The 144,179-nt window shown below is 43.6% G+C and overlaps 1 protein-coding gene and 2 non-coding genes across 3 annotated transcripts; 2 read left to right on the top strand and 1 right to left on the bottom strand.

The window, feature by feature from the left end:
* Positions 1–39,891: 39,891 nt before the first annotated feature.
* Positions 39,892–129,872, top strand: CHST9 (carbohydrate sulfotransferase 9). The gene is made up of 4 exons (XM_038766728.1): positions 39,892–40,050; positions 82,920–82,955; positions 113,283–113,320; positions 128,414–129,872. Exons 1-4 carry the CDS (start codon positions 39,951–39,953, stop codon positions 129,386–129,388), a joined length of 1,149 nt encoding a protein of 382 aa, XP_038622656.1. The 5' UTR covers positions 39,892–39,950; the 3' UTR covers positions 129,389–129,872.
* On the top strand, positions 122,531–122,668 carry LOC119945641. Its single transcript, XR_005456301.1, has one exon. It is a non-coding gene; the product is annotated as a small nucleolar RNA SNORA7 (small nucleolar RNA).
* Positions 129,873–134,793: 4,921 nt separating the features above from the next.
* On the bottom strand, positions 134,794–134,933 carry LOC119945624. Its single transcript, XR_005456284.1, has one exon. It is a non-coding gene; the product is annotated as a small nucleolar RNA SNORA7 (small nucleolar RNA).
* Between the last annotated feature and the right edge of the window lie 9,246 nt (positions 134,934–144,179).

Here is a 144,179-nt window from a genome sequence, read left to right as displayed (position 1 = left end):
GTGAAACTTCACCCTTGAAAAGTTTCATTAACAACCCATTACTGAATGTGGCCATCAAATTCTGCTAGCTAGGCGGCACAACATGACCGATAACACAAAGAAACTGACAATTAAATCAAATAAGCCAGGATTTTCTTTGGGATACGGACACAGTGTAATGATGACTATGGTCAACCGTAATAGTTAAGGCATCATGCCAAAAGTAAAGATCTAAAATGCTGAGGTGAAATTCAGACTTCTTCTGGACAGAAAGACATGGGCGAACCAGAGTGTCTTGAGTTTCACCAGTGTCATCCGCCAGCCATAGTCAGCATCAACTGACATGGTGAGTTCATTAACAATTTAGTCCTTAGAACACAGTCATCTTGCTAAGATCAAAGTTATGCTCACTATGCGGGATGGGGTTTGTGAGGTGAATGAATGAGAGTGAGATAACCCAAGCAGTTGTTTATGGGCACGCAATGGGACACAGACACACACAGTGAGGGCAAAAATAACACTTCAAAGAAACGGTGAAACCCAGTCTCAAATGATGTGTAATAGCAAGAGGACGTTGGAAGGCAAACCAACTTGCTTCTGCCAGTGTGAGTAAAACAGCTCCAAATTTGATGTTATGAACATTAAGTGCTTAAAAATTTGCTTACCAGAGACCCACAAACTTCAAGGATAGTTAAGACAGCTGGGGAGAGAATAGTAAATGCTGTGTGTTTCCTTTCCTCAATAATTGGAGGGGTCTTTTTTTCATTGTTTTAATAAGGCAATTGCTTTACGGGTGCCATCTGTTCCTTCCCTCAAGATTTTCACCACATAGGAGAGTGCTTTGATGATGAAAAGCGACATCGCTTTTATTGCATTCCATCTTCTTCACAGTAATTTAAAAATTTACATATGCCTGGAGTGTCACTTTGGGCTGCTTTCCTGTGTTTATTCCTAGTAGTTACTAAATTCAAATTGGAATCTTAGCACAAGGATTGCCAATTGCTGGTGTTGTGCCTCTTCTAGGAAATCATCACATACTGCCCCATATTTCACTTTATTTCCCCATCAGGGTTTCGGTTTCACTTGTCTACAGGATCAGCACAGGACAGTATTGATATTGTACGAATCGGTGGGGAATGGGGGAGAATTTAGTCTAACACAAAGAGTTATGCAGTGGGCAAAGGTTAATAGGCACGTTTTTACTCCTCTGACTTTAGAAGTTGTTTTAAAGATAATAAAAGAGCTCTACAGTTTCTGATCATTTGCATAATGTGCAAGAGATTTAGTACTTCATGAAGTGCAGTCGAACGAGGCTGAGAACTGTGGCTCGAATATCTCAGCTTGGATTTGAAAGAGTGGCCCTTCAATCAAAATGGAAAGGCAAGCGTGAAGAATGGTTCTGCTGAGGTTTGGGGAACGCTTTTAAAGTGCCTGACCTGAACGTTTTAAAACTCCCTCCCTCCCTCCCCTTTCCATCCATATAACTCTACTCCACATCCTCCAGCCCTTCAAGGTAGAGCTGCCAAGTATTTTTTTATGTCTCTATATGTTAAAACGAAGTATTGTTCCTCTTAAAGTCATTAGTTCTGTGAACTGAAAATTACATTTTAGATCCTGAAATATTAATGCCTTCCAGAATTTGAGATTTATATTCTGCTCAGGTCAAATTTGGTAGTGCAAACAGCAAATGCCTCCAACCAAGCAATCATGGGCCAGGGAATTATTTGAATCTGTAAACCTAGCAAAAAAGCCTTGATGCCTGGCTTTGCAAGGAGATTTGGAGAGTGAAGACTGGTGAAATCAGGTAGTGTACCTATGCCCCCCCCCCGCAAAATCCCTCAGATTTGGACAAGAATCTGAGTTGATGCCTCATGCCTTCACAGTTTCTGCCTCATTCTCCAAACAAAAATTGGGAGATCATGTTTGGATTTCCTTGAAAATGGCAGGAGGGGCTCATATCAGCAGAGCTATCGATCAGTCAATCAATCAATGCTATTTACTGGATCCCTACTGAATGGAGAGTACACTACTAAGTTCTTGGGAAAGTACAACAGAACCAAACCAATCCAAATGATCATTCAATCAATAGCATTTACTGTATGCAGAGCACTGTACTAAGCACTTGGGAGAGTACGAAGAGTTAGAAGACATGATCCCTGCTCCCAAGAAGCTTTTGTTTCATGACTTCAGAGAGGAAGACAGACAAAAATGACTGACAAATTTGGGAGCAGCAGAAGAAACATGGAGATTGGATGTTCCTCCTTACACTGTAAGTCTTTGCAGGCAGGGATCATGTCTACCAACTGCTGTATTGTGCTTTCTGCAGTGTTGATTGATTGATAAGAGAGGCAGTAGCAGAGCTAAATCAGGATAATTAATTGAATATATAGCATACATACCAAGCACGGGGGGAATAATTTAATGCCAAGGATGGTATCAGTCATTCAATCAATGAGTGCTATTTATTGCACACTTACCATTGGGGAGATATTACTTGTGGTGCTGTGGATTAGCCCAGGGAGGCTTCCTCTAAGAAGTGGAATTTTAAAGGGACTTAGACCTTAGGTAGAGTTGATTTATCTGTGCCAGGCAGCAGCAGCATGGGAAAGAGTCAAAGGCAGATGATCAAGCGATCAAAACTGTTAATCAAAGACAACGGCAGAGGCTTAAGTTTTTGCAGCATGGACGAAGGGAATGGTAAACGATTTCTGAATTTTTACCAAGAAAACTCTATGGAAAAAGATCCATAAAGTCGCTGTGATTCAGAAACCATTCAGTGGAATCTAAGAAGACCATTGGGAGGGCTGTGGTCTGGTGGGTTTGTGAGGAAGAGGATTCCCAGGCTGGGAAAACAGCAGGAAATGGGGATAGGAAGCAGGGGAGTCAAAAGTTATGTTGCCAACTTGTACTTCCCAAGCACTTAGTACAGTGCTCTGCACACAGTAAGCGCTCAATAAATATGAATGAATGAATGAATGAGAAGCAGCATATGGATAGGAGGTGAGGTTGGAGGAAAAAAGAGTATGAACTGTAGAAAAGTGGATCAAAAGGGCAAATGAGTAAAATGGGGAAAGCTGGTTGCAGACCTTCAAAGCCAATGACCAGAAAGTTTTTTTCCTTTATATGGACGACGTACTGTTGTACCTGGGGTAGGATACGTCAGGGTGTCAAGATCACAAGAGTCAGGATAATGGAGACTGGCTAGTTTCCGTGGAGGTTGTTGAAGCAAGGTAACAAGTTTATTGTAAAAGTTGCAACAAAGACGGAGCAGTAACCAAAATCAAAGCTCCTCAGGGGATCACCGGGTCCTCCTGGTTAGTGTGGTCCCGGAACAACTCAACAGGGAGAGGGTTCTATATGAAGAGGTGTACGGAACAATTGGAAATACCTAAACCTTAAACAGGAACCTAACTGCAGTTCAGGCAAAGGGGGAATACTCAGAAGAACCACCAAAAAACAACAAGCAGGAGTACTTGCATCTCCTGCATTTGGTCACAGAGTCCTCTGGACATCCCAGAGAGTCAAGTCCAGGCCGACCACTCACCCAGTTATGGGGTGTCCCATGATCAACCCCAACACCTGTCTGCAGGGGTCTGATAAATCCTTGAGTGAGAGCAGATCATTGAGCAACCAAGAGTTGAGGTGGCTTCTGATTGATTGTCTACTGAAGAGGGCCACGGGTTTTTGAGGAACTCGGAAACTGCAAGAATAGAACTTGTAAACTCAGGGACACGATATTTGTCTCCCCAGGGGTGGCCATGCCTACGTGTCCCTTTCAGGGTCCTGAAATGGCGGCCTTTCCAAAATGGAGTCAGTCACATCAGACTATCAGGTGTGTGGTGAGTGCTTTCCTGGGCGGGTCTTCCAATCCACCTGGATTCCAGGGCTGGTGTCCAGCCCTACTGATAGCCTGGTGCTCTGTCTCCTCCACAGCCACCCAAGTTCCAGGAGTTAAAACCTCTGGCCTCGAAGAAGGGTGTTGAGGCAACAAATATGAGGGGTGGGTAAACTTGATGGGTCCTTGATTGGGTCAAGTTCCATGGATGACATCAGAAGTGTCCTTTGGAAAGAGTCTCCCGTGAAAAATTGCATTTCTATGTCCAAACGGAGTCAATGAAAGGTTGGCAGTGGAGGACACTAATCCTAGTCACAATCATTTAAACGCCTTCTGAAAAATGTTTGTGAGAAGCAAACCAGAGATTATTAAAGAACATTTTGCTCTGGCCTCCATGCGATAACAAACAGCTTAAAGGTGCCTTTGCTAATAAGGATAATACTAATGATAATAATAATAATAACTGTGATATTAAGCTCTTTTTTGATGGCATTTATTAAGTGCTTACTAGGTGCAAAGCACTGTTCTAAGCGCTGGGGAGGTTACAAGGTGATCAGGTTGTCCTACATGGGGGCTCACAGTCTTAATCCCCATTTTACAGATGAGGTACCTGAGGCACAGAGAATTTGAGTGACTTGCCCAAAGTCACACAGCTGACAATGGGTGGAGCCGGGATTTGAACCCATGACCTCTGACTCCAAAGCCCGTGCTCTTTCCACTGAGCCACGTTGCTTCTCTTACTATGTGCCTGGCACTGTTCTAAGCTCTGGTTTCCTGAGTAGCTCACAATCCAATGATACATAGACACCCAAAAAAGTAGAAAACAGCATCAAAAAGACTGGGCTATCCTTGGGAAAGTGACAAACGCAAGTGGTTGATGCTGTGGCTAAGTGGAAAGAGCACAGGCCTTGGAGTTAGAGGACCTGGATTCTAATCCTGTTTCTGCCACTTGCCTGTTGTGCGATCTTGGGCAACTCATTTAACTTCCGTGTGCTTCCAATTCCTCATCTGTAAAATGGGAAAATTCAATACCTGTTGTCTTGTCTCCTTATAGGCTGTTGGGAGACCAAAAGAGAAGACAGACCAGTCTGGGAATGCTCTCTTTGAGTGGGGCTTTTGCAAACATCTGGATAGCAAGAAACAGATTTGAAAACAGACCAGGTTGTAAAGGCACTAGGGCAACAAGGAACTGTCTTTACCCAAACACAAAATAGTAAGTACTGAAGTTTTGGCAACTATGTTTTTAGCCTCAGCAACAACCCAGTTCATTATCAGTAACAACATCTTTAATACAAAGATTAGGTCATGTGCAATTCTATTTTTATTAATTCTCTCTCTTTCTTCCTCAATAACTACACATGCGGATAATCCAAATAAATCAGTCCCTCAAGTAAACTTCTGCTCAATTTATATATATATTTATATATGTATATATACATATATGTTATATATTTTTTCATGTTTTGATGCAGGTTTACATACCTGCAAATTTATATTTCTATTATCCTGATAATTTGCATGTGTAGAACCACACTATCTCATGGCAACATGTTAAAAATAATTCAAAATTTCTCCGTTTCATACCAAAGGAAAATGTTTAAAATTCAGGGAATAGCCTTGTTCAGGACCCTTTCAAGCACTTTGGATTCTCTTTTTAAAATTACTATCAACTTTTAAGGGTACATTGGTTATTCTAAATACGGAATAAGATACCCATGACTGAGTTATTTTCCATCAGAGCAGATGCTTTTGTTGGTACTGAATGCTTACATGATGTTGAAAGCCTTGTTCACATTAATTTCAGACATGACAGGTCAGAGGATTATAAGAATGCGTCAAAAAGGGCATGAAAAAATGAAGCTCTTGTGTTTTTTTGTAAATTGCATTCTGGGAAACAAACATTCACAAAATTTCGGTCACTTCAGTTCCTCTTGTACCACCAGAAGTCGGAGAAGAGAGGACAAGTTAAGGAGGAAGAAAAACTTTTCAATAAAATTGAAATAATAATAATAATGATGGCATTTGTTAAGCGCTTACTATGTGCCAAGCACTGTTCTAAGCGTTGGGGTAGATACAAGGTAATCAGGTTGTCCAACGTGGGGCTCACAGTCTTAATCTCCATTTTACAGATGAGGTAACTGAGGCACAGAGAAGTTAAGTGACGTGCCCAAAGTTACATAGCTGATCAGTGGCAGAGCCGGGGTTAGAACCCATGACCTCTGAGTCCCAAGCCTGTGCTCTTTCCACTATGCCACACTGCTTGTTATGGGCAGGGAATGTGTCTACCAATTCTGCTCTATTTCACTCTCTCAACAGCTTTGTACCATGCTCTGCACACAGTAAGTGTTCAGTAAATATAATTGATTATTGGCAATGAGGAGTGCAGTAAGTGAGAGGAGAATTGTTCAGCAAGCACTTAGTACAGTGCCCTGCACACACTACGCACTCAATAAATGTGATCGATTGAGTGATTATTGGTGGAGAAGATTACAGTAATTGAGAGGAGAATTGAATGGGGGCAAGTTCAGGCAGGTGAAATGGTGTGATATAGTTTGGGATTACTGTTTTCAAATCCCTTATCTGGCCCAATAAGGATGAGGTGCTGTCAACGTTGTTTTCAAAGCAGGTGAGACCTCATTTTTGGCTATTCTACTATTCCATTTATTTGATGTTGTACTTGGCTCGGAGATGATGTGAGTGAAACAGTTCAAGTTGATAGGAAGCTAGATGCCGCACTGTTCCTAGAATCTTCTGTCACCTCCCAAAGTCTGTCTTCTTGATTCTGTTCTAGTAATCAGAACATAGTGTATGGCTAGTATCAGAATTATTAAGGAATTTCTAGGTTATACCAACTCTGTTGCATTGTAGCCTCCCATACGCTTAGTACAGTGCTCTGCACATAGGAAGTGCTCTATAAATACCACTGATTGGTAATAAGGCACTTTCTAGTTTTATGCCCAAATACTATATCAGTACTATGGTCTCACACACCTGTTGCATTTTTGTTCACATCAATCACTGGTATTTATTGAGCATTTACAGTGTGCAGAAAATTGTACTAAGAACTTGGGAGGATACATTACAATTTATGTCTTCTACTACTTAAGTACTTCCTTATTCACCTATGCATCTTTCCGGTCTCTATTTATCCTGTCTGTAAATAAGTTTGTTTCTGTCTTTCCCCTAGTCATTTCCAGTACTGGAGTCTGACTCTGCCCCTTGTGTGATTTGCTTAACCTTTATCTATTTATCTGTGTAATTCCTGTGATGCAATAGTCCCTAGACACAGTTTCCTCAACTGTAAAATGATGCTGTTCGGAAGGATGAATCATTAATGATCTGCTCCATGCAAATTTTCTTTTTCCCAGAAAGCTATCTGGCACCCTTCCAATGTGCATCTTACCCAACGTTTTCTGCTTCTAAGCTTGCTGAAGGCTCTAGTTATCTTCCCCTCCCAGTTTAGGCACAAGATGATGCAGTTACTGCAAACCCTTCACCGTTATTATTCGAGGAAGCCATTTAAAGGGGGTGATTTTTGAAGGATGCTCTTTTGGAAGGGCTGTATATCCTTGTTTTATGTCATTTACAGTTTGGTTGGGTGGTAGATGCTGGTAGAAATATATTTCTTTTTATTTCTTTTCCGTTGTGGAGTAAGGGAAGAGCTCAGGAAGTAATGGAATACTTTTGCTTTGGAAGGAAATTACAATTGCTTCTTTCTAAATTTGCAAACATCGGATAACTTTCCTGTCCTGCTTTAGGTTTTCAACTTAAACTATGAGTGGTGTAAGTGTTTCTTACTGACACTTTTATTTACCTGTTAGTTCCTTTTTCAACCTTTCAATACAGACTGATCATTCAGTAAGACCTATGAGTAGATCAAAATATCGCTATTTCATGAGGGGAAAAATCTATTAAAATCCTATTTGCCAAACTTCCTGTTCTTTATACTGTGGCCGCCTTCTTTGAAGGTATCCTAATTGTTTACCTGATTTCCTTCCTCCCTCCTTTTCCTACTGGACCTCGATTTTTACTAGTTCAGTACATTTTCCCCTCTTCCATTTCTTTCCCATTTTTCTATTGGCTAGTATGTACTGCTCTGTCACACGTCTCTTGTATTCTAAAATGGTGCAGTCTCTTTTTTAATTTAGAAAATCTTTCCTTCCAAAAATAATCTGAAAGGAAAACATTGTTTTTGAGAGCAAATTTGCCCTTTAGTGTCTTATAGTTCAGATCTCCAATCTTCTTCTGTACTATCACACTTTATGGCCAATCTCTTTGCTTCAAGTGGGTTTCTCACATTTTTCCATCTTGAAATCCAGTTTCAGCTCACAGGCAGCCTCCAAAACCCTTGGGTTAAAGACCTAGATGGAGGTAGTGACCAGGGCCAGATTGTTCCACTCAACTTCCCCCAGTGTGTGGGAGAGACTCTCCAGATAGGGAAAAAAATCATCCAAGACAACAACCCTTGGGTTGATTGACACTGTGTAGGCTGCATCTTCAAAGTGGTGTGGAAAACCAGACATAAAACTGCTTGCCTACAGTCCCTCTAGACTGTAAGCTCCATGTGGGCAGGGAATGTGTCTATCAACTCTGTTCTGTTGTGCTCTCCCAAACACTTAGTAGAGTGCTCTGCACACAGTAAGTGCTCAGTAAATACCATGGATTGATTTTTTTTTCTTTTTTATGGTATTGTTAAGTGCTTAACAATGCCAGTCATTGTACTGGGGGCTGGGTAGATACAACCTTATCAGGTTGGACACAGTCCCTGACCCACATGGGGCTCAGTTTCTTAATCCCCATTTCCCAGATGAGGTAACTGAGTCCCAAAGAAGTGAAGTGACTTCCCCTAGGTCACACAGCAGACAGGTGGTGGAGCTGGGATTAGAAACCAGGCCTTGTGTCTCCCAGGCCTGTGCTCTGGATTGATTGTCTTATTAGGCATATGTACATACATACACACACCCAAACACACAAACTCTTCACTTCCAATTTCAATGACGACCTTAAGAAGAGCCTAGCTTTGGGAAGAACAGGGGGACAGCTTCTTTCTGACTGGCTCCTCTCCCAACTATAGATGAGTGCATCATCACAGGAAGACTCCATAGAGTGAAAGATCTGAAGGATTGGCCCTTCCCATCCCATATAAGGAACTTGGGAAGGTCCCTGCAAGTCTGAAAACTCACCAGCGTCTTCGCCACTCACCTGGAGAATCAGTCTCATCCTCTCCATTCTGACTTTTCTAGGTCATGTTAGCCTGTATTTTCATTCTAAATTGCCATGAACCAACCATAGGCCTGTTACCTTCACAAAGCCTATGGGTAACAATAGTAACTGTGGTGTTTACTATGCACTTAGGTGCACTTAGGCATAGCCGACTGCTATGCTTCAGGATGGAAGATAGATTGGACAGAGTTCCTGTCACACCTGGGACTCACAGTCTTAGGGGGAGAGAGAACATGTATTGAATTTTCATTTTACAGCAGATAAAACTGAAGCACAAAGACGTTAAGTGACTTTCCAAGGTCACAAAGCAGGGGAGAGGTGGAGGTGGGATTAGAACCCATGAGTCTGACTCCCAAGCCCAGGCTCCTTCCACTAAGCCACGCGGCACATGGTAAGTGTTTAACAAATACTACAATTATTATTACAAGATAAAGCCTGCCCTGAATGACAGTAATGCAGTAATTCTGCCTCTGGTCATAATCCACCGATCAGTCAATCATTATTTACTGGGTACTTACTGTGTGTAACGCACTATACAAAGCACTTGGGAGAGTACAATAAAAGAGAGCTGGTAGACACATTCCCTGCCCACAGGCAGCTCACAAGAAGGGAATCAACTGGACAGCAAATGTTCCAGTGATGGTCCTGGTATGGCTAAGAGGCCAGATTAAATTCCTCAGTGTAGAATCTGCACTCAGGCATGGAGAAGCCTCTTCCCATTCTTGTTAGCTGCTTTTTAGCAAAAATATCCCTCTCATCACTAGCAGCAACTCATCACATCAGGGCACCACAGCTCCTGGGATCTTTTTATTTTTATTTTTTCTTTTGGTTTGGCAGCAGATTTCCAGCAAGCCTTGAATGTTAGCCACCACTAATTTTATTTTTGACTGACTCATTCGTGTTTTGTGTCAAGCCTCAAGTATCCATCATTTCATGGCCTAGATTCTGTCTGTGAAGTAGCCATTTTGAAAGGACGATATTCTATGGGGCTATGCCTTTGAGCTGGTTTGAGTAATGTGCTGCCATAGCATAACAAATGACATTCTTTTTCTAATTCCCATTCTTGGCCTTCCTTTCCTCAACTACTGCTTATCTGAACTGTTGAAGAAGCTGTAATGTGTGTGGGGTCTTGGGTTGACTGATAAAGCATCATTTTATTCTACTCATGAAACTTGGCAAATGCATACGGGACAGATTTCAGGTGAAAATATATTCTTACGATTGTAGTGTCTGAGTGTTTTGGGCCACTAGTTCCATTGTAAGCTAAAAAATATCATCTTTTTAGTTTCTTAGTTGGTTTAATTGTGATTGTGTTTGGGGAATTTCCTGCCAAAGGCTGTTTATAGCATATATTTTCCCTCTTCCTCTATTAATTTTTTTAAATTCCCTGAATTTTTTTTAATGTTAAATTATTAACTGGTTCTTGGTAAAAATAAGGCATACTAATCATGGAACATTAATAGTTATTCATTTTGGTGCATTTTTGGACTTCCTCTAGACTGTAAGTTCATCGTGAGCAGGGAACATATTATAGTACATCTTAAATTGCACACCCCCAAGAGCTTAGTACAGTGCTTTGCACAGAGTAAGTCCCTAGTGAATACCGTTGATTGATTGATTCTGCTGTATGTAGAGCACTGTACTAGGATTTGGGGAGCACACCATAAGGGTAACAGATACAGAAGGGCCTTGCTCTTGGGGAGCTTGCAATCTAGTAAATCTAATGTTGGTCGGAAACCCCAAATTAACATCAAACCCTGAATCCCCTGTCAAACCATATCAAAGTTGCAAGATTTCTCCATTGATATCACTAAATAATTATAACTCTACACAAGGGGTGATACCTTTTTTATGATGTTTGTTTAGCACTTACTATGTGTCAGGCACTGTGCTAAGTGTTGGGCCTGCTCTTGGGATACAATCCTATTCACACATCTCCTCTAAGAAGCCTTCCCTGACTTACCCCTTTTTCAAATATTCCCTCTCCCTTTTGGGTCACCCTTGTTCTTGGATCTGTTTCCTTTAAGCACTTTGTATTCACTCCCAGTCTCAGCCCCACAGTACATTTGCACATATCTGTAATTTATTTTAACAACTTGCCTCCCCCTCTAAACTGTAAGCTCTCTGTGGGCAGGGAAGTGTCTGCCAATGCTACTGTGTTATATTTTCCCAAACGTTTAGTACAGTACTCTGCATACAGTACACCGCTACCCCACCGTTTAGAACAGTGCCTGGAACATAGTAAGTGCTTAACAAATACCATCATTCTTATTGTTATTACTAAGCACTGGGGTAGATTCAAGATAAACAAGTCCCTCATGGAGCTTGAAGTCCAAGTCAGAGGAAGAACAGGTATTGAAACCCCATTTTGCAGATGAGGGAACTGAGGTACAGAAAAGCATAAGCTCCCTCTAGACTGTAGGGTCATTGTGGGCAGGGAATGTGTCCGTTATATTGCTGTGTTTTACTCACCAAAGGATTAGTACAGTGCTCTGCCCACAGGAAACACTCAATAAATATTATTGATTACTTGATTGATGAGACTTGCCCAAGGCCACACATCAGACAAGTGGCAGAGGAGGAATTAGAACCCAGGTCCTCTGACTCCCAGCCACGCTGCTTCTCTCTCAACATCACTCCATCTGGTCAATAAGTGGATGGAGGCAGGGGAACACTATAGGACTGTGGACCTGGAAGAGGAAGGGTTAAGCAAACTAGGAAACTAAGAAGATGATCATTTTAGCTTACAATGGAACTACTGATAAGACACCACAAGTCATAAGAATATATTTTCACCTGGAATCTATCCTGTAAAATGACACTTTACCGGGAAACCCATCATCTTGGAAGAAGGCTCATCTTCCCAAACAGAGAACTTCACGACTGAAGCCCCCTGGTGAGAAGCAGCATGGCCTAGTGGATAGAGCATGGTCCTGGGAGTCAAAAGGATCTGGGTTCTAATCCCAGCACTTGTCTGCTGTGGGACCTTGGACAAGTCACTTCACTTCTCTGGGACTCAGCGACCTCACCTGTAAAATGGGGGTTGAGACAGGAAGCCCCATGTGGGACAGGGATTGTGTTTAACACGATTATCTTGTACCTACCCCAATGCTTAGTTCAGTGCCTGGCCCATAATAAGCGCGTAACAAACTCCACCATCACTATTATTATTAGAGTGGCCAAGGGCTCACCTTTCCCCACTGGGGCCTTGTCAAGTTCCACCTGAAATTTGCTCACCCCTGGAACTTGGGAGGGATGGAGAACAGGATTTGTAGAGGAATAGGATGAAGCTCCAAAGCCAGGTGTCAATCTGTCAGTCCCACAATACCAGCGATTTGAGGAAACTTACTACCTTTGAAGTTCAGACCTATCTTTTGCCACTAAAAGGTTCAGCCCCTATGCAGAACATCAGCGTAGCCTAGTGGATAGAGCACGGGTTTGGGAGGCAGAAAGATCCTGGTTCTAATCCTAGCTTGGCCACTTGTTTGCTGTGTGACCTTGGGCAAATCACTTCACTTCTTTGGACCTCTGTTTCCTCACCTGTAAAATGGGGATTGACTGTAAGCCCCATGAAGGACTGGGTCCAACCTGATTTGGCTATATCATCATCATCATCATCAATCGTATTTATTGAGCGCTTACTGTGTGCAGAGCACTGTACTAAGCGCTTGGGAAGTACAAGTTGGCAACATATAGAGACAGTCCCTACCCAACAGTGGGCTCACAGTCTAAAAGGGGGAGACAGAGAACAAAACCAAACATACTAACAAAATAAAATAAATAGAATAGATATGTACAAGTAAAATAAATAGAGTATTAAATATGTACAAACATATATACATATATATAGGTGCTGTGGGGAAGGGAAGGAGGTAAGACGGGGGGATGGAGAGGGGGACGAGGGGGAGAGGAAGGAAGGGGCTCAGTCTGGGAAGGCCTCCTGGAGGAGGTGAGCTCTCAATAGGGCCTTGAAGGGAGGAAGAGAGCTAGCTTGGCGGATGGGCAGAGGGAGGGCATTCCAGGCCCGGGGGATGACGTGGGCCGGGGGTCGATGGCGGGACAGGCGAGAACAAGGTACGGTGAGGAGATTAGTGGCGGAGGAGCGGAGGGTGCGGGCTGGGCTGTAGAAGGAGAGAAGGGAGGTGAGGTAGGAGGGGGCGAGGTGATGGACAGCCTTGAAGCCCAGGGTGAGGAGTTTCTGCCTGATGCGCAGATTGATTGGTAGCCACTGGAGATTTCTGAGAAGGGGAGTGATATGCCCAGAGAGTTTCTGGACAAAGATAATCCGGGCAGCAGCATCAAGTATGGATTGAAGTGGAGAGAGACACGAGGATGGGAGATCAGAGAGAAGGCTGATGCAGTAGTCCAGACGGGATAGGATGAGAGCTGATCCTATAACCTGATTTGGCTATATCCACCCCAGCGCTTAGTATAGGGTTGACACATAGTAAGTGCTTTACAAATACCACAATTATTGTTATTACTACACACAAATTAAGATGAGCAGGAAGTCCCCGCTGTCCAAAGGAAGTTGGGCTGTACCTGAAAGAAATGACATTGGTGTAAGGAAACACGGTAATAATTGTCAGCTGTGTGACTTTGGGCAAGTCACTTAATTTCTCTGTGCCTCAGTTACCTCATCTGTAAAATGGGGATTAAGACTGTGAGCCCCACATGGGACAACCTGATCACCTTGTATCCTCCCAGTGCTTAGAACGGTGCTTTGCACATAGTAAGTGCTTAACAAATACCATTATTATTATCATTATTATTATTAATAGTGGTTGACTATGCCATCGGAGCTATTAGTAGAGTAATTGTGGTGAATTCCACTCCCTGCCAATGTGTTGGCTGAGGCTACAGACCATCCAGAGTGCAGCTGATATCTCCTCCTCCCCAACCCCACTGTTCATAATAATGATGGTATTTGTTAATAATGATGGCATTTATTAAGCGCCTACTATGTGCAAAGCACTGTTCTAATGCCCTCTTCCCTTGGATCAGGAGTCACCTCAGCTGCCCATCTTGGGGGAGTAGATGAGGGAAGAGGGTGTTTATGGTGGGAGGGCTCTGAGCCGCTGTCACTTCTATGCTGTCCCTTGTTCCCCTCAGTATTCACCATCTGCCAGTTTCTTAAGGGACCAGAACTTTTGGCAGGTGGGACTTAACCTTAAAAAGATCTATCTTTTTGGATGTACACGTGTACACACCGCTACACAAGAGAAGCAGCGTGGCTCAGTGGAAAGAGCATGGGCTTTGGAGTCAGAGGTCATGGGTTCAAATCCCAGCTCCGCCACTTTCATTCATTCAGTCAGTCATATATATTGAGTGCTTACTGTGTGCAGAGCACTGTACTAAGCGCTTGGGAAGTACAAGTTGGCAACATACAGGGACAGTCCCTACCCAACAATGGGCTCACAGTCTAGAAGGGGGAGACAGACAACAAAACAAAACATGTGGACAGATGTCATCAGAATAAATAGAAGTAAAGCTAGATGCACATCATTAACAAAATAAATAGAATAGTAAATATGTACAAGTAAAATAAATAGAGTAAGAAATCTGTACAAACATATATACAGGTGCTGTGGGGCGGGGAAGGAGGTAGGGTGGGGGTTGGGCAGGAGGAGAGGAAAAGGGGGGCTCAGTCTGGGAAGGCCTCCTGGAGGAGGAGAGCTCTCAGTAGGGCTTTGAAGGGAGGGAGAGAGCTAGCTTGGCGGATGTGTGGAGGGAGGGAATTCCGGGCCAGGGGGAGGACGTGGGCCGGGGGTCAACGGAGGGACAGGCAAGAACGAGGTACAGTGAGGAGGTTAGCGGCGGCAGAGGAGTGGAGGGTGCGGGCTGGGCTGTAGAGGGAGAGAAGGGAGGTGAGGTAGGAGGGGGCGAGGCGATGGACAGCCTTGAAGCCGAGAGTGAGAAGTTTTTGCTTGATGCGTAGGTTGACCGGTAGCCACTGGAGATTTTTGAGGAGGGGGGGGTATCATGTCCAGAGCGTTTCTGCACAAAGATGATCCAGACAGCAGCGTGAAGTATAGACCGAAGTGGGGAGAGACAGGAGGATGGAAGATCAGAGAGGAGGCTGATGCAGTCATCCAGTCGGGACAGGATGAGAGATCGAACCAGCAAGGCAGCAACTTGGATGGAGAGGAAAGAGCGGATCTTGGCGATTATTATCATTATTATTATTATGAGGCATAGAGAAGTTAAGTGACTTGCCCAAAGTCACACAGCTGACAATTGGCGGAGCTGGGATTTGAACCCCTGACCTCTGACTCCAAAGCCCGTGCTCTTTCCACTGAGCCACGCTGCTTCTCATATAATAGGGGGAGGGCTGTCTGGGGTGGATGGGAGGGGTAGAGTGGGAGGATGGGGGCGGTGAAGGGGAGCAGGAGGAGAGTGAGAAAGGAGAGCAGGGGGTGAGGGGGAGCGGAGGGAGGGAGAGGGAGTGGGGAGAGAGGAGGTGTGGAGGAAGGGGGAACAAGAAGGGAGGGAGAGAGAAGCAGCGTGGCTTAGTGGAAAGAGCACGGGCTTGGGAGTCAGAGGTCGTGGGTTCTAATCCCGCCTCTGCCACTTGTCAGCTGTGTGACTTTGGGTAAATCACAATTTCTCTGTGCCTCAGTTACCTCATCTGCAAAATGGGGTTTAAAACTGTGAGTCCCACGTGGGACAACCTGATTACCCTGTATATACCCCAGCGCTTAGAACAGTGTTTGGCACATAGTAAGCGCTTAACAAATACCATCATCATAATCACCAAGGGGCAGGGGGAGCAGGGAGGGAGAGGAACCAGGGGGAACAGGGGACGAGGGGGAGCAGAGAGGGAGGGGGAGTAGGAGAAGTAGAGGGGGAGCAGGGGGAGAGGGGAAGTGTGGGGGAAGGGGGAGTAGGGGGAGCAGAGCGGGAGGGGAGCAGGGGAAATGTGGGGCAGGGAGAAGAGGGGACGAGGGGGAGCAGGAGAAGTAGAGGGGAAGAGGGGAAGTGTGGGGGAAGGGGGAGTAGGGGGAGCAGAGAGGGAGGGGAGCAGGGGAAGTGTGGGGGCAGGGGGACCAGGAAGGGAGGGGAAGCGGGGGAGCAGAGGACGAGGGGAGCAGGAGAAGTAGAGGGGCAGAGGGGAAGTGTGGGGGAAGGGGGAGCAGGGAGGGAGGGAGGGAGGGAGGGGAACCAGGTGGAACAGGGAGAGGGGGGAGCAGGAGAAGTAGAGGGGGAGCAGGGGGAGAGGAGAAGTGTGGGGGGAAGGGGGAGTAGGGGGAGCAGAGAGGGAGGGGAGCAGGAGAAGTGTGGGGGCAGGGGAAGCAGGGGACGAGGGGGAGCAGGAGAAGTAGAAGGGGAGAGGGGAACTGTGGGGGAAGGGGGAGCAGGGAGGGAGGGAGGGGAACCAGGGGGAGCAGGGGACGAGGGGGAGCAGAGGGAGTAGGAAAAGTAGAGGGGGAGCAGGGGGAGAGGTGAAGTGCGGGGGAAGGGGGAGTAGGGGGATCAGAGAGTGAGGGGAGCAGGGGAAGTGTGGGGGCAGGGGGAGCAGGGAGGGAGGGGAAGCGGGTGAGCAGGGGACGAGGGGGAGCAGGAGAAATAGAAGGGGAGAGGGGAAGTGTGGGGGAAGGGGGAGCACGGAGGGAGGGGAACCAGGTGGAGCAGGGAGAGAGGGGGAGCAGGGAGAGAGGAGGAGCAGGAGAAGTAGAGGGGGAGCAGGGGGAGTAGGAAAAGTAGAGGGGGAGCAGGGGGAGAGGAGAAGTGTGGGGGAAGGGGGAGCAGGGAGGGGAGGGAAGGGAAGCGGGGGAGCAGGGGACGAGGGGGAGCAGGAGAAGTAGAGGGGGAGAAGAGAAGTGTGGGGGAAGGGGGAGCAAGAGAAGTACAGGGGGAGAGGGGAAGTGTGGGGGAAAGGGGAGAAGAGAGGGAGGGAAACCAGAGGGAGGAGGAGGGGGAGGGAATTTGTGGGGCGGGCGGTGAGGGCGGAGCCTCCGCGCTGCTCCTCCGTCCCGCGGTGGTGTGCGCGGCTGTGCGCAGAGCGTGCGGCACAGCGGGCGGCGGAGCGGGGGGCTGCCGGGGCCCAGGGGCCGGAGCAGACTCGTGGACAGACGGGGAGCGCGCTGGGACTGTCCGCAACCCTGGGCCCAGCCAGCCGGACCCGCCCCCGGGCCCCGCACCCCGCACCGCCCCGTCCAGGACCGGCCGCAGGCCAGGGAAGTTTTGCGGGCCGGGCCGGACAGCGCCAGGTAACGGACCCCCGCCCGGGCACGGGGGGCTGGGCACGGGGGGCCGGGTCACCAAGGAGGGGCGAGGGCAGCCCTGCCCGCTCCCTCTCTTTGTAGGTCGCCCCCGGTCCTACTCCGGACTGTCGGGGAGGGGGCGAGGGCTGGGCTGTGTCCTGCATCTGTCCCTGCCGTCCCTCCCACAAACACCCCCTAAACCCCTGCTAGTCCTCCACCTGTGCCCCTTCCCACCCCCAATCTATTCCTCCCACCCCTGCCCCCATGGCTTGCAGCCCTACTCCGGACCCAGTGGGGAGGGGGTGACCAAGAAGGTGTGGGGCCCCCAGTGGGAGAACCATTTTCCGGGGTCCCCCCCACTTCCACCATGCCTAACTTCCCCCAAGCCCCCTCCTCAGGGGGAGCCAGGCACGTGGCTGGAGACTCGAGGTCACTTCCAGGCCGGGCTCACCGAAGCTGCTCCCTGACCCCTAAATAATAAAAATGATGGCATTTTTTAAGCGCTTACTATGTGCAAAGCACAGTTGTAAGCCCTGGGGAGGTTACAAGGTGATCAGGTTGTCCCACAGGGGGCTCACAGTCTTAATCCCCATTTTACAGCTGAGGGAAGAGAAGTTAAGTGACTTGCTCAGTCACGCAGCAGACAATTGGCAGAGATGGAATTTGAGCCCATGACCTCTGACTCGAAAGCCCGTGCTCTTTCCACTGAGCCGTGCTTCTTCAGCCATGGTGCTTCTCTACCCACCCATCCCCAACTCCAGACCCTTGCTCTCTCCTCCCGCCCCTTAAAGAATGCTTTCTGCTCCCCCATCGTTGGCCCCTCTTTCCCGGGCTCCCTGCAGGCTCACGGCTCCCAGGTTTTGCAGGTAAAACTAACTCCCAGCTCCTGCTGGCGATCTGTTAGGCCGTCCAGACCAAATCTGCTTAGTATCGATGCCCTGCACGACTCCTGGAAAGTCCCCACCATCACTTAACCAGATGTCCCCAGTTACCGTTTCACCTGAAGCTGTGCTCTTGCACCTCCAAAGCCAGTTTCTGCCCTCTGCACAGAAGGGTCACTCTGACTGACCCTCTGCCACCCACCCACCAGATCTAGAGGGTTAAAGAAGCGTCCACAACACTGTGGCAATTCAAAAAGTTCTGGTCCCTCAAGGCATTTAAAGGAGTCAAGAGGAGTGGTGTTTCTGGTGAATTCGAGTCCTTAGAGCAGGGCTCTGCACCCAGTAAGCACTCTGTTAATGTCATTGATTGACGGATTGATAATTCTGAGTAAGCAAATTCTGAGAAAGTCTCCTCTCTGTAGTGTTTTAAAACACAGATGCAGAAAGTTCCCTATATTGTTCCTACATAAAAGATGGAACACTCTAATGTTTTCTGGATGCTTGCCTTAGGCTAGTAGTTGAGTAAAATCTAAATCTCGTTCATTGATGAAGTTAAGATCGAATGTGGCCAATAAATCCGATCCCGTGCATGAAAAGAGAAAGGGCTTGGGAGTTGGAAAACCCAGACACTGCCCCTTGCCTGCTGTGTGACCTTGGGCAAGTCACTTAACTTGGTACCTCAGTTTCCTCATCTGTAAAATGGGAATTCAATCCCTGTTCTCCCTCTCCTCTAGACTGTGAGCCCTTTGTTGGACAATAACTGTGATGAATCTGATTATCGTATATCTACCCCAGTGTTTAGTGTGGTGCTTGGCACATAGTAACTCCTCAACAAATATAATTATTATTTTACTGAGAGAATAATTTATTTCTCTCCATTTTTAAATTAATTTCCTCCATTCATTCATTCATTCAATCGTATTTATTGAGTGCTTACTGTGTGCAGAGCATGGTACTAAGTGCTTAGGAGAGTGTGATACAACACTAAACAGACATATTCCCTACCCAGAATGAGCTTACAGTCGGGGCCAATTTTCCGAAAACAGGCACCTTACAAGAAGATGCCTCTATATATAATGCCTAAACATCCCACTATGTTTTGTAATAAAAGAGGCTTGGGAGCAGTCCAAATCGTGAATGTTTTAAGCCTTTGCCAACCATCTGGCACCCCTACCAATCTGAGATGAGTTGTTTTGGAGGCACAGGTATCTTAGCGTGAATCTGCCACTTGCATTTCCATGAGGGTTTTGGAATTATGTTTGAAGCGACTTGTCATTTAGCAGCAATTGAATGGAGGCTTTTTGTCCAAAAGAAACTTTTGTGTTCTTTTACATGGAAAGAGCTGTTTAAATGTTTGTTCTTTGTGGCGATTGCCGGTTTATATTACAAGCTAATCATAAAATTGAGGTGAAATCCAATTTCTCCGTTGGATATTCTCTCACCCTGAGATGGGAGGTGGATTTATTTCTGAGTTAGTGTAGCTGAGACTGTATCCTTCCCCTCTCCCCTGGTCCATTATCTCTATTGACCCTGTTATATTGTGTTCTTATTAGTGCTTAGTATAGTGCTCTGCCCACAGTAAGTGCCCAACTGATTGATGCACTGATTGAGTGATTGATCAGTCGGCTGGTTGATTGAGAAGATTGGCTAAAATGGAGTGTCAGGACAAACTAGGAAAGAAGAGCTTCTCCTCCCATTGGTTGATGCAGGCAGTTACTCCAGGTCTTTGTGTCGTGGGGGTACACCTTAGTTGAGGACAACTGGACTCTGGAACGAAAGTCTTCTGGGTTTGAAGCTGGGGGAGCAATTTAGGGTAAAGGAGCGACCGTCTTGTCCTTCCCACTCCCCAGCTCCCACAAGCTAGGAAGGCTGCCAGATGATTTGTCCCAGGCCCAGCCCTGACCAGGAATTGACTTTTACAAAGTTAAGACATTCCCCTCACTGTCCTCTCCCTTCACCAGGTCAATCTGTATCACAAAATGTGTAAGAATCTGTGACTAAGATCTACCAGAGCTGGCTGCAGTCTGACTATCCAAGTAATGAATGTGTAGAAGAAAGGCAGCCGAGCATCATGGGACAAAAGAGACTACCTTGACATGCCTGGTGCTTTTCTTGTCACTGTTTCCTGCATAAGTTTTGTATTACAAGTTTCACTCTACATAACTTCTGAGATGTCCAGTCTAGGACAGTCAGCTCTGCAATTATAAGACTTTGGCCCTATCTAATAAAAATAAATGTGGTATTAGTTAAGCTTATTATGTGCAAGATAGTGGGGTCTTGTCTCTATGCTGCCGAGTCATCTCCGACCCATAGCGACACCACAGACACATCTCTCCCACAACGTCCCAACTTTGTCTGTCATCGTTCGGGTAGTATATCCATAGAGTTTTCTTGGTAAAAATATGGAAGTGGTTTACCATTGCCTCCTTCCACGCCATCAATTTGAGTCCCTGCCCTCGACTCTCTCCCAAGCCAATGCTGCCCAGCACAGGTGAGTTTTGACTTGTAGATTGCCTTCCACTCGCTAGCCACTGACAAAGCTCAGAATCAAATGGATATGCCTCTGCTTGACTCTCCCTCCTACAGTTGAGACTGGTAAAGTACCAGAAACTCTCCAGGTGTGACCCTGAGAGTGTAGCCATGGGGCAGGTACAAGATAATCAGGTCATACATAGTCCCTGACCGTCACACAGGACTCAAAGTCTCAAGGGGAAGGAGAACAGGCACTGAACCATTTTGAGAAGAGGAAGTGGAGAGCCAGAAAAGTTGTGACTTTCCCAAGATCACACAACAAGTGACAGGATTTGAATTAGAACCCAGGTCCTCTGACTTCCAACACCGTGCTCTTTCCAGGAGCCACTGCCCTCGTCCCAAAAGAAATTTATCACAATCCCTTGACCCTTCTGGTATGAGTCTATGTGTACATTCATCCCTGGGCAAAGCCTAATTCCCTCCACCATAAACCCAGGACCACCCAAATTTCTTGACAATGCTATGCAAAAGGGTACAGCTGCCTTTTCAAGGAAAGCAACTAGTCAGCAAAAACTTTGTGATCTCATTTCAGGATTGCCTGGGTTCCACCCAATCAAAGGTGGCTTTTTGCTTTTGTGACTACATGCAACGCAAATGCAATGGCTCCCAAAAGGCTCAGGAATCCTGGTGATTGACAGCTACTCTCCGAGGGTTCACACTATTCTCTGCCCTCCCTTATAGGGCACTGGAGACTTAACTGAGGTTCCCTAGGCCAACAGCTAGCTATGGGAACAGCCCTGGGTCCTGGAAAAATCTTTTTTCAGCACATTCTTTACCCCATTCTTAGATAAAGTTAAGGGTTTTTTTCTTTATTGGGTGTGAGAAACACTGTGTAAGGTGAATTGGAAATACCAACTCTTCTTTTCTGGCATTTCCAGAAGGAGCCGATCTGATCCAAGGCAAGGCTGGAGTCACCCAGGGTTCATAACTTGGGGATTTAGAAGTGCTGAGTATTCATCTGGCCAAATCCTTCCATACCGTGAAGTGGGCTGGGTGGAACAAGATACCTCTCAGGATTGTCCTTAATTTTTTTTTTTAATCTCCATCTCTAATCCCTATTCTGTCACATCTGCTGTGTGCCCTTGGACAAAGCCCTTAACTTCTCTGTTCCTCAGTTTCCTCATATATTTGGGAATATGGAATTAATCACATGTCTGTATCTTGACTTCTGCATGCATCCATGCACATGTGAACACTGAAGGGCCTTAAATCAAATCATCCAGTGCTTAGAACAGTGCTCTAGTGCTTAGAACAGTGTTTGGCACATAGTAAGCACTTAACAAATGCCATTATTATTATTATTATTTAATGAGGGGAGGCAGTCAGACAAACAGGTGGAAGTTTCAACCCAATTGTTTCCCAAACCAGCATCCAAAATCCAAAGGCATTTCATAAAATGGAGGCACAATTCTGGGTATAGTTGCCAGGGTTTGTATTTAGAGAGAAGAATTCAGGTCTTTTATGATAGTTGAACAGATTTCTTAACAGATTTCTCCATGGCTTGAAAACTCCAGGGCAGTATTTGTTGAGGAGGAAAAACTGTGCTTAAGTGGAGTCAGTGCACCCTGAGAGTCCATTGAAAGCTTTGTTTATATCCACCAATCTTTAGGTGGGACAGATTTTGTCATATTACCAATTTTTATGGACTCTCAGAAAGAAATGGGAACCTCTATAGACAGGTTTAGAAAAAAGAGCTGGAAAGCAAATGGGATAATTTCGTAGCAAGAGTAAAATGATAGCCTTATGCAGCACAGAGCACAGCTTTGGATGCTCACTAAGTTTTGCTTACGGTTTAGAGGGTTCAAGTAACATTTTACAAGAAAAATTTCCTGTTCAGATTCATCTGCAGGAACCTGCGATTTTTAAAGGGGTTTAGGTGTGAGAAACACCGTGTAAAGTGAACTGGAAATGCACACTCTTCTGTTTGCAAAAGGAGCCAACCTGATCCTAAGCAGGGCTGGAGTCTCCCAGTGAATGTAACTTGGGAATTTAGAAGTGCTATGCATTCTTCTGGCAAATGCTCCTGCACCGTGAAAGTGGGCTGGCTAGGGAATTTGGAATAAGATACCTCTCAGTATTGGCCTTTTTAAATTTCAATTTTATCTCTAATCCCCATTCTGTCACTTGTCTGCTGTGTGCCCTTGGTCAAATCCCTTAACTTCTCTATGCTTCAGTTTACTCATTTGTAATATGGGGATCCAATCCCATTCTCCCTCCTTTTTAGATTCTGAACCTTATTACGTGAGACAGACACCATATCTGACCTGATTATCTTGTATCTAAACCAGTGCTCAAGGTAATGCTTGGCACATAGTAAGCACTTGAGACAATAGGATCATCATTATATTAGTGTAATTATTATTGTTATTATCATTATTATTTGAATTGAAAGCTGAGAGTGGATATATAACATTCCTTCTTTGGATAACCCTCAGTTAAGACTCTTGACAATTTCATAATGGAAATTTAATGAATATGACAATGATGTTTGTAATAATGATCACTTTGTCAGAAAGTGGATATACCCTGCTCTGTTGACATATTTACTCCTAATAATTGTGGTATTTGGTAAGTGCTTACTATATGTCAAACGCTGTTCTAAGTGCTGGTGAATATAATAATGATGGCATTTATTAAGCACTTACTATGTGCAAAACACTGTTCTAAGTGCTGGGGAGGTTAGAAGGTAATTAGGTTAACCCACGGGGGGTTTACAGTCTTAATCCTCATTTTGCAGATGAGGTAACTCAGGCACAGAGAAGTTAAGTGACTTGCCTAAAGTCACACAACTGACAATTGGTGGAGGCAAGATTTGAACCTATGACCTCGGACTCCAAAGCCCGTGCTCTTTCCACTGAGCCATGCTGCTTCTCTTATGTAATATATAATCAGGTCGAACAGAGTCCCTGTTCCACACAGGGCTCACAGATTTAATCCCCATTTCACAAATGAGGTAACTGAGGCCCAGAGAAGTGAAGTGTCTTGCCCGAGGTCCCACAGCAGATGAGGGGTGGATCAGAATTAGAACCCAGGTCCTTCTAACTCCCAGGCCCGTGCACTTTCCATTAGGCCACACTACTACACACCCCCACACACACTGCTGTCCCTCGCTGATTTTGATACAATAATAATAATCGCATTTAAGTGCTTTTAGTACTATTCTAAGCACTGGGGAAGTTACAAGGTAATCAGGTTGCCCCACGTGGGGTTCACAATCTTAATCCCCATTTTACAGATGAGGCAACTGAGGCACAGAGAAGTTAAGTGGCATGCCCAAAGTCACACAGCTGATAAGTGGCAGTCAGGATTAGAACCCCCGACCTCTGACTCCCCAGCCCTTGCTTTTTCCAGTAAGCCACGCTGCTTTCTACCACTGACCTCTTGCTCATCTCCATTCTCAAGGCTGAAACTCCCTGCCACTTTAAATGAGAGACCACCACTCTCTCCATTTTCAAAGCTGAAATCACGTCTCCTCCAGGAGATCCTTGATGAATTGCAAGTCTCCCCAGTTTACATCTCCCTACCACCTGTTCGGAATGTTTGGTTAACTTAAGCACTTAAGTACTTACAACCGCTTCAAACACTTTTGTATATATCTTAAGTGCCCTATTAAGCACGAACTTGTGTACACAACCCTTTGTCTTCTTACTCCTATCTAAATTGTTTTAGTGTTTCTCACTGCAGGGGGCAGGGATAATGTCTGTTATATGTACTGCACTTTCCCAAGTACTCAGAGCTCAGCAGGCACTCAATAAATATCATTGAGGGATTTTTAGATTGACGGAAGCAACATGGACAAGTGGAAAAAGCAGAGGTCTAGAATTTAGGACGTCTAGATTCTAATCTAAGCTCTTCCACTTACCCGCTTACGGCCCTTTAAGACTCACTTTCTTCTCTGTGCTTCCGTTTCTTCAGCTTTACAATGGGTATAAAATAGCTGCCCTCCCTACCTCTTCAATCAATCAATCAATCATATTTATTGAGCACTTACTGTGTGCAGAGCACTGTACTAAGCGCTTGGGAAGTACAAGTTGGCAACATATAGAGACGGTCCCTACCCAACAGTGGGCTCACAGTCTAGAAGGGGAGACAGAGAACAAAACAAAACATATTAACAAAATAAAATGAATAGAATAGAATAATTTACACCTAGATTGTAAATTATTCGAGACTGCAAGCTCCTGTGGGAAGGGAACATATCTACCAACTTTGTTATATAGCACTCTCCCAAGTGTCTTGGGTGGATCAAGACTGTGTCTCGTAATTATTTCATGTTTGCCTCTGTCATATTGTACTCTGCTAAGTGCTTAGTACAGTGCTCTGCACACAATAAGCACTCAATAAATTTGATTGATTGATTGATCACCCCAGTTAGCATGAAATAAATGCTTAAGACACACTATGAAAAATAGCTGGAGGGTGGGAATCTTTGTCTATATTTCATCGATATGGAACCTGAGGGGCAGATAAATGAGAGGAAGAGTCCAAGACTGTGCTAAGAGAGGGAAACTGAGCTGAGAACAGAAGCTGTGGGGCAACTCTGACTCCCATTTCTGGTCTCTCCTAGACTAGGCCATTTTCCTCCAGCTGAGGTCTAGCTGAAGGAAGTTCTCTGAGAAGCAGTGTGACCTATTGGAAAGAACCCGGACTGAAGAGTCAGAGCACCTGGGTCCTAATCCTAGCTCCACCACTTGCCTTGTGTGCGAGCTTGGGACGGTCACTTAACTTTTCTGTGCTTCTGTTTTATCATCTGTAAAATGGGGGTCTGCTACCTGTTCTCCCTCCTACTTAAACTGTGAGTCTGATGAGGGATGGGGACTGCTTCCGGCCTCATTATTGTCTATCTACCCCAGCACTTAGTACGGTGCTTGGTATATGATGAGCATTTAACAAATAACATTTAAAAAAAAACCTTCAGTAACAGAGCTCTGGGCAGCTCTTTGGAAGTGGTAAACTACAGGCCAGTGGACTGAGGTAAATTAGAATCCACATCTCCTGAATGCCCCTATCCACTGCTACTGAGTTAAATTAGAATCCTCCTCTCCTGAATGCCCCGTCCCCTGCCTTTCCAACTGACAGATTGACTGCAGGGTCCCAGGAGAGGCAAACTCTGGAGAGGGTACAGGTTGGGGCTGTTGCTTCTTTTAGGAGGTTAGAAGTGTTGAAGTCCCCTCTCAGGATGGCACTTGGAGTTTCCAGTCCTCTAGCAGTCTCGGCTATGGGAGGGAGAGTCATGCAGAGGCCTACCCAGTCTATTCCAAGCTTGGGCAGTGGCTGGCGAGTGGAAGGCAATCCACTACAAGTCAAAACTCTCCTTTGCTGGGCAGCAGCAGTACTGGAGAGAGTCGAGGGTGGAGATTCAAGTTGACTGCGCGGAAGAAGGCAATGGTAAACCGCTTCCATATTATTACCAAGAAAACTCTATGGATCCACTACGGGAATGATTACAGATGGAAGAAGGGCCTTCTGGGAGAGATGTGTCCATGGAGTTATTATGGGTCGGAAATGACTTGTACTTCCCAAGCGCTTAGTACAGTGCTGTGCACACAGTAAGCTCTCAATAAATATGATTGATTGATTGATTTGACAGCATAAGGCAAGATGAGACAAGAAGTGTTTGAGACTGTAAATTCATTGTGGGCAGGGAACTTGTCTACTGATTCTGTTTTATTTTACTCTCCCAAGCGCCCAATAGATATGATTGATTGGATTGATTGATTGAGAAACCCCAAGTGAAACCAGGCCATAGGATGACATGAAGCAACATGGCCTAGTGGAAAGAGCTCAGGCCTGGGTTCTAATCCTGACTCGGCCACTTGTCTGCTTTGTGACCTTGGGCAGGTCACTCAACTTCTCTGTGCCTCGGTTACCTCATCTGTAAAATGGGGATCAGGTCTGTGAGCCTCATGGGGGACACGAACTGTTCCAGCCTGATTATCATGTATCTAACCCAGCTTAGTACAGTGCCTGGTACATAGCGCTTAACAAATACCATAAAAGAAAAAGTATATTTTAATAATAACAATAATGATGGCATTTGTTAAGCACTATTTGCAAAGCACTGTTCTAAATGCTGGGAAGGATAAGCGCTTAGTATAGTGCCCAGCTCACAGTAAGCACTCAATAAATGCGATTGAATGAATACAAGGTTTATTTTCATTGTGGGCTTCAGCCATGCAGCTTTTACTTAGTCTTGAGACCTACAGGTAAAATATTTATTACTCAGGGCCCCTCCAGATCCATGTTCATGATCAGATCATTTCTACAATCTCCTTAACCTTATTCCTTCTGAAAGACGCTTAATCATGTGAACTGATAAAAACCCAAGGCGTTTCTATGACCTTCTGGATGAAACCAATTCACTTGATGCCCTCCCAGGATTGTAGACACATCAGCATGTTATCCCAGTCAGGGCAGATTTTTTTTTTCCCCTGAAAAGGGACAGAGAAGTAGAAGAGACCATGATTTGAGCTGCAGATTTTGGCTCTAATGGTTTACTCTCCCAAACAGCAGCTGTGTCAATTGAATTCCTCAACTTTCAACCTCAGGCCTGACCCCCAGACTTTATATTTGATTCACTTGGAGTCAGATTTAATGATACAGTTTCACCTAAGCAAGTACAGGTTTATGAGCAGGGAGAGAAGAGATGAGAAAGAAGCCTGCTTTCAGTTGCCTGGCACAAAAGTGCATTTGGGAAGCTGGATTTTACTTAGCATTCCTGCCTTGGGGATCTCCAATAATAATAACAATTATTGTGTTTTTTTGCCAGGCACTTATTATGTGCAAAACACAATCCACCCTTTCCTCTCCATCCAAATTGCTACCACATTAATCCAATTACTTATCCTATCCCTCCTTGACCACTATGTCAGCCTCCTTGCTGACCTCCCTGCCTCCTCTCTCTCCCCACTCCAGCCCATACTTTGTTCTGCTGCCCAGATCATTTTTGTACAAAAACATTCAGGCCATGTTTCCCCACTTCTCAAGGACGTCCAAGAGTTGCCCTTGAAGAGAAGCAGCGTGACTCAGTGGAAAAGAGCCTGGGCTTGGGAGTTCAGAGGTCATGGTTGCAAATCCTGGCTCTGCCACTTGTCAGCTGTGTGACTTTGGGCAAGTCACTTCACTTCTCTGGGTCTGTTACCTCGTTTGTAAAATGGGGATTGACTGTGAAACCCCCATGGGACAACCTGATCACTTGGTAGCTTCTCCAGTGCTTTGATCAGTGCTTTGCACATAATAAGTGATTAACAAATGCCATTATTATTATTATTATTATTGCCCATCCACCTCCACATCAAAAAGAAGCTCCTTAATTTCAATTGACATTAAAAGATTCAGTCACCTTGCCCCCCTCCTACCTCACCACGCTACTCTCCTACTACAACCCAGCCCACATACTTTGCTCCTCTAATGCCAATCTTCTCACTGTATCTTGGTCTCGTCTGTCTCACCACTGAGGTCTCGCCTTCTTCCTGCCTCTGGCTTAGAATTCCCCCTCTTTTCATATCTGACAGACAATTACTCTCCTCCACTTCAAAACCTTATTGAAGGCACATCTCCTCCAAGAGGTCTTCCCTGACTAAGCTCTCTTTTCCTTTTCTTAACTCCCTTATGCATCGTCCTAACTTGCTCCCTTTGTTCATCCCCCACCACCACTGCACTTACATACATATCTGTAATTCATTTATTTATATTATTGTCTATCTCCCCTCTAGTCTGTAAGCTCATTGTGGTCAGGGAATGAATGTTTCTGTTATATTGTTGTGATATACTCTCCCCAAGTGCTTAGTAAAGTGCTCTGCACACAGTAAGTGCTCAGTAAATATGATTGACAAGATAATCGGTTTGGACACAGTCGCTTTCCCTCATTAGACTCACAGTCTAAGAGGGAAGGAGTCTGCTTTGTGACTTTGGACAAGTCACTTCACTTCTCTGTGCCTCAGTGTTCTCATCTGTAATAATAATAATAATAATAATAATAATAATAATAATAGCATTTGTTAAGCGCTTACTGTGTGCAAAGCACTGTTCTAAGCACTGGGGGGGATACAAGGTGATCAGGTTGTCCCATGTGGGGCACACAGTCTTACTTCCCATTTTACAGATGAGGTGACTGAGGCTCAGAGAAGTTAAGTTACTTGCCCAAGGTCACACAGCAGACGTGGCAGAGCCGGGATTCGAACCCATGATCTCTGACTCCCAAGCCCGGGCTCTTTCCACTGTGCTATGCAGCTTCTCTTGTTCTTCTCTGTAAAATGGTGATTAGGACTATGAGCCCCATATGGGACGTGGACTGCATCTAATCTGATAATCTTGTATTCATTCATTCATTCATTCATATTTTTTGAGTGCTTACTGTGTGCAGAGCACTGTACTAAGCACTTGGGAGAGTACAATTCAACAATAAACACACATTCCTGCCCACAGCGAGCTTTTGATCTCTACCCCAGCGCTCATTATAATGCTTGGCACATAGTAAGTATTACCACACAGTATTACAGTATAGTGCCTGGAACACAGTAAGTGCCTAACAAATATCATTTAAAAAAAAAAGATTTTGAATCTGCATTTTACAAGTGAGGAAACTGAGTAACAGAGAAGTTAAGTGACTTACCTAAGGTTACAGAGCAGGCAAGTGGCAGAACCAGGGTAAGAATACAGATCTCCTGACTCCTAAGTCTGTGCTCTTTCCACTGGGCCATTTGGCTAATCTGTTTCTGCCACCTACTTTCAGGACTGAGAAGCATTGTGGCCTAGTACAAAGACCACATGCCTGAGAGTCAGAGGACCTGAGTTCTGATCCTGGCTCCACCACTTACCTGCCGTGTGACCTTGGACAAGTCACTTTGTTTCTCTGTGCCTCAGTTACCTCATTTGCAAAATGGGGTTTGAGACTGGGAGCCCTTTGTGGCACAGGAACTGTATCGAAGCCGATTTGCTTGTATCTACCCTAATGCTTATACGGTGCCAGGCACATAGTAAGCACTTAAGGAATATTATCATTATTACTACTAATAATGATAATAATGTCACAAGCTGCTTGTGGTCAGAGATCACGTCTGCTGTCTCTACTGTACTCTCCCACGTGCTTTGTACAGTGCTCGGCACACAGTTAGCTCTCCATAAATATCATTGATTGTTGTTTCAGGTGGAAAACCTGAGGAACTGTTGCCTGGCGAGGATGTCTTAAAATGAGAGTGTGTTTCATTCCCAAACTTTTTTGGCATCTTGGGCATCCCTGTAAAATCTTTCCTTCCAATCCTAGAGACCTCACCTATTTTAGAGGCTGAAAAATCCCATTTGATGTGGAGTTTGGGTGTCACTTTATATGCTTTGCTTTGCATTTCTGAGCATTAAGAAAGCCCCAGGACACCCCAACAAGGGAGAAAGAAATGGAAACGTTTTAAAGTGACCGATCCCCAGAAATTATGCAAGGGGAGAGAGGACTTTCCAACAAGTTTCAGAGGGAAAGGAAATGAGACCATGTGTGAAATGAAAGGAAAACAAACTAATAATTATCCTGCTGTGGAACAATTTATATTCAAAAAAAGAGTTAAGTCCCACACATTTGGACCAAAAAGAAGTATGGGTATCAAGTCCTGAAATGCAGTTGAGCTGATGGTCTAACAACATCCACGCTAATATTGCAGTAGGGAACAGTTTTATTACACTCCTCAAATCTCTCTTATCTTGCCTATTACTGCAATGGAAAGCATATCCCAAATGGGTTTGTGTTGCACATTAATAAGATAGAAACTATTGAAGTCACAAACAAGAATCACAATGAACTTTCCCAGGAAAATGAGAACTAGAACAGATTATCCTAGGGAATAATTAGATAGCAATTCACTTTGAAAGAGGCCACATTGGTAGGGAGGACAAACCAGCAATATAGCAACTTCCAAGTATTCCAACCACTCAGTCGTATCCGACAGGGAACCATGACAGACGCGCACATTAAAGAAAAGGGAGAATGAGTGGAGTTGTCAGAGATAATTCAGGAGAGAGGAAAATGAACGAGAACAATTAAACATAAAGTAGCACCTCAACGTCCCAGACGTGTCATAATGGTAATTGTGGTATTTGTTAAGCACAGAGTCATTGCCAAGCACTTTACTGAGCCCTGGAGAAGATGGGAAATGATCAGCTCAGAAACAGTCCCTGTTCCACATAGGGCTCACAGTGTAAGAGAGGAGGGAAACAGGATGAAGAAACAGGGAAGTTAAGTGACTTGTCCAAGGTCACCCAGCAGACAAGCAGTGAACCTGGGTTTAGAATCCAGGTCCTCTGACTCCTAGGCTGATTCTCTTTCCAGCAGGACAAGGTACTTCTTATGCCATCCTGTCAATCAATGTCAAACAATCAATCATGCTTATTGAGTGCTTTCTGTGTACAGAAAATTGTACCAAGCATTTAACAAAATTAAGCAAAGAATAAATGAATGGGATATTTAAGCCTATATCATCGCGATCATCAGTGGTATTTATCAAGTGCTTACTGTGTGCAGAGCACTGTTCTAAGCACTTGGGAGAGTACATTGCAACAGAGTTGGTAGACACATTCCCTGCCTTTAATGAGCTTCTAGTTTAGAGATATGCACCTAAATGCTGTGTGAATAATGGGAGTTGACAATAGGTGAGGAGAAGTGACTTTTTCTTAGAGGAGATAGTGTTTTAGAAGGTTTTAAAGATGGGGAACCTTATTGCACATCTCCTCCAAGAAGTCTTCCCTAAGTCCACTTTTCCATTTCCTTCACTCCCTTCTGCATCACTCTGACTTGCTCCCTTCCCCCTCCCAAACCCTCCAGCACTTACTTAGCCTCGATTTATTTATTTATATTAATGTCTCTCTCCCCCTCTGGACTGAAAGCTCTTTGTGGGAAGGGAATGTGTCTGTTTTATTATTATATTATACTCTCCCAATCCCTTTAGTATGATGTTCTACACATAGTAAGCGCTCAGTAAATACAATTGATTGATTTGGTTTAGTGATTCATTGGGGAAGGGAGTTTCATGCAATAGAAGGATGCATTTATCCTTAATTTTTCCCGATGATGATGGCATTTATTAAGCACTTACTATGTGCAAAGCACTGTTCTAAGCACTAGGGAGGTTACAAGGTGATCAGGTTGTCCCACTGGGGGCTCACAGTCTTAATCCCCATTTTACAGATGAGGTAACTGAGGGCCAGAGAAGTCCAAATGCCTTGCCCAAAATCACACAGCTGATAATTGGCAGAGCCAGAATTTGAACCCATGACCTCTGACTCCAAAGCCCGTGCTCTTTCCATTGAGCCACACTGCTTCTCTAAAACGGAAGAAGGCTTCCATTATTACTCATGCAGTTAAATCCCTGGTGAAAATCTTTGAAAATACCATACTTGGATTGGTTCTATAGTATGCAATAAAATGGCTTATTTGCTCAGAGTTCAGCTGATCAGGGCTCTGACCTCATAATTCCACATAATGATTTTTATGGATGTTGTTTTTTAGATGCTGCTCCTTGTTATTGCTTGGTTATTTCCAAAAGCACCTTTAAAGCCCTGGCTAGCACTCACAAAAAAAGTGTGTTGTGTGAGCACTAGCAGCATGAGCTTTCTTTCAAGGAAAAGGAAGGAAGAAATAAAGCAGGGGAAATTGAATTAGCTCTTAAAAACATAAAGTGATCACATCAAAGCCACTCAATTTTGAGGGAAAGACAATGTATTTGAGCCAGAAATGTCCCATCAGTGCACCAACTTTGGAGTCAAAGGACCTGGGTTCTCATCCTGGCCCCAACACTTGCCTGCTGTGTGATCTTGGGCAAGTCACTTCACTTCTTTGGGTTTCAGTGTCCTTATCTGTAAATTGGAGCTTAAATACCTGTTCTCCCTCGTACAGACTGCAGAACATGGACTACGTCCAACTTCATTATCTTGGGCTTACCCTCTCACTTGGTACAGCACATAGAAATGCTTAATAAATATCATTAATATTATTATTGTTATTATTTTAATTCATTCAATTGTATTTATTGAGCATTTACTATGTGCAGAGCACTGTACTAAGCGTTTTAATAAATTGTTTCTATTAGAATAGGACTCCAGTTTCTGCTATTTTTTCCATTATTAAAATATATATCCTCGGATAATATCCTCCTTTACACTCTCTCATAAACTTTCCAGCCATCCAGGTTTTTTGGTTTTCAGAGCTTATGAGGACAACCAAAACCTTGGGATAAAATAGTCCTACTGGAAGGCACTATGGGAAAAGAAAGCTGCCAAAAATGTTTGTATAACCTTCACAGTCAATATGACTTAGGAATAGTTTCTTGGTAGTGTTCTTCCTGCTTCATTATATTTTATTCTAAGGAATAGATGGTTAGAGTCTGATAAGTCACACAGCTCTTCCACTTTCTTTTAGTTTAATTAGGCTGTTTGCTGTAATTGGATATCCTGGAAAAAATTAATTCACCTTCTTGTAAGTAGTGTGGTCTGGTGGATAGAGGATGGACCTGAGAGTCAGAAGGACCTGGGTTCTAATCCCAGCTCTGTCACTCATCTGCTGTGTGACCTTGGGTAAATCACTTTATTTCTCCATGCCTCAGTTAAGCTCATTTGTAAAATAGGGATAAAGAGTGTGAGTCCCATGTGGGGCAGGGCTGCGTCCAACCTGATTACTTTGTATCTACCCCAGTGCTTAGAACAGTGCCTGGCATATCATTAGCTTTTAACAAATACCATAAAAAAAAAATCAATCTTGTTCTAATAACTTGGTACTGAGAATGGCATGGATGATTAGTTACTGGTTAGTAACTAGTTATGTGACCCCCGCCCCCCAGTAGCCTTGTTTTCCTCTTTTCCCCCTCCCTTTTGCATCATTCTGAGTTCCTCCCTTTATTCACCTTCTGCCCCAGCCCCATATACATATCTGTAATTTATGAATTTATATTAATGTCTGTATCCCCCTCTAGACTGTGAGCTTATTGTGGGCAGGGAATATGTCTGCCAACTCTGTTATACTGTACTCTACCAAGTGCTTAGTACAATATCCTGCACACAGTAAGCACCCAATAAATGTGATTGATTGATTGATTGCTTCAACAGAGAAAAAGAGAAAAAAAATTAATAGTGGATGTGGCATGTTTCCAGTGATAAACTGGGATGGGGAGCCAATAACGATAATGACAGTGTTAGTTTTTTATGAGGAAAAATCCACTTAAAGTCTCAGAAGGCAGATTTTTTTTGTGGTATTGCAGGTGGTAGTGAGACTAAAGATGATATCAGAGGAAAGGGGATATAGCCCAACAGATAGCCAGAGGAAATTGAGTTTTACATTCATATTAAAGTGCTTAGATATTTTGTGTTCCCTGTTTTCAAAGTTTGTTAGACCCTAAGCGACATACAAAGGAGAGATAGTTAAAATTTACTGCGGATGACTTCCACCTCAACGCTTAGCCCTGTAACAGAAGTTAGGAGAGCAATTTGTGCAGGTGGTTGCCACGTGAAAACCATGTATACTATTAGTTTATTGAGCATTGACCTCAGACTGCACAAAGAGGGCTTTTCAACCAGGGATCCCAAAGCATTTTAACATTTAACAAATAAATCTGCAAAAAAAAGCCTGTGTCTGGTGGAAGAGTTCTGGATGTTGTAAATAAATCTGGATTTATTTAATCACTGCCTCCAGCATAAGTTCAATTACTCTCAATCCTTTTGTGCTGAATGTAAAACTATTTTTCATTTATGACAGCTAATAGTCTGTCTCACCTGTAGCCTCAGAAAAAGCAATAGATCAAAGAAGGGAAAAGTCCTCTTTTTTTTCCCCAGTTGGGTTACAGACTTTCATCAGAGGAGCCTCCCCGACTCCCCCAGACTGTAAGCTCATTGTGGGCAGGGAATGTTGCTGTTGACTGATATTGTACTTTCCCAAGCACGTAGTACATTGCTCTGTGCACAGTAAGCCCTCAACAAATATGATTGAATGAATGAGTGAATCAAAACATTGTTGTGTTCACAGGAGGCTAAAGCAAAAAGAGAGTAGAAACCCATAGACCTAATATTTCCGCTATCCAAGAAGCCAAATTTGCAGTCACCAGATCAACCTCCTAGCCGGTATCGGATCCTATTTAACCACCCCCTTCATCTGCATGCTGAGAAGAATGGCTTTCATCATAAAATGAAAGAGAATGGAAGGAAGAGATTATTTCCCTGTCCTTTTTCCCCAGAGCCAGCAAAGAAAATGATACATACCCCTTTATTTTTTTCAGTTATCTCCTTTAATCTTGCTCCTCTCTGATCATGTGTTTGAGGCAAAGAAACAGAGTGGTCAACTTAAAAGAGTGCAGAGGCTAGTTGTCAAAACCCCTGGATGATGTACACAATAGGAGTGCAATAAGTACTATTGATGATATTGATGATTATTATTCTGTGGTATTTGTTAAGCCCTTACAGTGCCAAACACTGTTCTAAACACTGGAGTAGATACAAGTGAATCAGGTTGGACACACGTCACAGTCTAAATTGGAGGGACAGTTGTCCAGCCAACTCCACCAGGAATGAAAAGGCTTTCAATCAATAAGTTAATTGTATTTATTGGTTACTGTGTGCAGAGCACTGGACTAAGCACTTGGGAGAGTATCATAGAACAGGATTGGAAGATACGTTCCCTGCCCACAACAGACCATGACTAACACAGAAGAATTCCAGGAGAAAATGTAAATTGAAGTTGCTTCTTTTATCTAGCTGCTTCCTGAATACTTTCTAATTAATCATGATATTTGTAAAGCCATTATTATGTATCAAGCACTAGTCTATGTCCTGGAGTAGATCATTTATAGCATCGTCGGTGTTATTTATCGAGTGCTTACTGTGTGCAGAGCACTGCACTAATCTGTTGAGAGAGTAAAATGTAACAGAGTTGACAACCAAGCTCCCTGTTCACTGGGAGCCTACAGTCTAGAGAGGGAGATAGGCATTAATATAAATAAATAATTTATAATGTACAATTTATAGAAATGTGATACAGTTAATAGCTATGTAATATAATTTATTTGATTGTAGTTATGTATGTGCCTGTATTTATGCATAGAACAATGAAGAAAATATATATACACATTTTTAAATGTCCTTAAGGAAAAAATGTTCAAATTGCAACAATATTAAAAGCAAAGGGTACCTATTAAATGAATTATGCAGCCTATCAAAGCATCTAGAAATACAACAAAGCACCTATGAATTAGTGTCTAGGAAAGGAATAAGCCTGTAAGACACAGAAGTCAAAATACAATGAATATCTGAGCCGCTAGAAGAATAGATTAGGAAGTGCTAACTGTGAAACCGATGGAAAAGATGTTGCATGGTGTCAGTGCCCTTGAAAAGAAACAAATCAGGGAGGAGAATTGACTGCAAAAGATGTTTTCTTTAATGGTTTACATTGGAGTGCCATGCGCCAAAACACTAAGGGCCACACAATAAGGCAGTGGATGAATAGAAGAAAGTTCTTTCATTTTCCATCAGCCAATGACCTGTTCCTCACCCCAAATTTGTTGTTCTTCAAAACTTCAATCTTCCTGAAATTCACACAAAGCACTCCAAAGAGAAAGAAAGTCTTATCACAAAAGGAAGCCAGATAGTCCACATGCCACAATCATCTGATTCTTTCTTCTGGCTAATGGAGGTCACCCTCTTAAGAGACTGTCAGGATTGGCCTACACAAGGTTCATCTGTAGATCTGGCCAGTAACCTAACCTATCTGTTTATCTCACTGTCCTTGAAGAGGAGGTAAAGAATGGGTATCTGCTTTTTATCTCATCAGAAACAGTCAGGATAATTGACTAGTGAAAACTGAATCCCAGGTCTGGCTTTAGAATTCTTAAAAAGAAACCCAGTACCAGCAACTTTCTCTCTAGTTATATAATTCCTATATCTTGGCAGTATGGCCTAATAGAAAGTGCACAGATCTGGGATCAAAGGACCTGGGTTCTAAACCTAGTTCTGCCACCTGTCTGCTGTGTGACCTTGGACAAAGTGCTTAACTTCTCAGGGCTTCAGTTTCCTTATCTGCAAAATGGGGATAAGATACCTGTTCTCCCTTCCTCTTAGACTGTAAGCCCCATTTTATACGGGGACTAGTATGAATCGGATTATCTTGTATGAAAGATACATAGTGAACCTTTGCTATTATCATGGCACACCCCATTTATGCATTCTACTCTGTTTCCACTACTCTTTGAGAAAGCAAAGTGAGAAGGGACTCCTGGACTCTTGCTACTACTTTGGCTAAAATATAAACATTGGGGGCTTGTGTGGAAGAATTTGATGTAGTCAGTTTGGTCATTAAGATTCTTGGCCATATGACTCAGTAAGCACTCAATAATTGCCTTTAGTTGATTGATCAATTTCCTCAGGACTATCGCATTGGACTGTCTGTCCCATCAGTCCATCATTTGTATTTATTGAAAATCTAATGTGTTCAGAGATAAGGAGGGAAAGAAGAGGAGGAGAAAGAGGAGGAGAGGAAGGAGAAGCAAGAGAGGGAGGAGGAGGAGAAAGAGGGTGAGGAGGAGGAGGAGGAGACAGAAAATAGCTGTATTCTAAGGGATTGCCTATCCAATAAATTGCATTGGTTCTTCTAGACTGTGAGCCCATTGTTGGGTAGGGACCATCTCTATATGTTGCTGACTTGTACTTCCCAAGCGCTTAGTACAGTGCTGTACACACAGTAAGTGCTCAATAAATACGATTGAATGAATCCAGAGGGATGAAATATCTCCCAGTGTAACTGACCCTATGGAGATCTGGTGCAAAATCCCTGTTTCCATTGCCTTACCTTTCTGAAGAACAGTTATTTCCCAAAGCCATCTTTGGGTTAATCACCTGAGAGCTGAGAAAATCAGATGGGTCTTTCCATATTTCCCCAACTTGCCCCTCTACCTATGGCTTTAAATCTTAACAAAAGTAATAATGATAATAATAGTGGTATTTGTTAAGCGTTTACTCTATGTCAAGCACTGCACTAAGCACTGAGGTAGACATTAGATAATCAGGTTGGACACAGTCCCTGTCCCACATGTGGCTCTCAGTCTAAATAGGAGGAAAACGGGTATTGAATTCCCAATTTCCAGGTTAGAAAAATGAAGAGAGGTTAAGTAATTTGCCCAGGGTCACCAAAAGGACAAGTAGCAGAGTCAGGATTAGAACCCAGGTCCTCTGACTCCCAGGCTGGTGCTTTTTCCACTAGGGCATACTGCTACTCACTTTTGCCATCTAACAGTGACACCTGTTCTATGGACACCTGCCTCCAGAAAGAAGAGCAGCATATTTTGAGGGAGGGAAGAGTAAATTCTTAATCTTTCTCCACTGGCGTTTGCTTTAGGTTTAACCATTTAAACTGGCCAAAGATGGCTCTTTTTGGTCCATTCCAGCATTCCTTCAGATCACTAGATCTCTTCTGATGGATCTGTTTTCTTCTATCCTTACTTTTCTGTAATGTGTTTTAATTTGGAATAGAGCATTTCCTTGAATCCTTTCTCTCTCTTGTTTTGAATGTTAATTGAGTCCCTTTTTTATCTATTTGAGTGTGTATTTCATGCCGATCACCATACTTAAGCGCTGTTGTAGATATAAGATAATTGGGTTGGGCGTAGTTCCTGTCCCAAATAGGGCTCACAGCCTTAATCCTCACTTTACAGATGTGGTAACTGAGGCACAGAGAAGTTAATTAGCTTTCCAAGGCCACACACAGACAAGCAATGGAGCAGGGATTAAACCCTGGTCTTCTGACTCCCAATCTCGGGCTTTAACCACTAGTCCATTGTGCTTTTCCTTGGTAGGATGTGTCTATTTTTCTATTCTCTCCAGCTTTGCTTAACCAACTCCATTATCATACATTTTAGGAGTTAATCTTTAGGTTCCAAATGCATCCAAAGCTTCTTTCATTATAGGTCTAATTTATGAAACACTCCTGGGTTGCAAACAATTGGGCTTGAAAATTTCAGATTCCTTAGAAGTTATTCTGTCATTAGGACACAATTTCACCTGTCTTATTGTCTCCAACACATTCTCTGCCTCCCAAAACCATATATTAATATTACAACAGCTACCATTAAGCCAGAACTGCTCACAGATCTGCCTCAGTAGCACTGGATCATTCCTTCTCCCAAGACTCTTTTTTGTTTTGTGTTTTGAGACTAGAATTTAAGTGCTTATTGTGTGTCGGGCATTAGACTAAGCCCTGGGGTAAATGCAAGATAATGAGATTGGACATAGTCCCTTTCCCACATGGGGCTCACAGCCCAAGTAGGAGGGGATAGGATTTAGTCCCCATTTTACAGATGAGGTAACTGAGGCACAGAGAAGTTAAGTGACTTGCCCAAGGTCACACATCAGAGAAGTGGTGGAATGGGATTAGAACCCAGATCCTTGACTTTCAGGCCCATGCTCTTTCCACTAGGCCTCACTGCTTCTCAAGACTGCTTGGGAGGGCCTTTATTTAGTGGAGAGGGTATTTGTTGGGCAGGTGGACTGGTAATCCCCTTGGAGTTGAAGTACCACATTTCAGTGTTTACATGAACAAGCGTAATTTCAGTGTTAAGCACTTAGTCCTGTGCTCTGCGTATAGTAAGCACTCAATAAGACTGTGAGCTCCATGTTGTACATGGACTGTATCCAACCTGATTAGCTGGTATCTACTCCAGCGCTTAGTACAGTGCCTGGAATCTAGTAAGAACTTCACAAATGCCATAAAAAGGGGGAAAAGCATCAATCTCTATTTGATCTTACCTAGCCATAGTTCATCCAAGCATTTGAAGTAAAGGAGGATTTGAATTTCCTCAGCACTCAGGAAGAAATGCCAATAATAATAATAATAATAATAATGACATTTATTAAGCACTTACTATGTGCCAAGTGGTGTTCCAAGCTCTGGGGAGGTTACAGTGATGATGGCATTTATTAAGTACTTACTATATGCCAAGCACTGTTCTAAGTGCTGGGGAGGTTACAAAGTGATCAGGTTGCCCCCCGGGTGGGTCTCACAGTCTTCATCCCCATTTTCCAGTTGAGGTAACTGAGGCACAGAGAAGTGAAGTGACTTGCCCAAAGTCACACAGCAGACAAGTGGCAGGAGTTGGGATTAGAACCCATGACCTCTGCCTCCCAAGCCAACTACCAAGACAAACCCTGAATTTATCTCTTTTTCTATACCCCAGGCTGCTTAAGGAGAGAATGAAGAAAAAGGAGAAACTAAACTGAAAACCCGTGAAAACTAAGCCATGCCATCTTCTGAAAGACAGAGAAATTCAGCCCTCTGAAGGGGCCATGAATCCGAGGCAGGTTTTTCTGTCCGTGCTGGTGTTTGGAGTAGCAGGCCTACTCCTCTTCATGTACCTGCAGGTTTGGATTGAAGAGCAACACCCAGGTAAAATGAGTTTTCCTTTTTATTCCATGTTCATTACCATATAATGATCAGAGTTCTCTGAGATAATGCAATCATTCCACGATTAGAATCAATACCTCTTCCCATCTCTAGGGCTCTGGATCAATCCAACACAGAAGAAAAAGAAACTAAATAACAATTAGTTATATTGATTGAGTGCTTACAGTGTACACTATTGTGCTAACCCCTTGGGAGAGTACAATAGACTACACAGTTGGTAGAAATGTTCCCTGCCTAGAGCGAGCTTACAGTCTAGTGGGGGAGACAGTCTGGAACTGTTTTCAATTTCTAATTCCCCTCCTTGTGGAATTTACAATGGTGGAGGTGACTGAGTTAATTTTGCAGAAGGATAAGGCATGACCTCCCTTTAGCCTGATGATGGGGGAGAATTAAAAGACAGGGAGGAGAAACAAGTAGGAGGGAGGGAGTGTTATGGTAGAATAGAATTTGAGTGATCCTAGTGATTTCTGATAATTTTCCAAAGCTGCTCTAAAGAAACCATGTCTATGTAAGCTCACTGTGGGCAGGGAATGTATCTACCAACTCTGCAGGATTGTACTCTACCAATCACTTAGTACAGTGCTCTGGGTATGGTAAGTGCTCAATAAATACCAATAATGAGTTTGATGGGGGAGGAAATTGCTTTTAACGTAGGGTCTTGAAATGTAAGGTCATGAAATTTCAACTAGCTTTGAACACCAAATTTTGCTCCAGAACTGCCTTTTGATTTTGACCTCTTTGACTCTTAGAGACAAAAGGAGCAGTAGCAAAGATAGGGAAGAACAGTAATGGAAGCAACATATAGGCATTGTTAGTGATCCCAGTTCCCTCCCCGTCCATATATACCAGACCACCACTTTCCCCATCTTCAAAACATCATTGAGGCCACACCTCCTCCAGGTGGCCTTCCCAGAGGAAACCCTCTTTTCCCTGGCTCCCTCTCCCTTCTCTGCAGTCTATGCATTGGGATCTATGACCTTTGGGTATAATAATGGTGGCATTTGTTAAGCGCTTACTATGTGCAATTCACCCCATCCTCAACTGCACAGCACTTACATACGTACCTTTATAGATTATAAAATATTTATTCATATTGATGTCTGTCTCCCCCACTAAACCCTAAGCTTGGTGGGCAGGGAACATGTCTGCCATCTCTGTTATATCGTACTCTCCCAAGTGCTTAGTGCAGTATTCTGCACACAGTAAGCACTCAATAAATACCGATGAAGATGGTGATGATGATGGTGAGAGAAGCGATTGATTCCATGTCTACCGGAAGTTGGACGTTTTGAGAAATGTTACTTGCAATGATTAAACAAAAAGGTTAAATAGTTTAGCATTAACTGTTAGAATAGCTGGGTTTGTGTCTAGAAGAGAGTAAGGTGAAGAGTGATTTAATAACTGGGTTCAGGTCTATGAAGAGTTAGTATCGGGAAGATCATGGGCAGCTATTTTTCATCTCCGTCAGAGGCCGAACAAGAAGGATTGGTCTTAAATTGCAACAAGAGAGCTTGGCTTGACATGAAGAAGAACTTCATGACAGTATAGGTAATAAACACTGAAATAGGGTGGCCAAGGGAGGGGGTGGAATCTCTGTATTTGGTAGCTTTCAGAAATTGGTTCTTAGTCATCATTCATGAATGGATAAAGTCTAATTCTCTTCAGAATCAGGGGCTAGACTAAGATGGCCTTTGGGGACCCTTTTTGTTCTCCAATTTTTTAAACTATGAGTCTGTAAACAGGAGTAGTAGTAATCCATCCATACACTGGAGCTGGCATGTCAAAAAAAAAAAAGGGATTTAAGTAATGAGCTGTTTACCTCTCAGGCCAAAAATAAAATCAAGAGGATGAGGGTGAAACCATGCCAGCTTTTTGGATTCTCATTGTTTCTCAATATTCAGAAAGCTGAGTATTAGCCAAAGCCCCCTCTGAGGACAGTTAACCAACCTGCGCAGCGTGGCTCGGTGGAAAGAGCAAGGGCTTTGGAGTCAGAGGTCATGGGTTCAAATCCTGACTCTGCCAGTTGTCAGCTGTGTGACTTTGTGTAACTTAAGTTCTTTGGGCCTCAGTTACCTCATCTGTAAAATGGGGATGAAGACTGTGAGCCCCATATGGGACAACGTGATCACCTTGTAACCTCCCCAGCACTTAGAACAGTCCTTCTAGACTGTGAGCCCGTTGTTGGGTAGGGACCGTCTCTATGTGTTGCCAACTTGTACCTCCCAAGCGCTTAGTACAGTGTTCTGCACACAGTAAGTGGTCAATAAATGTGATTGAATGAATGAATCATGCTACAATGCCTAACCAAAAGTGGTGTATCTGAGCATCACATTGTTTGTAATCTGCATACAAACAGCATTTCTGCTGAATCAAAGAGCTGATGCCTGAACCAATTTAATAAATAAATCAATTTGCACTGTTTGATAAATAGGGAAATTCGACAACATTTCACTCTGGTACAATCTAATGGCATTTTCCCAGATGAAATTGGAATAGTTAGTAAGCCTGCTAACTCTGGTTCACTGACTAGTCGATGAATGTCAAAGGAATTACTTTTCTACTACCTAATCTCAAATTTGACAGAAAAATGAGCGTGGACACTATTAACCTGAAATGCCTATTGGCCTTTAAATAACATTACCTTCTTCATCATCAAATCCAAGTAAGACGGCCTTTTTCTCAATTTCAGGTGTATAGCCTTGCTTAAAGAAACATACCTAAAAACTCAGGTGATTTCTGCCTTTGTACCAACAGATATCCTGACAGGGAGCAAGATGTAGGGGATAAATATAACATGGGCCTGGGAATCAGAAGGTCATGGGTTCTCATACTGGCTCTACCACTTGTCTGCTGTGTGACCTGGGCAAATCACATCACTACTCTGGGCCTCAGTGAACTCATCTATAAAATGGGGATTGAGACTGTGAGCCCCACGTGGGACAGGGACTGTGTCCAAACTGATTTGTCTGTATCCACCTCAGGGCTTAGAACAGTGCCTGGCACATAGTAAGTGCTTAACAAATACCATAATTATTATTATTATTATTAAAGGAATTTCTTTCAAATCAGTGCTTTCATTTATCTCTCAAAGAGTTATTTTTCATCACTTGAACTAGAGAAAGACTGTACATGGATGTTAAACTGTTATGGGCAGTAAATGTGTTGGCTAATTTTGTTGTATTGTATGCTCCCAAGCACTTAGTACAGTGCTCTGCCCATAGTAAGTGCTCAGTAAATATGATTGCTTGAATGGTAGGAAATCACTTGAATTTGTTTTTTAAATATCACAATTACAAGCTTCAGATTAATTATCAAAGGGCATCAATGATGGCTTAATTTGAAAGGTGATGGTGAGTTTCCAATGCAAACTTGTTCAAGTGAGTTACTCTCTCCTCCAAGACAAGTTGTCCATGAGTTTGGGCTTCATCCCCATGATGCAAACTCAGCTTTCTATTGAATCAATACGAGGGCATTTTATTCCATTTTGCCTATCTTTTTTTTAAGGTTCTTTTTAACACTTACAATGTTCCAGTCACAATACTAAACTCTGGGATAGATACAAATTAATTAGTTTGCACACAGTCTCTGTCCCCCATGGGGCTCACAGTCTCAATCCCCATTTTACAGATGAGGTACCTGAGACCCAGAGAAGTAAAGTGACTTGTCCAAGGTCACACAGCAGACAAGTGGCTGAGCTGGGATCAGAACCCAGGTCCTTCCAACTTCCAGGCCTGTGCTGTATCCACTAGGCCACGCTGCTTCTCATGTCAAATCTCTAATCAAATATTTGAAAGTGAAAGCGCATTTAAGTCCTTTTAAGATAAATAAGCAATTTCTTCAGCACACACCTTTCAATATCTCCCCTGCTGTCTGAGAGAATGATGGCCCAACAAGCTGGAGCTCTGTTAGATTCATGTCTATGTCTCCTAGAGAACTCTCCCCACCGGGAACACTAAAATAAAAATTATTATTAGTATTATGGTACTTGTTAAGCGCTCGCTATGCATTGTGTGCCAAGCACTGTTCTAACCACTGGAGTAGATGCAAGTTCATCAGTTTGAGCACTCCCTCTGTCCCACATGAAGCCCACAGTCTAAATAGGAGGGCATAGGATTTAATCCCCATTTTCCAGATGAGGTAACCAAGGCACAGAGAAGTGAAGTGACTTACCCAAGGTAATATGGCAGATAATTAGCAAAGGATGGTTTAGAACACAGGTCCTTCTGATTCCAAGGCCTGTGATCTAACCACTACACCATGCTGCTTCACTATTGTACTTACTTTATAATAATAATGGTATTAGTTAAGTGCTTACTATGTGCGAAGCACTGTTCTAAGCACTGGGGGGATACAAGGTGATCAGGTTGTCCCACATGGGGTTCACAGTCTTCATCCCCATTTGACAGATGAGGTAATTGAGGCACAGAGAAGTTAAGTGGCTTGCCCAAGGTCACCCAGCTGACAAGTGGTGGAGTGGGATTCGAACCCATGACCTCTGACTCCCAAGCCCGCGCTCTTTCCACTAAGCCATGCTGCTTATCCCACATGTTTGGTTGTGTTTAGCACAGAATGAGAGCTTAATTAACACCATCAATTGCTCAGTTGATTGAACTAAGTGTTCAATATCCAGTTTACTCTTGCCCCATAGAAAGCTGAGAATTCTGAATTATCAACCTGGAGAGAATTCTGAATTATAAGTCTGGAATCTGGTAAACTGCAGGTTCACGTTAAGGAATATCCATTTCAAAGCAAAACATCTAGTTGTTTGAGATGTTAGAGAGGCTTGTCTCCACTAAGGGAGTCTTTTGGCAAATAAAACACATTATTTTTGCATATAAAAATGCTACTTTGGGATAGGGAAGAGAGAGAGGAGGTGGCAGTGGCAGCCATTTGAAGACTTTTCAGAAGCTAACTTACCCCTCGTAGATATTTTACTTGAATCCCCTTTCCACATCTGCTTCTTTCTGCAGAGTTTCCCCGGGTGATTTATTCAGTGACTGGTCAGTAAATTCCAGTGTTAAATTATGATCACTGTCCCTTCAGTCAGATGTGGAAATTTAAAACTCTTCCCATTTGTTATGACTCAGAATGTTCTGAGTCACCTGAGTCTATAGCCACATTTTAAGAACTCCAAGCCCCTAGTACAGTGCTTTGCATACAAGAAGTGCTTAATAATTACAACTGAAGAACTCCAGGGAATGTGGCTCCTTGCTCCAGGGAGAGAGTTTGAAGTATTTGCAAGGGTGTGTGTGGGTTTGTGCATGTGGGTGATGTGTGTCTCTGAGTGTGTGTGTGTGTGTTCTTTATCAGTGAAAGCACCCTCAAACCATTGTATGATTTAGCCAGTAGAGATGGCATGCCTGTTATTCTTCTCCATCTGATCTGACTGCAACTCAGATTTTTCAAGATGAGGATCAGAATGGAAATGTTAGTGGAACTCTACAGAATTTAATGAAGGGTGGTAGGCGCCAGTTGACTCTCAAGAACTATTTCCCTTATTGGAAGACTGCGGGGAGAGAAAGGGGGCTGACTAAAGGGGTGTATATACAATTTATTCATTTATAGTATTGTCTGTCTCCCCCTCTAGACTGTAAACTCCATGTGGGCAGGGGACATGTCTTCCAACTCTGTTATAGCGTACTTTGCCAAGTGCTTATTACAATGCTCTGCATACACCAAGTGCTCAATAAATACCATTGATTGATATCTGAGCTGTGCTTGACTTTATTTTAAATGAAAAACCTCCCTGACACTACCTGTCAATGACATTTATTGAGTGCCTAATTGTGTGCAGAACACTATGCAGAGCATAGTTCCCCTAGCCTGCCTTGAGAGAGTGGTAAATTACTGTTCAGTGCAGGCTCCTATTCCAATGGAGAAGCCATGACTTTCTGTTGAGCGGTTACAGTGAAAGGAAGCAGTGGAAATAGAGAGGAAATGGAGGAGTCCAATTCTCAGCTCCCCACCTGCTTGCAAATCCCTAATCAGTAACAGAATTAGATTCCCCAGAGGAAATGCTATTCAACTCTGCTAAACACACTTATCCTGAGACAATGAGTGCCACAGACACAGAGAGAAGAGAGAGATGTGGAGAAGGATAGAAACACAGAGAGAGGAGAAAGGGTGTGTTTAGGTTGGATCTGTGCAAAAGTTTTTTTTATGGGAATTAAGAATTCTGAATCTAAAATTGTTCCATTGCCTATTTTCTGCTCCCCATATAAGAGAGCACTAGAACATTATCATGCCTATAAATAGATAAATGTATTGAAGCACATCTTAACAATAGGGTGATTTTTGCCAGGATTTCCTTGTACTTAAGCGATACAAGCAAATAAATTAGGGCAATGGGTCTCTGCTGAACAAGCTTTGCTATTTCATTTAATAAATGCTCCGTAATCTTGCCTTCCTAAGCACTCGGCAATAAAATAGACTCTGGAGCTATTTTGAGTAAAGGCATGGTAAATTTATAGAAGTGATATAGAGCCAAAGTTATTTGGATCCTGAAGTCCTGAATCAATAACACCTTGAGCCGGTGAAGGCTGAAGCTCAAGTTTGAATGACAGGCAGGGAAATCTCATTCTATTTTATGTGCGACAAAGAAGTTTTCCTTGAGAAAGTAATATGCCCTTGAAAGTGTGTGTAGCAGTAGTGAAGAATGTGGATGGAATGTTCTTGTGGTTGGCAATCCACATGCCACTTAGCCCAAAAGATAAGATGTGTTTACAGATGTGTGTCCCCGCCTCCACCCCAGGGATGGATTTACAGATCATTCTTCTCCAAATCAAGCCAGCAGGATTACTGCAGCCAACAGATGTTTTTCTGGAATCTCTGTTATGGGGGGCGTACAAGAGGCGATGGCTTCAAGAGGTCAGTCAGTCAGTGGCATTTATTAAGTGCTTACTGTGTGAAGAGGACTGTACTAAGTGCTGGGGAGAGTACAATATAACAGACACATTCCCTGCCCACAATGAGTTTACAGTTCATTCATTCAATCGTATTTATTGAGCGCTTACTGTGTGCAGAGCCCTGTACTAAGCTCTTGGGAAGTACAATTTGGCAACATATAGAGACAGTCCCTACCCAACAATGGGCTTACAGTCTAGAAGGGGAAGACAGACAACAAAACAAAACATGTGGACACGTGGCAAGTCATCAGAATAAATAGAAGTAAAGCTAGACGCACATCATTAACAAACTAAATAGAAAAGTAAATATGTACAAGTAAAATAAATAGAGTAATAAATCTGTACAAACATATATACAGGTGCTGTGGGGAGGGGAAGGAGGTAGGGCGGGGGGTGGGGAGGGGGAGAGGAAAGAGGGGGCTTAGTCTGGGAAGGCCTCCTGGAGGAGGTGAGCTCTCAGTAGGGCTTTGAAGGGAGGAAGAGAGCTAGCTAGGGAGAGACAGACTTTAATATAAATAAATAAAATGACAGATATGTACATAAGTGGGCTGGGAGGGGACGAATAAAGGGAGCGAGTCAAGGCGACGCTGAAGGGAGTGGGAGAAGGAGAAAGGAGAGCTTAGTCAGAGAAGGCTTCTCGGAGGAGATGTGCCTTCAGTAAGGTTTTGAAGGACTGGAGAGTAATTGTCTGATGGATATGAGGAGGGAAGGTGTTCCAGGCCAGCGGCAGGAAGTAGGCGAGAGAACGGTAACAAGAGAGATGAGCTCGAGATACAGTGAGTAGGCTATTAGGTGAGTCGGTTAGGTGAGGTATCAGATCTGGGCAGTAGAGTGAAATATGGTAGAGGGGAGAGACTAGAGGAAGGGACATCAGTGAGGAGACTGATAATTGTGGCAATTGTTATGCACATACTATGTGCCAAGCACTGGAGTAGGTTCAAGATAATCATATTGAACATCAGGCTCTGTCCCACATAAGGCTCACAGAGAACAGGATTCTGGAGATGCCATTATTATCATATTCCCCCCACACAGGATCTGGTGACAGGCCATATATGGGGGTTGGAAGAAAGGGAAGAACCTACTATTTTGTTTATTTTGTTAATGATGTGCATATAGCTATAATTCTGTTTGCTCTGATGATCTTGACACCTGTCCACATGTTTTGTTTTGTTGTCTGTCTCCCCCTTCTAGACTGTGAGCCCATTGTTGGGTAGGGACCGTCTCTATATGTTGCTGACTTGTACTTCCCAAGCGCTTAGTACAGTGCTCTGCACACAGTAAGCGCTCAATAAATACGATTGAATGAATGAATGAATAGTAAATACCAGAATAAAGAATATGACCTGGGGCTTTAGGGCCTGACTAGGGAAGAAGACAGAAGGATTAAAAAGAAAACCATACTACATTGGTGAGTGCTTTCTATGGTTTTGTGGCCAGATGTGGTTTGAAATCCAATCCCCCCTTCTTAGTGGTTCACAGGTATTCTCTTTTCTCCATACACACTCTCAGGTTGGCTTTCTTTCTTTTTTATGGTACTTGTTGTGTGCTAGAACTGGACTAAGCTCTGGGGTAGATACATACTAATGAGGTTGGACAAAGTACATGTCTCACATGGGGCTCACAGTCTAAATCGGAGGGAAGATTTACAGATTTACAGGCTCTATCCTTGGTGAAAGTTTTCATAGGGAAGCAGAGCACAGAAGAGAGAGAGTTGGGGAGACGGGGGGCAGGAGGGGCACCAAATGGAAGCTCTCTTGAGATTCCAAGGCTATCTGCAATTCAGGAAAACTGACATCCTCTCTCCACTGACCCTCCCAGATAGCCTTCCACCCACCCACGAATTTCTCCTACTCACTAACCCTTCATGATCTCTCCCTTGCCTATCAGCCCACGAGAAATAACATCAGAACAGTGTTGTCCAGGTGGGGTAGTATTGAGTACCTAAGTGCTTAGAGATTTAGGACTCAAGTGTTGTTAGTATAGTAGGGAGGGAACTAGAGTGGAGAGAAGAGAGATTAGTCAGGGAAGGCTTCCTGGAGAACATATGATTTCAGAAGAACTTTGAAGATGGGGAGAGTGGTGCTCTGCCCGATGAGAATGGGGCAGGAGAATAAGCAAGAGGTCATAGGCGAGTGAGACAAGCGGTCCAAGGAGTTGATTGATACTAGAGGAGCAAAATACACAGGCTGGAAATTATGAAAATTATCCAGTGGCTCAATCACAAGAAACCAACATAGGGGACAGCAGAACCCAAACTACCCCGCTGCTCTAACTCCTCCCTCCCACACTGATTCCTCTCCCTTCCCCAAATCCCTACAGTCTCTTCCCCCCAGCTCCCCAGGAGGCTGATTCAGAAGATCAGATATACTCATATTCCCAGTTCTCTGGGAATACTCACTCCAAGAGATTCTCCAAGAGTCAGCAGGAGCTGCTTGATGGTGTTACAGGGGTTTCCAAGCCCCATTCAGTACTTGGCTGACATGGGAATTCCTTACTGTCCCATAGGAAGCAGAGTCTGTTCAGATCCCTCCCTGGACACCAGAGATTCTTCCTGTCATTACTACCTACCTGAAAGCAGACTTAACAAATAACAGTGGTATTTGTTAACTGCTTACTATGTGCCAGGCACTGTTCTAAGCTCTGGGGTAGATACAAAGTAATCCATTGGGCACAGTCCCTGTCCTACACAGGGCTCATAGTCATGACCCCATTTTACAGATGAGGGACTGAGGCACAGAGAAGTTAAGTGACTTACCCAAGGTCATACAGCAGAAAAGTGGCAGAGCCAGGATTAGAACCCATGACCTTCTATTCACTTCCTATTTCTATTCCTATTGACTTTCTATTCACTATCCCACTTGCCCACTAGGAGAACCTATTCTCCCACTAGGAGAACCTAGTACCAGTCTGCAAGTTTTTTTTAATGGTATTTATTAAGCGCTTACTATGTGCAAAGCACTGTTCTAAGTGCTGGGGAGGTTACAAGGTGATCGGGTTGTCCCACGAGGGGCTCACAGTCTTAATCCCCATTTTACAGATGAGGTAACTGAGGCACAGAGAAGTTAAGTGACTTGTCCAAAGTCACACAGCTAAGTGGAAGAGCTGGGATTTGAACCCATAATCTCTGACTACAAAGCCTGTGCTCTTTCCATTGAGCCACACTGCTTCTCTGTTACATCTTGGACTGGTAAAATGACCTTTCTTTTCATGCAGTCGTATTTCATTTCATCATATCTACTGAGCGCTAACTGTGTGTGGAGCACCGTACCAAGCGCTTGGGAGAGTACTTTACAACACTAAAACAGACACATTGCCTGTCCACAACAAGCTTTTTCCCCTTTCCCCACCCATCATTGACAGGGCCTGCAATCTCTACGAGCCAGGACAGTAATGAGGGCCACTTGAGGGGGATGGTACATGGGGTGTGCCAGCTAATGGCACCTGGGCACACCCCCTCTATAGAGGATCTGGTGGCCACATCTGTATATGTGTCTTGAACCCTTGGTCGACAGACCCCTCTCCCCTCAACCCATGACTCCGCAGCCTGCGCTGAGAAGAGAAAGGTGTTTCGAGGTCTAGAGCCTGTGTCAGATTCAGAAATGCTACAGTACCTGATCTGCAACTCTCTCACAGGAAAGCAATTACTGGAGAAAAAATGGCTCTATTATTCCACGGATGCACCTGTAATTGAAAATGTTAATGAGGTTAGAATGATCCATCAACCGATAAAGCCGTTTTATTTTGCCACAATAATTATTAGATGGTCCAGATAAAAAAGTTGTGTGTTTACCCACTGAGAAACCACCCTCTACTGCCAATAAAGGCGTGGGCTCACATCAAGGAGGTTCTGGTGAGTTTTCACTATCTTCTGCTTTACTTGAGTGACATAAGTAGATCCTAGGAGACACAGAGAATTTAAGTAACTTCTCCAAGGTCACACATGAGAAGCAGCATGGTGTATGGTAGAGCACAGACCTGGGATTCATAAGGACCTTGTATTCAATGACTGCTTACTGTGTGCAGAGCACTATACTAAGTGCTTGGCAGAGCACAATATGTCAATAAACAGACACATTCCCTGCCCTTTCTGCAAATCACTACACTTCTCTGGACCCCAGTGACCTCGTCAGGAAAATGGGGATTAAGACTGTGAGTCCCTATGGGACATGGACTCTGTCCAACCTGACGAACCTGATTAGCTTGTATCTGTCCCAGCACTTATAACAGTGCCTTGAACATAGTAAGTGCTCATCAAATACCATGAAAAAAAAGAAAAAAAGATGGCAGAGCTGAGATTAGAACCCAGCTCCTCTGACTTTCAAGCCCATGCCCGTTCCACTAGGCCACACTGCTTCTCCTAAACCTTGTCCTCTCCCTGACTTTCCCATCTCTGTTGACGGCACTACCATCCTTCCCGTCTCACAAGCCCGCAACCTTGGTGTCATCCTCGACTCCGCTCTCTCATTCACCCCTCACATCCAAGCCGTCACCAAAACCTGCCGGTCTCAGCTCCGCAACATTGCCAAGATCCGCCCTTTCCTCTCCATCCAAACCGCTACCCTGCTAATTCAAGCTCTCATCCTATCCCGTCTGGACTACTGCACTAGCCTTCTCTCTGATCTCCCATCCTCGTGTCTCTCTCCACTTCAATCCATACTTCATGCTGCTGCCCGGATTATCTTTGTCCAGAAACGCTCTGGACATATCACTCCCCTCCTCAAAAACCTCCAATGGCTACCGATCAATCTGCGCATCAGGCAGAAACTCCTCACCCTGGGCTTCAAGGCTCTCCATCACCTCGCCCCCTCCTACCTCACCTCCCTTCTCTCCTTCTACTGCCCAGCCCGCACCCTCCGCTCCTCCACCACTAATCTCCTCACTGTACCTCGCTCTCGCCTGTCCCGCCATCGACCCCCGGCCCACGTCATCCCCCGGGCCTGGAATGCCCTCCCTCTGCCCATCCGCCAAGCTAGCTCTCTTCCTCCCTTCAAGGCCCTGCTGAGAGCTCACCTCCTCCAGGAGGCCTTCCCAGATTGAGCCCCTTCTTTCCTCTCCCCCTCGTCCCCCTCTCCATCCCCCCGCCTTACCGCCTTCCCCTCCCCACAGCACCTGTATATATGTATATATGGTTGTACATATTTATTACTCTGTTTATTTATTTATTTATTTATTTTACTTGTACATTTCTATCCTACTTATTTTATTTTGTTGGTATGTTTGGTTCTGTTCTCTGTCTCCCCCTTTTAGACTGTGAGCCCACTATCGGGTAGGGACTGTCTCTATGTGATACCAATTTGTACTTCCCAAGCGCTTAGTACAGTGCTCTGCACATAGTAAGCGCTCAATAAATACGATTGATTGATTGATTGATTGATTGATTCTCCTCTATGACACATCCCAGTAACACACTAACCATTTGTAATTTACCACTCTCTCTTCTCCTCTAAGGTGCCCTAAAGAAAAGGTGATTTCTTTTGTTTCCATTGTCCACTTCAAAGCACCTGCTCTTTGCTTTGCACATGCAGAAGTTGCTCACTAAATGTTATTATATCAATGGGAGAAATGTACCTTTTCACTCTGCATTGTCTTGGTTGAAGGAAATATACTCAGCAACTTTTCCATTCAGAGAAATTTGTAAATATGTTTGCCTTAGGTTTATTTCACCAAAGAGGTTCTGAACTGTCAGTCTTCTGAATGAGACCATTTTTGTGTGTGTGGCATTTGTAAATCCCTTACTATGTGCCCTGCACTGTTCTAAATACTAGGGTAATAATAATAATAATGATAATAATAACTGTGGTATTTAAGCTCTTACTATGTGCCAGACACTGTACTAAGTGCTGGAGTGCATATAAGCAAATCAGATGAAAGTTAATGGTTGGACACAATCCCTATATCACATGGGGCTCACAGCAAGTAGGAGGGAGAATGAATATTGAATCACCATTTTACAGCGAGGCTCAGTAAAACTGAGGCTCAGAGAAGCGAAGTGACTTGTCTAATGCTACACAACAGGTAAGTGGCAGATCTGAGAATAAAACCAAGGTCCTCTGTCACCCAGGTCCATGCTGTACCCACTAGGCACACCTTCACAGCCTTATGGAATTTGCTATTTTCAGCACACCTCATTGCATTAACCCCACACCGAAAGCAAAGGCCCCTTTCCATTTGATGCACAAACCCTCAGTATTATGTTTGTCTTTTCGCAACAGTTTCCAAAATGTCAGGAAATAGTATCGGATTACTATGTGCCTATGCCTCAGTCTTAAATTACAATTTTCTTGGGATTGCAAGCCATCAGTTCACTCATTTTATCAATATAAATCTTTAAGTGTTAGAACCACGGGACGGTTCCTGCCTGGTTGATTTCTGGTCCTTCGTTTTCCTTTCATTTTCATTGGTGTTTTTAATTAAAATTTCAATTAACTCACTCTTCCCCATCGATGTCATTAATTTTTAACATTTATAGAGAAAAAAGAAAAAAAAAGGTGAAAACTGTTCCCTCTTAATAAGCAGGGTAGTTCTGCTTGAGATAAAGGCACAGTAAGTCTGATTCTTCCTGAAAGTGTCAAGGCACTAATTCCTTACCCTGGACACATAAATCTTTCTTTTTGTGTGTGGTACTTGTTAAGCACTTGCTTTGTGCCAGACACACTGGGGTAGGTACAAGATAAGCAGATTGGACACGGTCCCTGTCTGGGGGACTCACCGTCTTAATTCCCATTTTGCAGGTGAAGTAAGTGAGGCAGAGAGAAGTGATGTGACTTGCCCAAGGTCACAACAGCAGACAAGTGGCAGAGCCTGGATTAATACTTTATCTCTCCCCATTTGCTCAAAGGATCTGACAGAATTCTTGCACTTCCAAACTGACTTCAGCCCCACCCACAGACCTAGTGTCAGTAAAATCAGTCGATCAATGATATTTACTGCGTGCTTATTGTGTGCAGAGCACTGTACTAAGCACTTGGGAGAGTACAGTACAACAGAGTTGGTAGACATGTTCCCTGCCTACAGCAAGCGTACGTTCTTGAGGGAGAGATAGACATTGACATAAATAAAATAACACTGATATATATGTAAGTGTTGTGGGGTTGGGATGGGGTGAATTCCAGGAGATTTAGATCCAAGTGAATAGAAGATGCAAATGGGTGAGAACTTGAGGAAAAGTGGGCTTAATCAGGGAAGGCTTATTGAAGCGTAACTTTTGCTTCTGAAGGCTTGGAACCTCAGATGGAAACTGAAATTCCTAATTATGCCCTGCTGAGCTGGACTTTCTCGATATTCATCCCTTATAAATAGAAGCTATTTTTCATAACTGCCCATGCAGAAAAGGAGGCTGAGTTTTTTAATCAACTGGCTTCCCTGATGTTGGGGCTGATCTGGTTCGATAACTGATGGCCCTTCTGCAGCTTACTCTGAAGTCAGTAACCTTATACCTCTGTGGCTTCTCAAATTTTAGTTGTGTGGGTGTGGAATTTTATTAGATGGTGAGACAAAAGATCTTTGCTGCTTTTCGAGTGCCTCCGTTTAAAAGTCACTTAGCTATGTAGTGTGGGAAAGTAGATACAGTCAATCGTATTTATTGAATGCTTACTGTGTGTAGAACACTATTTTAAGCTCTCGGAAGAGTACAATATAACAATATAACAGACACAATCCCTGACCACAGTGAGGTTACAGGGCTTTGGGCCAAGAAAAGTGAGTTCTACTCCTGGTTCTGCAACTTCCCTGATGGGAGGACTTGGGCAAGTCATTTAGCTTTGCGTGCCTCAAACAATCATATTTATTGATTGTTTACTGTGTGCAGAGCACTGTACTAAGCGCTTGGGAGAGTACCATATAACAGAGTAGGTAGACATGTTACCTGCCCACAACAAATTTACAGTGTAGAGCCTCAGTTTACTCATCTGTAAAATGGTGGTTAAGAACCTATTCCTTCTCACCCTTAGAATGTGAGCCCTGTGTGAACAGGGCCTGCATCAGATCTGATTGTGGAAGTAGAGGTAGCCTGGCCTAGTGGAAAGATTGTGGGCTTTGTCAATCAGAGGGCCTGTGTTCTAATCCCAGCTTCGTCAGTTGCCTGCTGTGTGACCTTGGGCAAGTCACTTAACCTCTCAGAGCCACAGCTACCTCATCTGTAAAATGAGGATTCATCCTGTTCTTCCGCCTACTTAGACTGTGAGCCTCATGTGGGACAAAGAGCTGTGTCCAACATGATTAACTTTATCTACCCCAGTGCTTAGAATGGTGCTCAGAAAATAGTAAACCCTTAACAAATACCATTATTATCATCCAAGTGCTCATCAGAGTCATTGACCCATGATATGTGCTTATCAATTACTACAATTATGATTATTATAATACCATGATGCTTTTCACAATGTACAAGAGCCATTTCCAGTCTGATTTTCATGTGTCTCTATTTTTTTTTTGCTTCTATAATCCATTTATTCTTATGCCACCCCTCAATCTTTTGTTATAAATGGGTTTAAATACCTGTTCTCCCTTTCACAGTGAGCCCAAGGGGAAAAGGGACGATGTCTGATGTAATTATACTGTTTCTTCTCCCACGCCTGGCACATAGTAAACACTTCACAGATGCCATCGTTATTATTTGCCCTGATATTTTTAAATCAATGGAGATGGCGTTAATGAGAAAGATGGGTGGGGCTTGTCGAGGGGAAATTGGTTAAGAAAGATTTACGATAAGTAAACAGTCTGTTCCTTTAACAAGAGGTGAGGCCACCCTTTCGTTTGCTCATTCATTTAATCATATTACTGAGTGCTTACTGTGTGCAGAGCACTGTACTAAGCACTTGGGAAAGTACAATGTACCAATAAACAAATTCCCTACCCACAAAGAACTACTGAGTTCTCTGGATTGGTGATATACGGAAAAGCACAAGTGAGACCAACATGTTTTATTGCCAAGTGGAGGGCTTGTCAACAAATACCATTTTCCTAATGACTGCAAAATCTTCTAAGCATCCTGGGGGAAGCGATATAAAAGTCATCATGATGGCACCAATTCTATTTTCTCTATCTGGGTCTCAGCCTCAGAGTGGAGGGCAAGCACACCTTTGTGACTTCTTGTAAGAAGAATCAGAGGGAGCAGTGTTTTCTTTCAGGCATTATTACTAATTTGCTTAGTGCCCAGCTCATGTCCATTTAAAGTATCCATTGACCCATGAATAATGAATCCTAAATCTCAAATTGAATCTCGTGCTTTATACCTTCCCAATTCATTAAAAAAAATCCATAGCAATAAGACTATAAGCTCCCCTCTAGACTGTGGGCAAGGATCATGTCTACTAACTGTTTTATTGTATTTTCCCAAGTGCATAGTGCAGTGCTCTGCACACAGTAAGTTCTCAGTAAATACCCTTGATGGATTGATTGATGTGTGCAGGACTGAGGAAACAAAACAGCAACTGTTTTTTTATTACCATTCCCCCCACACAAAACTATGTACACTGATGAGAATTAAAACTTAACAAACCCTATTTCCATAACTATCCGATAACATCAATGATGATGCATAACCCAAACAGAACAAAGAAATTGGGTTTCCAGCTCAGACCAAAGGTGCCACTTGGCAGATGAAGAAAGATTGGTGTCGGTAAAGGAAATTCCCACTAATAATCAAAGTGGGACTCAAAGGAGGACTTGTTTTCACTCCAAAAACAATTTTCAAGCCATAGAAAATAAGAAGCAGGTCCAATGAGATTCTTTAGTCAGTCTTTTTTCTGCCAATCTGAGCTCTACTGCCTGAGAGAAAAGCTCAGTTTCCTCCCCTTCACCATTGACCCAATGGTCATCCAGTAAGTGCTCAATAAATAAGATTGAATGAATGAAAGTACTCTCCCAAGCCCCTTGTACAGTGCTCTGCGCATAGTAAGTGCTCAGATAAATACCACTGTTGATTGAGCTGGGAGCAGCTGGAACTGTTCTTTTACTACAAATACAAAGTGCTCTTCTGTTTGAGTATTTATTTTTGTAGTTATCATTGTCCTCATCATTTATCTTGTTTTTGTGATTGCATTGTTTTATCAATTATTAAGGATTCTCAGCCAGTCCCTTCCCGCCTCCTTGTTCTTAGATTCTGAACCTCTCAGGGGCCAGGAACTATTTTTTTTAACCCAATGTTTCACACACAGTGGACACAATAAATATTATTACTATGACTACTGCTATGTATGACACCTACTAGGTTTGCAACTGGACATAGAAATTAGTGTCTTACTTTTAACAGAATCCCCTGCCAAATTTTACAATGGGGCTAGAAAGGCTGAAAAGAAAAGGGAGCATGTAATAATAATAGTGGAATTTGGTAATCACTTACTCTGTCCCCAACACCATTCTAAGTATGGAGGTAAATACAATATAAGCAAATTGGACACAGTCCCTGTCCCACATGGGTCGATCAGTCTATGGGGAGGAAGAACAGGTATTTTATCCCCATTTCGTAGATGCAGAAATTGAGACTCAGAGATGTTAAGCGGCTTGTTCAAGGTCACACAGCCGGCAATGATAAAGCGAAGATTAGAACTCGGGCCCTCTGGCTTTCAGGCCTATGCTCTGTCTGCTAGAACAGGCTGCTTCTCTATTAAAACCTAATCCTTCAACAATTATTCACTCACTAATATTTATTTATTCACTCAGAATATTTCTTCACTTCTGAACATTCCCATTTGCACTTAGAGGTGTGATAATAGTTACCTGATGCCCTGAGGTTCACAGAAATGTTTTGCCAAAGCACAGACTCAGCTGATTTGAAAACTCAAAAGTATTGAATTCTCTGTGTGTTCTCAGTATTCTGATCCCTATGAGGAGTGTGGTTTTGTTTAAAAAGAGCGTAATTGGATTTGGATGCTTGTAATATAAAATGTGTCATTGACAGACTATCACCAACTTAATTTAGACATGTTTTATGCTGGTACAAGGGCGATTTAAAATATGATTTTTAAAAAACATCATTGCAGGATTTTTTTTTTCATTCAACCGTTCTTCTGTTGTCAGGAAATTGCTTTAAGCAAGGTACACATGTACATTCAACCAAGGTAGCTTGTTTCAGGTATTTCATTCTTATCAAAGAATGGGATCCCTGTCCTAAATAGACTGTCTCTGTGGGAAACAATTGTTTTAATTTTAGACAACCACTTCTTCCCACAGTTTGATTTGGGCTCTTGATCTAGTTAATTCTGAGCCTCTCACCCAACCCAGATGGGATCACAGTACAGCTTGCTTTACTTTATGGAGGTTAGAACGGTATTTATTTTGGAGCAATTTGTGTCTGATAATGTTTACTTCGGTCAGTTCTGTTGCCCAATTGTTTCTCACATATCTATGTAATCTTCATCTCCCTGTCCTTCTTTGTGTGACTGCAATCTTACATTGGAACAATTTAAGGTAAGGCTTTGAAGGAACCACAAAATTATAATGCATTCAGAGTCTGGCAATTGTAGCAATATTTTAGAACAATCAGTCCCCGTGGTTCTAACACGTTACAATGTTTGTTCAATAGCTTTCAGTAGAATGGCTGCAATAGCCATGAGAGTGCTGACACATCCATTTGTCTTCAAACCTTCTTGCTCAGAGAGAGGGAAAGTTGATTTTTTTGATTTAACAAATGGGTGGGTGTTGGAAAGTTTGGTATTGTGGGAGATAGTCTTCATTCTGGTTGTTTCTCAAGTTACAAATGTATGATTTGAAATATTATGGAGGAATTCTATCCTGTAAACTCATCTCTACTACTGTAAGCTCATTGTAGGCAGGGAGCGTGTCTGTCTACTCTGTTGTATTGTACTCTCACAAGGACTTAGTACAGTGCTCTGCACACCATAAGAGCTCAAATAGGATTGATTGATTGTAGCAAAATGTGAGAAACTGCTGACAGGTGAAATTATGTTACCGTCATGTATTCCAGTCTCTAGCATGTGACCAATAAATTCTTAAAACACCACAAGCATGTATTGCTTCAGTTAACAGAAAATACTGTACATGGGGCTAAGAACTCTTAGAATGGAATTGAAGTGCTTTCATTCCTTTAGCCTGCAAAATGCTGCAGGATTTTTTTTCTCCTTCCTATGGGGATGTTTGTAGCACCCCCTGTATTTCTGAATATTCATTCATTCATTCAGTCATATTTATTGAGCGCTTACTGTGTGCAAAGCACTGTACTATGCACTTGGGAAGTACAAGTTGGCAACATATAGAGATGGTCCCTACCCAACAGCAAGCTCACAGTCTAGAAGGGGGAGACAGACAACAAAACAAAACATGTGGACAGGTGTCGTCATCACAATAAAGAGAAGTAAATAGAATAAATTAATGAATGAATACAAACTCCTAAAAAGTCTTCCTGTTTCCAAATGCTCCCACTCCAAAGTTTATTATTCTCAAACTAACTATATAATATTTGTGAAGGCAGGTTAAACTCCTCCCCTAGACTATAAACTCCTTGCCCTCAAGAACCATCAATGCTATAGAAAATCTTTCCTCTTGACTGTCACTCAATCCATCATTTTTATTGAGTGTTTACCATATAGAGGGCACTGTACTAAATGCTTTGGAGTATATAATATAACAGAGTTGGTGGACACATTCCCTGGCCACAAGGAGTTTACAGCCTAGAGGGCTAGATTGTAAACTCCTTGAGAACGAGGATCATTTTTTTAATTTTATTGCATTTTTCCCAAGCACTCAGTATACTGCTTTCCACATCATTCTTCTTCAATAAATACTACTGATGATTGATTGGGTGACATGCTTGTCATTTTACATGTTTGCATTTTAATCAATCCATCATTGGTATTATGTGATTCCTGGTTGTGGAACAGTGTATTAAATGCTTGGGAGTGTACAGTACAGTAGAGTTAGTAGACAGGAGCCCTTCCCACAGGAAGCTTAAAATCTAGTGGAGAGGAAAGACTTCCTATAGCATTAAAGGGTCCTTATTTCCTACTAATCCTAGTAATCGATTCAAAACTATTAACCCACCCCTATTTCTGTCCTTCTCTCATATTATACTTATAGCAGGGAACTTGTCTACCATATATTGGACACTCCCATACAACGTGGCTCAGTGGAAAGAGCCCGGGCTTGGGAGTCAGAAGGTCATGGGTTCTAATCCTGGCTCCACCACTTGTCAGCTGTGTGACTTTGGGAAAGTCACTTCACTTCTCTGTGCCTCAGTTACCTCATCTGTAAAATGGGGATTGACTGTGAGCCCCACGTGGAACAACCTGATCACCATGTATCTACCCCAGTGCTTAGAACAGTGTTTGACACGTAGTAAGCACTTAACAAATACCATCATTATTTTAAGTGCTTAGTACAGTGCTCTGCACACAGTAAGCACTCAGTAAATATGATTGAATGAATGACAAGGGGCTGTGTCCAACCCAGTTTGTTTGTAGCCACCCCAGTGCTTAGTACAGTGCCTGACACATAGTAAGTGATTGACAAATACCATAATTATTATTGTTATTATTATTAAGGTGCATAATTGAGCTCACTATGGGCAAACATTTTAGGTTTGTCGTGATTGTCTAAAATATCCCACTGGAGAGTAAATTAAAGTGATCCATTTAGGAATCTCTAGACTGTAAACTACACTTGATTGCCAACTTTTATACTGTACTCTCCCAAGTGCTTAGTACAGTGCTCTACACACAGTAAGCACTCTAAAACTACAATAGATTGATTGATAATTGAAAGCTGTGAACAGATAATCCTCAAACCAGAATTTATCCAGAGTTTACCATCTCTACCCCACCTTTCCCACTCCTCAGCCAACAGCCTTTTATCCCAGCTTTTCCCTAAGGAGAAAGTTATCAGGTTGGAGTTTCAGCTTCATTCATTTCCCCTGCTCAGCCACCATCACGGGTGCAAATGAGCTGTGAAATTGTTGGAAGGCAGGAAACAAGGAAAAGGAGCAAGAGTGTTAGGTCATCCATAATTAGGAGAGTTGTCCCTGAAATGTCAAGGATAGACAAAATTGAGCTTGAGTCATCCCAGGGGCTAAACCAACTTTGTGGGAGCTATTTTTGACCAACCGAATGTAGTTGTATAGGCAGGTTATGCCTCTGTTCAAGAGAACTTCGCAGAAGAGCAGTCCCTAATGGGTGACAAGAGGGAAAGTCAGGGATGTTGGATGGTCCATCCCTAATGATGAGGATGGATGGTCCAGGAGGATAATCATGTGGCTCCTCCAGGCATCCTGTTGCCATGGTGAAAGCTAACATCCTGAACTAGATGGACTTAGTAACGTGGTTGTCAGTGATCATGTGTTCTTAATGTCTGCCCTTCTTCATAAATACAAGACAGGTAGAACAGTGCTTTGCACATAGTAAGCAGTTAATAAATGCCATTTAAAAAAACAAAGTAAAATAAAATCAATCAGTCACAGGTATTTATTTGAGGCACTTGAACAAAGGTAGAACAAAACACCTAAGGAACTCTCTCTCCATTGAAACTAACAAACTGGTGTTAACAATTGTATCCCTTTGACCCCCCAATCTCTAGAGAAGCAGCGTGGCTCAGTGGAAAGAGCTCTGGCTTGGGAGTCAGAGGTTGTGAGTTCTAATCCCAGCTCTGCCACTTGTCAGCTGCGTGACTTTGGGCAAGTCACTTAACTTCTCCATGCCTCAGTTCCCTCATCTGTAAAATGGGGATTAAGACTGTGAGCCCCATGTGAGACAACCTTGATTACCTTGCATCACCCCCAGTGCTTAGAAGAGTGCTTGGCACATAGTAAGCATTTAACAAATACCAACATTATTTATTTATTTATTAAAGTAGGGGAAATTGACAAGCGGCCATGTGTTGTTAACCATCACAAAGGTCACATGGCAGGCAATTGGCAGGACCAGGATTAAAACCCAGATCCTCGGACTTCCAGGGCCACATTCTTTCCAGTAGGCCATGCGCTTCCCTCATAATTACATGATTCACTGTTTTCTACTGTTAATATCCATTTTCTCACTCTAATTACATCATCCTTTTCAATGGATTCCTTCTTTGCCCCCACTGATTAGTTATGTTAAGGATTTACTATGTGCCAAGCAAATGTAGGATTTCTTTTAGTACTTCTATTAAAAATTGTGACAGACAAGCTAGACTAGCCCCCAACATTAAAACTTTTTCCTTATAGTCAGCTAGATTGTAAACTTCTCCCATAGATTGTAAGCTCCTTGAGGCCAGGGATCAGGGTGATTTTATTCCAAGGGAAGCAGTTTGGCCTCTTGGAAAGAGCAGGGCCTAGGAATCAGACACCTGGTTTCTAATTCCATTTGTCTGCTGTGTGACATCTCTGTGTCTCAATTTCCTCATCTGTAAATGGAAAGGGACTGCACCTCTTCCATTAGCACGAGGGCCTATCAGCGGTGACAGTTTGCTCACTAGGAAAGAATTCAAGGCCCAGTTGGAAAAACCGATTCTGACCAATTCGAATCAGTTATGTCTCAAAGCTCTGGTCCCATCTCTCCAATGGTGGTTGTCCTAGAAAGCTCTTTTGGCCATGATAATGGCTCAGTCCTCCATCCTTCTGCTTGCAGTGATGAACACCTGTCTCGGGGAAGGCAGCTGGGATGCTATCTGTGCCAAGGCAGATGGTCAGCTCCAAAACCCCAGCTCCATCCCTGTCGGTTGATTTCTAAAGGGGTCCTCTCCAGGCACAGCAACAACCGTGAGAGGTAGTCAGAGGCCAGAATCCTCCCGATAGTCAGGTTCCCTCAGAGCCCGTGTGCCTTATTGAGCCACCAAATGGGAAACGTTGTGGGGAGAAGCCGGGAATAGAACAAAGGGAGGAGCAGTTGGCCTGCCCAGCTGAGCCAGAAACTATCGGAAAACCTCCAGGAGAGGTTGTGGCGACGTCGACCACGGGCTGAGCCCCTCAGATGTGAAATGGAGTTCTTCGGGCCACTTTCATCCTCATGAACCGAGCCAGTGGTCTGTAAATGATGGGTTAATGCTATGCCAAGTCGTCGCTATGTTAACCGTGTGTATCTGCTATGTTGTGTTTGCTCTGTCCAACTTCTGGTGACTTCTAAGGCATGGTCTAGGGAAAAGAGCGTGGGCTTGGGAGTGAGAGGACCTGGGTTCTAGTCCCAGATCCTCCCCTTGACCTTGGGCATGTAGCTTCTCTGTGCCTCAGTTTCCTCATTTGTAAAAGGGACAGGGACCGTATCCAACCTGTTTAACTTGTCTCTACCCCAACACTTAGAACAGTGCTTGACATATAGTAAGCACTTGACAAATACCATTCTTCAGGCCACGACATTTGAGTTTTACCCAGGATTCCAGCCAATGCATTCAATCATATTTATTGAGCACTTACTGTGTGCAGAGCACTGTACTAAGCACTTGGGAAGTACAAATTGGCAACATATAGAGACGGTCCCTACCCAAGAGTGGGCTCAGTCTAGAAGGGGGAGACAGACAACAAAACAGAACATATTAACAAAATAAAATAAATAGAATAAATATGTACAAATAAAATAAATAAATAGAGTAATAAATACATACAAACATATATACATATATACAGGTGCTGTGGGGAGGGGAAGGAGGTAAGACCAGGGGGATGGGGAGGGTGAGGAGGAAGAGAGGAAGGAGGGAGCCCAGCCAATGCCACAGGTCTATCGTTGATGGTCAGTTCAGGCTCACAGGCTGAATCCCACTGGGGCAGGAGGAAATGATACTATTTTAGAAGCAAAGAAGTTTTCCAAGATACAATCTCTTCCTTGTCCAGGGGATAATCTTAAAATGATAAAAAATGAAATTCTTGGCCATTCATAACCTAGTCTCTGAGGATGGGGATTCATTCTTGTCAGTAGCTTGAGGATGTGATGATCATCCTCTTCTCCAATCATCACTTTCCCCACAGCACAGAGAAGCAGTGTGGTCTGGTGGATAGAACACAGGCCTAGGAGTCAGAGGGTAATGGGTTCTAATCCCAGCTCTGCCATATGTCTTCTGTGTGACCTTGGGAAAGTCACTTCACTTTGCTGTGCCTCCGTTCCTTCATCTGTAAAACGGGAATTAAGACTGTGAGCCCTATGTGGGACAGGTACAGCATCCAACCTGATAATAATAACAGTAATGGCATTTGTTAAGCACTTACTATGTGCAAACCACTGTTTTAAATGCTGGAGGGGATACAAGGTGATCACGTTGTCCCAGGTGGGGCTTCACAGTCTTAATCCCCATTTCATAGATGAGGTAACTGAGGCTCAGAGAAGTTAAGTGACTTGCCCAAGGTCACACAGCAGACATGTGGGGGAGCCAGGATTAGAACTCATGACCTCTGACTCCACAGGCCATGCTCTTTCCACTGAGCCATGCTGATACATAACTTGCATCTAGTCCAGCATTTAGTACAGTGCCTGGCACAGAGTAAGCACTTAACAAATACCATAAAAAACACACTTGAACAAAGAGAAACATGAAGGGAGGATCCTTGCTTCCCCAAACTATCAATCAATAGTATATATTGAGTGCTTGTTATGTGCAGAGCATTGTACTAAGTACTTGGCAGAGCACACTAGAACAGAGTTGGCAGACACATTCCCTGCCCACAAGGCTTCTACAGTCTAGAGGGGAAGACAGACATTAAAATAAATGATGGCGATGTACCTCAGTGCTGTGGGGCTGAGGGTGGGGTGAATAAAGGGTACAAATCCAACTTCAAGGGTGATGAAAAATGGAGAGGGAATAGGGGAAATGAGGGCTTAGTTAGGGAAGCCCTCTTGGAGGAGTTATGTTTTAGTAACTGAATGAGATGATTAATGCCTGGTAGAGAAAATTAAGAGACTCTTTATAATTCACTAGAGAGTTGGAGTTGTAGTAGTGGTAGATATGTAGTCATGGCCTCCTCATCCTATTTTCCTTATCTGCTGTATCATATGTACGCTTGACCCCGTACCAGAGAGGTATTTTAGATACTCATCCCCCAACTCCAAACGCACAGAACTTATATTCTGTCATACTCCGTTTCCTCCCCTGCCCATTATTTATTTTAATATCTATCTCCCCTGCTAGACTGTACGCTCTTGTTGTCATGTCCTCTAACTCTTTTGCACTATCCCAAACACTTAGTACAGTGTTCTGTACACAGCAAATGCTCAGTTAACACCAACGACTGATTGACGGGTTGAAGTCTAAGGATGGGGTAGGGGAAGAGAGAGAATGTATTTTGGTGCTGAGAAATGTCTGAAACTACAGGACAATTTATTCTCCTTTCCATTAATGAAAAAATAAAATCCTGAGATTCCGTGAAAATGTCACCAATCCCTGTTATCAGTGAGACTTAATCAAACTGCCATTCGCAAGCTTCTTGGCTTGTGAAAGTTGAGATACAATTGGCAGTAATTACTATACTATCACATTTAAAATGAGACACAAATAAAATCTGATCTAGACTCAGTGTCTGTCCAATCGATCAATCATTCAGTGGCATATTTTAAGTGTGCAGAGCACTGCACTATGTCTTTTAGAAAGTGCCAGAATCCTTCAGGCCAAAATGAGTGGTTTTGCACCTTAGCCTTCTTTACCAAAGAAAAGAAAAAGTAAAATAAGTATGTGATTCAGTGTTAAATTTTTCATTAAACACATTTTTCTTAAATTTTGAAGAGCATTTACGTAGTCTGTAATGGATCTCTATAAGACTTCTCTCAGTTGTGATTTGAAGTGATGGCTTTCAATTACTCCAAGAATAGTAGACATTTTCTAGAAAAACTGCATGGAGAATAATAACAATAATAATGGTGGTACTTGTTAAATGCTTACTGTGTGCCAAGCACTGTTTTAAGCACTGGAGTGGGTACAGATTTTTCAGGTTGTACATAGTAAGAGCATTGAAATGAGTTTTTCAAGGCAGTCTGGTAGTTCAAAAATGAATTTATTTGTCAGATTTCATAACGACAGTAATGATGATAATTGAAGTGATGTTAAGCATTTACGATGTACATTCCAAATGCAGTGGTAGATACAAAATAATCCAATTGATCTAAATCCTCATCCTCCCTTGGGCTCACAGTCTAAAGGGGGAGCAAGTAGTTAATTCCCATTTTACAGATGAGGAAACTGAGGCCCAGAGATGTTAAGTGACTTGCCCAAGGTCACAGAGCAGGAAAGTGGCAGAACAGGGATTAGAGCCAAGGTCCTTTAACTCCCAGACCCATGCTGTTTATATTAAGTCATGCAAGGAGATATTTTCTTCCACTGGCCCATGCTAAGTTTGTTTGAAAAATAAACAGGTTCCATTTGGCTGTCTTTTTCACTTTTTTCCAGAATTGTCACACCATCTTCTCTGTCTCCTTCATCCCTCCCACTCCTAAACACCTCTTTTCCTCACCTTTCCCCCTCCCTTGTTTGCATTTCCTGCAGAGTGGCTTAATGGATAGAGCAGAGTCCTGAGAGTCAGAAGGACTGGGGTTCTAATTCTGGCTCTGCCACTTGTCTGCTGTGTGACCTTGGGCAAGTCACTTCACTCCTCTGTGCCTCAGTTACCTCATCTGTAAAATGGGGATTAAGACTGTGAGCCCCATGTGGGACATGGACTGTGTCCAACCTGATAATCTTGTATCTACTCAGCACTTAGTACAGTGCCTGGCACATAGAGCTTTAACAAATACCACAAAAAAAGAGAAAATTGATAATATTCAGCATAGCAAGATACATCAGTGAGGTTCTACTACTACAGCTTTTCTTTCAAAATGCATTTTAGGTTAAGCACTAAAGTTTTCAAACTTCTCTGAGTGAGCTTGAGACATCTGATTCCTGCAGCATTCATGAGGGAGGAAGGAATAGAGTGGCTGAAAGATTGTCCAACAGGAAATTCCATTTAGGGAGCACCTGCTCCTAGTCACTAATAGACAATTCATCAGTATCTCTTCGTTGAAATAACACACAATAAAAAAGGCCCTCGGTCATCACTATGACAAATAGGAGGCAGTACGTTGCCCGAGGGCTGGGAAAGTGAATTCCACATCTTTCCAAGCAGCTTGAGCAGAAAGTCGAAAATCCCCCTGCCTGATTCTTTTGGGATTGGAACATTTCAGGATGAATTACAATGGGCCTGGATTACACACAAGATCACACCGCACAGCAGAATCTCTCCAGGATGAATCTGGGTGTTTTCCATGTTGATGGATGCTAAACAATAGTTCCATTAACCTTGGTCCAGTTTGGCAAGGGATACTAAGAGGGGTAGCCATTCAAGTTCATTTGGCAACATTGGCAACTCATCTGGTATTGCCCAGGCACTTCAAATGTCCCTGATGCCCCTATCATGAATTTGTGCTTCCACTCTTTCCAAGTATAAGATGTAAGGCTGATTGTAGGGTACCAGGGAAAGAATCTGTCCTCCTGAAAGCTCTGTCATTTCTCCTGAAGAAAGAGCTTGGCTTGGCTCAGTAGACCTGGGTTCTAGTCTGATCTTGGAAAGTTAGGGAATTGATTTCTGGAGTTATGCCATACTAGGAGAAGACTCAACTAGGATATTCTGTGAGGTGGAAAAGTCAAACAGAAGTCATAATAAAGATGTTGATCATGATGATTACGGTATTTGTTAAGGGCTTACTATATGCCGGACACTGTACTAAGCACTGGGGTAGATTCAAGCTAGTCAGGTTGGACCCCACCCATTTTCCACAAGGGGCTCACAGTCTTGGTCCCCATTTTGCACATGAGAAAACTGAGGCACAGAGAAGTTAAGTGTCTTTGCTCAAGGTCACAGAGATGAGAAGTGGAGGAGCCAGGATTAGAACCCAGGTCCTATGACTCCCAGGCCTGTGCTCTTTCCACTAGGCCATGCTGCTTCTCATGGCCTAGTACCCATTCTATTGATTGACTTTGTTTAATCATCGCATGGCTTAAGGTTTCATACAGGACACTTCAGTCATTCGCTCAATTCCTGTTCTCCATCCTACTTAGACAGTGAGCTCCATCTGAGACCTACTGGAGCTTGAAAGAGGTGCTTGGTGGTAGGAATCCTCTATATCAGTTCCATTTAATTGTCCTCCCCAAGTGGTTAGTACAGTGCTCTGCAATCAATCAGTGGTATTTATTGAGCTCTTACTGTGTTGCAGAGAGTATAATACAACAGAGTTGCTAAACATGTTCTCTGCTCACAAGGACCTTGCAGTCTACAGGACTGCGATCAATCAATTGTGTTTATTGAGCACTTACTGTGTGCAGAGCACTGTGCTAAGTGCTTGGGATAGTACAATATAACAGAGTTGGTAGATGTGTTCCCAGCCCACAGTAAGCTTAGAGTCTAGAGGGGCCATTTGGAACTGTGACCTTTGGACATTTGATATTTGCTCCACTCTCAGCCCCACAACACTCACGTACATACCTGTAAATTAGATCTTATAGATGATTTATTTATGATCATGCCTGTTTCCCCCTCTAGCCTGTAAACTCATTGGAGGCAGGGATTGTGTCTACCAACCCTGTTGAATTATACTCTCCCAAGTTCTTAACGTAGTGCTCGCAAACAGTAAGTGCTCAATAAATACCACTGATGATGACAGTCTTTGCACTCAGTGAGCTCTCCATAAGTACTTCAGATTGACTGATTGACTCAGAACAAAAAAAGGAAACTTAAACATAAAGTGTATGGGTGCCCACAAGGATAGATTTCTCATTCACTTTTAACTCTCTCCTTCTCAGTGTGAGCCTATATCCTGCCAGTTTTTCCTCCACATTTCCTCTGTCTGCCTCTTTCTCTGTATCCAGACAGTCTAAGCATTTGTCAAAACCTGTATCCATCTCTTCACTCATCCCTCTGCCTCCAGCCTCTCCCTTCTCCAGTCTACACTTTTCTCAGCTACAGTACAATTTTAGGGGCTCAACGTTGAGCCTATCGACCTGGCTTCTGCTGTTAAGTTTTGCAACACTCGTTTGTTTGCACTGTCCAAATTCAATGGCATCTTTCTGTGGTGATTAGAAGAATTTTCCAGCACCCCTGCAGGGAACAGGCAGCTGTTTGGCTTCCACAGATGCATTCATCCATTTCTGGTCTTTGGAAGAAAATAAGTTAAATGAGATCAGCAGCTGCACCCAGAAGAATAAATGGACAGAGAAGATAGGCAGCAGAAATTACCAGGGCCACGTGAGCTAGGTTATATGGACTGTTTTCCAGTCTACCCCAGCTAGGGCATCTTTTTTTTCCCCCAAACCCAGTGGACAGAGCATGAGCCTAGGAGTCAGAGGATCTGGGTTCTAATCCCACCTCCCCCAATTTCTTGCTGCGTGACCCTGGGCAGGTCACTTAACTTCTCTGTGCCTTGGTTTCCTCATCTGTAAAATGGGGATTCAATACCTGTTCAATACTTAGTCTGTGAGCCGTGTTAGGGACAGAGACTCTGCCTGATCTGATTATCTTGTGTTTACCCCATTACTTAATACAGTGCTTGGAATATAGTAACTGCTTAGCAAATTTTATTGTTATTATTACCATCATCACCATCATCATCATCATGATCATTATTATTTTTCTTCAAAACAAAATGTCATTTAATGAACATACTTTGACCCTGGATTATTTCTTCATCAAGTTCATGAATAGGTTTATCTTTCAACTACTGGAGAACCCTTCGAAGTTGCCAGATTTTTTTCCTATAGCTACCAGTGCAAACAGAGTAATGATCTTAAATGAATCAACTGTTTCCCAACTAGTCAAATAATGGGGCTGTTGTCCCCAATCCCTTCGTCTTGTCATTGTCTCAGACCAAAGAATGGTTGTGTTGAGGCTGATGGTCAGAGTTAATGGAGCAAGGGGGACCTCGTGTGGTGTGGAAAAAAAAATTGTGGTATTTGTTAAGCGCCTACTATGTGCCAGGCATTCTAGTAAGTGCTGGGCTGGATACAAGGAAATCAGGTTGGACACAGTCCCTGTCCCACATGGGGCTCACAGTCTTAATCCCCATTTTACAGATGAGAGAACAGGGGTCTAGAGAAGTGACATGACTTTCCCAAGGCCACACAGCAGACAAGTGGTGGGGCCAGGACCTTCTGACTCCAGGGTTCAGGCTGTATCCAATATGCCATGCTGCTTTCCTGAATAATAATAGTAATAATAATGGTAATAACTGTTAAATGCTTACTACATGCTGAAGAACATTATTATTATTATTATTATCATCATCATCATAATTAGTTTAGGCCTTGTGTAATTTCCATCTGTGTATTTTATCTGTGTATTTTACTCCAGTTTTATTATTACTGTTACTATTACTATTACTACTGCTGCTATTACTACTTCTACTACAAAGACTATTACTACTACTACTGTTGCTGCTCTTACTACCACTACTGCTAACACTACTACTTCTGCTACTATTACTACTATTACCGCTGCTACTACTACTCCCCAGGGGGACTAAAATCCCTTACAAATTCTCTGCACTAAGGAGAAATGCTTTCTTCTTTCCTCTTTTCCACTCCACTCTGTACTTTCCCAGCATGAAGATGGCTTCAGTCTAATGTCTTCACTCCTTCTGTCCTTTGTAACAAGTGATTCTTTGGGCACTTGTGGCTGCTTTTTGCCCTCCCCTGACTTACCCCTCTACCCACTCTTCAGTGTTCTGCTCATCTTTCTCCACCTCTTTGAACTGGCTCCGAAGTTTGCTTTTCTCACCTCTCTTTGTTCATTCGATCAACGTGGACATGCTACAGTAACTGTATTCCATTGGGAGGTGTATCAGAGCCCTCTGCCTCAATCCTTTCTGCTTTCTTGTCTGAGGCTGGCTTTTCAACACTTGATAAAATTCTCTGCTGCTTCACTCTCTGTGACCCACATACTTCTCCATGGTTTCAGAGCTAATGTGGGTTTGTCCAGAGGGAGGGAGGTTTGATAGATTGCTTTTGAGTCATTACTGCCGCCTGTGATTAATGTATGGAGGGCATTCATCCAAGGCATACACCTTGCAGATTTACTGTAGATTGGAAGCTCCTTGTGTGTAGGGAACATATCTACCAACTCTGTTGTATTTTACTCTCCCAAATGTTTAGTACAGTGCTCTGCACACAATAAGGATTCAATTAATATGAGTGGTGATCAATACTGATAAACAATAATGCACAATCATTCAGTGTTGATCGATTAATCAGTGGTATTTTTGAGCACTTACTGTGCGCAGACCATTGTACTAAGCACTTGTGAGAGTTCAATAGAGTTGGTGGGGGTGTTCCCTGCCCTAAAGGAGTTTACGATCTAGTTGGGGAGACAGATATTAAAGTAAATTACCCAAAAAGGAAGGAATAGATTATGAGGGTTTGTACGTAAGTGCTTTTTGGGTGGGTGTGGGGTATCAAAGGGTTTAAGGGGTACAGACCCAAGTGTATAGGTGACACAGATGGGAGAGTATTAAGCGCTTAGTACAGTGCTCTGCACACAGTAAGGGCTCAATAAATACAACTGAATGAATGGGGAAATGATGGACAGGCTCTTTAAAGAGATGTATTTGTTTATAGTAATGTCTGTCACCCCCTCAGAGCTCATTGTGTGGGGGGAATCTGTCGGCTAATTCTGTTGTATTGTTCTCTCCCAAGTATTTAGTACAGGGCTGTGTTGTACAGTAAGCACTCAGTAAATACCATCGATTGATTGATTTGAAGGTGGTGAGAGTGATGGTCTGTGGGATAGAAATGGGGAGAGACTACCAGACGCCTTGACTCTCCAATCAGTCAAACAGTAAGTTGTATTTATTGAATATTTACTGTGTGCAGGGCACGATAGTAATAAGAATAATTACTATTATGGTATTTGTTAAGAGCTTACTACGTGCCAGGCTCTGTACTAAGCGCTGGGGTGGATACAAGTAAATCGGGTTGGACACAGTCCCTGTCCCATGTGGGGCTCACAATCTCAATCCCCATTTTACAGATGAGGTAACTGAGACCCAGAGAAGTGGAGTTGCCCAAGGTCACACAGCAGACAGGTGACCAAGCCAGGATTAGAACCCATGATTTTCTGACTCCCAAGCCCATGCTCTACCCATTAAGCCATGCTGCTACTAAGCACTTGGGAGATTAAACTCATTGTGGGCAGGGAATATGTCTGTTTGTTGTTGTATTGTACTCTCCCAAGCACTTAGTACAATGCTCTGCACACAGTAAGTGCTCAGTAAATACTGATTCACGATTGAATGAACTGAATGAATGAGTGAATAAATACAACTATATAACAGACACATTCCCTGCCTAGAAAGAGCTAGTCTCCAGCCCTCCCAAGGTTTTGCCATGGTAACACAGAGTCCGAAGCTGTTAATCCATCCATTCATTCATTCATTCATTCAGTCGTATTTATTGAGTGCTTACTGTGTGCAGGAGCACTGTACTAAGCGCTTGGGAAGCACAAGTTGGCAATTTATAGAGACGGTCCCTACCCACCAACGGGCTCACGACGGACAACAAAACAAAACATGTAGAATCAGGCTACTGAAGTAGCTCCCTTGATAACACCTGCTCTTTATTGATCATTTAGTGGGTGAAATGCAGCAATTTCATACTTATTATTACAAACCACAGTCCAAGACTCCTCCTTAAAAGTGCCAGGCATATGGTAGCGCGCTGATGTAGAAACAACTATCAAATGCCTTTCTCTGTCTCCGTGTTCAAATCGCTTCTCTAGTCCAAATGGAGTCCTGAGATCTTTTCCATCCCAATATTCTAAGCTGCCAATTTTCCGCCTCAGCTTCCGAGCTTTTCAATTGACTAGGGGTGCCTTTCAGAGATGTTTTCACCAAGAACGGACTTCCCTGAGCTGTGCTAATAGCCTCCATCAAAAAGCACAAACCCTCCTTCCCTGGACCTGCCGTTTGAGAGAGGTGTTGATTTTGCTGAGTGAAATCATATGTCGTGGATGCTTTTTCAAGCAGAAAACCAGGAACCTTACTTACGAGTCTTTACTTAAGAGAAGGCCAAGGGTGTCACTTTCTAAACAAACTTTATTTTCCAGCCAGGCGAATTTATGATAGTGTGTGAATAAACCACTCAGCTGAGCTGCATTATTTTGAAAATGCACCCAAGTTCATTGTATTACATGGCACTGAAATGCGGTATGTTTATGCAAGCTAAACAAATTTGAAATGATGAATGGTTATTGTGAGGGAAATTGGCATATTGCAACATACAGGGAAAATGCAAGTATGAACACATTTCCCTTCTGAACATTTTACTATCTTGAGCATTTTATTTCTAGTATGGTTGTGCTCTAGCCTCCAGGCCAAGCTGCTTTTTCCTCCACAGCATCTCCAGAGTCTGCCCTTTCTTCTCCTTCCAAACTGCCACCACGCTGGACCAAACTCTTGTTATGCTCCAACTTGACTAGTTCATCAGCCTCCTTTCTGACCTCCCAGCCTCCAGTCTCTCCCTTCTCTTAGTCTGTACTTCACTCTCCTACCCAGATTATTTTTCTAAAACATTACTCAACGCCCACTTCCCTAATCTCAAAAAAAAAAACCCTCCCAGTGCCATCCATCCTTCAAGAAAGTACAAAGTGGTGAGCTGGAGAGTTGATATGAGGGCTGCTGCTTGTAAACTCCTGATTCCACTTCTCTTAGAGATGGTGATTTAGTAGACTTTCAGTGAGGTTTTGACAGAACCTAGTTAACCTAGCTTACTACTCTCAGCGTATCTCTTTATCTAGGGATGCGGAGGGAGAGAGAGAAAGTGAGAAATAAAGAGACAGAGACAAAGGGAGAGAGAGAGCAATAGGGAGAAGGAAGAAGGGAGAAAGCAAAAGCATGAATAGAGCAAGAAAAAGAGAGCAAGAAAGAAAGGAAAGAGGAGAGTGATAAGCAAAAGAGGGAAAATGAAAGAAAGAGAAGCAGAGAGGTGGGGGAAGAGAGGAAAAAGTGAAGAGGAACCAAGAGAGAGAGAGAGTAAGGAAGAAGGTGAAGGAGAGGGTGAAAGAACCCAGACCATCTGATGCCCGAGCCTGTGCACTATCCACTGGTATGATTGTTTTACCAGCTCCACCCACCGGTAAACATCCCACCATCAGTAGCTTCAGCATCAAACCAAGAAGAACAGAAATATTTGGAAAACTGATTGTTGAGATTGACAGTCAATAGTACTTAGTGAGTATTTACTGTGTAACTGTGACTCTACTAAGCACTTGGGAGAGTGTAATACAATGACTAGCTCACAAAAAGCTTATGATCTAGAAGGGAGACAGATGTGAAATATTTATGGGTATGTGCCTATGTGTTGTAGGGCTGAGGGGCAGTTGAATATCAAGTACTTAAAGGGTACAAATCCAAGTGCAAGGTTGACACACAAGGGAAAGGCAGTAGGGGAAATGAGAGCTTAATCTAGACTGTGAGCTCCATGTCATCAGGAAATGTGTCTGCCAACTCTAGTGTATTGTACTCTCCCAAGTGCTTAGTACAGTCCTCTGCACACAGGAAGTGCTCAATAAATACCATTGATCAAGTGATTGATAGTCAGAGAAGGATTTCTTGGTGGAGATGTGATTTTAATAAGGCTTTGCTTTGAGGGTCGAGTGAAAAACTATTCTGTGAGAGGAAGGGATCCCATAGACAAACTGATTGTTCATTAGTCTTGCCCCGAAATCCATACACAAAATTCTTGGGCCTCCTGCCAATTTGTGGCATTCCCTGCTTTTCTGTCTCAGCTGTTCCCCTCATTCATCCAGTCTCAGAGCTTCCTTGTTAGTGACCTTAATGCTTCCCTATGCTCCTACCTTGATCAATCAATCCTATTTATTGAGTGCTTGCCATGTGCAGAGTACTGTACTAAGCGCTTGGAAGAATACAGTATAACACAGTAGGTAGACATGTTCCCTGCCCAAGATGACCTTACAATCTAAAGGGAGAGACAGACAGGAAAATAAATAAATAAATGATGGATACCTACATAAGTGCTGGGGGGCTGAGGGAGGGGTAACTAAAGGGTGTGAATCCAAGTGATGGAGAAGAGAGTGGGAGAAGAGGAAATGAGGGCTTAGTAGGGAAGGCCTCTTGGAGGAGATGTGCCTTCAGTAAAGCTTTGATGATGGGGAGAGTGATGGTCTGTTGGATATGGAAAAGGAGGGTTCTCCAAGCCAGAGGCAGGATGGGACAAGAGATTGGCAGCGAGTTAGATGGATTGAGGTACAGTGAATAGATTGGAATTGGAGGAGCGAAGTGTGTGGTCTGGGAATGCCAAAACCCAAGGAAGCATCTGGCTCTGGAAAGCTAAAAGAGATTTTCCTCTCATTTTTTATCTTCCTTTGTCTGTCCACAAACTGCACCTGAATAATAATTTTATCTGTTAATAATGTGCTAATACCATCAGGTTGTACCTTGTTCCTGTCCCATATGGGGCTCACAGTCTAAACTGGAGGGAGAAAAAGTTCTTAATACCAGATGAGGGAACTGAGGGACAGAGAAATTAAGCAACTTGCCCAGAGTCACACAGCAGCCAAGTGGCCGAGATAGGATCAGAACACAGGTCCTCTGACTTCCAGGCCTGTGGTTTTTCTACTAGGTCACGCTGCTTCTTAACAGGATAAGACCAGAGGTAGCATGGGACAGGGCCAGAAGTGAATTTAAACCGGAATCGATGTGCTTTCCCATAGATGTTTTGGGCTGGTCAGCCCTCCTGAACAGATGCAGACAGTAGCAGCCATTGTATGCAAAGAGAACAGCTGGGTTCTTGCTTTTGGGGAATTAGACATTTTTAAAAAGTCAGTACACTGCATTCAGAAGCACCTTCCCAACACATAGGCAGGTGTTCCGTTGGAGAGAGAAACACTTCTGTCAAAATCAACACTCTGCAGGACTCTTCTTTTATAGTATTTGTTAAGAATATACTATGTGCCAGGCACTGAACTAAGCAATTGGAGTAGATACAAGCTAATCAGGTTGGACACTGTCTGTGTCCCACACTGGGGCTCACAGCCTTAATCCCAGTTTTACAGATGAGGTAACTGAGGCATAGAAAAGTGAAGTGACTTACCTAGGTTCACCCAGAAAACAAGTAGCAAGCCAAGATTAGAACACAGTTCCTTCTTACTCCCAGGTCGATGCTCTAGCCAGTATGCCATGCTGCTTCTTTGTTGACAAGCTTATAAAGGTGGGTTTTTAGTTAGAAAGGATTTAAGGTACTGCATTCAGAACTCACAACAGCCTTCTAACGGAAGCTACCCGAACCGCCATCCTGAAATCCTAAGATAACTAGAAAGAGGGAATGCTCAGTTTATAAATATGCCTTTGGGTTCCTAAGTGGTAGAAATTTAGAACTATCTTCCTCCAAGCTAACTGAGAAAGCTTATACAAGAAAGAAGGGCAGCTTGTGATGATACTCTTTTGAGTGATACATTTCCCTCCTCTTGTCATTTTGGAAAAGGGAAGGGTTGACTTTTCTGTTTATTTGCTTTAGAGTCTTTCTAATCCTCCTTCCCTCCAAATTTATTATGCCAACTCTCAATTTTGGCTGTGAAAATCAATCAATCAATCATATTTATTGAGCATTTACTATGTCCCAAACACTGTACTAAGCGCTTGGAAGAGTACAAGCATCAGAATTAACAGATATGTTCCCTGCCCATAACAATCTTACAGTCTAGAGGAGGAGGAAACTAGAGGAGGAGGAGGATTAGAGAAGGGAAACTGAAAAAAATGATTGAAGAAACTACAATACCAGTTCCCTAAGACTCTTCTACTATTATTATTACTATTTATTATTATTATTATTATTGTTGTTATTACATTTGTAAAGTGCTCACTATGAGTCAAGCATAATTCTAAGCACTGGGGTAGATACAAAGTTTATCAGGTTGGAAACAGTCCCTGTCCAACATGGGGCTCATAATCTAAGTAGGAAGGAAAATAAGTATTAAATCCCCATTTTACAGATGAGGAAACAGGCCAGAGAAGTTAAATGACTTGCACAAAATCACACAACAAGCAATTGGAAGGGGCAGGATTAGAAACCAGATCCTCTGACTCGCAGGCCTGTGCTGTTTCCTCTAGGCCACTCTGACTCTATAGCCATAATAAAAATAATAATAATGGCATTTATTAAGCACTTACTATGTGCAAAGCACTGTTCTAAGTGCTAGGCACTGTTCTAAGCCATCTGCCCCTACTCTGACTCTGAATGAATGTAGAAAAATCCCCACAACCTAATACACTTCTCCCATAAATCAGAGATAGAGGCAAAATCTCAAGAAACTAAATAGGAGAGGCTCAGTGGGATGGAGTAGAAAGTGGGTAAGTGAAGAGAGTGGGGAGGGTGGTGGGAGAGTACTGAGGGAACATGAAAGAAAGCAAGTAGGACAGAGAAGGTGAGTGTGGAGGATGTGAAGAACCAGGGTTTGCTACACGAGTAGTGGAAAAAATACAAGAATCCAAGTCAGAGGATCTGGGTTCTAATCCTGTCTCCACCACTTGCCTGTTGGGTAACCTTGGGCAAGTCACTTAACATCTGTTTGCCTCCATTTCTTCATCTGTAAAATGGGGGTGCAACTCTAGCGTTCCCTCCCCTTTTGACTCTGAACCTCATTTGGGACAGAGATCTGTCTGATCTGATTCTATTGTTTGTACTCTATCCCTTAGCATAGCGCTAAGTACATTCATTCATTCGATTGTATTTATCGAGTGCCTACTGGGTGCAGAGCACTGTACTAAGAGCTTGGAAAGTACAGTAGAGCAACAGAGACAATCATAATAAGTATATTAATAAATGCAATCATTATTTTGCTAGAAATGGCTGGGAGCAATCTGAGGAGTTAACCTTTCTGATATTCTAATAGCTTCAGGAATCATCTGTCATGAAATCATTTCAAGATCCTCTATTCAGCTCTCCTTTCTTGACCTCCTTTCAGCTCCAAAACCTCTCAGTTTTTCCTGTTGTTATCAAACCTTGGTTGATTGATTGGAGTTTTGCACATTAGACCATTATTTATTATTATTTATTAAGTAATAAATGATATTACTACATAGCCTCTTCTTTCAAGCAGTTTACAACCTTATGGTCTAATGTGCAAAACTCCAATCTACCTAGGTTTGATAACAACAAAGCAGCAGGGAGAAGCAGCATGGCTCAGTGGAAAGAGCATGGGCTTTGGAGTCAGAGGTCAGGGGTTCAAATCCCAGCTTCACCAATTGTCAGCTGTGTGACTTTGGGCAAGTCACTTAACTTCTCTGGGCCTCAGAGACCTCATCTGGAAAATGGGGATTAAGACTGTGAGCCCCCCGTGGGACAACCTGATCACCTTGTAACCTCCCCAGCACTTAGAACAGCACTTAATAAATGCTATTATTATTATTACAAATAATATTACGTGCTTACTGTGTGCAAAACACTGTACTAAACTCTGGGAGAAAATACACGGTGGGAATTAGACAAGGTCTCTGTCCCAGTAGGGCTCGCAATCTAAATGTCTTCTCTTCTATTCTTGTCTCCTATGTGCTTGGTTCAGTGCTTTCCCACAGTAGACGCTCAAAAAAACTGTTGGTTGACTGATTAGGTTCTGACTTTTTTTTAATGTCATTTGTTAAGCACTTACTATGCGCCAAGCACTGTATCAGGCACTGGGATAGATACAAGACAATAGGGTTGGGCACAGTCTCTGACCCACATAGAGTTCATAGTCTTAATCCCCATTTTATAGATAAGGTAACTGAGGCGCAGAGAAGTTAAGTGACTTGGCCAATATCACACAGCAGATGAGTGGTGAAGCAAAGATTAGAACCCAGATCCCATGTCTCCCAGGCCCATGCTCTATCCATTAGGATTGTTCTAATTCCTTGAATTCAAAGAATATAAAACTAGTAGCAAGAGTACCAGCTTTGTACCTAGGCCTCTCCAGTTCAACGGTATTGAGTCCATGGGGAAAAGAGTGTGACAGAGAAGAGTGCTTGTATGAGAGCAAGATTTTGAATCTTCTGTGCATTCGGTGAGGTCTTTGATAGGGCCCAGAATCCAATCTTAAAGGCTGAATATCATGAGGGGATGCTTTTTTTAGATGTTAATTGTGAATCATTTGGCACCGTCCCAGACTAAACTATATTCTTGTAGATTCAAGAAAGAACAATTAGGACTAACAGCACTTCAAAAGGCAGTTTTGTAGTTTGGAACGGTTTGAAGTATGAGCAATCCAAATCACAAGAGCAATTGCTACAGTCACAATGTCCTGTACATGCAGCATGTCACTACCAGAAGGAAATTGCACACTATAATTAGAAATATAGTTGGATTTAATCCTTTAGTTGGGAAATGGTAGTTATATAATGTGACTTTCTTCCTTGAGGAGGGTTGTATAAGATCTTTGCTATAGAGTGGTTTGGGTGTGATCAGTTCTACCTCCATGGATTATTAACATCATTATTATTATTATTACTATTATTGTTGTTGCTGTTGTTATTGTTGTTATATTTTTAAGCCCTTATTATGTGTCAAGCACTGTTCTAAGCACTGTGGGTAGACATAAGTAATCCGATTGGACACAGTCCCTATCCCACGTGGGGCTCACAGTCTAATTGATAATCCATGGATGATCTGGGATAAGGGAGGAAGAATAGTTAACCATCTCTAGGTTTTTTCTAGGTTTGCTATTATCATCTCCTGTCAAATACCCTAACAGTTGCATGAATTCATTGTGGGGAGGGAGTGTGTCTGTTGTTATGTTGTACTTTCTCAAGTGCTTAGTACAGTGTTTTGCACACAGTAAGTACTCAGTAAATACTATTGAATGAATGAATGAATTATCATTTATTAGAGCAACGACATGGGCCTAGTGGAAAGAGCATGTGTCTTAAGACAGAAGATCTGGTTTCCAATCTTGGTTCTGCCCCTTGTGAACTTGGACAAGTTGCTTAATTTCTCTGGGCCTTAGTTTTCTCTTCTGTAAATGGGGGTTCAATACCAGTTCTCCTGAATAATAATAATAATAATTATGGCACTTGTGAAGCACTTACTGAGAGATGTGTCCATGGAGTTGCTATAGTTAAAATTGACTTGACAGCATAATAATAATAATAACAATAGTGATGGCATTTGTTAAGCACTTTCTATGTGCGAAGCACTGTTCTAAGCCCTGGGCTCAGCATATGACAAAGCACTTACTAGGTTTCAAGCACTGTTCAAAGCCCAGGGGTAGATACAAGTTAATCAGGTTGGACACAGTCCCTGTCCCACGTGGGGCTCACACTCCTATCTCTATTTTACAGATGAGGTAACTGAGGCCAGAGAAATGAAATAACTTGCCAAAGATCATACAGCAGACATGTGGTGGAGCCAGAATTAGAACCCGGGATCTTCTTAAATAGACTGCAAACCCCATGTGAGATGGGGACTGTGTCTGACCTGATAATCTTGTGTTTACCCCCGTGTTTTGTAGAGTCCTTGGCACATCATAATCATCATCATCAATGGTATTTATTGAGCATTTACTATGTGCAGAGCAGCATACTAAACGCTTGAGAGAGAGTTGGCAGGGACAGTCCCTGCCTAAAGTGAGCTTACATCTAGAGGGGGAGACAGACATTCATATAGATAATGCATAATATAGTAACCATTTAATAAATATCAGGTTTGTTATCACTATCATGTGTTCATTTTCTTACTTTCACTTTTACGGTATAAGTTAAGTGCTGTACTTGAAGACCAGTGTACTAAGCACTTGGGAGAGTACAATAAAATTGAGTTGGTAGGCACGTTCCCTGCCCACAAGAAGCTTACAGCCTAGAGGGGGTGACAGGCACTAAAATAAATTGTGGATATGTATGTATGTGCTGTGGGGCTGAGAGTAGGGTGAATATCAACTGCTTAAAGGGTACAGATCTACGTAAATAGGAGACTCAGAGAAGAGATCTGGGGTAATGAGGGTTCAGTCAGGGAAGGCCTCTTGGAGGAGATGTGATTTTAATTCATTCAGTCGTATGTATTGAGTGCTTACTTTATGCAGAGCACTGTACTAAGCACTTGGGAAGTACAAGTTGGCAACATATAGAGATGGTCCCTACCCAACAACAGAAGGCTCTGGAGGTGGGGAGAGTGGTGGTATGTCATATATGAAGGGGGAGGGAGTTCGAGGGCAGAGTCAGGCTGTGGGCAAAGTGTTGTCAGCAAGATAGAGGAGATTGAGTTACAGTGAGTAGGTTGGAGTCTTGGGCTACCAAGCCTGACAGATTCCCCCAATCAGAATCCCCCCCTTCTGTTGAAGCTCAGTGCTGTCTAGACACTACTCAGTTATTCTCATCAGCCCTTCAAAGCCCACCCAAGTCAGTCTACAAGTTGCAGCTGCTATTGTACTTAATCCAAACATGCCCAAGCACTCTTAATTTCACCTCCCTTATTTGTGGAATGGGGTTTTGCATTCAGAGATGCAGCTCTTTTACCTTTTCTCTTTCACCCTGGAGAAGCGTTAAATCATGAAAAATTCAGCGTTCACATTCCTGTACAAAGCAGTGGGGTGCAAAATGAATAAGAACCAGAGAGCTCGAAGGCCGATGGTTCCAGCTGCTGGCATTTCAGAAAGGAGGCTAGTGGAGGGATTGCCAAAGCAGAGATTTCCAGGAAGCAGAAGGGCATGTGGCAGAGCAAAACTCAGACTGCTCAACAGTGATTGCTTGTTCCTGGGCGACATTCATTTCATTTTTTCCATGGAGTTGATAGGCAAGTCAAGTCTGGGCTTTTGGGAACCAGACTACAGAATCCGCTTGGACAAATGAGGCTCATGTTAATGGTGAAATTTAAGAATGGTGACCCCCTGCCGAAAGAAGAGTTTTCAGTGCTTGGGGGTGCCATTTTAAGGCACACAAAAGGCTCCTGGCTTGAGGATCATAAATCTGTACTTGTGCTGGAAAAAAAGATTGTAACGGGAACAAGGACGATTGGTGGAAAAGAAAAGGTAACAACCCAGCAAAGGTCATCACAAAAACAGACTTTGTTTTGATGAATTAGACTCTATAAAGCAAACCTTAGACAACACGTAACATGAAACAAACGAACCCCTATACTCTCTCCCTTCCTCTTGGTGCCACCCACATCCAAAGTACTTATGTTCATATCCTTATACTCTATGTCTCCTATCAGAGGCTTTTGAAGAGATGGGTTTTGCTTGCTTCTTCATTAAACTGTGGTGAGCGCTTATTAAATCATAGTGCCAGTAGGGGGAGAGCTCTAATAGAATAATCAAACTTTTGAGCACATCACGGGAAGAAACTCACACGATCTTGTTCTGAATCATAATTAATCAGAAGGGCTCCATTCAGATTCAGCTAATACATGCTCCTCTTTCCCTTCTACCAGAGGCATATCTGAAAACTAACCTCCAAGGACATGTTCACCACTTGCCCATCAAGAGGAGCGAAGGAAAACTATTTTAATATGTTCTCTGCTAACAAGGCTCCTCTTCCACTAAAAACCTCTCTCCCTTCTGAAGAAAACTAATAGAATTCGGACTGACTTCTGTTGAGTGCCAGCTCAGAGTCAAACATTTCAGAAGTCAGCGTCTCAGTTGGGAGTTAGACATGGTTTCTGTCACTCGTGGCGGGCTCACTTCTAATCAGTCAAGCAGTGTCACTTATAGAGCACTTATAGTGTGCAGAGCACTGTACAAAGCACTTTGACAAGTACAAAACAGTAGAGTTTGCAGACAAGATCCCTGCCCTCAAGGAGCTTGCAGTTAGCCCCACAACACTTATGTCTGAATCCATAATTTATTCATTTATATTAATGATTATCTCCCCCTGTGAGCTCCTTGTGGGCAGGGAACATGCCTACAAACTCTGCTATATTGTCCTCTCCCAAGCCCTTAGTACAGTTATCTGCACACGGTAAATGCTCAATAAATAGGATTGATTGATTTTCTTCAGATTCCCATTTATCAATGTTCTGCATCTCAGTCTACACAGAGTTCGCAGGTTCCTTAGGGTGTGAACTGTGGCAAGTCTGCAAATGTTTCCTTCTCTCTTCCAGGAAGGAGAGAATCCAGCCAGCCTTCACCTACACCAAGTGAGTAATCTCCCTGAAAAGCCCTCTCACACAGCTTTGAGCTTCTGAGCCCATCAGTGCTTGGAACATTTTTCTGACAATTTAGAAACTTCTTTCTACCATGACACACCATTTGCTTAAATTGTCCTCCTCTTTACCACCACCATCATCGTCCTCATCACCATCCACGTCACAGAATCGTTGAATAAACTCGGATATTAATAGGGACATACCAAATTTTTCCACCCCTGGTCTAAACTGTAAACTCACCCCTAGACCATAAGCTTGTTGAAGGCACGGAACATTTCTACCAATTCAACCAATCAATCCTTCAATGGTATTTATTGAGTGCTTACTTTGTGCAGAGCACTGTTTTAAGCACTTGGGAGAGCACAATACAAGAGAATTAACAGATGAGATCCCTGCCCATAATGAGCTTACAGTCTAGAGGGATCTGTTATATTGTACTCACCCAAGCACTTAGTACAGTGCTTTGCACACAGTAAACACTCAATAATAATTACCATACTTATTAAGCACTTATTAGGTACCAAGCATTTTTCTAAGCACTGGGGTAGGTATCAGTTAATCAAGTTGGACATAGTCCCTGTCCCGCTTGTCTGCTGTATGACCTTGGGCAAATCACTCAACTTTTCTATGCCTCAGTTACCTCACTGTTAAAATGGGGATTAAGACCATGAGCCCCACATGGGATATGGACTGTGTCCAAGCTAACAACCCCAGGGTTACTATGTGCCAAGCACTGTATTAAGCGCCAGGGTAGATATGAGATAATCAGGTTGGCTATAGGCCCAGTCCCACATGGGTCTCACAATCTTCCCATTTTACAGATGAGGGAACTAAGGCCTAGAGAAGTGAAGTGACTTGCCTAAGGTCACACAGAAAGCAAATAGAGGAACAGGAATTAGAACCCAGGTCCTCTGACTCCCAAGCCCAAGCTCTTTCCACAAGGCCATGCTGCATTTGTCTCACTCTGACACTGCTTCCTCCATTTTAACCAAAGAACTAGCCATAAAGACTATTTTGTTCATTCTAGGAACATCATAACCTGAATACATCCAGAGGCATCTGGCAACTTCTCCTGTTCTGCCGATTATCTTGCGTTTCCCTCAGATCCCCAGGCTTTGGTTAAGATGGGTCTCTTATTCAAGAACAAGGTGAAGAAAATATCTTTCCCTTCACCTGTGGTGAATTTTCAGTGCTGACCCACTTAAGAGAGTCAGTGTGGCCTAGTGGATAGAGCATGGACCTGGGAATCAGAAGTACCACTCTGCCACACGCCTGCTGTGGGACCTTTAGGCATATCACTTCATTTCTCTGGGCCTCAGTTAACTCATCTGCAAAATGGGGGATTAAGACAGAACGCCCCATATGGGACAGGACTGTGTCCACCCTGATTAACTGGTATCTCCCCAAGTGCTTAGAACAGTGCTTGGCATGTAGTAAGTGTTTAACATTATTATTATTACCCCTTGCCCTGCTGGAAAACTGAATCCCAGCCTGAGGTGAAATTCCTCTGGAAGTGGAATTGCTCCCCTAGCTGGCACACTGAGGAAAGGACATTTCTTCATTGCTCCCTCAGCTGCCACCCTGTTATGGTGAGCATCCTATACAGTACCTGACCCATAGTAAGCGCTTAACAAATACCTCAGTAATAAGTCTCTCAGAATGTGGTCCTCCAAGAAAGATGAAAATCCCAGAGGTACGGTCATATTGATACGCTCTCCATTCTGACTCAGGATTTTCATTTCTACACGCCCCTTAGATGCTTGGAGTAAGTCTAAGGACGAGGAGCCAGTGCTGAGATTCCACTTTGGCCAGGATGGAATCCTGGATCACTTCTCAAAGGGGATCGAGATTTGAAATTCCACCTTAGGGAACTGGTCACCCTTCCAGGATCTGCCCTGCACATTCTGGCAGGGTGGTTCCTGCTCTCTCTCCCTGACCCTGGGATCTCTCCTCCACCCTGGTTTTGTAAATTCTCTTTCACTTTTGAAATTCCAGTGCGTTGGACCTTGCTTCTGTTGTCGCTTTCCTCATTTCAGCTCCAGCACACACACCATGATCCCCAGACCAGTGCCAAGGGAACTCCCTCGAGTAGTCATGGACACTTAGTCCAGTGCTGTGCACAAAGTAAGCATTCAATAAATATGAATGAATGAATGAATGACAGTAAGGCAGGGAAAGCAGGTGGAGACAGCAGCAGAGAGAAGGTTGGAGGCTTTAGGTCATAATAATTGAACTATTTGTTCAGCACTTACTATTTGCCTAGCAGTGGGGTCCATACAATATAACCATATCAGGTACAGTCCATGTCCCACATAATAATAATAATAATAATAATAATAATAATGGCATTTGTTAAGAGCTTTCTATGTGTGATACACTGTTCTAAGCTCTGGAGGGGATACAAGGTGATAAGGTTGTCCCACATGGGGCTCACGGTCTTAATCCCCATTTGACAGATGAGGTAACTGAGGCCCAGAAAAGTTAAGTGACTTTCCCAAAGTCACACAGCTGACAAGTGGCGGAGCAGGATTAGAACCCCCGACCTCTGGCTCCCAAGCCCAGGCTCTTTCCACTGAGCCATGCTGTTTCTCAAGCCCACATGGGGTTTGCAGTCTATGGGGGAGGAAGAACAGGTACTTCACCCCCATTTTTCAGTTGAGGAAACTGAGGCACAGAGAAATTCCCCAGATCACACTGCAGGCAAGTAGAGGAAGGAAGATTAGAACCCAGATTTCCTGATGACCAACTCCTGGCTCTTTCTGCTTGTAGTAATAGTATTTATTAAGTGCATATGGTGTGCAGAGTCAATCAAGCAATCGATGTTATTTATTGAAGGTGTTTAGTGTGTGCAGAGAACTGTACTAAGCGCTTGAGAGAGTACAGTGCAACAGAGTGGATGGTCACGTTCCCTGCCCACAAGGAGTTTAAAGTCACGAAAGGGAGGCTCAATCTTAGTGTTCCAGGCTGAGCTAAGAAAATGGGCAAGGGGCAGGCAGAAATCTTTGACTAAAGCCATTTTGAAATAACCAAATGGAGGAAATCAATAAATTAATAAAAAATTACTGAGCACTTACCGGGTGCAGAGCACTAAACTAAGCATGTGGGAGCGTGCAATATAACAAGAGTTGGTAGTCACATCACTTGCCCACAGGTCTTACAGTCTAGAGGAAATAACCATACTCCACTGTTCGAAATATCATTTTCAGGCCTGGCTTACATCCCTTAGTAAGTGCTCTGCACAGATTCAACGTTCAGTAAATACAATTGCATGAATGAAAGAATCCAATTTCATGGTTTTCCCAAATCATTTCTTTTCAACCGCTAAAACCCAAGGAATTGTTGATTTTTCTGATCTGAGGCCCTTCACACCATCTAGTTAATTTAACTTCCAGGCCGGCATCAGCCTGGTTTCAAAAATGCGCTCCACCTTATTAAAGTCTGTGACTTTAAAATGAGTCTTCCTTTTCTGCAAAAAGTACTTTGGTCATGAAAGGGTGAGAAAGAGTAAAGGCATAGAGCTAGGTAGTTTGGTCCACATGGAAAAAGCTGTTTTCGAAATTGAACTTTGTCACTAGGGGGCACTTAGTGATCTGAAATTAGCCTTTAGTTTTCTTGCAGAAAACAGAATTGCTTGTTGGAAATGGAATGTGATAGAAGGTGATTATGGCAATTTGCTGGCGCAACCACAGGAAAAAATAAACCTGTTCTCATCCAGAGGCTCTTCTCCTCTACCTTTACTGCCGCTCCTCCCTCCTGCTAGACCCTGGGTGTGGAATCAATCAGTCGGGGGTATTTATTGAGCACTTACTGTGTGCAAGCACTGTACTAAGCACTTGAGAGAGTACAGTATAACAGAGTTGGTCATCAGTCAATCAGTAATATTTACTGAGCATGTAGTGTGTGCAAGCATTGTACTGAGAGCTTGGGAAAGCATAATGCAACAGAATTAGACATCAGTCAATCAATAAAATTTATTGAGTGCTTACTGCAGACAAGCATCGTACTAAGTGCTTGGGAGAGTACACTACAACAGAGTTGGTAGACACATTACCTTGGGTTCTAATTCCGCCTCTGCCACATATCTGCTGTGTGATCTTGGGCAAGTCACTTAACTTCTCTGAGCCTCAGTTACCTCATCTGTAAAATGGGGATTAAGACTGTGAGCCCCAAGTGGGACAACCTAATCACCTTGTATCCCCCCCAGTGCTTAGAACAGTGCTTCGCACATAGTAAGTGCTTAACAAATGCCATCATTATTATTATTATTCTCTGTACCTCAGTTACCTTATCTGTAAAATGGGGATTGAGACTGTGAGCCCACTGTGAGGCAGGGACTGGGTCCTACTCGATTAGCTTGTATCTACCCCAGCGCTTAGTACAGTGCCTGGCACAAAATAACCACTTAATAAATATTATTATTATTATTATTATTACAGGGAGCGATCCACAACACAACAAAGGAAAACTTTCTGTGGGCCAGCAATGGCTGAGACTGCGGATAGCACATTGTTCTTTTCAACCAGATACATGCCCATAGGTGAACTTCACCATCAGTGGGGCTCCAAGAAAGAAAGAAACTCTACTTTCTCCACACCAGATTCACGGCTGCATCTCCACTGTCTTCACCTGTATTCTGGGATGCACCTAGCTACTGTAGTGGTAGGCCAGATGAGGTAAAGGACGCCATTCCAGTAAATCTGGAGAGTCAGGATGGAGTGTGGAAGGGGAAAGAGGGAATGGCAAGCCAGGGGAAGAGCAGGAATAGCAAGGGAAATGAGTTGGAGTGACTATCTATTGGCATCTAAACTAGTCCGTGCAAAAGATTATTGTAACGCATCTGTGAGTGTCTCACTAGTTAGATGGGAACTTTCTTCATCCTTTCCCCATTTGACCGATAATAATAATAGTAGTAATAATAATAGGATTTGTTCAATGCTTATTTTGTGCCAAGCACTATGCTATGCCCTGGTATAGATACAAGATAATCAGGTCTCACATGAGATTCACAGTCTAGGTAAGAGGGACAACAGGTATTGAGTCCCCATTTTGTAGATGAGGCAACTGAGGCACAGAGAAGTTAAATGGCTTGCCCAAGGTCACACAGCAGATGAGAGGCAGAGCTGGAACATGAACTGACTCACCAAGTCCATACTCTTTCCACTAGGCCACATTGCTTCCCCTTAGTTAGAATGGATCTCACCCCCCACTTTGTGCTATAGCCATTCTGCAAATCATTGACTTATTAGTAACCCCTTATTGAAAAATTGTGATAATTTGTTAAACCTAGTTACAAGTCCCTGTCCAACATGGGGCTCACATCTAAGTAAGAGGGAGAACAAATATTGAATTCCCACTTACTGAGGAACTCACCCAAAGTGTTTTTAGAGGGGGTCTGTAACCTTCCCTTAATCCTTAGCAAGGGGGGCTGGAGAGAATTGAAGAACTTGAACCTCACTTTATAAAAAAAGGAAAAGCAAAGGACAGAGGAAATAATTGTTTCACCCAAGATGTCAGGCTGAATTGTTGACACTCAGAGACCTTGCTTGTTTTGTGTTAAAATTCCTTTTCCTCTTGCTTCCTCCTTTATACATAAACATTATTTTGATTTCATTTTGTTTGGTTAATTTATTTTTAAATTACAAATAAAACATGGTCTGGTAGCATGAAACACTTCATTAGTTGGAAATGTATTGGAAAATTCTTTTTTTTTTTTCAAAGCACAATGAAAGCAGTTTTAATGATGCCAACTAAAAATCTATCAAGCTACGAACCTATTTTTGAGTGTACAATATATGTGATGATATTTACTTTAGAAAATAAATCACTGGGCGACAGACTAAATCCTGCCAGATCTGGTTTTGAAAAACCAAAGTATACTATTTATAATATCATATTTTTATATGAATTGAGCTACCGAATGGACTTTTTATTTAAAAAAGGCAATATAAAAGTCTCCTCTAAATTGTTGTTGGTATATGTTTACTTAGTCTGGGATTTGAAATCATAAATCTATTGCTGTATCTAAAGAGTAAGCAAATGCTTTTCTGTATAAATGTAGTGTAAGCATTTTCAAAGCCCATTGCCCAATCTCATTACCGAGATCAGCTTTTTTAGTAATTTTTTTTCCCCAAAAAAGTCATGTCCAGCCCATGCGTACAGTGAGGAGAGGCTTGAAAAAGGACATCTTTTATAATAAAAGAAACTCTAACATTTGGAATTTGAAAAAGATTCTGGGATGGATGAGATCTGCTTCTAATCAACCATGGTCTAATTCCACCAAGCCAGCCCACTGAGCCTTCAGCGGGGGTGAGGAGAATGCAGAACCATCCTTTGCAGGGCATATAGGAGGAATGATCTCGTTTTTTTAATGGTATTTGTTAAGCGCTTACTGTCTGCCAGGCACTGTGCTAAGCGCTGGGATAGATACAGGATCATCAGGTTGGATGCAGTCCCTGTCCCACATGGGGCTCACAGTCTTAATCCCTATTTTTTCAGATGAACTAATTGAGGCAGAGAAGTGAAGTGACTTCCCCAAGGCCATGCAGCAGACAAGTGGCAGAGCTGGGATTAGAACCCAGGTCCTCCGACTTCCAGGTCCATCATCTATCCATTAGGCCTTGCTGCTTCTTAAAAGTAGGATGGAGGACAAGCAGCATGGCTCAGTGGAAAGAGCACGGGCTTTGGAGTCAGAGGTCATGGGTTCAAACCCCGGCTCCGCCAATTGTAAGCTGTGTGACTTTAGGCAAGTCACTTAACTTCTCTGTGCCTCATTTACCTCATCTGTAAAATGGGGATTAAGACTGTGTGCCCCCTGTGAGACAACCTGATCACCTTGTAATCTCCCCAGCACTTAGAACAGTGCTTTGCACATAGTAAGTGCTTAGTAAATGCCATCATTATTATTATTATAAAGTTGATGAGGTCAGGCACAGTCCCTATTGCACATAGGGCTCACAGTCTTAATCCCCATTTTACAGTTTGAGGAAACTGAGGCCCAGAGGAGTGAAGTGACTTGCCCAAGATCACACAGTGAGCAATTGGCAGAGCCAGGATTAGAACACAGGTCCTCTGACTCCCAAGCTTGGGACCTTTCCACCTTTCCCCTTCTTGGGGCCCATGTTTCATTTTTGAATTTGGGGAAAAAACACAAGGGGAAAGAGAGGAGGGGATAGGGATTGTGAGCAGCAGGCAAGCTTAGAAGGACTACCAGGTCAGAAAGACCTGATTTAGAGTCTTTTCAGAACTTCTCCAAACCTCTCAGGGCTTGTAGGAGACGAGGGGGGGGGGGGGGGGGGGGGGAAGAGAGAGAGAGAGAGAGAGAGAGAGAGAGAGAGAGAGTGTGTGTGTGTGTGTGTGTCTCAGCTGGAATCCTATTGAGGGTCACATTTCTCTGCCAGAAATCCATCTCCTATCCCATGGAAAGAATTTAGGATAAACAGAAATGTCCCCAGTACTATGCTGTTCAATATCCCAGATGCACTGCCACACCATAAAACCATAAGCAGCACCATTTTGAAGCCAAAATAATTGTCCATTCCATCATGTTTATTTATTTATTCATTTATGGTATTCGTTAAATGCTTATTATGCATCAAGCCACATGGCCTAGTGGATACAGCATGGGCTTGGGAGTCAGAAGGACCTGGGTTTCAATCCTGATCTTCCACTTGTCTGCTCTGTGACCTCATGCTTGAAATCTGAGAGTAAAATGTCTGTTGTGTGACCCTGGGCAAGTCACTTCACTTCTCTGTGCTTCACATACTTTATCTGTAAAACAGAGATTAAGACTGTCAGCCTGATTATCTTGTATCTATTCCTGTGCTTAGTACAGTGCGTGGCAGCACTTAACAAATACCGTTCAAAAAAATAAGAAAATGACAAAAGCAAAATTTGGAGAAGACACATTTACATTTGAGAAAAGGATGAAGGAAAACAAGGAAAATGAGGAAATTGTGGTCCACTCAATCAATCAACAGTATTTATTGAGGGCCTACTAAGTGTAGAGCACTGTACTAAGCACTTGAGAGAGTACAGTATCACAGAGTTAATATACATGTTCCCTTCCCAAAATGAACATACAGTCTAGAGGAGGAGATAGACATTAATATAAAAAAATAAATTACAGATATGTACATAAGTGCAGTGGGGCTTGGTGGGGTCATTGAAGGGTACAAATCCAAGTGCTTCAGATATTGGCAAGAATAAAAGACAACAGGTGAAGCACATACCTGGCTTTTTTTTAAATCTCAAATTCAATTTTCTCATGAAAGGGGTCTGATAAGGCTCTTTTAAAACAGAAATATTTCTTGTTCATGTAGGAAGGGCACCCTGGCCTGATAAATGATCTGTTGGTCTTGTTTTTGAGGGGTATGGGAGCAAGTCAGACAATATGTAGCCTCTCATAGTGGGCTATCAGCAAGGAAGAAGTGTTAAACTTTCAATTCACGGTAACCAGCCAGGGTTAGGTTACATCGAGGGCTCAGGAGCAGAAGAAATGACTTATGTACTAACATGTAAAATCCTTTCTGAAGCTAATTGTGGACCGGGAACCTTGTCTGCCAATTATGTTGAATTGTATTTTTTAATAGAATTTGTTAAGTGTATATGTGCTGGACACTGTAGTGAACACCAAAATAGACACAAGTAAATGAGGTTGGACCAAGTCCATGTCACACATGGGGCTCACAGTCTTAACCCCATTTTACAGATGAGGTAAGTGAGGCGCAGAAAAACCAAGTGACTTGCCCAAAGTCAAAGAGCAGGCATTAAATCCAAATCCTTCTGACTCCCAGATTTGTGCTCTATCCACTAAGCAACGCTGCTTCTCCTACTCTCCCAAGCACTTAGTACAGTGCTCTGCACATAGTAAGCACTCAATAAATACCACTGATCGATTGATTGAAGACCAGAGTTCTTTTAAAATTAAAAATCTCTCTGTTCAGACTGTTTTCTGTACAGTCCAACTCCCTGCTGTCCTTTCGGGGGACAAAAACTGTTTATTTTTCTTTTCTTCCAAACACTGCACCAGCCCATATCTAGCATGCAATTGCTCTTTTGTTGTTTCCAAAAGAGGCTAATCTGATGGAATTTCAAATTGCCTTCTATTTTGTCAGCAGATCTTTCCTATTTTCCTGTATCTCCATCATCCTCTTTGTTCCACCTTAATTTGAATACTGAACTTCCTCTTTGATAGACTAAGTATTATTATTTATAGCTCTCTGGGCTATAGATGGAATCCTAATCATATTTATTGAGCACTTAGTGTGGGCAGAGCACTGTACTATGCACTTGAGAAAGTACAGTTCACCTGTCTACTTGTTTTGTTTTGTTGTCAGTCTCCCTCTTCTAGACTGTGAGCCCGTTGTTGGGTAGGGACCGTCTCTAAATGTTGCTGATTTGTACTTCCCAAGCTCATAGTACAGTGCTCTGCACACAGTAAGTGCTCAATAAATGCGATTGAATGAATGAATGAATTCAATATAACAGAGTTTATAGACACATTCCCTGCCCACTAGGAGTTTACAGTCTATTTTACTCTCCAGAGGGATATTTTAAACAGTCACTACTATCAAACCTAAAATGTTTATTTTTAGGTAAGGAATACATCCCAACATGTTTTTTTTTTCTCCCATGACTACTTCCCTGCTTTACATACAGTAAGTACTTCTTAAATAGTATTACTACTACTACTAAAATGCTCAGACCAAGCCTTTATTTTATTTTATTTTATTTTGGAAAACCACTGCCTTAAGAGTTTTCCCCATGCTTTAGGCACCAGAAATACGATTATAATGTCTGTTAACAATCTCTGGATTTAAATCCCCAGGGAACTGGAGCTGTGGGTATTACCAGGGGAATTTCCTTAATTTGCTCTCGATTCTGTCTTTACGAGCCCCAGTTTAATGTTCTTTGGGTAATGGCACGAAATGTGGGAGGGGGGCCTGTTGCCTGGCATTCCCTTAGTGGATTCTTTTGACTTCAGGAATTCATTTAGAAGTGGAAATTGTATTTTGTGGCCCTGTCCAAAATCCTTCCACTGATGGGAACATTTCAACCAAGTCAAATAAAGACAAGTTCCAACTTAGAGAAACCGAAGCTGGGGATTTACAAGCCAAAATAACACAAGATGTGTTCATAGAATTGTAGTGGATGACCTCTGCTATGATTCTTCACCTCTGAAAGAGAACTGAATGGCCACCACCCTTAATTAACTCATTCAGTCATGTTTATTGAGCACTTACTGTGTGCAAAGCACTTCACTAGGTGCTCGGGAGAGTACGATATAAGAATGTAACCTACACATTTGAAATGTTACTTGGGTTTAGAGTGTTCCCTCCTTCCTAAAATAACAAAGCGCTTTCCTGATGATTATTATCATAATGATCTTTATTAAACACTTACTATGTTCCAAGCATCATACCCAGCACTGGAGTAGATACAAGATCATCAGGGTGTACCCAGTCCTTGTCCCATGTGGGGCTCACGGTCTAAGCAGGACGGAGAATGGGAATTAAATCCCCATTTTACAGAGGCCCTGAGAAGTGAAGTGACTTGCCCAAGGTCATGCGGCAGGCAAGTGGCAGAATTAGAACCCAGGTACTCTGACTCCCAGGACTGCGTGCTTTCTACTAGGCCATGCTGCCTCTCGAGAAGTTCAGTTCCGTACAGCCTTTTAAGCTTCTCTTTGGGGATAGACTGGAAAGATTTAGATTCCCCCATCTGCAAAGAAGCAGGCTGGAATGGAACATGATTGAAGCCAATCCAACATGAAGGGTGCGATCAGGGCAAATTCAGAATTGTCACTCACCAAATCCCACAACACCAATCAATCAGTGGTATTTATTGAGTGCTCACTGTATGCCGAGCACCATACTAAACACTTGGGAGAGTACAATACTACCGAGTTGGTAGACACATCCCCTGCCCATAATGAGCTTAAAGTCTAGAGGGGGTGACAGACAATAATATAAATAAATAAATTATATCTGTATACATAAGTGCTATGGAGCTCAGGATGGGGTGAACATTGAGTGCTTAAAGGGTACAAATCCAAGTGTGAGGTGATGGGGATAGGAAAGAGAGTTGAGGAAAAGAGTTTAAAGTGGATCTTTTTTTTTTTAACTCTCCTGATTAGTGGAAACTGCTTGCTTCAGATTTTCAGGCTCCTTGAGGGCAGAAATCATGTCTCGTATTGTCCTCTCCTAAGTGCTTAGGACACTGCTCTGTCCACAGTAAGCCCTCAAAAAACACCACTGAATGATTGATGTTTAGCTGCTAGTGTCTACAGTAGTACAGCCTTATTAAGGCTTTGAAGGTTCGGAGAGCTGGCATATGGGTGGGATTGGGGGAGTTCCATAGAGGAAGGATGTGGGAAAGGGGATAGCAGTGAGATAGACGAGAGTGAGGCACAGTCAGTAAGCTGGCACGAATAATAATAATGATGGTATTTGTTAAGTGCTTACTATGTGCAAAGCACTGTTCTAAGTGCCGGGATAGATACAAGGTTGTCAGGTTGTCCCACATGGGGCTCACAGTCTTAGTCCCCATTATACAGATGAGGTAACTGAGGCACAGAGAGGAGCAGAGTGTGCGGGCTGGGCTGTAGTAGGAGATAGTGACGTGAGGTAGGAGGGGGTGAGCTGAGTGTGTGTTTTTATTCTGATGACTTGACACCTGTCCACATGTTTTGTTTTGTTGTCTGTCACCCCCTTCTAGACTGTGAGCCCATTGTTGGGTAGGGACCATCTCTATATGTTTCCAACTTGTACTTCCCAAGTGCTTAGTACAGTGCTCTGCACACAGTAAGTGCTCAATAGATACAATTGAATGAATGAATGAATGAATGAATGAAAGACAATGGTAAGGAAGACAGGGTTAAAGAGGTTTGTGAAAAAAGTTGGAGGTGTTGATTCAAAACACAGACCTCTATCCCGTGGGTCGAAAGAATGTGAAATTTGTTCCCACCTGAAGTTGCGCAGGCAGAAGGTTCACGAAATGATTGGTCCATAATCAGCTGCTCAAGGGACAGTTAGTTGTATTCAGTGGCCATTCTTAACCATGAGAATGGCTTCCCATGAGGGGAAGCCACAAGCCCCTCTAGACTGTAATCTCCTTGTTGGCAGGGAACGTGTCTACCCACTCATATTGTACTCTCCCAATGCTCAGTACAGTGCTCAGCACCCAGTAAGTGCTCAAGAAGTTTGATTAATTGATTGAAGCACCTTATCATCAAAGGTATTTATTGAGTGCTCACTGTGTGCAGAGCACTCTACTAAGTGCTTCAGAAAGTAATAATAATAATAATGGTATTTGTTAAGCACTTACGATGTGCCAAGCACTGTTTTAAGCGCTGGAGCACTGTATGATAGAGTTTGTAGATGTGATCTATGCCTGTCCACAAGGAGCTTATAGTTTACGGGAGAAGATTGACCCTTACTTCCCCTGTCAGAATTTTGACCTAGAGGAAAGAGTATGGGCCTGGGAATCAGAGGATCTGGATTCTAATCCCACCTCCACCACTTGCCTGCCGTGTGATGTTGGACAAGTCACTTCAATTTTCCATTCCTCAGTTTCCTCATATGCAAAATAGAGACTCAAAAGCCTGTTCTCCCTCCCTTTTACCCTGTGAGACCCATGGGGGACGGGGATTGTGTTTGCCCTGATTATCTAGCATCTACCCCAACCCTTAGTACAGTGCTTGGTACATAATAAGCACTTAACAAATGCCATTATTATCCTTGAAGGGAAGGAACATGTCTATCAACTCTGTTGTATTATGCTCTCCCAAGTGCTTAGTGCAGTGCTCTATGCACAATAAGCACTCGATAAATACCATTAATTGATTGATTATTATCAGAGACAAAACTCTAGGTTTAATGGACCAATAGCCTGACCCAGTAGTAATATTTTAATGTCCTCATTCATACCACACCAAGGCATAATTCACCAAAGCCCCATTGAGCCATGTGAATCTCCTCAGATTTTTAAAACCAGTTATCCCTGCTGTATCTGTATTTCTTCACCTATTTTTTTAAATGGTATATGTTAAGTGCTGACTATGTGCCAGGCACTGTCCTGAGTGCTAGGGTAGATACAAGCTAATCAGGTTGGATACAGTCCATGTCCCACGTGGGGCTCATAGTCTTCATTCCCCTTTTACAGATGAGGTCACCGAGGGACAGAGAAGTGAATGATTTGCCCAAGACCAAATAGCAGACAAGTGGCAGAGCTGGGATTAGAACCCACAAGAGAAAATTAGGGGTGACCATTGGCCATTCTTAACCATAAGAATGGATATCCCTGAGGGTAAACATCACAAATTTCCCACAAGCACCTTATCAATCAACCAGTCTACTGTGTAAAGAGTCCAAGCAGAGCTCCGGTTCAGAGCTGTAAGCCCCCTCAGTTCAGCCACAGATTTTTTCCATATTTTTTTTTGCATTTGTAAAATGCTTACTATGCACCTGGAACTGTACAAAACGCCAGAGTAGATACAAGTTAATCAGGTTGGATGCAGTCCATGCCCCACATGGGGCTAATAGTCTTAAACCCCATTTTACAGATGAGGGAACTGGGACACAGAGAAGTGAAGTCACTTGCCCAAGGTCACACGACAGATGAGTGGTGGAGTCAGGATTAGAACCCACATCCTCCTGATTCCCAGGCCCGAGCTCTAGGCCACTAGGCCATGCTGCTTCTTGGGTTTTAGATGAGAATTGATTTTGCTTTTGTCAGAAAAATGAGCTTTCTGCATGCCCCCCTCCTCTGTTCTGTATTTGTTAAGTGCTTATTATTTGCCAGGCACTGAACTAACCACTGGGGTAGATACAAACTAATGGGTTTAGACATAGTCCATGTCCCACATGGGGTTTATTGTCTTAATCCCCACTTTACAGATGAGGGAACTGAGGCACGAGAAGAGAATTGAAATGACTTGCCTAAGGTCACAAGGCAGATAAGTGGCAGAGTCAGAATTAGAACCCAGGTCCTTCTGACTCCAGGACTATAATCTATCCACTTGTCCATGCTGCTTCTTGGGCTCTAGGTGAAACCTGATTTTACTTTCGTCAGAAAGATGAGATGTCTGCATGTCCCCTCCCTCCTCTGCTCCCTTATCTGCTGACAACTCCGGTCCAAACTTCACTGCTGAAGTTTCCCCTCAGAAATCCAGGGCTGACAATCATGAAAACGTGCTTGTGTTTACTGGGCAGCAGTAGCTAGAGCGCATGGGTTCCTGTTGGCTACAAACTTACTATTCACTCTCAAATTCCCATTACAATAGGAATGTGTTGCCCTCTAGCAACGGATGCCACTGTATTCTAAACGTGTCTAGCTCTATGATCTTGCCACATCTAAAACAGCAGAGATTTTCCCAAGCTGGCCCAGGACAGATGTGAAGTGTGATTTTTCTTTAAATAACTCCTCCGGAGAGACAGATCATCACATTTATTTTGAGAAGCAAGTTTCTCGACTTTAATTTGGCCCGAGAGATTTTCCTCGATAACATTTTTCATTCTTCAAGAAAAAGAAATTAAAAAAAAAAAGTTTTGCAAGTGCCAGCCCTTGATGTTTTGGCCAAAAGCCTTCACTGAGCCAAGCTCAGTCTCTCAATCAGTGGTAGAGGAGCCCAAGGTTTGTGAAATTAGATTTAAGGGAGAGATTCTGGCTCCGTGAATGCCTGGCACATACTAAGCACTTAACAAATCCCATTAAAAATAAAATGTATGAAGAAGTTGGGGGTGGAGAACAAGATAGATTTCATCGGGTGGCCTAGATACATCTCTAGCAACATTATACAATGCTCCTAATTTGTTAAAAGATTAAGCATAATATGTACAAATGCTGGTTGACGTATGAGAGGAACACGGAAGGATTTAGTGTGCACATTCTTTGTCCACTGGCCCAGAAAGAAGACCAGAATAATCAGTAGTGTTTTGACCTTAGGGTATCCCTCTTCTTTATATTGCCAGTTCTGCTTCCTACCCTCCTTTAAATATTTGTTGCCCCCACTTTGTACTAGGGAATCTTGCTTTGTTTTCTTAGTAAAATGGATAATTTTTTGAAGCCACATGAAAAGCAGCATGGCCTACTGGAGAGAACACAGGCCTGGGAATCAGAGGACCTGGGTTCTAATCCCCACTCTGCACACTTGTCTGCTGGGTGACCTTGGGCAAGCCATTTAAATTCTTGTGTCTCAATTATCCATCTGTAAAATGGGGATTAAGACCCCGAGCCCCATCTGGGAAAAGGATTGGGTCCAATTGGATTATCTTGTATCTACTCCAGCCCTTACTTGGAACAGTGCCTGGCACATCGTAAGCGCTTAACAAAGACCATTTTTAAAAAAAAATTCTGGAGTGAATGGGTTTCCTTGCCTCTAGCAGTACTTATAGGAGTTGATTCTGAGCTCAGATATAAGAGGCCAAGAATGGGAAATTCTAAAACTCAGGAAAGAAAGGTGGAAAGAGGGGCAACATTGGACAACAATGGAACCCTTTTAATGGGAGCCAGGAAAACAATTCCAGTTTCTGGTGTTGATCATGGTCTTTTCACTGGGGCTCCTCTAGACCCTTGACATTTATGTTAGCGCTTCCTGGCTCAGAGCCAGTTGAAGCTATCATGGAGGGACACTGTATTCACCGAGCACTAACTGTGTGCAGAACACTGTACTAAACCCTTGGAAATCTCACCAGTCATCTCTCTGTGGCATGGCCTAGTGGAAAAAGCCTAGTACCATTGAGTCAGGTCTAGGGTTTTAATTCCAGTCTGCTACTTGCCTGCCATGTGGCCTTGGGCAAGTTACTTGACTTCTCTGTGCCTCAGTTACATCATCTGTAAAAATGGGGATTAAAACTGTGAGCCCCATGTGGAACATGGACTGTGTCCAACCCGATTTGCTTATATCAACCCCAGTGCTTACTACAATGCCTGGCACGTAGTAAGTGCTTAACAAATGCCATAAAAAGTCACTTCACTTCTCTGTGCCTCAGTTGCCTCATCTGTAAAATAGGTCTTCAATACCTCTTCTCACTCTCCCTTAGACTGTAAACCCTCTGTGAGACAAGGATTGGGCGTGATCCCGATTGCGTTATATCTACCCCAGTGCTTAATGCAGTGCTTGGCACATAGTAAGCTTTTAACAAATACCACTGATATCATTATCTCTGAGCAAGGAACAAAGGCTCATCTTTGAGAACATTACCTCGTTTTGACCCCGAGAATCTTTTTCTTGTTCCAGACAGTGCCAGGATTTATTAGCGGGGACTCTTTATGGCCTGAAAGTGCCATGTGGTTTTTAGTACAGGAGTAGTTAGGATACAGCCAGTTATTTGAACACCCTTTGAAAACTTTGCTTTCACGACAATGTATGCTGCGAGAGAATTTGGATAATCAACAGGCTTTCATAGGGGGAAGCACTAGCTTCATACCAAGATTTTCTCCATCAAACACTATTGTTATTACCCAGGGGTGAATCACATAAGAGAAATAGATGTGATCCCTACCTATGTAGAGCTTACACCAAAGAATAAGATCTGACTAGTATATAATTTAAACTGAGAAGAGAAAAAGGGGACATTAGGTGAGAAAAGGTGGGAAAGGTTTAAAAAAAACCCTAGAAATATCACCCTTATAATTTTCCCCTCAAAGGTAGATTATTTTTTCCAGTTCTTCATTTACCAGTAGAGTGGGAGAGAAAGAAATCGTTTTGATGATCCCTGAGGTAAATCTTATTACCTTGAAAAAAAGAAGTTAGAAAATTGAACATCTACTGGAGGGTCTGAGGGTTTTAGCACTCCCCTGAAACAGTGGGAATTTTATATGCTTTAAGGTGGCACTTGAAATCATGCCTTTGGGATTTAAAAAAAAATCTATTTGCCCTATAAAAATTACATATGACCGGTTGAACGCACAGCCCTAAAATCACGGCCCTCAGAATGAGAGATGGCTGTTCAGTCACTAGTAATGTGCTCTGAACTGACTTCTGAGTAACATTATCTTCAGTCTAATGAAAATAAATCCTGGCCAGTGTGTCCCTCCGAAAGGGTGCTATATTCTTTTCATGGTACACATGGTAATGACCTTCCTAGGGTGCTTATGATGGAGGAGTAGAAGGGGAATCAAATTGTGATCTACGAGGTTCTGAATCATTTAAATTGATTTACAAACTGTACTCTCTGCTACAAGCACAGTTGCTTCTGACTCACAGACCAGACCTGACTCTGCTGATGGGGCAGATCCGGTTGCTTTCTTGGGCAGGATTAACCTATGAGAGTGATTTCCAATACTTCCAGCTGGATTCAAGCTCAAGGCTCGGTCGTTAAAGGTCACTCTCACTTCAGACAAAATGCGGACAGATCAGTACTTCCTGTGAACCCTTCCTTTGTCTTTGACCCGATATTCGCTCAGACTCAAAGTGTTCTGGTGGTTATGATTTGTGCTTAGTTTAGCCTCTGTATCCTGACACTTGGTAAGAATTTAGGGTCTTTATTTGTAAGTGGGAAGAGATTTTCCTTAGAATTGGGCTTTTTCTGATGGAATTTTAAGTCCCTAGAGTGACAAAGATCCTGAATTTCCTATGACTTTTAGTGTTTGTCCACAGCAAGCATTTATTGTTAATAAATATTTATTTTAAATAAATAATGCTATTTATTGAGCACTTATTATGTGCCAAGCACTGCACTAAGTGCTTGGGAGAGCACAGAATGACCAAGTTGGTAGACACAGTCCCGGTCCACAACGAGCTTGTGGTCTAGAGTGGGAGATTTTTGGCTAATTATTATAAATAGATAAATTACAGATATGTATATTAGTGTTGTGGGGCTGAAGGAGGGGTGAATAAAGGGAGCAAATCCAAGTTCAAGGGTGACGTTGAAAGTAGTGGGAGAAGAGGAAATGAGGACTTAGTCGGGGGAAGGGCTCTTGCAGCAGATATGCTTTTAATAAGGCTTGGAAGGTGAGAAAGGTGCTTATTGGATTAATTTTTCAAGAAAATCTATTTAGGGATGGACTGTACCCTCACAACCAAACAGCAATCAGCAACGTGATTTAGCCAGGACTGAACCCCAGATTTTGACCCACATGCCACTTACGAAAAGCAGCGTGGCTTATTGGTAAAAGCACAAGCATGAGCATCAGAGGAGCTGGGTTCTAATTCCAGCTCTGCTACTTGCCTGCTGTGTGACCTTGGGCAAGTCACTTAACTTCTCTGTGCCTCAGTTCCCTCACCTGCAAAAACTGGGGGTTCAATACCTGTCATCTCTTCTCCTTAGAATGTGAGCCCAATTATCTTGTATCTACCCCAGTGCTGAGTACTGTGCTTGGCATATAGTAAACACTTATCAAATACCACAATCACCATCATTAACTTCTCTGTGCCTCAGTTACCTCATCTGCAAAATGGGGATTAAAGCTGCGAGCCCCATGTGGGACATGGACCGTGTCCAACCTGATTATATCTACCCCAGCTCTTAGTACAGTGCCTGGCACATAGACAAGTGACAGAGGTGGGATAAGAACCCAGGACCTCTGTTACCCAGGCCTATGCTTTACACACCAGGTCACACTGCTTCTCAGAATACACCTGGCTAGAGAGGAGAATTGTTCCATGGCCTGTGAGAGGGATATCACGATCTCAATCAGGACACAACCTTTCAGTCGATCAATCAGTGGTTTACTGATCACTTACTGTGTGCAGAGCACTTGGGAGAGTAAAACACAATAGATTTGGCAGACAGGAGCCCTGTCCTTGAGGAGTTTACAACTGAAGTGGGGATACAGGCATTAGACTAAATTACAGATAAGAGAAGGGACAGAGTATAGGGAAATGTACATACAATTATTAAGGGGTAATAATAATAATAATCATATTTGGTAAGCCCTTACTATGTGCTAACCACTCTACTAAGCACTGGGGTAGATACAAGATAATCAGGTCCCACCTGGGGCTCACAATCTAAATAAGAGGGATAATAGGTATTGAATCTCCATTTTGCTGATGAGAGAACTAAGGCCCAGAGAATTGAAGTGACCTGCCCAAGGTCATGCAGCAGGTATGTGTTAATGATGTGCATCTAGCTTTACTTCTATTTATTCTGATGACTTGACACCTGTCCACATGTTTTGTTTTGTTGTCTGTCTCCCCCTTCTAGACTGTGAGCCCGTTGTTGGGTAGGGACCGTCTCTATATGTTACCAACTTGTACTTCCTAAGCGCTTAGTACAGTGCTCTGCAAACAGTAAGCGCTCAATAAATACAATTGAATGAATGAATGAATGAATGTGGATCCAACAGCATAGGACAGTGAAGAAGGAAGGGCAAATTGGGTAGGGAAATGAATGCGTCGGTGTTCCCTCCGAAATCTGTCCCATCCACAGTGGGCTATTAGATGATCAAACTTGACAAGCCATCTTTCCACCGCCAGCACGTAAACTGCTCTCCTCCTCCACAGCTCCATAAAACGAGCGAACGCGTTAGCAAGTCTGCAAACCACGGCGTCAGCTTTAAGCCCAGTGGATTCCAAACTTGCTCAGTTTGGCTGAGTTTATTGGCAGTTGAGCAAATTCCTTTCTAGCGTATTAGCCTTTGCCCTCAACTTTCCTCACCAGCTGTGCTGAGGTGACCAGTCTGGGTGGTATCTGCCAGCAACGAGCTGAAGTAAGAACTTTGGGTTTTTTTTCAAAGTTACTGCAGTCATTACTCTTCCAAATCCACCTGCTCCCCTTTGTGATAAGGAGAGGAAACTGAGGCACAGAGTGGATGCACATTTGCTTAGAACCTTTTTGCTAAGTGTGAGGAAGCTCAACACAGCGCGACCAGAAGATGGCATCCTGGCGAGTTTGAACTCTTCAAAGGTCTCAAAAATTCTCAGCATTTTCCCAAAGAATGAGTAAAACCACAGGTTTTCTACGCAGCTATTCATTCCTTTCTAACCCTGGTCCCTGCAGCACCTACAGAGATGATTTTGGATGCTAAATAAACACTAATTCATAATGCTTCATAATCATTCATAATAACTCCCTGCTGAAAGATCTCTTTAGAAGCAGCTGTAGAAAAATAATAGTTCGTAGAATTTCAGGCAAATGTCTTGGAGAAGCAGCGTGACTTAGTGGAAAGAGCATGGTTCTCAGAGTCAGAAGGACCTGGGTTCTAATCCTGGCTCTGCCACTTGTCTGCTGCGTGACTTGGGCAAGTCACTTCATTTCTCTGGGCCTCAGTTACCTCATCTGTAAAGTGGGGAATAAGACTATAAGCCCCTCTGCATACAATGTGATTAGCTTGTATCCACCCCAGTGCTGAGTACAGTGTCTGGCACATAGCAAGTGTTTACAAATATCATAAAAAAGATAAATAACACAGCCCAAACATAGCCCTCTGAGGCACAAGCTTTTGTCTCTCCCCTCACCAGTGTCCATGTCATTCCCCTGGCCTGGATCTCCCTCCCACACCCAAAAATCCACCACCCCACGGCCCTCCCTATCTTCGAATCTCTCCAAAAACCCCACGTCTTCTGACAGTCTTCCTGATTACTCCCTGACACCCCAAGCTGGACCAACTTGACAGTCACCTCCAACACCTCAATGCACTTATTCCTATGTGTACTCAATTGTACATTCATTCATTCAATCATATTTATTGAGCACTTACTGTGTGCTGAGCACTGAACTAAGAGCACTGTACTAAAACAGTTCTTCATTCATTCTGATTCCACTGTTTTTCAGAATTTTATGTCTTCCCCGTTAGCTCCTTTGGGGTGGAAAACCCACCTTGCATTTCTGATTGTTTCCAAAGCATTTCGTACAGTACCTAGCACTCAGCTGATAATAATGATAATGATAGCATTTATTAAACACTTACTATATGCAAAGCACTGTTCTAAGTTTTAGGGAGGTTGCAAGGTGATCAGGTTGTCCCATGGGGGGCTCACAGTCTTCATCCCCATTTTACAGATGAGGTTAATTGAGGCCCAGAGAAGTGAAGTGACTTGCCCAAAGTCACACAGCTGACAAGTAGTTACTGGATACCACTGCAACTGCTACTAGAATTTGGCTCCTGTCTCTTCTATAGCCAGATTCCTCTGTCCCTAGAAAAATAATCATGGTATTTGTTTAGTGCTTACTATGTGCCAAGGGCCGTATAAAGCCCTGGGGCAAATGCAGGATAATCAGGTCGGACAAACTCCCTGTCCCACATGGGATTCACAGACTAAGGGGGGAGGAAGTACCGGTACTCTATCCCCATTTTACAGGTAAAGAAACTGAGGCACAGAGAAGTGACTTGCCCGAAGCCACTCAACCAGCAAGAGCCAGGATTAGAACTCAGGTCTCCTGACTCTCAGATCCATGCCCTTTTCCCTGGGCCTCGCTTTTCTTTCATTCATTCAACCATATTTATTGAGTGCTTACTGTGTGCCATACACTGTTGTACGTACTGGGGTAGATACGAGGCAGTCAGGTCGGATGCAGGCCCTGTCCCACATGGGGCTCATAGTCTTAATCCCCATTTTCCAACTGAGGGAACAGAGAAGTGAAATGACTTGCCCAGGTTCACATAGCAGACAAGGGGCAGAGCCTGGGATTAGAACCCAAGTCCTTCTGAAGCTCAGGCCCCGTGCTCTAACCACTAGGCCACATTGCTTCCCTGCACACTGCATATCTGGTTGTGAATGTGTTTTGCTAGCATGGGCTAGTGGAAAGGACATGAGCCTGGGAGGGAGGGAGGAGGGATGGTCAGAATACCTAGGTTTTAATCCCAAATCTCCCACCAGTCTGCGGATGACCTTGGAGAAGTCACTCAACTTCTCTGTACCTCAGTTTCCTCATCTGGAAAATGGTGATTTAAGTATTTAACAGCAACAGATATATAGATCCCTACAGCCTTACCAGGATACTAGGAAGACAGCTAGGAAGCTGAGATGCTCTTAACTGAAATTGAGCATATATTCCCTTCTCTTTCTTGCTGCCAACCTCTTGCTCACCCCCTCCCTTCTGCCAGAAACTCCATTTCCCTTCATATTACAGATGAGGAAACTGAGGCACAAAGAAGTGAAGTGACTTGCCCGAGGTCAAATAGCAGACAACTGGCGGAGTTGGGATTAGAACCTAGGTCCTCTGACTCCCAAGCGCATGCTCTGTCCACTAGGCCAAGTTGCTGTGGCCCTCTTCTACCAAAGTGAACTTTCGGGCCTCAATTCTCCTGTTTTAACTGCCATTGTGCACCTGTAATTATCCAACCCGTGAAGATGTAGCCTCAGAGACAGAGCAATCAGAAGGCAAGGGAATCAAAAAGCAAAACTGTGCATTGGATCGATGACAGACTAATAATGCAAATCATCTAATAGCACCACTCAGGGAAAAATCCCATAAATGACATAAAATCTTTATAGCTGTGGGAAAAAGTGTCAAATGTCCAGCATTTTAGGTCAGTCTTTGGCAAGTCTGCTGCCAGATTTCCACATTTCCACCAAACCCACAACCTGCAGATTCCTGCACATTCACCCTATAACTGAAACTGGCTGCAGGTTGGGACAGCGAATAGAGCACAGGCCTCAGAGTCAGAAGGGCATGGGTTCTAATCCTGCCTCTGCCACTAGTCTGCTGTATGACCTTGGACAAGTCATCACTTCAGTTCTCTGTGCCTCAGTAACTTCATTGGTAAAATGAGGATTAAGACCATAAGTCCCACATGGGACAGGGACTGTGGCCAACCCAATTTGCTTGTATCCACCCCAGAGTTTAGAACAGTACCTGGCACATAGTAAATGCTTAACAAACACAATAATTGTTATTACCGGGTTACCACTTCTGCTGTTACAGGTGGGTTTCTCATCCCCTGCTCTCTGCCAGTGGATTATCAACTGGTTAATGAATCTATTGTGAGCTTACTTTGAGCAGAGCACTGTACTTGGGAGAGTAAGGCTTTTTAGAGTCTGGTCTGCTGACTTCTGTTTCTAAAGACATTGTTTACCAGACCCTTTCGGTGTAACAGGTTCCAGGTACGATAAATATACCAATCCCTAGGCAAATGACCTCAAAGAGCAATTAAGAATGAAAAGCTTTCTGAAGTGCAAGACTTATCACTGTCCCTTTGGTTGCGAAGGAAACAGATTGTCAGAAGCCATAAGTATCCAGCTATTTGAACAGAGGGAACAGCACCAAGCTCTTATTAGCACCCTTCTACAGAGCAAATATTTCCTGGCTCAAAAAAACCTCTGTAAGCACGGATCTTAATCATAGCTGAGGAGGAAGGATTAAAATTGGTTAGGGTGGTGTCAAACTACTCTGCAAAGGAACTTGGGGGAGAGAGATCCTATTATCATTTTCCTTCAATCTGGGGAATTTGGAGGAGGGGGAAAGGAGGCTTAATCCCATGAGAGGTATCATTATAGCAACTCTTCTGAAGTTTGGTGATTGGGTCACCAGATAAAACAGTCTGGGTTTTGTCCCCATTGGTCATTCAAGAATGAGAAGTATTTTAATTAGAGGCTTTGGAACAGCAACTAACTCTGCCATTCATATATAAAAATGGCCACCACTTAGGCCTAGTTCAAGTCAAGTGTCGGGTTTTATGCATTCCCTTCAGGTGCTGAATTTGGCTCGAGGTGCACTAGAACTGGAAGGAAAAAGCACTAGTTAGAACTCTTTTCTTCCTTGCTTCTTGTGAAACAAATATTTTCATCTTCTCTTGAATCTAGGAACCTGCCTTAGCCTAACTTGGGGCCTTCTAGCATCCACATATGCCAGCATGCAAGTGGTAACAGGGAAAATAGTGGTAGAAATTTACTCTGAATTTCGTATTGGCAGCCTCAGCTTCTTTTCCGGTTTGCCTGCTTTGTGACCTTGGACAAGTCACACAAAGAAGCAGCATGACCTGGAGGGTAGAGCACTGGCCTGGGAATCAGAAAGACCTGGGTTCTAATCCCAGCTCTGCCACTTGCATACTGTGTGACCTTGGGCTAGTCACTTCACTTCACTGTGCCTCACTTTCCTCATCTATTAAAATGGGACTAAGATGACTTGTTCTCCCTCCCCCTTTCACTATGAACCCCATGTGGGGCAGGGACTGTGACTGATCTGTTTATTTGGTACTTACCCCAGTGTTTAGTACAGTGTTTGGCACATAGAATGTGCTCTATAAAGACCACAATTATTATTATTTATCAAACAAAACATACAAAATTGGAATCCAGACCTCCTGACCCCCAGTCCCATGCTCTTTCTACTAGGCTACACTGCTTCTCAATGATGCTCTGAAGTTGACGTTTTGCAGGTTCATTTGGACAGGGAGCACAAGAGCTTCTTGGAAAGAAAAGCTAGTTATCTCCTGCAGAAATCCACAACCTGAACAGTATGTTTCAATATCAATTGCCCAGAGCCACTGTCTTGAACAGTTAATTTTTTTCAAAATATTCCTGCACCCTCCTTCTGCCTCTTCTGAAACTGCTCTCCTCACTGCAGTACCCTGCAGATTTTATTTTATTTACCCCTGCCTCCCATCTTTTATGCTGGTTTTGTGTTTTCTTTGGTTTCACTTTGTTCTTTTGTGTCTGCTGTCAGTCCCCTTTCCCCTTTTATTCTTAAATTATGAGCTCCTTGAGGGCAGGGACCCTGTCTAATTCTCCCTCGTGTACTCTTTCCCAGGGCTTAGTACAGTGCTTTGCACACTGTAAGCACTTAGTAAATACTATTACTTCTACTACTATAAAAGATAGTCACACATAAGGCTTTCAACCTAAGGGGAGAGCAGGTATTACATCCTCATTTTACAGATGAGGACACTGAGGCACGGGGAAGTTGAATGACTTGCCCAAGATGACACAGTCCCTCCCCACAATGAATTAGAGAACTGTTCCATGACCTCCTTCCTCCACTCCTTTCTGTGGCCACCACATCACTGACCTCCTCTCCCACCACTGCCCCAAATTACCCATCCCCAGCTTCACATGCTAGCTCAGTCTCATCCAACCCTGCTCCCCCAACACACACACACAGCCATCCTCCTCCTCCTCCTCATCATCATCAGTAGTATTTATTGAATGCTTACTATGTGAAGAGCACTGTCCTAAGCCCTCCTACCAAGGAGGCCCTTAATGAATTCCAATCAACATAAAATATCTATCCGCTCCCAAGGGATCCATCATTCAAAACTGATGTTAGGTTGGAAGGGTCAGATATGTTGATTCCCTCAATCGATCAAACAGTTTCTAACCTCATCAATTCTGAAATCCCATTCTCAGACCACAACCAAATGACCTGACTCCTCTTCCACACCCTCCTTCCATACAAAACTGTTCTGTTCCCATCACAGACACCTCCAATCTCTAGACCCTCCAAGCTCCACTGCATCCCCACAGAATACCAATCAGTCAATCAACCAATGGTATTTATTGAATGTTTACTATGTGCACAGCACTGTAGTAAGCGCTTGGGACAGTACAATACCTAAATACTAATCTCTCCCCTCCGATGTCCTTTTTTGAAGTAGCGTTCCTCAAGCTAGCAGCCTTCTGAATAATAATAATAATAATTAGGGTATTGGTTGAACGCTTATTATGTATCAAGCACTGTTTTAAGCACTGGAGTAGTTACAAGGTAATTGGATTGGACACAATCCCTGTCCCATTGGGACTCACAGTCTTAATTCCCATTTTACAGATGAGGTAACTGAGGCACAGAGAAGTTAAGTGACTTACCCAAAGTACGCAGCAGGTAAGTGGCGCTGCCGGGATTAGAACCCATGACCTCTGACTCCCAAGTTCAAGCTCTTGCTACTAGGCCATCTGAAGAGACTTTATTCCAAATCATGTGGTTCTAGCTTTCCCTCCGTGGGATTCAGTAAAAGTTTCCTGCTGGGGTCAGGCCTCTCTAAGCCCTGACTGTTAGTTATCCAGAATCGCGTCCCCCACAATGTGTCTGAGAACCAACCTTCTCTGGATTTGAAAACAGCTTCCCATAAACGTATTTCTCTTCAGGAGTCAAGGATGTAATTGTGGTATTTCCTAAGTGCTTACTATGTGCCAGGCGCATATCTACTCCAGTGCTTCAAACAGTGCTTGATACATAATAAGTGTTCAACCCCTGAGCAGTGGGGTGGATGAAAGCAAATCCAGTTGGGACACAGTCCTTTCCCATGTAGGGCTTGCAGACTCAATCCCCATTTTACAGATGAGGTAACTGAAGCACAGAGAAGTGAAGTGACTTCCCCAAGGCCGCACAGCAGACAAATGGTGGAGAAGGGGTTAGAACCCATGACCTTCCGACTCCAGGGCCCGGCCCCTATCCACTCCATCATGCTGCTTCCCAAGATAACTGACCAATTCCCAGGGTCATTTTCATTTTTCTTACGGTTCTCGATTGTCAGTGAGGCAACCAAGAGCAGGTTGACTTGAAGTGGCTGTGAGTGGTTGGGAGTGACCTTTCCCAACCCCACTGAGGTTTGCTTTGCTTTCATATTGGCTTTTTCGTTCCATTTCCCACAGCCTCGTGCCTGTGGATTTCTCCCAGTCTTCCTCTCCATCACTCCGCTTGTTTGAGGAAGATACCGTAGGTTTGACTGATACAGCGATTTGCATCTCGAGGCATCACTCGATAATACAGTGAAATGAAAGGCTACTCTCTCTCACAAGCTACTCGCCCCTCTGGGGCAACTTTAGAAACTCATTGATGTCACTTCCTTCCTCAGTCAGCAAGTGAATTGTCTTTAATTCTTGAGACCAGCTGTCCGTGCTGTCAACAAAGCATTATTAAAATTCCTTTAAAGTGAATAAAAATAGCCTAAAAGCAAATGTACTGGGAAACAGGAAAGAATCAGTATGCAAAGTCCACAGACCTTTGAGCTAAATAGCGTTGATCCAACCCGAGATTTCAAACATTGTGTATACAAGATGCTAGGAAAATAATTAAAAGATGTTCAACCCCATATACTCATTAATGTTTTATCAGCAGAGCCTTATGCAGTTCAAAATGGGGCCCCCAATTTAATTGTCTTTTTTCCAAAGATGAGCTTAATGAACTGAGAATGTATTGAGTATTCCCTAAATTGGGATTTCTTGTTTTCTTGGAACATTTTCCAAATAGAAATGCTGTATCTCATGCAGGTTTAACTAAGAGGCAGCACGTAAAATAGTATAAGGCCAAAAGACGGTGGCCATTTTTTCTTATTTGAAAGATTCTAGCAGATAAATAGGAAAGATCATTTTTCTTATGGTTAAGTAGCTACAGCTCTCTCAGTAACCCAATTAAAAGGAAGTAACAAACGCTCTGTAAATCATGCCAAGAACCATCAGTGAAAGCCAGGTTCTCTTCGAACAGCCGAAATTCTGGCAGAGAACTCACAGGCCAAATGGGGAACAGGGATAGACGCTTCAGGATAAAATCACGGTAGTTAGAGACCAAACAGAGCTGTTTTGTTTTTTATTTTTGTTTTTATGGTGTTTGTTAAGCACTTATTACGTGCCAGACACCATACTAAGCTCTGGGGTAGGTACAGATAATCCAGTTGGAAACTGAGTCCCTCTTCCCACACAGGGCTCCCACTCTTAATCCCCACTTTTCAGATAAGGTAACTGAGGGCACAGAAAAATTAACTGACCTGCCCAAGGTCACACAGCAGAGAAACGGCTGCCCCAGGGTTAGAACCCAGGTTCTGTGGTGCCCAGGCCTGTGCTCTTTCCACTAGGCCACACTGCATCTCTGCCCTGGGGACTCAGAGTCATTCAGTCAGTCTTATTTACTGAGTACTCACTGTATGCAAAGCACTGTACTAAGCACTTGGGAGAGTCCAATATAATGACAACTCCTAGAACCAACCAAACTGCAGATATCGTGGCTGAGGTAAGGACATTCTCCATCTCTTAGCAGCAATCCAGCTAGCCAAGGGAGGATGAATGCTGAGATAGAAGTGTGCCCAATCTGTCTCAATACCTCTAGATTCAGGAAGGGCGAGAGGACTTGGGCCTCCCCGAACAGCTGAATGGCTTCTTGTCGGGGGACTTACAAGGTGGGGGGAGTCCGAATTGTACTTTCCAAGTGCTTAGTACAGTGCTCGGCACACAGTAAGCGGTCAATAAATACGATTGAATGAATGAATGAGCCACGCTGCCTCTCCAACTTGCAAACTTCTAATTACTACATTGCTCTTCTTGACAGAGATAACCTAAGACAGAGCAAAGAACCAGCCCCTAGGATTGATCATCAGGAGAAAAAGATATAAATTCACAAGCAAGTCACCATTACATAAAAGGCACCAATACCATAATAAATACTGAGTGCAGATCGTAAAAAAAAAGTCCTGACTCAACACCTTTAAGTGTGGTAATGGACATGGAGTGAAGTCTCATAGTGTACTAAATACAATTTAAAATTGAATATCAGGTGAATATCAAAATACAGAAATGTAATATTCAATATGTGAAGGGTTAGATGACAGCAGTAACTTACTGCTCCATTTCTTAAGAAAACTATATGTAATATGAATAAATATGCTTCAAGGAATACGACAATCATCGTTTGAAAGCAGAATAAACCTTCCCTCCTCTGAAACGAGAGTTGACCGGTTAAGTCATCTTTATATTTTGATGCTTGTCTGAGCCTCATGTACCTGACCAAAAGAATCAATTGTCTGTTCCAGAGGAATATAATGCCCATGTTTTGTCCACAGTAGCCTGGGTGAATATATATATAAAACACTTGAAAAGAGATTTTGGTAAATTACCATGACAAGATGACGATTCACCCAAGAATTCTGACAAAACACTGTCTCCTTCAGTCATAAGTGATTGTAAAATTCTCTTGCTCTTTTTTCCAAGTGACTTGAGACTTCCCTACCTTAGAACAGAGTTGGGAGATTTCTTTGTGTGGGTACAAGGCCTCAGGGTACATGGATGAAATTCAAGCTGCCCCTCAAATTGCCAAATTCTGCTGAAAACAGGCGGGCTCACAGATGTGTCCATGTGCTCTGCACAAAGAAGGTGGTCAATAAACACCGTCGATGGGTTGATTGAGAGGCTAGTTGTGTATTTGTGCATATTGGAGAAGCAGAGTGGCCCAGTGGAAAGAGCACAGGCCTGGGGGTCATTCTCTGTGCCTCAGTTACCTCATCTGTAAAATGGGGATTAAGACTGTTAGCCCCATGAGGGAATTGACTGTGTCCAACATGATTATGTTGTATCTACCCCAGTTCTTTGGCATGTAGTAAGTGCTTAACAAATGCCATTAATAATTTTAGTAGTCGTAGCAGAAGTGGTAATAATAGTACTAATAGTAGTGGTACATTTCGAACTTCTACCCACTCCATTTGATTGTGCACCTTTAAAGGACAGAGTTCATATGTCTTGATTCTGCCGTACTCTCCCAAGTGCTTAGTACAGTGCTTTGCCCTCAGTAGGTGCTCAGTAAATACCACTGATGGTGGTAGTGATGAGCACTCCGAGCTCAAGTACACAGGAAGAAAGCAGAGTCCTCACCTAGAAGATATTGTATTGCAGTAGAGTGGGAGAAGTGGAGGGAAGAATAACCGACGTAAACTCCAACCAATGCAAGAGACTGAAGCTGAGAACAGAGAAGATCCACAAGGGTGTGAACAGAATTTCAGCTTATACTTCAGAGAAACTTTGGCTAGTCTTTCCCTGTCTTCCCAGTTCTAGATTCTGGTAAAGAACAGTGAGTTTCTCTCGACCATCCATTTTCAAACCTGATGCTCTAGCTCTGTTGCCCAGTGATATATTGTTATTGTTATATGTCCCACTGTTATTCCCAATTAATTTTCCATCATTCAAATATCACTGATGGGCTACCATTCCAATTTCTCTTTCATACTTCTTCCTTTCTTCTTTGCACTTAGATTAGTACCCTTCATTCACCCAACCCTAAGACCCATAGCTCTTAGGTACATACCTGGAATTTATTTTTATGTCTGTCCCCTCTGTAGACAGTAAAATTCTTGTGGGCAGGAAACATGTCTACCAACTTTGCTATATTGTAAGTGCTTAATAGAATGCCCTGCACATGGTGAGCACCTAGTAAATATGAGTGATTGATTGACTGATTTAAACCTCCTCATTTCCCCATGAACCAATTTCTTTCCATAAGACCTGCTTAGCTGGACTTGCATGAGAGTTTCCACCGTCTTGCTCTTTCCCACTTTCTGTTTCCTAGCCTTGAGGTTGTTTTTGATGTGGGCGGTGAGGGCCAAATTTTCCCACCCTAAGCTAGGCAGACATCCCAGAATAGTCACCGATCCATGCCCAAATTACATTTGCCCAATTGGCCCCAACTCTTATGCATTTTTTTTAAATAATTTTTTCCCCTGTGCTTTCTCTTTCAGTGTCCGGAGAAAAAATCCAGGAGGAGATCATTAATCAGGTACCTTTCACAATTTTGTTTTTATTTTAACTCTGGCTGACATCTGAAAACGTTGGCCATTGGGAAAGGGATCCACAGAAATCAGTAGCTGATTGCAGGGAGTGAACAATAATTGAACAAGGCCAATCCTCTCTTTCATGAGAAGCAGTGTGGCCTAGTAAGAAAGAGCACTGGCTTGGGAGTCAGAAGACCTGGGTTCTAATCCTGACCCCATCCCTGGCCTGTTGCATGAACTTGGGCAAGTCATTGAACTCCTCTGGGCTTCAGTTTCATCATCTGTAAAATGGGGATTAAATACCCATTTTCCCTCTTACTTATATTGTGAGCCCCATGTGGGACAGGGATTGTGACCCAACTGATTACCTTGTATCTTTCCCGGTGCTTGACCCATAGTCAACACTACGATAAGCAGAATGGCCTTGGCTCAGTGGAAAGAGCGCGGGCTTGGGAGTCAGAGGTCATGGGTTCGAATACTGGCTCCGCCACTTGTCAGCTGTGTGACCTTGGGCAAGCCACTTAACTTCTCTGCGCCTCAGTTACCTCATCTGTAAAATGGGGATTAAGACTGTGAGCCCCAAGTAGGATAACCTGATCACCTTGTATCCCCCCAGCGCTTAGAACAGTGCTTTGCACATAGTAAGCACTTAACAAATACCACGATTATTATTATAAACAGAATGGCCTCATAGAGAGAGCACAGCCCTGGGAGTCAGAAGGATCTGAGTTGTAATCCTGGCTCTTCACTTGTGTGACCTTGGGAGAGTCACTTCACTGTTCTGTGCCTCAGTTACCTCATCTGTAAAATGGGGATTAACAGAGATTAAGTCTGAAAGCCCCATATGGGACAGGAACTGAGTTCAACCTGATTGCTGTGTCCAACATGATCGTCTTGTATCTACCCCATTGCTTTGTACAATCCCTGGTTCATAGCTTGTAACATCATAAAAAACCCACTAACAAATGCCCCCATTATTGTTCATGACTCTCACCCCAGTGCCAGTTCATAAATCATACTTCTTTTTTTGTGATATGTTTTTAAGCGCTTACTATGTGCCAGGCCCTGTACTAAGCACTGGGGGGGATACAAGCTAATCAGTTTGGACACAGTCCATGTCCCACATGGGACTCACTGTCTCAATCCCCATTTTACAGATGACATAATTGAGGACCAGAGAAGTGAAGCAACTTGCCCAAGGTCACACAGCAGACAAGAAGCAGAACCAGGATTAGAATCCAGGTCCTTGTGACTTCCATATCCGGGCTTTGTCCACTATGCCACACTTCTGCTACTTGACCCTGAAAGGGCCATCCATAGTGACACTGAGGTCATAGGGTTGATTCAGCATTTTTCTTGGCTCTTCAAAGAGATCTAATTTATGGAACTCAGTTTCATTTTAATCCCTTTTTTCCTTCATCAACTGGATGGGGTGAGCGATGTCAGAAGGATGTGTTACTGCTGCCTGTCTGTTTTGTTGGCTGTGGCCAAGATGATAGACACAGCTTGACTCCCCCTTTATTACCAAAACAACAAGGAAAATGACTTGTTAGAGGAATAAATATTTAGAGTCGAGTATGTGTCCTCCATATTGGCAATTTCTTCATGAGCTCGGATTGTCCAAATCCCTTTTGGAGTAAGCCAAAATGGAAATAGAACAAGCCATTCCTCCTATCTTCATATTGTCAATTTTTTCATGAGCTCAGAATGTGCGAATACTATTTGGAGTATGCCAAAATGGAAATAGAATAAGCCATTCCATCTATCTTTATAGAGTCAATTTCTTCGTGAGCTCAGAATGGCCAAATCCCTTTTGGAATATGCCAAAATGGAAATAGAACAAGCCATTCCACCTGTTTTCCTGCTTGGATCCATCCCAGCACTTAGTACAGTGTCTGACACATAGTAAATGCTTAACAAATACTAAAATTATTTATTATTATCTTCCCCATTAGAGGCTGGTTTAGAAATTAAAATCTGATTTTTCTGGTCTAAATCCAGGTGGCAAAGTTCATCTGATCTTTAAGGAAGCTCCTTGTGAGCAGAGATTGTGTCTACCAACTCTGTTGTATTCTACTTTATCAAGCGCTTAGTGCAGTGCTCTGCATATAGGAAGCACTCAATAAATAACACTGATTGATTGACTACTTCTTCATACAGTGCTCTGCACTTGGGAGAGTACAATACTACAGAATTAGTGGACATGTTCCCTGCCCATATATGAGCTTACAGTCTACAGACAAGCTTACAGTCTAGAGATATTGAAGAACAGAAAAGGTAAGTGACTTGCCCTAGGTCACAAAACAGAGAGTTAAGTGCTCAATAAAAACCACCGTTGGATTGATTACTATATTGTATTCTCCTACGAAGTTAGAGCAGTGTTCTGCAAAGAGTAAGCCCTCAATAAATACTCTTGGTTGATTAAGGCAAATTGGAAGACTCATAATCCCCCTGTCAAACTCTTAACTTTCGTTTTGGGTCAGATGGCATCTACCAGCTGGAGTTTCCTAAGTCATTTGTCAGAGACGATGAAAAATTATTCTTTTTAACTTCAATTTGCACTTCCTTCGTGACACAACATGCTCCACACCACGGGAGCCTTCAGAACAAGATGGACGCTCATTTCTTTTCATTTCTCACTTAGTAACGTAGTACTAAGGCCTAGCCTCAGATAAATGAAGAGGTCTGTTATTTCCTTTTTCAGTTTATCTTCATTGTGCAAATGATCCAAGAGGCAAAGAAGTGTTTTTTTAAGAAAAAACGCTGTACAGCCAAGTGAATTTGACTCTGGAAATCAATTTTGAAAAACCACTCTAGTGGATAAACCCAGCGTGCTTTGACTGAAGAAGTAGCGTGGCCTAGTGGAAAGTGCACAGGCCAGGGAATCAGAGGACCTGAGTTCTAGTCCCAGCTCCATTATTTGTCTGCTTTATGACCTTGGCAGGTCACTTCACTTCTCTGTTCTTCTGTTCCCTCAACTGCACAATGAGGATTCAATTCCTCTTCTCCGTCTTACTTAGACTGTGAGCCTCATCTGGGGAACCTGATTATCTTGTATCTACCCCAGTGCTTAGTACAGTGCTCAGCACACAGTAAACACTTAACGAATACCACTATTATTTGTATTATTAACCAGCTCGGTTACAATCTGTAGAATATAGCAGTGTGGCCTAGGTGAAGGAGCATAGGCCTGAGTGTCAGGGGATTGGTCTCTAATCCCAGCTCTGCCACTTTCCTGTGGGGTGACTATTATTATTATTATTATTATTGTTGTTGTTGTTGTTACTGTGGAAACCTTGTGGTTTATGTAATCCCAATGAAAAACTGAGCTTTTCACTAGCCCCACCATGGGTTTAGGGCCTGGAAGTTTCCTGTTGCAGCGGTAGATAACTCACTGACTAGCCCACCATGCACTTCTGTTTTTCAGCCCAGAGCTATTTCACAACACCTGAGCTCAGAGACGAACAACAACTTGAACCCTCTGGGGTGAAAATGTGATTCTTTTCTGTGCAATTGGTTAGGGAAATTAGCATGCTTATTAAGAGCAACTTGTTAATATATCTTGTTTACTAGATTAGGGGAGAAGAATGAACAAAAGATTGACAGCTCAGAATCTAGAATAAAACACAGTTTTAGCCCATCCTCATTTTGTATTGCTTGTGTGAAGATGAATTGCATCTCTTTAATAGTTCATTTTAGCTTTGTTTTTGAGTCATATCCAACTTGTGAACACTTCAGCACACTAAAAAATCCCTCCTGAACCATTCAGTTCAAACCACAGTTCAAATCAGTAACTAATTAGATGCTTTTTTACAAGCATTTAAACGACTGAGCATCAAAAATAAGTTAGGATAATGAAAAGGTAGGTGGCATCTTTTTACTTAAAATGGGTAATAATAACAACGGTGTTTTTTAAGCATTTCATTCATTTATTCAATCATATTCATTGAGGACTTACTGTGTGCAGAGGACTGTACTAAGTGCTTGGGAGAGTACAATACAACAATAAATAGTCATTTCCCCTCCTACAATGAGCTTATAGTCCAGAAGCGGGGGGGACGAACATCAATACAAATAAATAAAATTGCAGATATGTACATAAGTGCTGTGGGACTGGGAGGGGGGAAGAACAAAGGGAGAAAGTCAGGGCAAAGCAGAAGGGAGTGGGAGATGAAGATTTATGTATTTACGCATTTACCATGTACCAAGCACTCTTTTAAGTTCTGGGGCAGATACAAGGTAATCAGGTCCCACACGGAGTTCCCAGTCTAAATAGGAGGGAGAACTCTCATTGAATCCCCATTTTGCAGATGAGGAGATCAATCAATCAATGGTACTTATTAAGCGCTTACTATATGCAGACCACTGTGCTAAGCACTTGGGAGAGTACAATGCTACAGAATTAGTGGACATGTTCCCTGCCCATATATGAGCTTACAGTCTACAGACAAGCTTACAGTCTAGAGATATTGAAGAACAGAAAAGGTAAGTGACTTGCCCTAGGTCACAAAACAGACAAGTGGCAGATCGAGGATTAGAACCCAAGTCTTCGGACTTCCAGACCTGTGCTCTTTCCATTAGGTCATGCTGCTTCTTGTAAACACTTATTCACACTAGAAAAGTCCCTTCTAAATCATTCATTTTAAACCATAATCAATAATCAGTAGCTAATTAGATGCTTCTTTGGGAGCATTTAAACAATTGAGTGTCAAAAATGAGTAAGGTCAATAAAAAGGTAAGTGGCATCTCTTTACCTAAAATGTGTAACTAAAATTTTGCATGTACATGGGTTGTAAAATGTAGACTCTCCTTCCCTAGACTCTCCTTCCCTCCAGACTTGAAGTCCTTGTGGACAAAGTAACATGTCTACCATGTTATACATGCTATATTGTACTCTCCGAAATGGTTGGTAAAGGGCTCTGCACACATTAAGCATGCAGTAAATACTACCAATTGATTGATACCATCCAAGTTCCTATGATCATAAGCTCTGCAGCCTGGCCTAATGGAAAGAACACAGGACTGGGTGTCAGGACACTTGGGTTCTAATCCAACTCTGTCCCTTTCCTACTGGGTGGCCTTGGGCAAGTCACTTAACCTCTACGTACATAACTTTCTCCTCATCTGTAAAATGGGAATTAAGTAGTTGTCCTCCCTCACTCTTTGACCCAGAGCCCGATGTAGGCCAAGGACTTTGTCCAACCTGATTTGCTTGTATCCACTCCAGCTCTTAGAATAGTGCCTGGCACATAGTAAGCACTTAAGAAAGGCCACAGTTATTATTATTACTGGGTTCAAGAGACCCAGATTAGGGAGAACCTGAAAGCTGATGGTCAGGCGGTAGTGTGTCTCCCAGTGGCGAGGTGGAAAAATAGAAGGAAATTGGGCTCAGCATGTCCCTTCTGCTGATCAGAGCTGAGACTTGGTGGGGGTAAAGTTGAAGCTATTAGTTAAAATAGCCACAGGTTCATTTCTTTGTCCTTCTGCCACCTATTTAGGTGGTGAGCCCCATGTGGGACAGAGGCTATGTTCCACCTGATGATCTTGTTCAGTGCTTAACACGAAACTAAGTGGTTGCCCATCCACCTCTGTATCAAACTGGCTTTAATGGCTTTAAGCACTCAATCACCCTCACCTCGCTACTCTCCTACTACAACCCAGCCCACACACTTCACTCCACTTAATGCTAATATTTTCACTGTGCCTCGATCTTGCCTATCTCACCCCTGGCCCAGTCCTGCCTCTGGCCTGGGACACCCTCCCTCCTCAAATCTGACAGACAATTACCGCCCCCACTTCAAAGCCTTATTGAGGGCACATCTCCTCCAAAAGGCCTTCCCTGACTAAGCCCCCCTTTCCTTTTTCCCACTCCCTTCTGTGTCACCCTGACTTGCTTCCTTTGTTCATCCCCCCTACAGCCCCACAGCATTATTTACATATCTGTAATTTATTTATATTAGTGTCTGTCTCCTCCCCTCCAAACTGTATGCTCACTGTGGTCAGGGAATGTGTCTGTTTTTTGTTGCATTGCACTCCCCCAAGCACTTAGGACAGGGCTCTGCACACAGGAAGTGCTCAATAAATGCAATTGAATGGATGAATGAATGACAAATAGTAAGCATTTACCAAATACCAGAATTACGTGATCGTCAAATCTACTGGCACAAGTATTTCTTCTGAGTCTTCCCGGAAGAGGCCCTTGGGATGGTGTTTCTAAATCATCAACTATCCTTCTAACTCCAAAGCCAAACATCAGTCAATCAGTTGTATTTATAGAGTGCTTACAGTATGCAGAGCACTGTACTAAGTGTTTGGGAGAGGACAATATAACAGAGTTGGGAGACAGGTTTCCTGCCACAAAGAGTTAAAAGTGGACAAGGTTTTAGCTGAATTTCTCTCTATTCTCCCGCCTCCTTCTTCTGGCTCACTCAGTTACCCCGGGCTTGGAATTCCTTACCTCCTCAAAGCTGACAGAACCAACAAGTCTGCTGAAGCATTTCCTCCTCCAATATGCCTTCCCCGATTAACTCCCAGCATCCCAAGTTACATAAATCCATCAGCCATTGCTAGCTCACAGTTTGAATCTCCATTTTACAGTTGAGGTAACTGAGGCACAGAGAAGTTAAACGACTCACCCAAGGTCACATGGCAGACAATTGGAGGATCCAAGATTAGAACCCAGGTCCTCTTACTCCCAGGCTTTTTCCACTAGACCATGTTGTTTCTTATACTTATATTCATCTTCAGCATTAATGTCCATGCACTTTTTCAAATATTCAGTCGTTTATTTTGATGACTTCATAAACATTTTTATGGCTGTATCCCTCACTACAGCGTAAGCTCCTTGTGGGAAGAGAATATGTCACTTGCTTGTTTTTACTTCCCAAGTGCATAATACAGCTATGCACTATAAATGCTACTGCTGTTACTACTACTTCAAACCAAAGCCATTGGCAGCCTAAAGCTGACAGGCTCCTGCCAACAGTAAGGAAAAAAAATGTATCAAGATTCAAAGAAGTAAAATTTAAAGAGCATACTATCCCTATGAAAGTCATGCAAAATGGAAGATAAGCCAACTTGGCATCCCAAAGGACTTCATCTTCTATTTCCTGACAGAGTAAAGATGGTGAAATTCATCATTGCTGAATCTTTTTTCATAGACTTCATGGAAATTGAATTTCTCTTAACACCGTTGTCTTCCGTAACAGAGCGTAGCAGAATATATTGCTTCCAAGAAGGGCAGGGGAATTTAACCGTAGCTGAGTATTCTTTGCCAGCACAAGATTCTTTGTGGAATGAACCTCACCTTTAGCGTCCTTAATGTGAAAAATGTTAAATGTTCAATAATCTACTTAGCCACACTATGTAGTCCATCATCCAGAGAAAAGGAAATAAAGAAGATTCTTTATCGTTTCTGCGGCTTTCAGTGGATCAATCTATCAATCAGTCAGAGTACTGTATTAAGTGCTTGGGAGAATGCCACATAACAGACTTGGCAGACATGTTCCCTGCCCACAACAGGCTTTCAATCTACAGAGGGAGACAGATATATATCTCTTTCGTTTGCTGATTCGATCAGCCCAATATTCCCATGGATCCTCAGAAATGTAACATACTACAGTGAATGATTAGTCAATGAAATTTCCTCTTTTCTGAAACAATGGATTGATTAGCATACAACTATAAACCACATGGGTTTTATTAGGTCTAATCTATGCCGCAAACAAATAAAATGAATTATTTGCCCAACTTAAGCTTTCAGAAGGAAAGACCAGAATTGAACACATGCTCCCGATTCTGGTTCTCTTGTGACTCTGACACTTATTATAAAAGTTATCATTTAATTTACCCCCCAGTCTTCCATACTCAAGAGGAAATGGCTTCGAGAAATATGTTCCTCAACAGATGGGAGCTACTTATGGCCTCATAAACTCAAAAACAAGTGAAATTATCTCAGCCAAATAGAAAGAGATTTCAATAAAGCCTCATCTGGTTACCTCAGAGAAGATTGATGCCCCCTACATTGGCTCTCTGCCTCAATGGATGCCGGGAAATACCTTCCTCCTCAATGGACCAGGTAGAGTAAACCTGGGCAGAATGTGTGCCACTGGGTGTCATAAATCAACCAAACAGCATGGTCTAGTGGTTAGAGCAGGGGCCCGGGAGTCAGAAGGATCTGGGTTCTAATCCTGGCTCTACCAGTGTCTGCTGTGTGACCTCGGGCAAGTTTCTTAACTTCTCTGTGCCTCAGTTACATCATCTGTAAAATGAGGATTAAGACTGTGAGCCGCATGTGGGACAGGGACTGTGTCCAACCTGATTAGCTTGCATCTACTCCAGTGCTTAGTACAGTGTCTGGCACATAGTAAGTGCTTCACAAACACCATATAAAAAAAAAAACACCAGGGAAAGGGGTGGTTCACCTTGCTGGGATACAGGTTGACAAGACTAATTAAAATAAATTCAGTAAGGTTACTTTGAGAGGAAAACTAGAATAGGGCTTTTTTAATTTCTATCTCCCCCAATAAACTATAAGATCCTTGTAGTCAAGGACCAAATCTACCAACTCGATTATATTGTACTTTCCCAAGCGCTCACTACAGTGCTCTGCACATAGTAACTGTTCAATAAATACCACTGATTGGTTGACTGACTGACTGATAGGGAAGAGAAGAATCAGCCACACTTTCAGCTAGAGCTTGAAAGCTTGAATTTGAGACATCTCTTAAGTCGGGAAAGTTGGCTCTCGCCTTCAATCATCAAGTGATTGGAGAAAAATTGAATGTGGACGGCAAAAAAAAAAAGAGTTAAAGGGAGTCATTTTCAGTGAAAACACCCTGGTCATGAAATCTGAGTGACCAAAATGTGAAAGAAGGCAGGCTTGGGATTTACCTCTTGGGAAATGAAGACTTCTCTTTGTGGTATGCTATACTCCTGATCTGGCTTACCCCAGCAGAGCCCCCAAACCATGTGGATTATTGTTCATGAGCCAATTTCCCAGACTCCAGGATGTTGGGGGATGAGGAGAACACCAGGGATGGAGTCTGGGCATTTTCTGTGCAGCTCAGCAGACAGACCATCCCAGTAATAGCCTCCTCAAGAGACATGGCATGGCCTAGTGAAAAGAGCATGGGCCTGGGAATTAGAGAACCTGGGTTCTACTCCCAGCTTTGCCATGTGTCTGCTGTGTGATTTGGGGCAAGTCACCTTACTTCCCCTTCTCAGGGTTGCACCTGGAGAGTTTCCAGTACTCTACCAGTCTTGACTATGGGAGGGAGAGTCAAGCAGAGGCCTACCCATTCCATTCCAAGCTTGGGCAGTGGCTAGCAAATGGAAGGCAATCTGCTACAAGTCAAAATTCACCTGAGCTGGGTAGCAGCAGCATGGGAGAGAGTCGAGGCTGGAGACTCAAGTTTACTGTGTGGAAGGAGGCAATGGTAAACCACTTCTTTTTTTACCAAGAAAACTCTGTGGGCACACTACCAGAACAATTGCAGATGGAGGTGGAGCATTCTGGGAGAGTTGTGTCAGTGGTGTCTCTATGGGTCAGAGACGACTCGACAGCATAAGAGAAGACGACACTTTTCTTCCCTATGCTTCAATCAATCAATCAATCAATCGTATTTATTGAGCGCTTACTATGTGCAGAGCACTGTACTAAGCGCTTGGGAAGTACAAATTGGCATCACATAGAGACAGTCCCTACCCAACAGTGGGCTCACAGTCTAAAAGGGGGAGACAGAGAGCAGAACCAAACATACCAACAAAATAAAATAAGTAGGATAGAAATGTACAAGTAAAATAAATAAATAAATAAATAAATAGAGTAATAAATATGTACAACCATATATACATATATACAGGTGCTGTGGGGAAGGGAAGGAGGTAAGACGGGGGGATGGAGAGGGGGACGAGGGGAGAGGAAAGAAGGGGCTCAGGAAGGCCTCCTGGAGGAGGTGAGCTCTCAGCAGGGCCTTGAAGGGAGGAAGAGAGCTAGCTTGGCGGATGGGCAGAGGGAGGGCATTCCAGGCCCGGGGGATGACGTGGGCCGGGGGTCGATGGCGGGACAGGCGAGAGCGAGGTACAGTGAGGAGATTAGTGGTGGAGGAGCGGAGGGTGCGGGCTGGGCAGTAGAAGGAGAGAAGGGAGGTGAGGTAGGAGGGGGCGAGGTGATGGACAGCCTTGAAGCCCAGGGTGAGGAGTTTCTGCCTGATGCGCAGATTGATCGGTAGCCATTGGAGGTTTTTGAGGAGGGGAGTAATATGTCCAGAGCGTTTCTGGACAAAGATAATCCGGGCCGCAGCATGAAGTATGGATTGAAGTGGAGAGAGACACGAGGATGGGAGATCAGAGAGAAGGCTAGTGCAGTAGTCCAGACGGGATAGGATGAGAGCTTGAATTAGCAGGGTAGCGGTTTGGATGGAGAGGAAAGGGCGGATCTTGGCAATGTTGCGGAGCTGAGACCGGCAGGTTTTGGTGACGGCTTGGATGTGAGGGGTGAATGAGAGAGCGGAGTCGAGGATGACACCAAGGTTGCGGGCTTGTGAGACGGGAAGGATGGTAGTGCCGTCAACAGAGATGGGAAAGTTAGGGAGAGGACAAGGTTTGGGAGGGAAGACAAGGAGCTCAGTCTTCGACATGTTGAGCTTTAGGTGGCGTGCGGACATCCAGATGGAGATGTCCTGAAGGCAGGAGGAGATGCGAGCCTGGAGGGAGGGGGAGAGAGCAGGGGCAGAGATGTAGATCTGGGTGTCATCAGCGTAGAGATGATAGTTGAAGCCGTGGGAGCGAATGAGGTCACCAAGGGAGTGAGTGTAGATTGAGAACAGAAGGGGACCAAGCACTGAACCTTGGGGAACCCCCACAGTAAGAGGATGGGAGGGGGAGGAGGAGCCTGCAAAAGAGACTGAGAAAGAATGACCGGAGAGATAAGAGGAGAACCAGGAGAGGACGGAGTCAGTGAAGCCAAGGTCAGATAACGTGTTGAGGAGAAGGGGGTGGTCCACAGTGTCAAAGGCAGCTGAGAGGTCGAGGAGGATTAGGACAGAGTATGAGCCGTTGGATTTGGCAAGCAGGAGGTCATTGGTGACCTTTGAGAGCGCAGTTTCCGTGGAATGAAGGGGACGGAAGCCAGACTGGAGGGGGTCGAGGAGAGAGTTGGTGTTGAGGAATTCTAGGCAGCGCGTGTAGACAACTCGTTCAAGGAGTTTGGAAAGGAATGGTAGGAGGGATATGGGACGATAACTAGAAGGTGAGGTGGGGTCAAGAGAGGGTTTTTTTAGGATGGGAGAGACATGGGCATGTTTGAAGGCAGAGGGGAAGGAACCAGTGGAGAGTGAGCGGTTGAAGATGGAAGTTAAGGAGGGGAGAAGGGATGGAGCGAGAGATTTCATAAGATGAGAGGGAATGGGGTCAGAAGCACAGGTGGCCGGAGTAGCACTTGAGAGGAGGGAGGAGAGTTCCTCTGAGGATACCGCTGGGAAGGATGGGAGAGTAGCAGAGAGTGTTGAGAGCCGGGGGGTTGGAGAAAGGGGGGAAGAGACTTTGGGGAGGTCGGACCTGATGGATTTAATTTTGTTAATGAAGTAGGAGGCCAGATCGTTGGGGGTGAGGGAAGGAGGAGGGGGAGGAACCGGGGGCCTGAGAAGGGAGTTGAATGTACGGAAGAGCTGGCGGGGGGTGATGGGCCTGGGTGTCAATAAGGGAGGAGAAATAGTTTTGTCTGGCAGAAGAGAGGGCTGAGTTAAGGCAGGAAAGGATAAACTTGAAGTGAACGAGGTTGGCATGGTGTTTAGACTTTCGCCAGCAGCGTTCGGCAGCTCGAGCATAAGAGCGAAGGAGGCGGACAGTGGCAGTGATCCAGGGCTGTGGGTTAGTGGTGCGAGAGCGGCGAAGGGAAAGGGGAGCGAGCGAGTCTAGCTGAGTAGAAAGGGTAGAGTTGAGAGCAGTAATCTGATCATCAAGACTGGGTAGAGAGGAGAGGGCGGCGAGGTGGGGTGTGAGGCGCTCCGAAAGATGGGTGGGGTCCAGAGAGCGGAGATCTCTGTGAGGGAGTAATACGGATTTACAGGGGAAAGGAGTGTGAGTGAGGAGGCAGGTGAGAAGATTATGATCAGAGAGAGGGATCACAGAGTTGGTGAGGGTGGACACAGTGCAGCGGTAGGAGATGATGAGGTCGAGGGTATGACCAAGTTGGTGAGTGGGTGAGGTGGGGTGGAGGAAGAGGTTGGCAGCGTCAAGGAGAGATAGAAGGCGGGCGGCAGAGGAGTCGTTAGGGATATCCATGTGGATATTGAAGTCTCCAAGGATCAGAGTGGGCATGGAGAAGGAGAGAAGGAATGTGAGGAAGGGGTCAAAGTCATTAAAGAAGTTGGAAGTGGGGCCCGGAGGGCGGTAGATGATGGCTACAAGAATCTGGAGGGGGTGGTAGAGGCGAATAATGTGGGCTTCAAAGGAAGGGAAGGAAAGGGAAGGGGGAGGAGGGATAGTGCGAAAGCGACATTGGGGGGCGAGAAGGAAACCGACACCTCCTCCTTTTCTGGTGAGTCTGGGGGAGTGGGAGAAGAAGAGGCCTGCACTGCAGAGAGCAGCAGAAGAGACTGTGTCGTCCGGCGACAGCCATGTTTCAGTTAGGGCGAGGAGGAGTAGAGAACTGGAAAGGAAAAGGTCCAGGATGAAAGGGATCTTACTTAAAACGGAGCGGGGGTTCCAGAGGCCACACTTGGCATCAGCTGTCGAGGGTGGGGAGGGAGGGGGAAGGGTGCGAGGGGTGGGGAGGGTTTGGATTGGGATGAGTTGGCGGGGGCCTGGGCGGGGAGAGTGGGAAGGGGGGGTGGCGATGGGAAAGGAGAACTGGGATGGGGTGGGGGCGGGGAGAAGGGGAGGAGGGGGGCCGGGAGGGAGAAGCGGAGGACCTGCGCTGGTACAGAGGAATCCTTGGTAGGGGTTGAGGGGGAGCGGTCTTGGTGGGTGAGAGGGAGGGAAACAGCTGGGTGGGAGAGGGGAAGGGGAAGGTGAGGAATGGGAATGGCATTTGGGAGCAAGGGAACTGATAGTTCATGGTGAGGTCAGCAGGGCGAGTGACAGTACCGCGGGGGGTTAACAATTGAGATGCAGAAGCAATAAAACAGTAACAATGATAAAAGTAGGCGATGGCATCACAGGGTGTAGTTGAGCAATCAATATGCTATGGCAATAATAGAATTGGCAGACAATGATGCCACAGAGAGCAGATACAAACTATTAAGAGCTGGAGTAGGGTGGGCCAGTTAAGGGGGGTCAGGGAGCAGAGACACCTGGGGAGGGGAGCGAACAGTCAACTAGCATGGGAGGGCTGAGGAGGTGGGAATGAGGTTGTCGTTAATGTAACATGTAACATGGTGCTAACATGGTGCTAACAAGGTGCTAACAAGGGCTGTTTACCTGGGGGCGGGAGGAGAGTCAGTCAGGACCGGACCAGGATGGTGGGGGGGGATGAGGGGCACTTTACGGAAGGCCTCCTAAGTGGGGGGGGTGGAAGCAGGGGGGGTGTCCGTGGGGGCGCTGAGATGGTGGGAGGGTGGGCGGCCGGGCCTCTCGGGAACAGAGTCCCGGGCGTCAATGGCGGCGCTCTGAGGAGAGGAGCCTTCCGGGAGCGGCAAGGCCTCAGTTTCCTCATCTGTAAAATGGGGATTCAATACCTGTTCTCCCTCCTCCTTAGAATGAATACCGTGTGAGACATGGACAGTGTCCAGCCTGATTATCTCGTACCTGATTATCTTGCACCTGCTTAGAAAAGCAGCATGGCTCAGTGGAAACAGCATGGGCTTTGGAGTCAGGAGTCATGGGTTCAAATTCCGGCTCAGCCAATTGTCAGCTGTGTGACTTTGGGCAAGTCACTTCACTTCTCTGGGCCTCCGTTACCTCATCTGTAAAATCGGGATTAAGACTGCGAACCCCCCGTGAGACAACCTGATCACCTTGTAACCTCCCCAGCGCTTAGAACAGTGCTTTGCACATAGTAAGTGCTTAATAAATGCTATTATTAGTAGTAGTACCCAAGTGCTTAGTACATAGCACTTTACAAATACAATTATTACTATTTTAGGCAGAGGGGGATCGAATAGGGTTGAGGGAGTTGGGGGAAATGGTACCAGTGGACATCTTGGATGAGGGAAACGAGAGAAGGAGGAAGAGGTTGGGAGGAGAGAAGGTAGAAGGCACAGTTTAAATTTTGTACTGTCGTGTGTCTCAGAAGTATCTTACTTCTCCTGAGGCAGGCTAAGAGACAGGACTGGTGATTGTTCTTCCACTAGGGTTGCATCTGTGAATGAACTGTGCCCTGAGAGTCAGCATGGAACTGGAGCTAAAACAAGTCTCTTCCACAAAATACCAGTTCCTCATTATGGCATCAACAGCGCTGGCCCAATCCTGTGACTCAGGAATAAAAAATCCAAATTTTTATGGCATTTGTTAAGCCCTTAATACAATAATAATAACAATTATGGTATTAAGCATTTACTATTTGTCGGGCACCATTATAAGAACTGGGATGGATACAAGAAAATCAGGTTGGATACAGTCCTCGTCCCTCATGGGTCTCACAGTCTTAATCTCCATTTTACAGATGAGGGAACTAAGGCACAGAGAAGTGAAGTGACTTGCCCAAGGTCACATAGCAGACTAGTGGCAGAGCTGTAATTTGAATCCAGTTCCTTCTGAGTCCCATTCCTGTGCTCTATCCACTTAACCATGCTGCCAGGCACTAAAGTAAGCACTGGAGTGGATACAAGCTAATCAGGTTGAACACAGTCCAAGTCCCACATGGGGCTCACAGTTTTAATGCCCATTTTACAGATAGGGTAATTGAGGAACAGAAAAGCAAACTGACTAGTCTTAGGCCACACGGCGGACAAGTGGCAGAGCTGGAATGAGAACCCAGGCCCATCTGATTCCCAGACCTGAGTTCTAGCCACCAGAACATGCTGCTTCTCAGTGCGCTTTGTACAGTTCTTGGCACGTGGTGAGCACTTAATAAACATCACAATTACTATTATTAGTATTATCATCCATCCGGTATGAACCAGCTTTACATTTTTCTCTCTTGTCCATTTGCCCAGGTGCCCAGTCGACTTGCTCCCGAGGAGCCAGAGAAGAAGAACAAACTGCATGAAACCAAGTTGCTGCTGAAGCAGTTTAGCCAGATGAACCTCCCCCCGGACACCCGCCCTTTGAACAAGAGTTTCATCCGTGACGACACGTGGAAGTCGACGGATTCGGATCAGGAAAGACGCCGGTCTCTCCTCCATGATTTCTGCCGGAAATACGGAAGTGGCAACCATCTCCGAACCCACCTGACCCACCTGGTGTCCAGGATCTATGTAGAAGATCGGCACAAAATCTTGTACTGTGAGGTGCCGAAGGCAGGCTGCTCCAACTGGAAAAGGATCCTGATGGTCCTCAACGGATTAGCCTCGTCGGCGTATGATATTACCCATGATGCCGTGCACTATGGAAAATACTTGAAAAAATTAGACAGCTTTGACTTAAAGGGTATCTACACCCGTCTAAACACTTACACCAAAGCCGTGTTCGTTCGCGACCCCATGGAGAGGTTGGTTTCTGCATTCAGAGACAAGTTCGAACACCCTAACAGCTATTACCACCCGGTTTTCGGAAAGGCCATCATTAAGAAATATCGTCCCAATGTCTGCGGAGAGGCGCTGAATAATGGTTCAGGAGTCAAATTCCAAGAGTTTATACACTACCTGCTAGACGCCCAGCGTCCGGTGGGTATGGACATCCACTGGGAGCAAGTCAGCAAACTCTGCTATCCTTGCTTGATTAATTATGACTTTGTGGGGAAATTTGAAACTCTGGAGCAGGACGCCAATTACTTTTTGCAGCTGATCGGTGCCCCGAAAGAGCTGAAGTTTCCCAACTTTAAAGACAGGCACTCTTCGGATGAAAGGACTAACGCAGGAGTCGTGAGGCAATATTTAAGGGAGCTGTCTAGTTCCGAGAGGCAGTTGACCTATGATTTCTACTACCTGGACTACTTAATGTTTAACTACACAGCTCCGTTTCTGGAGTAGGCATCCGTTTCTGAAACCCATGTGAAAACCCATCGTGGGCAGGGAACGTGTCTATCAACTCCGTTGTACTCTCCCAAGCGCTCAGTACGGTGCTCTGCATGCTGTAAGTGCTCAATAAATACCACTGATGATGATGATACTGACATCAAATCGGTTTGGGAAACCTCACCTTGATGCTCGGTAAGGGAGAAATGGGGCAGCTTTGTTCAACTGCCTTGACAAATCGGGGATATTATGAAATGATGCGTCATCAATCAGCCCAAAATGGTAGGAAGATAACAGAGACTAGACATATAAACCACTTAAATGACCTTAGTATGTCTGGAATTATGGATTATAGTGTGGAAAAAAAATCAACAGAGCTAGCTGTTGCATTAGCTAAAAGAGGATTCATGTGATAGTTTGAAAAAGCAACTGCAATAGCATGGTTTTTTTTCGGGAATTAGGAATTCATCGTCCATTGTGCATGGGTGTATTTTTTACTCTCGGTGGTGTATTAATAAAAGCATCGGATACTTTCCTACTCACTCCGACCCTGTGGTGTCTGTTGGAATGGGAAATCAATTTTGAAGGGAAAATTCGTACTCCGGCATTCCCATTCGGATGGAGCATGCTTGGTGACGGAGAGTCGAGAGTCTGGCCGAGAAGCAGGCGAGGCTATGGCTTTTTCATATTCAGCAGTCGATAAAAAATGCACAACCTGCTAAGATCAAAGTAACAAAAACAACCTTCCTCTCCCCGAAAAAAACTTCAGGGAATTGGTTTGTTTTCTTTTGAGCTTGCCAAGCAGAGACAAAAATGAACACCGCTACTGAAGGCCTTTTGTTTTGAACCACACTGTTGAGCAATTTAGTCACTCTTAGATGTAAATGTGCTCCCAATTCTGCTTTAATTGGTTGGTTGGGGGGGAGGGGGGAATGGTTTCAGGATGGAATAATCATCAAAAACAAGAATTGCCACTCTGAATGTAGGCCTCAAACAATAACAGAGGCTTGCAAGTGTATGATTTGAATCAAAGCATCATGCGCATGGCTTTATATTTGGAATGTGCTCTAAGAATAACTTTTATTTTCAGCATCTAATTTATTCAGCTCGGGAATGGCTGTTTTAAAACTAAAACATAACTTCAAAGGTAATTTATATTCTGGAGAATAAACATCTTGAGTGCCCCTAGAAAAAAGTTTTAATTTGGGCTTATGCATAAGCAAGTTAACATGCTTCCTTTTTAAGTTCAAAAATCCAGTGTTAACCAAGTCAAGTGCCACTGCTGGCTTGTCCATAGAATGTGAAAGGATTTTCAAAACTGGGGCATGTGGTGGATGAATGAAGATTTTTATACACGATAAAAATGTTCTTTTTCCGAGGTGATGAGAGACCGTAATCCAAAAACTACATTCTGGGGAAGACTCACTTGAATTGCTGAGTTTCATCCTTGGCTGAAACACCCACCTCTTCTCCGCATTGTTTGGATGCATACCTGGATGTTTTACCGGTTGATCAATGAAGACTTTGGCCCCCTTAGTAGAATTTCAGTAACTTCTCTCTCCAGTGGAGAAACGGAAAGAGCTCCAGTCACAGGAGATAGCTCCATTTCATGCTCAAGTATCTGTGCTGGGCTGCATAGATTCACATACCCCCCCCACACACACACATACATAAACACACACACACATACATAAACACAAACAAACATGAGCACACACACACACACTAGCACCTTGACAGCTGTAACCTTCTGCTCAGTGATGTCAAGTCACACTCCCAGTAAGAACAGCAGGTAGGCAGCAGCAGGAATCCACGTGGAATGGAGACCCCTGGGGTAAGTCTTTAATAAATGTTGATGTTAATAATAATAATAATATTTGATGAATGATTACTAGGTGCCAAGCACTGTACTAAGCGATGGGGTAGACACAAGATATTCAGGTCCCATGTGGGGCTCATAGTTTAAGATGGAGGGAGAACAGGTATTAAATCCCCATTTTGCAGATGTGAAAAGTGCTAGGGTAGATACAAGGTAATCAGGTTGGACACAGTCCTTGTCCCTCACGAGGCTCACAGTCTTCATCCCCATTTTACAGATGAGGTAACTAAGGCACAGAGAAGTTAAGTGATTTGTCCAAGGTCAAACAGCAGTCATGTGGCAGAGCCGGGATTAGAGCCCAGATACGTTATCTGACGCTGACATAATAATAATAATGGTGGTATTTGTTAAGCGCTTACTATGTGCAAAGCACTGTTCTAAGCGCTGGGGGGGGGATACAAGGTGATCAGGTTGTCCCACTTGGGGCTCACAGTCTTCATCCCCATTTTACAGATGAGGGAACTGAGGCACAGAGAAGTTAAGTGGCTTGCCCAAGGTCACACAGCTGACATGTGGCGGAGTCAGGATTCGAACCCATGACCTCTGACTCCAAAGCGCGGGCTCTTTCCACTGAGCCACGCTGCATCCCGTGGTTGTGAGCACTATGAGCTGCCTTTGCCCCGTCTGAAGAAATGTTTCCTTTATTTTGCTTTTTTTATATACCTGCTGTCCATTTTCAATGATCCTTTGTTCTCCTAACAGGAGATGGGGTTAGGGAGAGAACTGTAAAATGGGAATTCAATCCCTTTCCCTCCTACTTAGACTGTGAGCCCACGTAGGAAAGGAACTGTGTCGAACCGGATTAACTTGTATCTACCCCAGCATTTAGAACAGTGCTTGACCACACCTCATGGTAATCGCTTAACAAATATAATAATAATAATATAAAACAGATCTTTGTCCCTGCCTCTTTGGGTTATTCATCCCCCTTTTTATTTCAGGTGCCCCCTTCTGCTTTTGAATGACCTATCTCATCTGTGTTGCCCATGAGCTTTATCAATCAAGCAGTTATTCAGTCATATTTATTGAGAGCTTAATGTGTGCAGAGCACTGTACTAAGCACGTGAGAGAGTAAAAGCAGCAAAGAGAAGCAGCATGGTATAGAGAATAGAACATGGGCCTGGAGTCAGAAGGTCATGGGTTCTCAACCCATGTCCACCACTTGTCTGCTGTGTGACCTTGGGAAAGTCACTTAACTTCTCTGTGCCTCAGTTACCTCATCTGAAAAACTGAGGATGAAGACTGTGAGCCCTATGATGGACAGGGCCTGTGTCCAACCTGATTGTCTTATATCTACCCCAGCACTTAGTACAGTGCCTGGCACATAGTAAGTGCTTAACAAATACCAGAATTAGTTTTTAAAATATAACACTATAAAAGATACATTCTCTGCCCATAACAAGCCTATGTCAGAACCAACTCCAGGCAACCTGAACCTCTTTTTTGCCCCAATTCCCACTGAACCCATGTCATTCATTCATTCAATTGTATTTATTGAGCGCTTACTGTGTGCAGAGCACTGTACTAAGCACTTGGGAAGTACAAGTTGGCAACATATAGAGACGGTCCCTACCCAACAGCAGGTTCACAGTCTAGAATAGAAAGACAGACAACAAAACAAAACATATTAACAAAATAAAATAAATAGAATAAATATGTACAAGTAAAATAAATAGAGTAATAAATATGTACAAGTAAAATAAATAGAGTAATAAATAAATATATGTTTGTACATATACACATATATACATATATAGGTGCTGTGGGGAGGGGAAGGAGGTAAGGCGGGGGATGGGGAGGGGGAGGAGGGGGAGAGGAAGGAGGGGAATCAGTCTGGGAAGGCCTCCTGGAGGAGGTGAGTTCTCAGTAGGGCTTTGAAGGGAGAAAGAGAGCTAGCCTGGTGGATGTGCAGAGGGAGGGCATTCCTGGCCGGGGGGAGGATGTGGGCTGGGGGTCGACGGCGGGACAGACGAGAACGAGGCCCAATGAGGAGGTTAGCGGCCGGGCAGCAGAGGGTGTGGGCTGGGCTGTAGAAGGAAAGAAGGGAGGTGAGGTAGGAGGGGGCAAGGTGATGGAGAGCCTTGAAGCCGAGAGTGAGGATTTTTTGCCTGATGTGTAGGTTGATTGGCAGCCACCGGAGATTTTTGAAGAGGGGTGTAACATGCCCAGTGCATTTCTGCACAAAGACGATCCGGGCAGCAGCATGAAGTATAGATTGAAGTGGGGAGAGACAGGAGGATGGGAGATCAGAGAGGAGCCTGATGCAGTAATCCAGTCGGGATAGGATGAGAGATTGAACGAGCAGGGTAGCAGTTTGGATGGAGAGGAAAGGGTGGATCTTGGCGATGTTGCAGAGGTGATACCGACAGGTTTTGGTGATGGATTAGATGTGAGGGGTGAACGAGAGAGCAGAGTCGAGGATGACACCAAGGTTGTGGGCTTGTGAGACGGGAAGGATGGTAGTGCCGTCAACAGTGATGGGAAAGTCAGGGAGAGGGCAGGGTTTGGGAGGGAAGATAAGGAGTTCAGTCTTGGACATATTTGAGTTTTAGATGGAGGGCAGACATCCAGATGGAGATATCTTGAAGACAGGAGGAGACACGAGCCTGAAGGGAAGGAGAGAGAGCAGGGGCAGAGATGTAGATTTGGGTGTCATCAGAGTAGAGATGATAGTTGAAGCTGTGGGAGCAAGTGAGTTCACCAAGGGAGTGAGTGTAGATAGAGAACAGAAGGGGACCAAGAACTGACCCTTGAGGAACCATCAATCAATGGTGTCTATTGAGTGGTTACTCTAATTGTCAGGTCCTCCATCCCTTTTGAGGCAGGGTCAGTTCCAGTGTGGGTGTGCTGATCTCTGGCCTGGATTGCAAAAAGAGTGATCCTTAAGTGGAATTTATTGAGTGCCTACTGAGTGAAGAGCATTGGGAGAGTACCCAGAGGAGCAGGGAGTGTTTCTAAGTACTTGGAAGAGTACAGTGCAACAGAGTGGGTAGACATGTTCCCTGCCCACAGTGTGTTTACAGTCTAGAGGGAGTGGCAGATATTAATATAAATAAATTACAGGATAAGAACTGTGGGGCTGAGGGTGGGGTGAATAAAGGGTACAAATTCAAGAGGAAGGGTGAAGCAAAAGGGAGAGAGAGTAAAGGAAATGAAGGTTTAGTCAGGGAAGTCCTCTTTGAGGAGGTGGGAATTTAATGAAGTTTTGAAGGGAAAGTTGGGATCTGTCAGGCATGAATGGGGGTAGGTTGAAAGGAAAGGACTCAAAGGTTGAAATCATCGAATAAGGCTAATAGGTGTTTTTATTTCTGCATCTCTTGTCTTTTGCTTTTGAGTCATCTCTGACCCATAGAGACACCATGGACACATCTCTCCCAGAAAGCCCCACTCTCCATCTGCAATCATTCTGGTAGTGGATCTGTAGAGTTTTCTTGGTAAAAATACGGAAGTGGTTTACCATTGCCTTCTTCCATGCAGTCAACTTGAGTCTCTGCCCTCGACTCTCTCCCATGCCGCTGCTGCCCAGCATGGGTGAGTTTTGACTTGTAGCAGATTGCCTTCCACTCCCTAGCCACTGCCCAGGCTAGGAATGGAATGGGTAGGCCTCTGCTTGACTCTCCCTCCCATAGCCAAGACTGGCAGAGTATTGGAAACTCTCCAGGTTAGCGACCCTAAGAGGGATCTGCATCTCTAGAGAAAGGGAAATTCCAGATTTTGTCCCTATGTTGGGCTGGAGACCGAACAGTAGAAATGGTGAGGAGTCTGGCTTCATTTCCAACTCTGTTATATTGTTATATTGCACTCTCCCAAGTGCATAGTACAGTGCTCTGCACACAGTAAGTGCTCAATAAATATGATTGATTGATTTCCTAGAAGGTCTGGCATCCTGTGGCTTCCTCCTTGCTCCAGAGCCATGCTGCTACAGAGAAGCAGTGTGGCCTAGTGGAAAGAGCATGGGCCTGGGAATCAGACGACCTGGGCTCTACTCCTGACTCCGCCACCACTCTGCTGTGTGACCTTGGGTAAGCAACTTCACTTCCTTGTGCCTCAGTTACCTCATCTGTAAAATGGGGATCAAGACTCTGAGCCCCATGCGGGACATGGACTGTGTCCAACCTGATTAGTTCGTATCTACCTCACTGCTTAGTACAGTGCCTAGTATCAATCAATCAACCAATCAATCGTATTTATTGGGCGCTTACTGTGTGCAGAGCATTGTACTAAGCGCTTGGGAAGTACAAGTTGACAACATATAGAGACAGTCCCTACCCAACAGTGGGCTCACAGTCTAAAAGGGGGAGAATAGTACATAGTAAGCACTTAACAAATACCATTTCAAAACACCACAATTACTGTTTATATCACTATATAATTGACGTTTCTCAGAATTTCCAAGTCTATCTTCTGCCCTACTCAAAGAGCCAGTGGCTCAGAACCTTGGTCTCAATCAATCAATGGTATTTATTTAGTGCTTATTGTGCACAGTGCACTGTACTAAGCACTTAGGAGAGTACAGTACAACACAGTTGGTAGACACATTCCCTACCCACAATGAGCTTACAGTTTAGAGATAGTAGCTAAAGACAGTTTAGCTTACAGTGGGTCTCCAAGTAGACCACCATTGTAAACTGTGAGCTCATTGCGGGCAGGGAATGTGTCCGTTAAATTGCATATTGTACTCTTCCAAGCGCTTAGTACAGTACAGAGCTCTCCACACAGTGCTCAATAAATTCTGTTTGACTGACTGACTGCAATGTTTTGGATCTGTCAGCAAGAAAGAAAAGCAAGCCAGTACCCCCGTTTTAATGAGACCCACATTCCAAACTTTTCAAAGCCCTTTTCTTTGAAATGCCACCACCCCTTTCAATTCTGAAAAGTCCTTGGGAACTGGTGATGTGTCCAGAGAGCCACAGAGTCTCTCCTCAGTTTCCATGGGCAGTTTTAGTTCTTTCCTTTTCATCCCTATTTAACAATCCGGCAGCCAAATTCTTAGCTTGAATGAGGAATAAAAGAATACAGCATTTCCTTTCCAGAATGGATGCTGAGTCTGGTCACTTTCTGAACCTTTCCTCCCCCATCTTACTCCTTCCAGAAACCAGATTCCGCAGAATTTAACCCCCTTGTCCTCTTCATTCCATTCCCAGTGGGGCTCATGCAAACCAAACTCACACAGCAGAAACTTCTACAGTGAAGCTAAATTGCACCAACTCAGCACTCCTGACTATAAGACACATTTCTGAGATCTCTTTTTTGTTTATGATTTCTTGTGAAGAGTTTAATCAGCCATCTGAATGAATCTCCAAATTTTCCAACACAGTTCTTATGGGGGATGGTATGATGGTTTGGTTTTTTGTTGTTGATTTTTTTTTAATGGCATTTGTTAAACTTTTTCTATGTGCTGGGCACTGTATTAAGCACTGGGGTAAATTCACAAGGTAATCAGGTTAGCCACAGCCCATATCCCACTTGGGGCTCACAGTCTTAACCTCCATTTTACAGATGAGGTAACTGAGGCACAGAGAAGAGAAGTGACATGCCCAAGATCACACAGCATACAAGTGGCGGAGCCTGGGATTAGAACCCAGCTCCTCTGATGCCAAGGCCGATGTTCTATCCAGTAGGCCAAGCTGCTTTTTCTGTGTGCTAAAACTAGTGTTAGTTTTAACACTAGCCTACCCTCCACTATCTGAGCATAATAGATATTAATATCCTGAATTTGTCTCATTCCAAAGCTCTTGGACACCAGTGATCTCAGTTTACCCTCACAACATCATCGTGAGGTAGGGTGTTTTTAATCCCCATTTTACAGATTAGGAAACTGAGGCCCAGAAAAGTGAAGTGACTTCTCTGAGGTCACACAGCAAGACAGGGGTAGGGCGGGGGCTGGAACTCTCCTTAACCGCCCTCCACATCACTAGAACTCTCAGTAATTCACTGTGCTACTTCATCCGACTGTATTTGCATTAATACCTCCTATATCCTTATTCTTCTTTCTGCTCCCATTATCAGTTTCAACTGATTGCTGTTTCCCGGTCTCTGCCAGGAAAGTACAGCTTCTTGGAATGGCATGGATTGCCTGGTTGCTTCTTAGCCACTTTGCACCCAGTACACACTCATTCTATCAATGGTATTTATTGAGCATTCACTGAGTGAAGATCACTGTACGAAGAGCTTGGGAAAATGGAATACTATGCTCTCCCAAGCACTTAGTACAGTGCTCTGCACATAGTAAGTGCTCAGCAAATACAACTGAATGAAAATGGTGTTGATAGACATGTTCCCTACTCACAGAGAGCGTAAGCAGACATTTAAGTAATTTACAGATAGGGGAAATAGTAATAGTATAAGGATATTTAGATATAAGCTAATCGGGTTGGACACAGTCCCCTTCCCACACGGATCTAAATGTACCATTGATTCATAGGCAGACATGATCCCTGCCCTCTAGGCATTTCCAGTCTGGAGGGGGAGAATTAACTTTGCCCTCAGGGTCCATGCCTCCATCATTCCCTCACCAATGCTAAGTCATCAGATAACTTTTCTGGAGAACAAAGAGTGGAACAATTATGACCCTCAACACCTGGAGGACTGTAGATGCTACGGGTCACAAGGTCAGAAAGGGGTTGGTCTCAGGGTGGACCAAGAATGTGGACCAGCAGGGCAGTGGGAGACAAGCAAGATGAGAGATCAAAGAGCTAGGCTTGGAGACAGGCACGTCTTTAATCTCCCACTCCAGGTCTCAGCCCACCGGGCACTTAGTAAACACCTCCTGAAGACAGACTAATGCTTGCTGCATTTAATGTCTCTATTGGATCTCTTACTTCTCCCCCATCAACCTTCACTTACTATGTGCCAGGCATTGTGCTGAGTGCTGTAGTAGATACAAGCTAATTATTATTATTATTCATAATAATAATAATAATAATGGCATGTATTAAGCACTTACTACGTGCAAAGCACTGTTCTAAGCGCTGGGGAGATTACAAGGTAATCAGGTTGTCCCCCAGGGGACTCACAGTCTTAATCTCCATTTTACAGATGAGGTAACTTAGGCAGGGAGAAGTTAAGTAACTTGCCCAAAGTCACACAGCTGACAATTGGCGGAGCCGGCATTTGAACCCATGACCTCTGACTTCACAGCCCGTGCTCTTTCCATTGAGCCACGCTGCTTCTCTAATTAGGTTGGACGCAGTCCACATCCACACACAGGGGTCACAGTCTTAAACTCCATTTTACAGGTGAAGAAAATGAAGCACAGAGAAGTGAAGTGACATGCCCCGGGTCACACAGCAGACAGTCATTCTCAATCCTCAAGTCCTTGTAAAGTCTGGAGTGCACATTTAAAGAGTCTGTCTACCAAGCTCCTCAGTGTGCATCAATATGGCCTAGTGGAAAGAGCATGAGATTTCATGGCAGAAGACATAATAATTAATAATAATAAAAATAATAATAATACTTGTCAAGCACTTACTAAGTGCCAGGACTGTTCTAAACACTGGGGTAGGTAGAAGTTAATCAGGTTGAAAACAGTCCCTGTCCCACATGGGGCTTACAGTCTAAGTAGGAGGGAGAAGGAGGTATTCCCCATTTTACAGATGTAATTGAGGCACAGAGAAGTTAAGTGAATTGTCCAAGGTCACACAGCAGACATGTGATAGAGCTAATATATATAAATAAAATTACAGATATGTACATAAGTGCTGTAGGACTGGGTGGGGGGATGAATAAAGGGAGCAAGTTAGGGTGATGCAGAAGAGAGTGAGAGAAGAGGAAAGTAGGCCTTAGTCAGGGAAGACCTCTTGAAGGAAATGGGCTTTCAATAAGGCTTTAAAGGGGGGGAAAGTAATTATCTGGCGGATATGAGGAGGGAGGGTGTTCCAGGTCAAAAATATGGAATGCTTCAGAGAAAACTGAGGCACAGAGAAGATAAGTGACTTGCCAAAGTTCACACAGAAGGCAAGTGGCAGAAGTGTTATTAGAATCCGGGTCCTCTGACTCACAGACCTGTTCTCTTTCCATTATGCCATGCTGCTCGTGATGCTCTAAGTAAGCCAGACCAGTATGACTCCAATTCCTATTTGTCTTCTGGCTGGCATTTACGGCTTTCGTGCTTTGAAAAAGCTCTCAATCCCATTTAGTAGCGCACATTCCCTGCAGAAGGTAACCGGAATAAAGCCAGAGCCTGCTAACCAGGTCCCAAAAGGGGAAGAGAAAGAAGCCTTCTGAGACAAAAGCTATTCACCAGGGCAAACTGCTTTGGACCGGTTTCTCCACAACCGGGTAAACAAAGTGTTGTGTCAGGATTGCAAAGAAGTGAAATGAAAAATTGCTTGCAGAGGGTTCCAGAATAGTGCCTCTTTGAGGCATTGGACAAAACTGATTTTGGTAATTGAAAGAGAACTTTGCTGTGTATGCGAACAATCAAACACCATAGAAGATGCAGCCTTTTAGCCTCACAGTACCCAGCAAAATGTCACATCAGGCCTTTGCTACCAAATGTAGAAAGGATAATCAATCAGTCAATCATTTATTGAGAGCTTATTGTGTGCAGAGCACTGAATTAAGCATTTGGAAGAGTATATGAGAACAGAGTTGGTAGGCGTGTTCCCTGCCCACAATGAGCTCACAGTCTGGAGGGGGAGACAGATAATAACATAAATAAATATAGCTCAGGTGATTATATAAGTGCTTGTGGGGTTGAGGGTGGAAGGAATAAAGGGTGCAAATCCAAATGCAAGGGCTCTTGGAGAAGATGTGCCTTCAATAAGTGATCTTCTGTTGGTTATGAAGAGGGAGGGTGTTCCAGTCCAGAGGCAAGTTGAGGATGAGAAGTTGGGATTGAGTTGGATGAGATCAATTGCCAAAGTTTATGGAGCCTCCTCAGGGGGGCTTCCAGAAAATTCTGGGAATTAGTTCTCCCAATCACTCAATCAACTAATCATATTTAGTGAGTGCTTACTATTTGCAGAGCCCTGTACTAAGCACTTAGTACAATAGAGTTGGTAGATATGTTCTCTGCCCACAACAAGTTTACACTCTAGAGAGGGAATCAGACTTCTCTTGGCCTCAGTTACCCCATCTGTAAAATGAGGATTAAGATTGTGGGCCCCATGTGGGATAGAGACAGTGTCCAACACAATTTGCTTGTATCCACCCCATCACTTAGTACGGTGCCTGGCACATAGTAAGCACTTAACAAATACCACCATTAGTATTAGTATTATTTGGATAGAGAGGAAGAGGCTGATCTTGGAGTTAGGAATCAAAGATGATACTAAGGTCGCAATCTTCAGAAACAGGGCAGATTGCGGGGTCGTTGACTCTGAGAGGGAAATTGGTGGAGGAGTAGATTTGGGGAGGGAAGATAAGGAGTTCAGTTTTAGACGTGTGGAAACCAAAATGTCCGATTTTCCCCCTCCATCTCATTATGAATCTAGGGGTGCTTAGGGTAGTTTCAAGGGAGCTGGTGGGATGGGGTGAAGGTGGAGAGGAAGGTGAGAACTACTAGATTGTAGGCTTCTCCATTAGATTGTAATCAAGCAATTCATGATATTTATTGAGCGCTTATTCTGTGCAGCGCACTGTACTGAGCTTGGGAGAGTATAATAAAATCAGTGGACACATTCCTTGTCCACAACGAGCTTACAGTCTAGAGGAGGAGACAGCCATTAATAGAAGTACCGTTGATTGATTGATTAATAGCCACTAGTGTTCCTGGAGTAGCTGTCAATCAGGAAAAATCCTGAGCCAATCAGAAGATCCTGCAAGGAACCTATTGCCCAGGGAAAATTCCCTGCCAGCAGCAATCAATCAATCAATCAATCGCATTTATTGAGCGCTTACTGTGTGCAGAGCACTGTACTAAGTGCTTGGGAAGTACAAGTTGGCAACATATAGAGACAGTCCCTACCCAACAGTGGGCTCACAATCTAGAAGGGGGAGACAGAGAACAAAACCAAACATATTAACAAAATAAAATAAATAGAATAGATATGTACAAGTAAAATAAATAAATAAATAAATAGAGTAATAAATATGTACAAACATATATACAGCAGCAGTTCAATGTAATGCTTTTGTGCCTTATAGAGCTGAAGAAATATAGAGGACTAATAATAATGATAATAATTTATTATTCTTATGTCATATTATATCTATACAATGTATCATATAGATGTATAATAGTATAATTGTTATTAGTATTGTACTCATTAAGCACATACTATGTGCCAAGCACTGTAGCAGATAAAAGATCAACAGGTCCACATAGGGCACAGTCTAAATAGGATTTAATCTCCATTTTACTGATGAGATAACTAAGGCATAGAGAAGTTAAATGTCTTGTCCAAGGTCGCCCAGGAGGCAAGATGCAGAGTTGGGATTGGAACCCAGGGTCCTCGGACACCCAGGCCTGGTCTCTTTCCACTAGGCCTTGCTGTTTCTCAGTAATAACAATGGCATTTGTTAAGTGCTTAGCACCTCTACTTCTAAGAAAGAGGGAAGGAGGGGTTTGAGACAGGAGAGTGTCTCTTCCCACACTCTATGACAGTCATTAGTCACTTCAGACATTAGTGACTATTAAGGCCAAAGACCACACTGCACACTGTTTCTCTCTAGAAAACAGTCTCAAGTTTGATTGTAGAAATTCCTTTTTCAATCAGCTGTGACAGGCTAGCTGATCCTTGCTTTACCCCCTCGGCACTTCCAACAGTTGATGAGCCTGAGGCCTCTGCCGTGGTCCCTAGGAATGCCAGAAAACTCGTACCATGTCTGAACGTTGAATGGCCATAGTGGTCTGTGGGCTCAGCCCACTCTTTGCTCACAGAGGATGAGAACCATGTCTCCTCAGTGGCCCAGAGAAGGAAAGAGTCTCCCTTGACTCCCCCTTAAAATGTCCCCACTGTCATTTCCAGCTCACAGAGAAAACAGCTGCCTTTCTGACCATCCTGAGGGAGTGACCAGAGGCAGAGACCGTGTCCTCTGACCACCATGGGGGAGTGACCAGAGGCAGGGATCATGTCCTCTGACCTCCTTCAGGGAGCAAGCAGACAGAGACCGTGTCCTCTGACCACTCTGAGGGAGTGACCAGAGACAGGGACAGTGTCCTCTGACCTCCCTGGGGGAGAGATTGGAGACAGGGGCCGTCTCCTGTCTCCTGGTCACCCAGGCCCCATCTGGAAGTGTGGCCAAGGACAAGTCCCCATAGAGAAAACAGAAGCCCCTTTCTACCCATCCGCAGCTCTGAAAAGCCATCATACTCTTCTCCTCTACTTCCAGCTTGGATCACTCAATTGTTGTTTCAGTCTTTAGCCCACTTGCCAAGTTCACTTAGAATCCACGAGAACCCTGTTCTGGTTTTTATCGAATCTTTCACCCACAGGCTTCCAATAATCTTTCTTTTCTGCAATATCCTCTAGGTTACAGGTCCACATTTTTCTACCCTAATTGCCCCAATCCTGCCTTTTAAACAACATTCAGACACTATACCATCTTGCTAGCATCAGAGAGGATAAAAGGTTCAAAAAGATTTCCAATTAACTAATCACATTTTGGGGGTGAAGGGGTGTAGTGGTGCCTGTGTTTTTTTACATGAACTTTAGCCAACATCCAGTCCCTCGATAAAATCCCTTTCTCTCTTTTCATCTCTCCTTTGCTTCCTCTTTTTCCCCTCACTCTCCCTCTCCTCCTCTCACTCTCTCTCTCTGTCTCTCTCTCTCTCCCTTGCATCCTCTTTTTCCCCTCACTCTCCCTCTCCTTCTCTGTCTCTCCCTGTCTCACTTGCTTCCTCTTCCCCCTTTTCTCTCTCTCCCTCTCTTCGTTGTTCTCTTTCCCTCTTTCCCCCCTCTCCCTTTGTCTCTGTCTCTGTCTCTGTCTCTGTCTCTGTCTCTGTCTCTCTCTCTCTCTCTCTCTCTCTCTCTCTCTCTCTGTCTCTCTCCCTCTCCCTCTCTCCCTTTACTCCCCAGCACAGAGGAACCCTAAACCCTTGGGAGGACTGCCAGCAGCATCCAAAAAAAAAAAAATCTCTTGACTGTTTTCCCAGGGAATTCCTGCCTTAAAGGTCAGTCAGGTTCATCCCTCCAGGCAACCCAGAAAAGGCAAGGTGACCTGCTGGCCCCACTGGTGACCAAAAGAACTAAGCTGGAAAGGAACACAGGAGTTCACTTCTTTGGAAGGCGACAAGCGAGCAAGCTTTCAGACCCTGGGAGAAGGAGGGGAACCAGCCAAAGCCATTTTAAGTCATCTTGCAAGTCTGTTCAGCACAGTCCATTTCATTTAACTGGTGGTTGAAATAGGTTTGTCTCTAGGTTTACTTATAGGTTATTCAAGGTTTATTTATTTTTTGAAATTGGGACAATTATCAGTCCATTGAAAAAGGCCAAATGACATTTGGAATGCCATTTACTATCAGCTTTAAAGTACTCAATCACCTTGCCCCCTTCTACCTTACCTTGCTGTTCTCCTATTACAACCCGGACCACACAATTTCCTCCTCCAATGCCAACCTACTCACTATACCTCGGTCTTGTCTGCCTCACCATCGACTATTCACCCAAGTCCTGCCTCTGGTCTGGAACACCCTCCCTCTTCACATCCATCAGACAATTACTTTCCTCACCTTCAAAGCCTTATTAAAAGCACACCTCTACCAAGAGGCCTTCCTCGACTAGGCCCTCATTTCCTTTTCTCCCTCTCCTTTCTGCATCCCCCTTGCACTAGATTTGCAGCCTATATTCCCCCTTCCCTCAGCCCCATAGGATTTAAGTATATATCTGTAATGTATTATGTTTTTGTCTCAGGCTTTGAGGTTTGAAAGGGCCTGAAGTCCAAAGGGAAAGGGAGAAGGATCCTAAATAAATTCTCTTTAAGGAGAGAGAGGGTGGCTTGCCAGAGCAGTGGAATTAAGTCCCAGCTACCACCAAATCCCTT

This window comes from Tachyglossus aculeatus, chromosome 25, assembly GCF_015852505.1.
Source record: "Tachyglossus aculeatus isolate mTacAcu1 chromosome 25, mTacAcu1.pri, whole genome shotgun sequence".
In the NCBI taxonomy this organism is placed as follows: domain Eukaryota; kingdom Metazoa; phylum Chordata; class Mammalia; order Monotremata; family Tachyglossidae; genus Tachyglossus; species Tachyglossus aculeatus.
The sequence above is the reverse complement of the archived record's forward strand: the minus strand, read 5'-3'. Positions and strand labels throughout refer to the sequence as shown.

Excerpts from the sequence above, each read along its gene's own strand:
- CHST9 (XM_038766728.1), top strand. The coding sequence starts at position 39,951 with ATGAATCCGAGGCAGGTTTTTCTGTCCGTGCTGGTGTTTGGAGTAGCA. Across the intron at positions 40,051-82,919 it reads GATTGAAGAGCAACACCCAG|GAAGGAGAGAATCCAGCCAG; the intron begins GTAAAATGAGTT and ends TCTCTCTTCCAG. Across the intron at positions 113,321-128,413 it reads AGGAGGAGATCATTAATCAG|GTGCCCAGTCGACTTGCTCC; the intron begins GTACCTTTCACA and ends CCATTTGCCCAG.